At 37.4% G+C, this 136,109-nt stretch overlaps 5 protein-coding genes and 4 long non-coding RNA genes across 22 annotated transcripts; 6 read left to right on the plus strand and 3 right to left on the minus strand.

The window, feature by feature from the left end:
• Positions 1 to 51,964: 51,964 nt before the first annotated feature.
• Positions 51,965 to 53,678, plus strand: LOC139197852 (uncharacterized). Its single transcript, XR_011583226.1, has 3 exons — positions 51,965 to 52,568; positions 52,686 to 52,758; positions 53,365 to 53,678. It is a non-coding gene; the product is annotated as an uncharacterized lncRNA (long non-coding RNA).
• Positions 53,679 to 62,013: 8,335 nt separating this feature from the next.
• LOC103413683 (protein SOSEKI 1-like) lies at positions 62,014 to 73,055 on the minus strand. Of its 6 annotated transcripts, none has more exons than XM_070824277.1 (9): positions 72,977 to 73,055; positions 72,702 to 72,830; positions 68,556 to 68,758; positions 68,380 to 68,449; positions 68,117 to 68,229; positions 67,135 to 67,849; positions 66,890 to 67,000; positions 66,633 to 66,734; positions 62,014 to 62,344 (listed from the first exon to the last, which is right to left on the minus strand). In XM_070824277.1, exons 6-9 carry the CDS (start codon positions 67,695 to 67,697, stop codon positions 62,203 to 62,205), a joined length of 918 nt encoding a protein of 305 aa, XP_070680378.1. In that variant the 5' UTR covers positions 67,698 to 67,849; positions 68,117 to 68,229; positions 68,380 to 68,449; positions 68,556 to 68,758; positions 72,702 to 72,830; positions 72,977 to 73,055; the 3' UTR covers positions 62,014 to 62,202. The 6 variants fall into 6 exon arrangements, with proteins under 6 accessions (XP_070680378.1, XP_070680379.1, XP_070680382.1 ...); XM_070824278.1 differs by having other exon boundaries at positions 68,556 to 68,923; XM_070824281.1 differs by lacking the exon at positions 66,633 to 66,734.
• Positions 73,056 to 78,419: 5,364 nt separating this feature from the next.
• Positions 78,420 to 79,312, plus strand: LOC103438355 (uncharacterized). The gene is made up of 2 exons (XR_011582523.1): positions 78,420 to 78,663; positions 78,918 to 79,312. It is a non-coding gene; the product is annotated as an uncharacterized lncRNA (long non-coding RNA).
• A 379-nt stretch (positions 79,313 to 79,691) lies between these two features.
• Positions 79,692 to 82,376, minus strand: LOC103438356 (uncharacterized). The gene is made up of 3 exons (XM_008376903.4): positions 82,012 to 82,376; positions 80,231 to 80,338; positions 79,692 to 80,084 (listed from the first exon to the last, which is right to left on the minus strand). Exons 1-3 carry the CDS (start codon positions 82,072 to 82,074, stop codon positions 79,863 to 79,865), a joined length of 393 nt encoding a protein of 130 aa, XP_008375125.2. The 5' UTR covers positions 82,075 to 82,376; the 3' UTR covers positions 79,692 to 79,862.
• Positions 82,377 to 90,041: 7,665 nt separating this feature from the next.
• LOC139197853 (uncharacterized) lies at positions 90,042 to 91,420 on the minus strand. Its single transcript, XM_070825846.1, has 2 exons — positions 91,343 to 91,420; positions 90,042 to 91,259 (listed from the first exon to the last, which is right to left on the minus strand). Exons 1-2 carry the CDS (start codon positions 91,350 to 91,352, stop codon positions 90,100 to 90,102), a joined length of 1,170 nt encoding a protein of 389 aa, XP_070681947.1. The 5' UTR covers positions 91,353 to 91,420; the 3' UTR covers positions 90,042 to 90,099.
• A 5,608-nt stretch (positions 91,421 to 97,028) lies between these two features.
• On the plus strand, positions 97,029 to 116,304 carry LOC103438357 (callose synthase 2). Its single transcript, XM_029104989.2, has 43 exons — positions 97,029 to 97,461; positions 97,935 to 98,176; positions 99,020 to 99,120; positions 99,489 to 99,610; positions 99,705 to 99,798; positions 99,901 to 100,011; positions 100,097 to 100,213; positions 100,306 to 100,398; positions 100,498 to 100,589; positions 100,800 to 100,926; positions 101,489 to 101,626; positions 101,707 to 101,783; positions 101,864 to 101,957; positions 102,278 to 102,400; positions 102,520 to 102,637; positions 102,929 to 103,263; positions 103,443 to 103,495; positions 103,583 to 103,643; positions 105,913 to 105,994; positions 106,069 to 106,118; positions 106,200 to 106,286; positions 107,102 to 107,242; positions 107,369 to 107,463; positions 107,550 to 107,637; positions 107,712 to 107,872; positions 107,968 to 108,091; positions 108,180 to 108,277; positions 108,363 to 108,495; positions 108,716 to 108,867; positions 109,477 to 109,586; positions 109,666 to 109,791; positions 109,897 to 109,965; positions 110,076 to 110,265; positions 110,794 to 110,953; positions 111,177 to 111,296; positions 112,016 to 112,134; positions 112,257 to 112,340; positions 113,439 to 113,551; positions 113,631 to 113,860; positions 113,946 to 114,740; positions 114,833 to 114,883; positions 115,559 to 115,744; positions 115,846 to 116,304. Exons 2-43 carry the CDS (start codon positions 97,990 to 97,992, stop codon positions 116,095 to 116,097), a joined length of 5,859 nt encoding a protein of 1,952 aa, XP_028960822.1. The 5' UTR covers positions 97,029 to 97,461; positions 97,935 to 97,989; the 3' UTR covers positions 116,098 to 116,304.
• Positions 116,305 to 118,877: 2,573 nt separating this feature from the next.
• LOC103409909 (uncharacterized) lies at positions 118,878 to 121,430 on the plus strand. Of its 8 annotated transcripts, none has more exons than XR_003774610.2 (9): positions 118,878 to 119,109; positions 119,201 to 119,279; positions 119,674 to 119,721; positions 119,944 to 120,071; positions 120,205 to 120,265; positions 120,408 to 120,467; positions 120,598 to 120,676; positions 120,752 to 120,795; positions 121,231 to 121,430. It is a non-coding gene; the product is annotated as an uncharacterized lncRNA (long non-coding RNA). The 8 variants fall into 8 exon arrangements; XR_003774606.2 differs by having other exon boundaries at positions 120,408 to 120,453; XR_011582524.1 differs by having other exon boundaries at positions 120,408 to 120,453; positions 121,234 to 121,304.
• Positions 121,431 to 123,202: 1,772 nt separating this feature from the next.
• LOC103420437 (uncharacterized) lies at positions 123,203 to 125,645 on the plus strand. Of its 2 annotated transcripts, none has more exons than XM_008358501.4 (2): positions 123,203 to 123,343; positions 123,726 to 125,645. In XM_008358501.4, the coding sequence occupies exon 2, from the start codon at positions 123,830 to 123,832 to the stop codon at positions 125,138 to 125,140; it is 1,311 nt and encodes a 436-aa protein (XP_008356723.1). In that variant the 5' UTR covers positions 123,203 to 123,343; positions 123,726 to 123,829; the 3' UTR covers positions 125,141 to 125,645. The 2 variants fall into 2 exon arrangements, with proteins under 2 accessions (XP_008356723.1, XP_070680385.1); XM_070824284.1 differs by having other exon boundaries at positions 123,244 to 123,442.
• A 1,513-nt stretch (positions 125,646 to 127,158) lies between these two features.
• LOC139197289 (uncharacterized) lies at positions 127,159 to 127,906 on the plus strand. The gene is made up of 2 exons (XR_011582528.1): positions 127,159 to 127,264; positions 127,533 to 127,906. It is a non-coding gene; the product is annotated as an uncharacterized lncRNA (long non-coding RNA).
• The last annotated feature ends 8,203 nt before the right edge of the window (positions 127,907 to 136,109 follow it).

Genomic DNA, 136,109 nt, shown 5'->3' on the forward strand with positions numbered 1-136,109 from the left:
TAAAATCAGCAACATCAAAGCCACGTTTGAAATCATCTTCCAACCAGGAATTTCCTTCCTTTATTGGAAGAAGTTGAAAAACTATAGGCTCAAGACTTTCTTGTGTGGTTGATGATGTAACTTCTTGAATGAACTTAATTGGAAATACCCCTTTGGTAGGAATCATCAAATATCCATATTAAGAATAATCATCATATATTAGAGGAAAACTCCAATCAACTCGTTGGAAAGAAAACAAATCTTGTTCTCAAAGTAGCTGCTTAGAATTAACTTTGTTGATACACAAAATCAATGGGGACTTTGGTACAACAGAAAATGTTAAGTTTGTGACCTTCGCTAGATTGCTCCGGTCATTAGTGTGGATAAGTATGTAAATGGATAGAGACAGGGAAGCAAACACAAGATGTACGTGGTTCACCCAGATTGGCTACGTCCACAGAGTAGAGGAGTTCTCATTAATTGTAAAGGGTTTACACGAGTACATAGGTTCAAGTTCTCCTTTAGTGAGTACATAGGTTCAAGCTCTCCTTTAGTGAGTACAAGTGAATGATTTAGTACAAATGACATTAGGAAATATTGTGAGAGAATGATCTCTATTTATAGAAGAGAGTTTCTAGTTTCATTCTGACATTGACACGTGTCGTGTTATGATTGGCTTCTGATGTTGACACGTGTCGCGCTGTGATTGGCTTCTAATGACGTGTCGCACTGTGATTGGCCTCCTGGTTGGAGGGAAACTCTTCTGGGTCCTTGACGGTATAACGTCAACCAGTGCTCAGTAGTTTCGGGATTGGTCAAGTATGGTACAAACAGTGCCCCCCTAAGTTCCCGAGTGAGGGAAGCTCCTCGGTTGGGGACTTGCAAGATCCAAGCCGCTGAGTAATCACGAAACTTCTAAGTACCGAAGTGTGGTATCGTCTTCACTTGCCTTATCTATCTCATAGGTAGATGTGACATCTTCTCTGGAAGTACTTTTCCTTCATCCAAGGGTGGTATCTTTAACCGGTGGAGATGCACAAGGTAATGTATCAATTTAACTTGAAGCTTACTTGTAGTTTCAGGCTTGGTTAAACGTAATAAAAACCATGTAGTAGGAGTCCCCCAAGTCACCGAGCTAGGAGATTTGCCGAAAGAGGTGACAGACAAGGTAAGCAATCAGAGTTCCAAGCAATCAGTCCCAGATCAGAAGTTTGATTTCGAGTTCCGGCTGATTGTTCTCATTCTCCCTATCTTGCAGGCAGCAAGAAGGATAAAGAGAAGAAAAAAGAGAAGAGATGATATGAGATACTTTTGTTTTTGAAGAAGTAACTTTTCACAGGCTTATTCTTGAACTGGGCTAGAGGGTTTTCTGGTTTCCTTCACAGTATGAGGCCGACTTAAGAATTTGACGGTTAAAACAAGTCCATCAAATCTAAAGTACGTTCGACCTGATGATATGGGATACTTTTGCTGTTGACAAAGTAGTGGATGTATCAGCACGTGTTCTGTTACGCTTGTCTCCACATGCTTCCTTGTATCCTTCTCACTTGCCCTATCTGTTCCTCAGGCAGATGTGGTATCTTCTTTGGAAGCATAAGATGTTGAAGATGAGTACTCGAGAGCAATGTTAGGTAAGTAATCAGGCAAGGGGTTCCAGGCAGTCAGTTCCTAACTGGAAGCTTGATTCCAAGTGCTGACTGATTGCTCTCTTTCTCCTTGTCTTGCAGGTAAGAACAAGGCCAAAGGAAAAGATAGGGAAAAAGCATGATATGGGATACTCTTGCTTTTAACCCTGATGATATGAGATACTCTTGCTCTGGTGTGGCTTGTTTGCAAAGGTATTATTGGGGGGAAAAGAAGCTGAGTATTTTGAGAGACTCTGCTGAGAGTGTCCTCTCAGATGTGAAGAAAAGTTGAGCATTTTTTTTATTTGCAGGTCTGCCTGGCTGTAGAAGATAGAGGTCGACATATATATGAGTCTTCCTAACAACAAGTAGTAGTGCTATTTCTTTACCTTGCTTGGTCATAGCAATGTAGTGGGAGCTGCAAATTCATGTGTTTTAACTTTGTCAGAGCACTTTGAAAAAGTGGTCTGTGGTATCTGGAAAGCTGATGTTGCGTGTAAAGATTGCAGACAAGCTTTATCCAAGGAAATCTAGCTTTCGAAGTTCGGAGAGCGGTGCCTTTTCTGTTTTCGAACAAGCAATCCTGTCAGGGATCTGGCTCTCGAGATTCAGAGAACGGTGCCTCTTTGATTTTTGAGAAAGCAATCCTATTGGGAGTCTGACTCTTGAGATTCGGATAGCATTGTCTCTTCAATTTTTGAGAAAGTAATCCTGTTGGGAGTCTAGTTCTCGAGATTCAGAGGGCAGTGCCTTTTCGATTTTTGAGCAAGCAATCTTGTTGGGAGTGTTTTCTAGAATGTGAGTAAAGGTTGGGCATTTTTGCCAGTCTGCCTTACCATGGAGCCCGGAGGTTGACACATATAGGGACTTTCTAGTTATCAAGCAGTGGTGTTGTTCCTTTATCCTTGTGGGTAATAGTAGGGTAGCTGGACCTTCAAAATTTATGTGTCTAAACTTTATTAGAGATCTTTGGCAAAGTTATTTGTGGAAAGTGGTGTCTCTTCGGAATCCGGAGAGTGGTGCCTCTTCAATTTTTAAACCAACGGCCCTGTTGCCTTTTCTTTTATAAAGGCACCAATTGTGTGTAAGAAGTACATTCAGAGAGTTATTGCTTGTAGGAATTTTTCCCTTGCTTCAGAGATTTATTGCACCTCATTTCTCCTTCATCATTTCTAAGAATGTCTGACCCATCCGACCGTCGTTTTGACTTGAACTTTGGTGAAGAGGCAGTCATGCCTTCTTAAGACAACATATGGCGCCCATCCTTCTTATCCCTTACTGGTCCTCTTACCGTTGGGGACTCTGTGATGAAGAATGATATAACCACTGCGGTGGTGGCCAGGAACCTTCTCACTCCCAAAGATAACAGACTACTTTCCAAATGAGTTGCGGTGAAGGCTCCCTCTTGTTTGTTTATTTTGATTCATGTATATGTACATATTTGTAACTTATCGGAGATATCAATAAACAAGCTTTGCTTCATTTCAACGTATTGTGTTAAATACACCAAGGCTTTCTTCACTAAGTTTTTTGAATTTTTCCTTTTGTTGAAGCTTGTATGTTGAAGCTTTGTGAGTGAAGCATGTAGGTTGAGGTAGTGCTCCCTTAATTTCCCGAGTGAGGAAAACTTCTCGTTTGGAGACTTGAAAAATCCAAGTCACTGAGTGGTCGTGAGATTTCCGAGTATCAAGATGCAGTAGCATATGGTAAGAGTCCCCCAAGTCTCCGGTTGAGGGAGTTGACGAAAGTTGTTAGGCCCAAAGAAGATGAGGCCTAGGCAATTTTTTTTTCGAATATTTTTTTTTCTTTCGAATTTTTGAATTTTTGAATTTTCAAATTTCTTAAAAAAAATATATATATATATATATATATATTAAAGCTTCGTAGGTGAAGGTTGAAGCTTTGTTGGGTACCATTAATTGATTTTGCTTCACACTATCTTGATCAATATAGTGTGAAGCTTTTGTAGGTGAAACTTTTGTTTTGAAGCTTTGTAGGTGAAGCTTTTGTAGGTGAAGCTTTTGTGGTGGGGGAAGATTTTGTGGTGGAGGAAGCTTTTGTGGTGGAGGAAGCTTTTGTGGGTGAAGCTTTTGTAGGTGAAGCTTTTGTGGTGGGTGAAGCTTTTGTGGGTGAAGCTTTTGTGATGGGTGAAGCTTTTGTTGATGAAGCTTTTATGGGTGAAGCTATTGTGGGTGAAGCTTTTGTAGGTGAAGCTTTTGTGGTGGGTGAAGCTTTTATAGGTGAAGCTTTTGTAGGTGAAGCTTTGGAGTTGAAGCTTTGTAGGTGAAGCTTTGAAGTTGAAGCTTTTGTTGGGTACCATGAATTGATTTTGCTTCACACTATCTTGATCAAGATAGTGTGAAGTTTTTGAGAATTTGTAGTTGTCCTCCATTGATGAAGCTTTTGTTGGGTACCACTAATTGATTTTGCTTCACACTATCTTGATCAAGATAGTGTGAAGCTTTTGAGAATTTGTAGTTGTCCTCCATTGATGAAGCTTTGTTGAATTTCCTTTTTTTTTCGGGGAAACTAGAAATTTGAAAATGTGGGAGAGACAACATATACAAATTTTGCTTCCACACTATTGAGTAAGAGATTATGATGCAAGCCACACCTTGTAGTAGTCGAAGGTTTGGATGAACCATATAAATTGAATTTGCTTCGAACAGTCTTGAATTTGCCTCGAAGGTTTGAGAATTGTAGTTGCCTTTCATTGATGAAGCTTTTATTGGCACCATAAATTGGTTTTGTTTCACACTGTCTTGATCAAAAGTGTGTGAAGCTTTTGAGAATTGTGGTTGCCCTCCATTGATGAAGCTCTTGTTGGCACCATAAATTGGTTTTGCTTCACACTGTCTTGATCAAGAGTGTGTGAAGCTTTTGAGAATTATGGTTGCCCTCCATTGATGAAGCTCTTGTTGGCACTATAAATTGGTTTTGCTTCACACTGTCTTGATCAAAAGTGTGTGAAGCTTTTGAGAATTATGGTTGAACTCCTTTGATGAAGCTCTTGTTGGCACCATAAATTGGTTTTGCTTCACACTGTATTGATCAAGAGTGTGAAGCTTTCTATGAGTTATAGTGTTTGCATTATTACAAAGGGGAAATGTCTGAAGCAGATGCAAAATGGCTGAATAGCTTGATCTTCGTATGCCATGCATTGAAGTTGTTGTTGGTTTGCAATAAGACTTTGTTGGCGACTATAACTCTTGTTGGGCATAAGTGATCCCCTAGTTGAGTTGTCAAGCTTAAGGGTTTTTTATTATTTTTAAATGCTAGGAGTTCACATGTACAAGTTGTATCACTCGTTTTCTGGTAGGTGGAATGAATGGTGAGTTTCTTTCATCATTTAGTTGGTGGTACGAAAGTGAGTTCCTTCATCACCTGTCATCACATTTCATCACCTGGTTGGTGGCACGAGGATGAGTTCCTTCTTCACCTGGTTGGTGGCATGAATGGCAAGTTGCCAAATGATATTAGAGTACGGGTTATACATTTCATCACTTGGTTGGTGGCATTAAGGAGAGTATGGGTTGTACATTTCATCACCTGGTTGGTGGCATGAAGATAAGTTCCTTCTTCACCTGGTTAGTGGCATGAATGGCAAGTTGCCAAATGATATTAGAATACTGGTTGTACATTTCATCACCTGGTTGGTGGCATGAAAAAAAGTACGGGTTGTACATTTCATCACCTGGTTTGTGGCATGAATGGCAAGTTGCCAAATGATATTAGAGTACGGGTTGTACATTTCATCACCTGGTTAGTGGCATGAAAGAGAGTACGGGTTGTACATTTCATCACCTGGTTGGTGGCACGAAGATGAGTTCCTTCTTCACCTGGTTGGTGGCATGAGTGTAAAAATCCCTCTTATTGTAATGGGTTTGCTGAGAGTAAAAATCCTTGTCTTACCAAGAGACAGATACGTTTGGTGACTTAGCGAGTAGCTAAATGAGGCAGGAGATGATGCAATGGGTGTCTGAATGGCCAATATCTCCTCACTTGGTAGAACTTGACTTCCACTTCCCATTTGTTGATAGGGGTTAACCATATGGGGGTTCCCTTGGTATGTCCTTGCTTCGGCAAAGGCATCGTTGTAAGCCTGTGCCATCACCTCAGAGTAAGTCTTCCAAGTGTTCATTGATCATGTACTTGAAGAAACAATCACGTAGGCCTGCCATGAAGGCCTTGATGGTGGTCTTGTCATCTGCCTCAACGCAGCGAGAATACTCATGGCTGAAGCGACCGACATACTCTCGTAGTGACTCGTCCGGCTTCTGGCGAATAGTGTACAAGTCATCTGCAGAATGCAAGTGATCGGTCTGGAAGATGTGTTGAGAGACAAACAGTTTCCTCAATTCCTCAAATGAGTCTACTGTCTTAGGTGGAAGACGGCAATACCAGTTTAGAGCTCCGCCAGAGAAGGTAGAGGGGAAGAGAAGACATCGCTCTTTGTCGGTGTGCATTCGATATGCCATGGTGGACTCAAAGAGGTTGAGTTGTTTAATTGGGTCTTCCATTTGAGTATATAGTTGTAAACCAAGCTTTTGTTTTGTCTTCGTTTGAAGGGGGTGTCGATGATCCTTCTTGTAAAAGGGCCAGACCTGGGTTGGTTCCAGTCAGGTATCTCGGCCTGACGTTCGGCCTTCAACTTGTTTACTTCTTCAAGGAGCTGTAAGATAAAGGGGTCCTTAGTGGAGTCATGTGCCACTGGAAGTAGGAAAGTTTGAGCAAGGGCATGTGGTTTTTTCTTGGACTTGCCGTACTGACTTCTAGGGCGAGTCTGTCGGAATACCTCAGAGTCCCCCGTACCTTCATGTTCCTCTGGGACCTGTCATTCCTTCCCTAGATTGGCAGCTGGCCTGGGTCATAAGAGGGGACCGAGTCTTTCAGAAACCCTTGGGTCATTGATCTTCGAGCATATATGGAGAGGATTATCTCGTCGTTACTTTAGGAAGTCTCGGCAGTCACAATAAACAGCTTTTGATCCTTCCAACCCTTCTGCAAGGAGGTGTCTTTCTCCACTTCTTCTACTTCGGGTCGAAGCATCTGGGTTGAGAGAAGTCTCATGTTGATCAATGTTTTGATGATTAGCTCGCTCCTCATTAGGGATACCCATGTCGAAGGGAATTGACCCTCCGTGTTGGAGGGCACCCAGATAATGGTTGATGTGCACAGGGGAAACGAGCTCGCGTGTTTGAGTACATCTAGTTTCGTGGAGCGTCTTAAAGAGCTTCTCATACTGCTCCTGGATGACCTCATTCTTCATTACTATCTTGTTGTTCTGAGCTTCTAGCTCATCGACTTTAGCGTGAAGAGCAACCGTCTTTCTTTTCTTCTTTCGTTGCTTCGCACTAGGTGCAAGAGGGGTGTCATTCTGTGTGTTGTGGCTACCTTCGCTCCCCATGTTGAAGAGGGATGCCTGGTTAAAAGAGAGTGTATGAACTGTGGAAACCAGCTTGGCAAAGCTGAAGAAAGTGGGAATAAGTGTCGTTCTCACAGACGCCGCCAAATGTTGATGCACAAAATCAGTGGGGACTTTGGTACAACAGAAAATGTTAAGTTTGTGACCTTCGCTAGAGTGCTCCGGTTATTAGTGTGGATAAGTATGTAAATGGATAGAGATAGGGAAGCAAACACAAGATATACGTGGTTCACCCAAATTGGCTACATCCCCAAAGTAGAGGGGTTCTTATTAATTGTGAAGGGTTTACACAAGTACATAGGTTCAAGCTCTCCTTTAGTGAGTACAAGTGAATGATTTAGTACAAATGACATTATGAAATATTGTGAGAGAATGATCTCTATTTATAGAAGAGAGTTTCTAGTTTCATTTTGACATTGACACGTGTCATGTTGTGATTGGCTTCTGATGTTGACACGTGTCGCGCTATGATTGGCTTCTAATGACGTGTCGCACTGTGATTGGCCTCCTAGTTGAAGGGAAACTCTTCTGGGTCCTTGACGATATAACGTTGACCGATGCTTAGTAGTTTCGGGATTGGTCAAGTATGGTACAAACAAACTTCAAAAACCTGATTATCATTCTCGGTAACAAAACATTCATGTATTCTTTCCATTTGAAATATAGTTTTGTTTTTTTTCTTTGTGCAAAACGCAAACCTTCAATATATTGCTGATATATTTCTACAAAACATGGAGTGAGCGCTGTGTTTTTTCTATTAGACAATAGGCTCGACCTTCACAATGATATGTAGCTTGTTGGGTCAAGCAGAAGTTAGGAAATTCAATGTAGAGAAAGAACAGAGGCTGTTCTTTGTGGATGCACAGCGGAGAACCTGCTCTCATACCACGTGACACAGGTCAAACCACTTGTAAATAGAAAGAACAAGGATAGATACCTAGGAATCACTCAACCAAGGGCAACGGATTCACTCACGTCGCTAATTATGGATTCACTCGACACGACCAAGTCTCACATTTGATTTTAAGGAGGAAAAAACTCTCTCTTCTTAGATTAACTTTAATTCACTAATTGTCTACTTCAAAGATACATTTGGAGCCCTTTAAATATGGAGATACAAACTCATTGATACAAGAGATGATTAAAACTAAAAAAAAACATCTTGTAGTTACAATACAACCTAATTAAGAGAGCCTTAATCATATTCCTTGAGGAATGAGAAGCCACACCAGCTATCATAACTTTATGTGGCTGTATTAATTTATCATTCATGTACTGTATCATTATGTCTAATGTGGGTCCATGATTTTTTAGGGCCAGAGTAAGATTGATCTGAATACATACCTTAAAATGATGGTCATGCACTCACCAACTCCCTGCAAAGCTGTATCAGAAAGAACAATGGTGCCACTATCACCCTGTTCTGGGGCAATAGGCGGAGTCTTTACGACTCTGCTCGATGACCATGCTTGTTTCCCAAGACAAGCGATCAGATCCGGATATGGATATAATCAAATTCTTTAAGTCTTAGAGTTCTTGCAATCTAGGGATTGGTATGCGTCGCAAGTAATGATAACTCTTAAGAGGGTGCAATATCTACTTCTAGATATCCTTTAGGCTTCTGATCTGATGTTGCGGAGCTGACAGCCAATCTCACTAACAGCGCAAGGGGAAAGAGCCTAACCAATTTTTCAAGATCTTTGCTTAGGCATATTTCATCCCAAACCTCATAGAGGTATATAAAGAGTCTTATGGACTCCCCACACACATTGACATCATGTATGATATGATAAATTGTTTTTCTTTTCAATTTGCATATGTATGTGTTTGGGTTAATATTTGAACTTTGGACTTAAATGAAAGAAAGCCCAAATGAACTAACATGAGGAGACTTACCCAAGGCTCAGCACCAAGCCCAGCCATCCATCTCAAGACAATATGACGGCTCATCATTAATGCAAAGGCTATGTGTTTACAAGAGAAGTGACAACCAATGGAAATCAACCTACTCTCAGCACAAAAACACTTTCTAATAGCAAGACATGTAAAAAAGATGATGACTCACTGAAGTGTTTTCGGGCAAGGCCTGTAACAACCAAGATAAAATGCCTATAAAAGGGAAGACAGGGCCTAGAGACAAAGACACTCAACCAATCAAACAAACAAGCATACAAACCCTGCTCTCAAGCCATTTCGTATTTTCCAACCCTTGTTTAGCAATAGTTCCCTTAGGATGACATCTTTTGTCCAGTGTAAAAGCTCTGCTACCTTCTCTAGATGTCATAGTATTGATCCCTTCGTGTAAACTTGTTTACCATTCGTCCCCTGTTAGCACACGACCCTTTGTAACCACAAAGAAAAGAGGCTGCAAGACGTTCAACCTTGCCCGACAAGGTGAAATCTTGCCCGACTCTCTTTATCTTGTCTTTCAATTAATAGATCTGTTATTATGATGTGTTCTCCAGTATGTATTCAAGTCATTTCCAGTCATTTGATGATCAAAAGTTCCATTAGTTCTCAGATCTCGTTCACTTAGTGGGTTTACTGTCATAAAAGACTGAATAAGAACCTAACCGATGGCTTAGTCAGATCTAGACTTCTACCCTTTAAAAGTATACAAGATAACAAATTAAAAGTCATTGATCTCAAGGCACATAAAAGAACTTGATGTAGACTTAACCCATCTACAACAATTCTTTGATAACAAGAAGTCAGAATAACTTAGGGCACAAGTAATCGACTTAAACACACTTGTTCTACATCTGCCATACTGAGATGGCAGAGGCACGCCTAAGCATTTAGTTAGTTTTGATTGCGAGCCTCAAGGCCTACACCTAAGGACCCACAAAGGCACCTTTCAGAACTAACTATGTCCTCCTCTTGCAGTCTCTTAACAAGCAGGAGCCTGACAACCAACCAAAGTGCCAACTCCTCGCGGAGCTGTGTGCTCGAGCTAGGGATCTTCTCCAGCAAAATTCCTACCCGAACAGTATGTGTTTGTATTTGAGTATGTGGTGAACTAGAGGTATAACCAAAGCTAGAACAAGAAGTTCTAGAGCATGTTATAGAGATTCATCTCCCAAATATAAGCTACTCATGTTAGAGGTCTTAGGATCTCCATGATTAATTTTTTGGATGTATTTGATTTGAATTACCCTAAGTGGGTGCAAGAAGTGAAGCTTCACCTAACTGCCAAGAATCTGATAGATATAACTGCAGCTGAGAGTGCAGCCAATGTAACTGACACAGCACTCGCATAATCATTATTAGGAAGCATATGCATAATGCCCGACAAATGGAATACCTCGTGGAAAAAGACTTCATGTTGTCTGGTAAGCCTTGATCAATTATTTTACCCACCAAGACTGAAGGAAATTTTGTGCAAAACATGTTCATTTGAGCAACATCTATATAGCATGCAATTAACAATTAAAGGCGGAATCATGCTTGCATGCACTCAAAACAAAACATTACCCATTAAATTCAAAGCCTAGTTTTTAGGTGAACCAAGACTCAACTCAAAACAAAGTGAGTTAAGAAATTTATACCTTTGTAGATTCCTCTTTGCAAAAGCAAAGGATAATCACCCAAGAGATAGGGCCTTCATTCCTTGCTTCTTAGATCCATGGATTTGGATGGAAGAATAGGTTTCTCCAAGTTCTCAAAATTGAGAACCTCTAAGTCTCCACACCAAGGTAAGATTTAAGAAGAAATGAGTGACCTAGAGGAAGTAAGATTGCTAGCTATTTTCCTCTAGGGTGGCCGGCCTCTTTAGAGAGAAAAGAGAGTTTGTGTTCTCATCATTTCCCCAAAAGAAAACCCTAAATGAATTTTGGCTATAAAGTCATATTTATACCTTCCTTCATTGGAGTGGCAAACTTGTAATTAAAGCAAGTTCACTACCCTCCTCTAAATGGCCGGCCTTAAGGGTTTATTAGGCTTTCAAGCCCTTTGTTTATTCAAGTTGTCATACAACTTGAGTTAATGGGCTTGACATTCAAATCCCATTGGGCCTTGCGGCCCAAAACTAACCCTAGGTCTATAACGAACTTATTCGTTTGATTAATTAACATATTAATTAATTCTAGCCATAAATAAATAATTAAACCATTTAATTATCCTTACTCATCTCTGTTGTTTCTTCAATCTCTACCTTATACGGTGTACGATCCATTAGGTTCCTTTTAGCGAGGCAGTGGGCGATTAGAACTCTTTCAAATCGATTGTGAATTGAAACTTACTTTCAATTCTCCCTTTAGTGATTATACACGCTTAGGGCTTCCACAAACCATGAGTGACACCTAGCAGTATGTCATGGTTACCCAAGCTAATCAGAAGAGGTGGAGAACCTATTCAGTTTAGGATTACAATGCAATACGGTCTTTCTCTAATACAATACTCTTGACCACATTGTTTGGATTGATAGTTTATTCATGTCTACTATCCAATGTGATTCATTTACTTATATGATTACCTTGAATGTGATTTGGAATGACTTCCTAAATCTCATTCATACTCTGGCCAGAGATTCTTAATCATATCATAGAGTATTCTCCCTCAAACGGTTTGAAGGTTAGAGATCCCTTGTTGCGCATTCACTTGCCTCCATGGCTAAATGGCTTAACCCCAACTATGCTGTGGACACCCGCGAATGGAGTGACTTTGACATAATCAAAGATCAAGGACCTAACCACAAGACAACTATGATGCCTCAGGTCAAATGACCACTTTGCATTATCCCAACCATGAGTTATCATGTGACATGAGTATGAGAACTCATCGTTGATCGTGTTTAGTGGACTCATTCGCTATTGAGCACCTACATGCTTGTCTTGGTGTCAATCACACGAATGACTCGAGACCAGTTACTCTCCATGAGAGAAGACACATCACGTACTGATCTTAACGGACTGTCAATGCCCAATTGGCAATCCTATGATCATGAACGTTTAGGATATGTATACGAAAGAGAATGGTCTCATAAATCTAACTTGTTTAAATTACATTCTCCTAATTACATATTTCTTGGACTTATCGTTTAAGCATATAACATTTATATGAGACGGCTTAAAACAATAATCTTTGCCCTTGATATTAAACTAGATTAGTTTAACAAGTGAAATGTCTGTAAAGTATCATCACATGATTGGTTTTAGGGCACATTTCAAACAATCTCCCACTTGCACTAGAGCCAATCAGCTTGGTCATCAGTGATGATACCTTTTCTTTAGTCATTTCAAAAATGGCTAAGTAGTAGGCCTAGACAATGGATATCTATATGTTATCCATAGAAGCAACCTTGAGAATAACGACGTCACCATTATACATGATTCTCAATCATGTGGTTCAGTCTCTCATTTGAGTTCGGATCTTGATGAGACCTTGATTCCCTGGCTTGAGCTATCTCCTCATTAGTGTCGTAGTATCAGTACACTAGAGACACTTTCTGGTTGGAACCGAATAGAGAGTTCATAAATGAACTTTCCCATCCAAACAACATTGTTGTAAGCTTCTTTAAGGCAATATATTTTTGCATTCATAATGGAACACACTAAAGTCATTACTTTTAATGTTTCCATCCAAATATCTCTTTAGTCATAATAAAGAGATATCTGATTATCTCTTCATTCATAATGAAGAAACATCCAATGATGGATTAGATTCATAATCTAATACATTTACGCTTCCATTACGTTACTCTAATTCTTCCTCATTCTTTGAGGAATCTATCCTTTAGTATTTCTTAAATACTCAAGGACTCACTTGACAGTTGTCATGGTTCTGATCCTGGGCTTGCACTAATATCGTCTTGTACCTTTCTAGGTACATCTCATATCAATGTTTTCATACAATATGAAATACATAAATCACTTTTCTGCGTATGCATAAAGGATTCTATTTACGCATTATTTCTTTGGGAGTCAAAGGGTACGTTCCCTTTGGGAATGGCAACTTGCTAGTCTTACTAGAGTCGTCCTTCTAATTGAAGTTTATCATCATATGAGAAACTTCCTAGCATCTTTTGTCTATTATTAGGGATTGATATAATCAAATTATATCTTGAAATCTATCATTATAGATTTACATCCCATGTTTATAGACTATGTCTCCCATATACATTCTATCGTTATAGAATGTTTAAAGTCATAACTTTAACGAAGAAGTATTCTTTTCATTTCCAAAATTAATATATCATATATATGTATATATATATATTCAAATTTAGGAACATGATTAACTCCCACTAATCTTTTGTAAACCTAGTAAACAAAAGATTCATTTACATCTTTATGAGAAATCAAACAATTTGATATTTCTCTCATAAGACGCTTATAGCTCCCACTAGCTTGCTAAGATCCATGATGGATGGATCTCTACAACTTACATGTCTTGTGATTCATAGTTTTAGACATCTATTATCAAGACTATCTTAATAATGGTTTCAGAAACCCATAGTATGTCCAAACATTGAATCACCATTTAGTTGTAGCTAGCAATCTTTGAATTAATTGAAACCAAGACTACGTCAAAGATGGTTTCTTCCAAGTCAACCAATCCCTTTGATTGTAGTCACCTTAAGCTACCAATTAGCTATGAAGGTTTCATTATTTCTGGTCAAATGGTACTTTACCATTTCCTTGAGTATATATCGTATATACACTCAATGCAGTCATAAGGATTTTTCATTCTTATTTCTTTCGAATTAAGAGGTGCAACTCTATGACATAGTCATAAAGTTCAAACCATTCAACTGAGACGGTTTATAAATCCTTCTCGACTACCTTGGAGCTTGTGGTATAGGAACTAGGTTGTTATATTTGTTGATCACTATCTTGTTTCTCAAAGAACCCATTCTTTGAGTTCTATCCCTCGTTCATTTGCTCTTAGGCAAACCATATTGTAGGATTACAATGAACTACCCAACAAACAACATTTGTTAGTTGGTTTATAGAAGTGATATCCAAATGTTAATATAAGGATACCCACAAGATAATTCTTTAAAAAAATATTGCTTATTTAGCACACAACCCCAAATCTTAACACGATTAAGACTTGTTTTTCTTTCCAACTACATCATATGGAGTCATGAAAATTTTGGAAGATCTTCTAATTGACAATTATATTGTCTTAGAAGTATATATCCTATGTATGGGCAATTGATAACATCCAACGAACTAAATCTCATTCAAGTTCATTCTTCTCTTAATGGAGAAATCCATTATCATATGATGCTTCTTTCCTTGATATCTTTCAAGGAAACTGTTCTAAAGTGTTACCTTCCCTTGGATCAAATCTAAAGAGGTAAATACTTTAGACATCTTACTCATCAACTTACATTTCTTGAATTCTTTGAAACCTTTTGCAAAGTATTCGGACTTGTGTTTATTCAAAATAAATGATAGTCCAACCGAGAGCGATCTACGGTGAATGTCATACAACATGAGTAGTGTTATGTTGTGGACAAGTGCCATTAACATCTAAGTGAATTAACCTCAACAACTTTGTGATTCTTTCTTCCTTTCCAAAAGAATAAAGATTCAAACATTTTGCCTCTATACAATTTTAACAAGAAGGCATTGGATCCGGATCTAACTATCCAAAGCATCCATCTATGACCAACTCATAATTTATGTTTTAGAGGTATCACAACTCAGTTGGGATTAGTCACCACCTTGCAACCTTTTGGGTTTTAAGCATCGTTATATTCTAAATAGTTAACACTACCATATCATCTCTACTATAGAGACAATCAATTAGATTACAATAATCTAATCATTCATTAATAAAGAACAATGTTTTGTCAAACAAAACATTCATCCATCCCTTATAGTGATGGAATTAAATTCCTTAAAATTGGAATGTAAAGACAATCTTTGGTTTTTCCAATTTCATTGGTAGTTCATATGAGGAAGTAAGTACCATTTGCTTTCGCAGAGATCTACATTTGATTCACGTTCCGAATGTGAAGTACTTTCTCTTCTCTCATTAATCTTCTACTTTTTATTAGCCACACTTTTACAACGATTGTAAAACATAGTTACTAATACGGAATCAAGCATTCAAGTAGAAGAACCAACTGTTTTGAACTTTTCAACAACAATTTACAACACCTTCGAAAGGTGTGTTCTTGACACTTGCAAGACATTTCTTGCAAATACCCCTTCCATTGTCCATCCTTTCATAAAGAAAGTTTGTTCCCTTGGAGTTTATTTCGCTTTCTTCATTTAACTTCTCCTTTGACTACAATAGTCATGGTCCCTAAACTCCCACTATCTCTCTTGAAACTTATTTCAATTGTGTTATACACATCAAACGATTTGGAGAGTGTGTGGTTATTGTTCACTATATAGTTTACAATAAACTTAGTGAACCATTTGGATAGGGACACAAAGGTGAAGTCCTTGCCTAGTTTCCGTTTCTAGAAGTGGTTTAACACTTCAACACTCAATGATTCAAAATCATCATAAATCCATGTTGATGGACTATTTTTGTCAACCAACCATTATGTTCTAAACATAATTACAAACTTTCAAGAGTTGTTCAAGGCAACTCTTATTTCTTCATACAACTATTTGTAATTGAAGAATTATGACATTAAAAGTGTTGTCCTCTTTATGATAGACTTATCTAACATGTTCTTCCAATGATACATTATCATTAAGAAGATTGTGAGGATGAGACTACTTAGATACATTTACAATCCATTTAAGACAATCTTTGGGATTGTGGTACCAAGTCCGGAAATTAAAGCATTCGGTTTTTCTTTGTCAAGTTTTGGATAGCGTTTGCAAATATATTGGTAAATAAATACATAACGAATATAAATTGATTGATTTTAAGCCATTTGATTCGGGTCTTTAAATCAAATAGCACCACCCACTATTTTTGGCAAATTCCATATCCCTCATTGGAATTCGAGAGTTTTGGAGGAAACTCTTAGTAGGGTATGGGAGGCTCACTATTACCAAGCTCACCTCACAATGATATGATGTTGGCTAGCATTAATAATAATGAGAGAGTACAATTACTCATTTGCATCTCTTGCAAGTACCCATCTTATTTGGCCTCTAGAGAATGAAGCCTCACAATGATATGATGTTGGCTCCATTGCACTTAGTTAAGTCATTCCCACCATGCAAGTTCTAGTAAGGGTTCAAGAACAACCTCACAATGATATGATGTTGGCTATTCTTGTTGCCTACCTTCACAACATCATGTATGCATATAGAACTCCTCCTGAGTGTAAGCACGCACTTTGAACTCCCCCATGATAGGGTGAAGCCGGTGTACGAGTCACAAACGATCGGAGCCTACCACGGTGGAAGGCCACGAAAGAGTGTTCAAAGCACTCTCACGCTTATCAACTTAATAATGGTTTGGTTGAGGGTTTTAGGTCTCATCACATATAAACATACATTTTAATCTTATTAAAACAATTTGGTCCTATTACAACTATTGATCCATGTGATTGATTTAGTTGTACTTGATACTCCTACTATGCTTGTAAAACGGTTTTTAAAGCAAGAATATATGGTACTACTAACATAAGGTTTGCATTCATTGATGGACTATATAGTTGCCTTAGGGCCTTAGGATGACTATGAACCTTTGATTAGATCCAACACAAGCCTAGTGTTGAATCTCGGTCTAGGGATGGTGATTGATTTTAGTTACGCGTTTAATCATATTAAGGCGTGTTTCTCCTATTGGGCGTTGGACCCAACTACTCCAATTTCATGCATATCAAATAAAACAAGAAAGGAGTACTTCAAAGTAAGGAAGAGCTTATACTCTTTTACAACATTTGATCAAAACAAATTACTTTAAAGTAAAAAAGAGCTTATGCTCTTTTACAACATTTGATCATATCAAATTACAACAAAAATCTAATCTACACATTCCCATGGTTCAAACAAATTTGAGACGGCCTTTCACATAGCTCAATTATCGTAGGCTTAGGTTCATAATCACCCTTTAATTAATTAACGCTTTAACTAATTAAACTTTGAATGCAACATTGTCATTTGGTTTTTGTATCCATAGAATTGATTTAAATGGAGCTAAATGAAATGAAAATCCAATTCTCATTTAAAGAGACAAAACCATTTTGTTCTCAACCTAATTTGGGCCAAATTGCAATAACCTCAACTTTTTGGGCTATGTTGCAAAACTTAAACTTTTGAGCTTATTTTGCAAAAACACAAAAGTCCATTACTTCATGTAATTACAATTAGAACCTAAAAATTTCAACAAATTCAAAAACTTTATTAAAGGAACAAAACAATTTGTCCTTTAATGATTTTGGGCCTTTACGTAAAAATGTAAACTTTTGGATCAAACTGCAAATACACAAAAGTATCAAAACTTTATGTAATTGCATAAAAGCCCCAAAAGAACCCTATTTTAATAGGGTGGCCGGTTATAGAGAGTGAAGGGAGTGATGTGTGTGTTGATTTGTAGGTTTGACATAAAGTCATGCAAGTGTTGCAAGTGGTGTATGACATAAATTCATGCAAGTGGTACATGACATAAATTCATGCAAGTGGTGTGTGTGTAAGAGAAGTACTTCTTTCACACCCATCACCATTTCTATCACCTTTCAAAATTTCAATCACATTTAAACATTTGAAAAAGCACAAAACAAAGACTTTATGAAATAAATCAAAACACCAAACTTTTTGTTCTTGGCTAAAACATCAAGAACAATGAAGAACATTCATGAAAAACCCATAAAAGCTCCATGAACATTTTTCACCCAAAGACATCCCATAAACACTCAAACTTAAGGGAAATAACATATAACCATACTAGGGTACATAGGGGTTCCAAAAGTCACTTGAAAACACTTTTAACAAGACAAACAAGAACCCAAAAATCCACCTTTTGGATTTGGCCGAAAATCCCCAAAAACATGGCACCAAATTTTAGCTCCAAAATTCATGCTCATATGAACTACATCTACAACATTTGAGATGGCAAATTTTCTAACAAAATTTATATTCAAAGAAGCAAGAATAAAGCTTGTAACAATTACAACATTCAAATCAAAGACTATGAACTACAAAACCCAAAAGGATTCACCAACTACTAGACCTAGGCTCTGATACCACTTGAAGGAAATTTTGTGCAAAACATGTTCATTTGAGCAACATCTATATAGCATGCAATTAACAATTAAAGGCGGAATCATGCTTGCATGCACTCAAAACAAAAGATTACCCATTAAATTCAAAGCCTAGTAGTTAGGTGAACCAAGACTCAACTCAAAACAAAGTGAGTTGAGAAATTTATACCTTTGTAGATTCCTCTTTGCAAAAGCAAAGGATAATCACCCAAGAGATAGGGCCTTCATTCCTTGCTTCTTAGATCCATGGATTTGGATGGAAGAATAGGTTTCTCCAAGTTCTCAAAATTGAGAACCTCTAAGTCTCCACACCAAGGAAAGATTTTAAGAAGAAATGAGTGACCTAGAGGAAGTAAGATTGCTAGCTATTTTCCTCTAGGGTGGCCGGCCTCTTTAGAGAGAAAAGAGAGCTTGTGTTCTCATCCTTTCTCCAAAAGAAAACCCTAAATGAATTTTGACTATAAAGTCATATTTATACCTTCCTTCATTGGAGTGGAAAACTTGTAATTAAAGCAAGTTCACTACCCTCCTCTAAATGGCCGGCCTTAAGGGTTTATTGGGCTTTCAAGCCCTTTGTTTATTCAAGTTGTCATACAACTTGAGTTAATGGGCTTGACATTCAAATCCCATTGGGCCTTGCGGCCCAAAACTAACCCTCGGTCTATAACGAACTTATTCGTTTGATTAATTAACATATTAATTAATTCTAGCCATAAATAAATAATTAAACCATTTAATTATCCTTACTCATCTCCGTTGTTTCTTCAATCTCTACCTTACACGGTGTACAATCCATTAGGTTCCTTTTAGCGAGGCAGTGGGCGATTAGAACTCTTTCAAATCAATTGTGAATTGAAACTTACTTTCAATTCTCCCTTTAGTGATTATACATGTTTAGGGCTTCCACAAACCATGAGTGACACCTAGCAGTATGTCATGGTTACCCAAGCTAATCAGAAGAGGTGGAGAACCTATTCAGTTTAGGATTACAATGCAATACGGTCTTTCTCTAATACAATACTCTTGACCACATTGTTTGGATTGATAGTTTATTCATGTCTACCATCCAATGTGATTCATTTACTTATATGATTACCTTGAATGTGATTTGGAATGACTTCCTAAATCTCATTCATACTCTGGCCAGAGATTCTTAATCATATCATAGAGTATTCTCCCTCAAACGGTTTGAAGGTTAGAGATCCCTTGTTGCGCATTCACTTGCCTCCATGGCTAAGTGGCTTAACCCCAACTATGCCGTGAACACCCGCGAATGGAGTGACTTTGACATAATCAAAGATCAAGGACCTAACCACAAGACAACTATGATGCCTCAGGTCAAATGACTACTTTGTATTATCCCAACCTTGAGTTCTCATGTGACATGAGTATGAGAACTCATCGTTGATCGTGTTCAGTGGACTCATTCGCTATTAAGCACCTACATGCTTGTCTTGGTGTCAATCACACCAATGACTCGAGACCAGTCACTCTCCATGAGAGAAGACACAGCACGTACTGATCTTAACGGACTGTCAATGCCCAATTGGCAATCCTATGATCAGGAACGTTTAGGATATGTATACGAAAAAGAATGGTCTCATAAATCTAACTTGTTTAAATTACATTCTCCTAATTACATATTCCTTAGACTTATCGTTTAAGCATATAACATTTATATGAGACGGCTTAAAACAATAATTTTTTCCCTTGATATTAAATTAGATTAGTTTAACATGTGAAATGTCCATAAAGTATCATCACATGATTGGTTTTAGGGCACATTTCCAACAAAGACAAGACATGATTTGCTTAATCTTCAGTTTCAGGGCTTTAAGACTATAGACGAATACAATTTTGAAGTTTGACGAATTCAATCCATACTTAATTTTTTTAATGAGGTGTTGACTGGTAAGTATCTCCTAGAAAAACTGTTTCTACCTCCCATGCAGAGAATATTATCTTGCAACAAGAATATCGAGCACATGACTTTCAAAAGTTCTCGAATTTGATATCTGGCTTACTAGAAAAACTGTTTCTACCTCCTGATGGAAAAGTCTGGCATAACTGCTTCAAACGTTGTTCCTTTGCGAGAAGCAAATGCAAGCATGCAACAAGGCCCAAAATGTCAAATGTGGCACATGGGGCGTAGCATGGGTGCTTCAGACAGGGGGAGACAAACTTATAGTGAAGCAAAGAGTCTGAACGCAACTTTAAGTGCGACTCTTTAGCTTCTAAGGCTTAAGATTTCAAGACTAAGGGCAAAAACAAGAGTATTTCACTAGCCTTGATATGTGCTACCACGGTGGCTTCTTTAACATTAGTTCAAAGTTTGTAGCCTCGTCACACGTCACGAAGGAGTACCACTCCAAGAGGCCGGCTATGAAGGCTAATTTTGGCCAAGTTGAGAATTCTGAAGATACAATGTTAGAGATTTCTAATTTTCAAGAAGCTAATGCACCAGTGACATATTAGATTTTAAAACATGAGGCCCATGTCAGTCAAAGTTTGCTAGTGGTCTAAGTTTGTATACAATTTTTGTTCTCGAACTTGTAAGTTTGGTGCTTGTATTTCGGTTTATTATTTCAAATTGGATATTGTTATGGATTTTCTTGAATGATTAATTGAATGCAAATTTACTATATACATGTGGTGTAACAACCCGTCCCGATTTTATTGGAATGAAGAGGGTATTTTCGTGAAATTGCATCTTGGGCTAGATCTTTTTCTTTTAAAATTGTTTTTGGGTTTTAATTGGTGTGCCAAAGGGCCCACCCATGATTTGGTTCCCCCGGCTCTTCCTTTTTTTCTAATTTTTAACATATACACACCCACACACAGTTCTCTCTCTCTCTTCCCATCACTTTCTCTCCCTTTATTTCTTCCCGTTCCACACCCCTGAGGGCTCTCTCTCCTTTGCAACTTATCCTCCTCATCCCCGAGCTTAACAACATTAGCAACCCTCCAAAGTGACACATAGACCTCGTGAACCCGTGGCTAGAAGAAGTGTACCCCAACAGTGACGTCACTGTTCATCATCTTCCCCGACGTATTTCTTGATTTCCTGACGAAGGTAAGCCTCGAAATTGGTCCCTATCATTGTAGATCATGTTTAGGTTAAAGGTTAGTAAGTTTTTGGGTGGTTTTGGTGGTGTAAGAACTCGAAAAAACTCAAGGAAAGTCAGTGTGCAATTCTAGAAATTTCCAGGCCATGGTCGTTTAGCCATCTTTCCTACCATTTTCCGGTCAAATCTGGCCACCACTCAGTCCCTACTTGGTAACTACATTTTGGCTTTTGAATCACTCAATTTTGGTTAAGAAACGAAGAAGTTACAAAGCTTTGAAATTGCCCAAACCTTCGGCAAAAAACTAGTTCTTCCCCGAGCACCGCCCATTTCGAGGTGTTTTCTGGCCAAACCATGGTGATTTGGCCGGCTTGCAGGGTATGAATCTCTTCATCTCGTCGAGTACTACAACTTTCATGTTTGGATCACTTGATTTGGTTGAGTAACCAATAATTTATGAGATTTTGAAAGTGTGCCAAAAACTGACCAAATCATTGGCCTGAAATCAGGTCACCTCAACCCAAAACCCTTTAATCCCTTTTTAAAAACCAAGCCCAAACAATTGGGCTATGTAGTCGGCCAAACCCAAAACCTAATCCCCTAACCTAGCCCCCCATTTCTATTAACCCAAGCCTTGCGGCCCAAATGACCCAAAACCCAAACCCACCTAGGGCATTCAGCCTACTAAACCCTTAAACCTAAACCTAACCCTAAGCCCAACTCGGTGGAATATTCCATGGAAAAATACCCGGGACACTTCTCAGGATAATTCGACGTCCTAAATCCGTTTCAAACGTCCGTTTTCCCAAATTCAATTGTTATAATAGAGTTTTATTAATTGGACCCTTTATGTGCTTAAGGGCAATTATTGTGGCGTTTCCGTCTTCGCTAGTTTGCGTGGCTCTTTGGCAGCTAAGTATCTGTGAGTAGACCTCTTCTAAAATGCATGTTTTGATAGTAGAAATGCATACATGAAAAGCATGATTTAACAATTATGTTTTATGAGACGCTTTGAGATAACATGCTTACTGAGGCTATTTTGAATTATTACTATTTTTCTTATAACCCGTGTTCTTATAGAATATCTGATGGATGACAATATGATATTTAGAACATGTTTAGAACATGTTTAGAACACCTCTTTATAGTATAGATGATGGATGACTTTATACTATGAAGTTGTTTTTCTATATATATATATATATGTTCAATGGTTTTGTACTTACCTAGTGGTCCTTTCCGCTACGGGACGTAGGGATAGATTTTGGTCCATCCCGGGCGACGGTTTGGTGTTGGCATAGGGCCTGGAGTGTGTTTCCTCTAGCTATTTAGCACAAGGATAGGGAGCCAACCTGGGGCATGGAGTGTATTTTCTTCTGACTGTCTGCTCAAAGACGGGGAGCCAACATGGGGCCTAGGGGTTATTGGACAATTCACTAGTGATTATTATATATGAGTTATGATTTGAAACATTGCACGACATGCTAGGTTTCGAAAAACATATTTTGATCATGATATATGAGTTTTCATAAAACCTAGGGGTTAGTATGTTGATAACTATTTTATTATATATATATATCAACTTGGTCCACTCATGTTTGTTTTGCGCCCCCTTCAGGACTTAGAATCAAGGCATACAATCCCGGCATCCAAGCACTTTCACATCGGCATCTTCTAGTCCTCTCGGTGTAAGATCCATCCTTTGTTTTATTCAATTTTATATTATTTATTTTAGTGTTTTAGCTAGTTGTATGCTCTGAACATGTTCCTTAAATGCTTATTATTTGTTCTTTTATATTTATAAGTCTTATATATCCCTTGTTTTCAGCATTTGCACTCAATAAATAGCTTTCGTCACCCTCGGGTGTCAGCCAGCACGTGCCTATCTTGGTATTCGGGGAATATCGGGATCGGGGCATGTCAATAAAGTTTATTTAGATATGACTCGTGGGGAAGTTAGTTAATAGTGCTATGATGCATATCATCTTGCGTAACCGTAAGTACTTCACTCACTTCATACCTAAAACCTCGTATCTGATAACTCTCTCAAACCCATCCAACCTGATTGATGGCCATGACAAACCCCGTTCCATGTTCAATGGTACGATATTTACCATTCAAAAGGCCTTGTATTCTCTACATTTTGGTAGAACGTTGATGAGCTTTAAAGATATTCAAAAAAATAGATTTCATATTAAAAACGCTAAAGAAAGATGTGTGGATTATCTTTACACTACTTCCTATGAATTTGATACTAAACGTTTATAGAGAAGATGGAGCGACTCTCGAATGAGTTATACCTAACAACCATTCACCGAGGCTTATAATATGGTTGGCTATAGGGTGAAATTCTTGGAGTGTCGTATCAATACTCCACTCACAGGCATCCTTTTACTCATTATAAGATTGTACAATCAAACGTGCCATGCTAAACTTTCACCTTAGGAAAGTTAATCATCTAACCATTTCCCACAAAGATAGTTAAAGGCCCTCTTACTTTCCTTCAAAGAATCCACAAGAATATTTGTGGACCTATTCAACCACCACGCGAACCATTTAAATGTTTTATAGTGTTGGTTGATGGATCGACACATAGGTTACATTTTTGCTTATTGTCCACAAACAATATTGCTTTGTAAAACTCTTGGTGTAAATTATTAAGTTGAGGGTTCACCACCCTAATTATTAGATTAAGTTAATTCGACTAGATAATGCCGAAAAGTTTACATCGAAGACGTTTGGCAACTATTACATCTCTCAGGGTATTGAATTTGAACATCCTGTTTTTCATGTTCACACCGAGAATAGTCTTGTAGAAGCATTAATAAAGCACCTTCAATTGATCGCTAGGAACTTGGTCATATGCACCAAGCCTCTAATTTTATGTGTGGCTGTGTAATTTTACATTAAGTACTGCTTGTCCGCCTGTGAACCATTGCCAGCTAACCATACACTGCATTTTAGTTGGTCACTAAACAAAGGCCAACTATCTCACACTTGTGTCTTTGGGTGAGCCGCTTATGTGCCTAATCACCACCATAATGAACTAAAATGGATCTGCAAGGAAGGTTAGGAATTTATATCGATTATGATTCACCTTCGATTATTTGCTACTTCGAATCCTTGACATGCGATCTCTTTACCGCTAGATTTGAAGATTCTCACTTTGATGAGATGGTAATTCTGCCATTAAAGGAATGAAAAACTTCATTTCGGAGTTCTCCGACAAGATTCTCGACATCTCCGACCGAGGTAAATCCACACTTAATCTTTTCCTTTTGTTGTTCTAAGTTCATTTCTGACTTTGCATGTGAAGATTAGCTTCATATTTATGTTACCCAAATAAAGCAGTCACGGTTTCATGTTTTTTTATGAGTTACAGGTTTTCCCAATTTTTGATCAAACTTTATCCATTTGGACGAGGTTAGTGCCACTAACCGTTTCAAAGTCTCTAGTCTAAGATTTGAGCCTTGCATGCTTAAATCTTTCATGGACTCAAATGATCCAAAAAGGGCCAAGACTTTTGAGCTGTTTTTCGATCACTTATGGCCAATTGTGGGCCTCGAAAGGTATATTCAAACTCTTCCATTTCTAGCTTCAATTTGACATATTATACGTGAATTTTGGTTATGAAACGGCTATGTCTTAACTCTGGGTTGAATTTCGGCAATTTTCCCAATTTAAGGTGAAACTCTGGTCGGTAAATTACAGCACACAATTACGTCGGTGACCAGGCTCACTGAAGAAAAAGATCGAATATTCTGTCAACTTGGACGGAATATTCCAATAGCGTTAGGTACCTCCGTCACCTTTCTGTTAAATTTAATAGAATATTCCACCAGCACGTGACTGGAGCATGCATGCGTGTGGCGAATTCGACTGACACGTGTAGATGCGTGATTACTCCGGCTGGCGCTATAACAACCCGTTCCAGAATTTACGGAACGAAAGGGTATTTTGTAATTTCATTAAGTTTGGGGTATTTATTTTGAAAATTATTTTTGGGTCTTAATGTGTGTGCCCTTGGGGACCACTTGTTATGGTTTTCTCCCTCGTGCCCAAGCCTCTCCTCTCTTTCTCTCCCCCATCCCGTGTGAACTCTCTCTCTCACTCTTCCTTACCTCTCTCTCTCTCTCTCTCGATGCTCTCATTTCTGTCGAGGTCACACACACACACACCCATACTTACATACACACAGCAACCCCAATGACCTCACCAGCATCCCTATCATCTAGACCTTCTCCTTTTTGTCTCGCATTTCCCTTCAATGTATCTCGACACTGTGCAGTTACAGTGTTTGTGACTCCAACGAGATCTCGAATTTTCTGACTAAGGTAAGCACCCTAGACCTCTATAGGTTATGTTTTGGAGTAGATTATGGTGTTTTTGAGACATTTTGGGGTGGTTTGAATGCAAAGAAAGCTCAGAGATTATACTTCCAATTTTCCAACGAGAAAACCGTGGATTGCAGGCCATTTTCCAACCGATCTTGACGTCGACTCAACCCCACCTTGGTATATTCTTGTTCCTTATCTTCAAATTTTCATTTTGGCTTTTAAATGGTAGATTTTGGTGAAGGTTTCACCCCAAATGGAGCCGGGGAGAATTCCCAGCCAAAAACCCAGCCTTCCCTTTCGTTGGACTCCAACAACCTGCGAAGGAAACTGGGCCCAAAGCCACAACCCTAAACCTAGCCCAAAGCCAGCCCAAACTCTCAGGCCGCATAACTCGGCCCAAAGCCGGGCTCAGGTGCAAATCCAATTAGCCCAAACCCCTTAGCCCAAGTCCAAACTTTTTAGCCTAACAGCCCATTAGCTTAGGCCCAACCCACCTAAACCTAACCCAACCCAAATCAATATTAAGTCGACCCATTTGACCCAAATAGACCCGACCTACTAACCTTTGACCCGACCCTACCTGGCATTAACCCAACAACCGTTGACCGTTGACTTCGAGTTGACTTTTTGGGTTTTGGACAAGACCCCTCCTAGACTAATTTTAACATCCTGATTCCAAATCTGCACTCCGTTTTCTCAAATTCCAACATTTTGATAGGGTTTTATTCAAAATACTCTCTATTTGTGTATAGGTGCATCGGGTGAAGGTGACCCAATCTATCCTAGTTCGAACGGCTATCTGATAAATGAGTACTCATGAGTGGACCCCTTCTAAAATGTATATTTTACTATTAAAAATGTATACATGAAAAGCATGATTTAATGGTTACGTTTTATGAAACGTTTTATGAGTAAATTAGATTTAACTTTTTATAAGATATCATGCTTTGCTGAGAATCTTTTGGAACACCACACTATATCGATTTACGTTCTTCGTAGTATATATGATTGATGACTCTATACTGCAAATAGGTTTTACGATATGACATTTTAGTTACTGAACTCCAATTAAGATATATATACACTTATGTACTTACTTAATGGTTATTCGAACGGTTTTCTTATGGGCGTATGATATTGCCTACGGGCCAATGATACTTCTATATATGCCTTCAGGTAGGTGATGTAGGAGCTTACGGGCGATTGATACTTATATGTCTTCGGGTGGGTGCTGTAGGAGCCTACGATTGGGAGCTATTTATATTGGCTACGGCCGGGCATTGGTAGGAGCCTACGGGCGGGAGATATTTATATTGGCTACGGTCGGGCGCTAGTTGGTGCTTACGGGCGGAAGATATTTATATTGGCTACGGCCAAGCGTGATAAGCTCATATTTATATATATTTTACATCAAATTCACTTATCTTTTCTTAGTTAGTTCCTTATATTTTTGAGCTATTTACTTTGTTTTTGTTTTTTGTGGGACTTGTCAAGCAAAGAAAAGAAAAATAGAACAAGTGGGATTTTAATTCACAAATTCGTCAAAACTGCCTGTGCAGATCATCTGACTTTAGAAGCAAGTTGCGAATAGCTCAGAATGAATTAGAGAATGAGCCTTATATTCTTGGAAAGCTACGGATGTCTATTTTCTGGAGCATTTCGCAGATTGTTAATATCATTTGGCTAGAAGAAGTTATGGCCGTTTTAATACTGAAAGGTTACCAAGAGGTTGAGCAGTTTGTAACTGCAATGGAAGCAATAAACCCAATAAATCTAGCAGCCAAGAACAAGTCAGCTAACACTTATTCAAATATAAAAGGGAATGGAATTAAAGATAAGGATTAAAAGGGACTAATTGGCATAAGGGCTACCCAAAGAGTTACAATTGTTTTACCATTTCCTCTCACTTATTGTCATCACTAAATGGCTATTAGTGGGTGAGTTAAGGAGAAGAAAAGGATGCAGCAAGAATTGGTTTAAAAGCAGCGTTAGGGAAGGAAGGAAAGTGAGGAGGAGGAGGATGCCTCGGTCGATTTCTTTCGGTTCTATCTTCTCAAACTCATGTCTATCTTTTGTTTTTATTTAAGGATTGTGTGTAACTAAATTTTTTAGTAGTTAGGGGCTGTTTTGAAGCCCCGAATATGATTGCAAGTTTGTTATGACATTTTGTTTGAATTACTTTTATAAATGGATGAAAATTGGTTCACTACTTGTCTCATTGATGAATTCTTTATTTGTTTTCTATGGATGCATACGTAGTAAGCATATCTAGGATTCTAACGCTATGAATATGTGTGTGTCTGCCCTTGTCGAATGAGAACCTACATATATTATAGAGTAGTACTTGTTAATTGCGATTAACATGTGAACCAATTTCTAGGATAAGTAAGACAACGCCAGTACTTACGATGCCTTGTGATGACTCAAACTCTTTTCGTTCTTAATGATTTCTACTTGTTAAATCTATGAACACGCCATTCTAGATTGCATGCTAGGGACTAAGTTAAGTTGAAAACGTCATTCTCTTAACATACTACGTAAGAAAGAGTAATAGGTTGAGTTCTAACATTGAGCCAACTTGAGCATCTTCATCCGGAAATAAAAGGAATTTGAATGAAACATAACATGTTTGCATGGTTATTTGGTGGTGGATAGCAATTCCCCTAACTCGTTTTTCTTAATTTGTGAACTACCTAAAATCTATTTCTGTCATGTTTTTGTTCGATTTAATTTAAATAGAAAATCAACTCCAAAATTCCCAAAAATTTGTGTAAGTGTTTTTCTGTGTGTCTAGTATCTTCATATAAAATTTCGTAGATTTTAGATATGTGTAAGTCGGTCTAATAATTATTTTTCGGTGGCTGATCAGTTGGGACAGCAATCAGTTTTTGTGATATTTTAAGTAGTTAGATAAAACATGTGGAGTTATTGGAGCGATAATTGGTATCTTTATTACATTAGCTAAAACTTATTTGTTCCCTGTAGACTAGAATAGTAAACCTCACCCTAATTTAACATCTGCTTGAACTCCTGATCGCTTCTCGAGCTGGGACGAGGTAGTAGTAGATCCAGCCATTACTATCAAAGCTATTGGACATCAATGGTATCGGACTTACGAAATCCTCTGTGGGAAAGACCCTTATTTTCATATGCTACAATTGACAAATCTTAGTGTTAATAAGGAAAATCAATAAGACATTTGTGTGCTACTTTGTGGTGTGCTTTCAATCTTATCAATTTTTTTACGCCGTTGCCGGGGATTGTTATTTCTAATTACTTATTTCTCTATTGTTTTCTTTTCTTGTCTAATTAGTGTTTTTTTTTTTTTTATGTCAGGTACTCTTCGTAGTATATGCATACTCGAAGTTCCAAGAACCAGCCCCCCTTGGATGATTACTCTCGGAAAGTTTGATCATGTCCACCCTTGAAGTTGATTGTAAAATTGGAGTTTGGGGGTCATCGCTTGATTTTAATGGAAATTGGGGAAGTTTTAAGTCCAAATGCTTTATTTTGTTTCTTATTATTTTATTTTATTTTTATTTCATGCATTATTGTGTTTTCTGACATTGGGGACAATGTCTAGTTTAGGTTTGGGGGTAAGGATTGAAAAACTGACGAAATTGAAAATTTTCATACCTTCGACTAAGAACTGGTTTGATTTGTTTTCGTGTTGTTTCTTTTTGTTTTCTTAATTAGTTCTGTTTACTCTAAAAAATAAAAAAATAATAAAAATTCAGAAGATTTGAAAATTCAAAAAATATTGTCTTGTTTTATTTATTGTTTTGAAATAGATTTTTATTACTTTCCCGACCCAATGATATAATTGGATTAAATTTGAACCACGGTGATCAAGAACTTAGTAAGCATGTGTTGTGAAATTCCTTATTCTCTTGTTAGCCTTGTACATGTTTAATCATCTTTGAAAAACCAAATCAACATAGCCTTGTTGATGTGAAACTAAAGCATGACTTAAAGCTTCATATGTGAACATAGTGACCATATACAGCCTATGTGAGTTTTTGAGCCAATTGAAAGTGTGTGCATTTTTCGTACACATATTCTTTCATGTGTGATGAACTTATGTGACTTACATATCTAGAACTTGCGTAACGATCTTTCGAAATGTTTGTCATTTGATTGCATGAACTTGAAAATGATAGAGGCATTAGGTTTATCACCATGGCCTAAATAAGCATGTTTCCTAAAAAGAAATGATATCATTAGAGTGCCAATTTGAGCCGTATATATTGAGTCTTTTATTTCTTATCACCAGATATGTCTACCCTTATACCTTAAACATTTTTCCTTACCCTTTCCAAGCTGGCTAGTGAGTAATGTGAGATTGTCTTATGAGAAATGTTCGTGAAGTGCTTTGAAGGAGTTTGGAAAAAGAATAAATGTGGGGGTATTTCATGTTTGTATTTAGTTATGTGCAAATTCGTTCAAAAAAACAAAAAAAAACAAAAAAAGGAAAAAAAAAACAAAAAAACAAAAAACAAAATTGTATACAAAGCAAATAAAAAGTTTTTTTTTCTAAGTTTCAGTATAGGGGTGTGGTTGGAGGTATTAGCAGAGTGGTTAGAGAGCTTGAGTTCTTATAAATCTCAACAAGAGAATTGCTTGCAATGTAGCTTGGAACTTGTGTTTACCTATCATTTCATTTCTATAACCCTCTCCCTAAGCCTCATTACAACCAATAAAAGTCCTCTTGATTTAAGTTTTGCAATTATGATTGTGGAGATGAGATCTTTATGCAAGCTTATGGTAGATTTTTCACATTTGATTCTTTGAGCGAAATACGTTAAACTAAATATATGTGTGAATGAGTGTATGTCTCGTGGGAAGGTAACTAGTGAGCATGTGGTGTTTAAAAAAAATTTAAAAAAAAAAACTTGAAATTGCATTAGCATGGCTATTACACACACTACACTTCATGGATGATTAAAAGGTTACTGCTAACATTTGAATAAGGAAGATGAATTTGGATTAGCTTGTTTGGTGCTAGCTAAGGTTCTTGATGATTTGTTTTCTTGAATGAAATTCTATGAAGGTCACAAAGGGGGAAGCTAATGTTTTTCATGTTGATATGTTTTTCATGTTTTCTTTGTTTTGCTCGAGGACTAGCAAAAGCTAAGTGTGGGGGTATTTGATAAGCTCATATTTATATATTTTTTACATCAAATTCACTTGTCTTTTCTTAGTTAGTTCCTTATATTTTTGAGCTATTTACTTTGTTTTGTGTTTTGTGGGACTTGTCAAGCAAAAAAAGAAAAATAGCACGAGTGGAATTTTAAGTCACAAATTCGTCAAAACTGCCTGTGCAGATCAGCTGACTTTGGAAGCAAGTTGCTAACAGCTCAGAATGAATTAGAGAACGAGCCTTATATTCTGGGAAAGCTACGGATGTCTATTTTCTGGAGCATTTCGCGGATTATTAATATCATTTGTCTAGAAGAAGTTATGGCCGTTTTAATACTGAAAGGTTACCAAGAGGCTGAGCAGTTTGTAACTGCAATGGAAGCAATAAACCCAATAAATCTAGCAGCCAAAACTGATGCAGCCAAGAACAAGTCAGCTGACACTTATTCAAATATAAAAGGGAATGGAATTAAAGATGAGGATTAAGGGGGAGTAATTGGCATAAGGGCTACCCAAAGAGTTACAATTGTTTTACCATTTCCTCTCACTTATTGTCATCATTAAATGGCTATTAATGGGTGAGTTAAGGAGAATAAAAGGATGCAGCAAGAATTGGTTTAAAAGCAGCGTTAGGGAAGGAAGGAAAGTGAGGAGGAGGAGGATGCCTCGATCGATTTCTTTCGGTTCTATCTTCTCAAACTCATGTCTATCTTTTGTTTTTATTTAAGGATTGTGTGTAACTAAATTTTTAGTAGTTAGGGGCTGTTTTGAAGCCTCGAATATGATTGCAAGTTTGTTATGACATTTTGTTTGAATTACTTTTATGAATGGATGAAAATTGGTTCACTACTTGTCTTATTGATTAATTCTTTATTTGTTTTCTATGGATGCATACGTAGTAAGCATATCTAGGATTCTAACGCTATGAATATGTGTGTGCCTACCCTTGTCGAATGAGGACCTACATATATTATAGAGTAGTACTTGTTAATTGCGATTAACATGTGAACCAATTTCTAGGATAAGTAAGACAACGCCAGTACTTATGATGCATTGTGATGACTCAAACTCTTTTCGTTCTTAATGATTTCTACTTGTTAAATCTATGAACACGCCATTCTAGATTGCATGCTAGGGACTAAGTTAAGTTGAAAACGCCATTCTCTTAACATACTATGTAAGAAAGAGTAATAGGTTGAGTTCTAACATTGAGCCAACCTGAGCCTCTTCATCCGGAAATAAAAGGAATTTGAATGAAACATAACATGTTTGCATGATTATTTGGTGGTAGATAGCAATTCCCCTAACTCGTTTTTCTTAATTTGTGAACTACCTAAAATCTATTTCTGTCCTGTTTTTGTTCGATTTAATTTAAATAGAAAATCAACTCCAAAAATCTCAGAACTTTTTGTAAGTGTAGTTCTGTGTGTCTAGTATCTTCATATAAAATTTCGTAGATTTTAGATAAGTGTAAGTCGGTCTAATAATTATTTTTCGGTGGCTGGTCAGTTGGGACAGCAACCAGTTTTTGTGACATTTTAAGTAGTTAGATAAAACAATCTTCTACGGGAAAGACCCTTATTTTCATATGCTACAATTGACAAATCTTTGTGTTAATAAGGAAAATCAATAGGACATTTGTGTGCTACTTTGTGGTGTCCTTTCAATCTTATCAAAGCGTTGGTTGGTGCCTATTGGTGGGAGATATTTAAATTGGGTATGGTTGGACGTTGGTTGGTGCCTACGGGCAGAAGATATTTATATTGGTTACGACCAGGCATTTGGTTGGTGCCTACGGGCGATTGATATGTATATTGGCTTCAGTCGGTAAGGGCCTACGGGTTGAAAGATACTTATCTTGGCTTCGGTTGGGAGATGTAGTGCCTACGGGCGAATGATACTGCCTACAAGCGAATGATCTGCCTACGGACGCATGATGTAGAACCTTCAGATGAATGAAAAAAGTGTTCTATATGCCTTCGGGCGAATGAAATATTATATATATATATATATATATATGCCTTATATATATACCACTACTAAACACACTATATATGATATATGTTTTATGAAAGGTTTTATGACATGCTAGGGTTTTCGGAAAACCTACTACTTATTATGCTATACGAGTTTTCATAAACTTTAGGGGTCAGTACGTTAAAGATTAACTGTTTTATTACTACTTATATATCAACTTGGTCCACTCATGTTTTGTTTTGTTCCCCCTCAAGACTTAAAATCGAGGCGTACAATCCCGACGTCAAGGCTCTTCCACATCGGCATCTTCGAGTCCTCTCGATGTAGGACTCATCTCTTTGTTCATTCAATTTTATATTATTCCTGTTTTAGTGTCTCAAATTAGTTGTATGCTCTGAACACGTTCCTTAATTGCATAAGCATTGTATTTAAATTTATAAGTTTTATTTATGTACGTTACTTCACATGCATGTCAGTATGGCTTCGTCACCTTCGGGTGTCGGCCAGCATGTGCCTACCTCGGGTATTTGGAGGATATCGAGGTCGGGCGTGTCAGGCACATGGTGGCGCGAGTCAATTTTCAATCACCTTTAACTCTCAATTTGGGCAAACAAAGAAAAATTAGGTTCTTTATATTAGTATTTATTATTCTAGTGATTAGTATAGTGGTTTCTCATAGAGCAGAAAGCAGGCACGTAACGGCTTCAGCAGGCGTGTGTTGGTGCAAGTCAATTTTCAATTACTTTTTATCTCCCGATTTGAGCAAACAAAGAAAAAATTAGGTTTTTTACATTAGTATTTATTAGTTTATTGATTAGGATAGTGGTTTCTCATATAGGGAAAATTATCCGGATGATCTTCTTGGGAAAATAAGGCAAGGCAACTACGACCCCGGAATGTACCATTGAGTGAGTTTTTGCTTTCAAATATGATTATATTAGTTTCCATAAATGTGTTATGATTTATGACATGTCATGTTTTGACTTAGAAAAAAATAAATGCTTACAGTTTATTATTTTACTATTATTTGTGATTACAACTGTGGCATGAGCATACTTATATTATATCTTCTCATCATAAATGTTTGCACGATGTTTCCTTTATTTGTACTGTCCGGACCATAACGAGTTGTACGTGTAGTACTAGAACATAATTTATACACCCAGCCTGTTCATGTAACTATTGTCTACATGACTTGTGTGTTTACATACTTTTGATGTAAATATCATTATTGTTGTTATATCCCCATCCTTGAGATTATTACTGTTATAATGGGTACTTTGCTTTCTTACATTCGAGTAGTATGAGTTTTGGAAACTATACATGTTTTACAGTGAAAGGTTACTATTTTACATGAAAACAACGGTTTTACAAAACATTATGTTTTGCCCCACTCACTTTTTTGGTTTGCGTCCCTCTAGGACCTAAAGGTTGAGCGCTTGTGGATACGAAGAATAACTGGCAATTAATGTTGACTAACACTTTGGATAATGTAGGAAGTTATTTCATCCTTACACTTTTTATTTGAATTTTATTGCTAATGTGGACAACTATGAATCTTCTCCATGATCTTGCTTTTTAAGCAACATAGTGGGATTGTGATGCCATTTCATTAGCCTTCCTTGTGACTTGATTCACATGACTGTCTCGGTTTACCTATTTCAATTCAAGATCCAAGTTCAAATAAGAACCTAATTACTCATCTCAACAAATTCGTGACTAGAAACTGGCCAATCATAAACGTCAGGGAGGTAATCGGCTAAAATTAAAGTTCAAGGAGAAAATTGGCCAATTATAAAAGTTCAGAAGAATAATCGGCTAAAATTAAAGTTCAAGCGGAAAATTAGCAGTTCCTTACATGTGTAACGACGCAAAATTCTTATTTGGAATCTAAATCTGGTGATAGGCCAAAATAAAGTCATGGTTAATCTCTATGCCATTAACCATAATTAATTTCTTTCCTTAACAAAATCAAACACAATTTTAAATTTGGGTAATTTTATGGCTGCATCTAACATTCTCGTTAAACTGCCTATGTACCCTACGAAGGGATCAAGCCAATGTTAGTCCATTTTCTAAATCATTCAAGTGACTACCAATCACGAAACTAGATACAAACAAATGAATCACACCAAATGCATATCATACATGGATTTAGAATATCAAAATTAGCTTAAAAAAACAGCATCGCCCCTCTGGGCACGTGTTGCCGCACGTGGTGGTTTCCGGCAACTGGAAACCCACTTTTCCGACAAACTCCAAAAATTACCATATTTTACGGGAAGATAGAGCTCAACAAGAGGAACAAGTTTTATACCTACCACAAAGTCCAAAAGTGGAAGGAAGATGGTCAATTTTCCGATTAAGCCGGCGGATGCCCAAAGTTTCCCAACGTCAATCTGTCACCTATGGTGGTCCAACGGGGTCAAAGCTAGTCAGGATTTACTCTTGGAATGATGGGCTACAAAACCCAAGTGGTGGCGTCGGCCATTGCTTTGCCGATTTACCGAAAAAATGAAAAGGGTGGCTGGAGCACCATTGGTTTTCATTGGGTTTTGTGGCCTTGCACCACCACGTACAGTGGTTAATCAAGGTGGTTCTTGGTTGGGTTTTGTAGAGGGGAGTGAGAGCTTCAATATGGTGGGGGTGACGTCGAAAAAGTCCACCGGAGTTGTCCAGAATCGGCGTCAGAAAATGGGATGTCGCGAGGGTTAACTGGGTCGCGAATTGGGTTGGGGTTTATGGGCTTTTGAGACAGTTTCCTCTAATGGAAACTTCCTAATTTTGGCTAACTAATTATAGGGACTTACTGCTAATAGTAAGTGCACGTGTCTAAAAAGTCTCACTACTTCCGAGGCTCATAACTTCTCCGTTCTAACTCGAAATTAAGATCCATTTGCACCTACACGCTTGTATCAACACGTATTATCCAGATATGCAAAGAAATCTGAAAATCATGAAAATATCAAGTACGTCCACAAAGAATCTTGTTTAGCCACTAGGGACTTTTTCATCATTTTTCATTTAACGAAAAAATATATGATATAAAAATAATAATAATATCCGAAAGCGGGATTTTACATTTTCCCCATTCGAATTTCATAACCATAATCGATCTATTTTTTATTTTCCTCCACATAAACAATAAAATAAATATCCACATCATTTCTAAGATATTCATGGTATTACATTCGACCCCCATTAAAATAAATCTTGTCCTCGAGATTTCTACCCTCGAATAATGAAAAAGGAATTAACGCTAATTCCACCATTCCATTTATAGTGAATAAAATCATAACCTCAATCTACGATTTTATTCAAGTTCCAAAATTAAGTAAATCAACGAATAAATAATCATGATTTTCACCCACATTCTCAGATTCCCAACCACATTTATTGACATAATAAATATCAAAAATTCTAGCCATACACATTGGCAAAATAAATATCAATATCAAGCCACAATCCTCATGGCCTAAATAAATACTAGATTATCAAACCATATCTACCATTGGTTAAATAATTACTAGCATAATAATCACAATCATCGGTAAACCACTTACCATCATTGGCTATACACAACCATTACCACTATTCTTCTTCAAAATTTCTAGCCACAATCACTGGCAATACCAAACATCAGAAAATTTGCCACATTCCTCATTGGCAAAACAAATATCATAAATTTCAGCCGTAACCATCATCGGCCATTTAAATATCCAAGTTTCAAACCATAATCATCAGTGGCTAAGCAAATATCACAATTTCAAGCCAAACCATTTAAATTGGCAATTAAAATATAAGAAATTCTAGCCAAATCATTGGAATTTCAAATCACAATCACTGATAAAATCACTTACCATTATCGGCTATACACAACCGTCGCTACGATTCACTCCCAGAACTCGTGTGCCAACATAATCCAATCTAATGACCAGTCTCGTGGCCGATTACCCTCACTTCACTTTGACCACAACAGCACGAAGTAGGGTAACGAGAGTTTCCATTTAATCCTACACCCCAATACCAAGTACCCTCCCCACGGGATATGGTACAAGTCCAACCGTGTAGGCCTCCAGAGTTTTAGGGGATCGAAACCCAAGGCAGCGTGCGGTGCCCCTTACTCTTAATGCCTCTTAATCCAGAAGTGTCCATTTTCCAACAGTTATACCACATAGACTATCCTGCAAGAGTAGCTCGTCCGTATAACACCCTCTGAAGGTTTAGGGGATCGAAACCTAGGGAAACCTCATAGTCCCTTTCACTCTCATGTCATCCAAATCATCCATGGAACTTGCATTTCCAATCCACGAAACCTGTAGTCACATCCCCACACGTGTGTGATTCACAATACATATATGTATCTCACACATTCATAGAAATTATGAAATATTGTAGTTACAATGCAAATCATAATTCCTAGTAACAAAACTCCATGATCGTCACAGAAATTGCACCATGCCACATAAATGAGTGATCCACCATGTATATATATATATCACATGAATGCGACTTTATTCACAAAAATTTGAAATAATGCATTCACAATGCATATGCAATTCACATAAATGCCTCATGATGCATAAAACTGATGAAATATTGCAATATCACTGCAATCATATTTCACATCATCAAAACACGAGAATATATATATTCACTCTACTACCAGTGCAAGATTCATAATACGTGTGTATTTCACATTAATACCACATTAATCATAGAAATTATGAATAATGCAATATCAATGCAAATCATAATTCACATAGTACTTTGTTCACAAACATTATGAAATAATGCATTCACATTGCATATCATATTTCACAACATTGTAACATTCCACATCGACCAACGAAGAGGGGGTGATGTGCCTTATATGTACATGCCCACCTTCCTATAATACGAGACCTTTTGGGAACTCACTGGCTTCGGATTTCATCGGAACTCCAAAGTTAAGCGAGTTCGAGTGAGAGCAATTCCTTGATGGGTGACCCACTGGGAAGTTCTCATCTAAGTTCCTAGAAACAAAATTGTGAGGGCGTGGCTGGGGCCCAAAGCGGACAATATCATGCTACGGTGAAGTCGAGACTGGGATGTGACAGAATGGTATCAGAACCACTCTGCCGTGTGGTACGAGTGTGCCGACGAGGACGTCAGGCCCCTAAGAGCGATGGATTGTAACATCCCACATCGACCAACGGAGATGGAGTGATGTGCCTTATATGTACATGCCCACCTTCCTATAGCACGAGGCCTTTTAGGAACTTACTGGCTTCGAATTCCATCAGAACTCCGAAGTTAAGCAAGTTCGGACGAGAGCAATCCCATAATGGGTGACCCAATGGGAAGTTCTCGTGTAAGTTCCCAGAAATAAAACTGTGAGGGCGTGGCTGAGGCCTAAAGCGGACAATATCATGCTACGACGGAGCCAAGACTGGGATGTGACAACATGTTTTGAGTGGAATCGGCAAATACCTCTTTATCAAATTTTAATAGTTATGAAGAGTTCTTTTAGTCCTTCTTATCTAAACTTTATGATATATTCATACTAACTTAACCTAAATTCCTTCACATTTAAAAAAAGATAATGCTAGATAAACCAAAATTTTAAACTAAATTTGTAAACCAATTGATGTGTTACCAATAAAAAATAAGCATGTTAATCGACACTTAATTTATAAGCCAATCATTTACAACTACATCATTTGGTTTGCAAATTTGATTTAACAAATTTGGTCTCCCTAACATTACCCCTTAAAAAACTATGACCCAGCCACTTAGTACTACGATTTTTAGTGGTATTCCTTTTCACTTATACATTAAAGGTTTTGGCTCTTGGTTCGATTCTCGCCAAATGAGAATTTGAACACATTATTATGGAAACATTGCTTGGCAACTCAATGATGAGAATGAAGTTCTATTCAAAACTCTTCTAGTTTGAATCACTGAGCTACGTGCTTATTGTCACACCCCGATCCCGACATACATTCAGGATCGACACATGACGTCACCAAATACCTATATCTCTAACATACCCCGCCTACAGGAAATGGCAAAACACAACTTAAGATCCAACTGCGTAATAATTCTTCGTATACTTTATGGTTGCATCTAACATCCTCGTTAGACTGCCTACGTACCCTAAATAGGGATCTAGCCATTTGTATTTCATTATTTCACTACACTCGAATATTCATCACATAAATCGCTATGTCCCAACAATATACCACAATGCATATCATGCAATATTTCAAAGAACAAACGACGAAGCACAATCATATTCTCTAGCCATATTTATCAACAAGTCTAATCATAACAATAACAATGATATCCAACATAACAATCCCACATGACGATTAACATTTCCACTTCATCCATCACATAACTCATCATGTTTCCCACATAAAATCACAATTCATAGCGTGTAACATATTAAAGAATTAACAATGCACAATATTATTCTCTAGAAACATTGATCAACTAAAATAATCATAATAACAACACTCATATTCAGCATCATTCCACAATCCTGTCAATTAATCAATTCATGAATCAAAGATGCACGATCTTAGCATTTAATTACGTTAATCAAACAATGTGATAACATATCAATTCACGAATTTAACCAAGGAACTCTATATAATTCCTTACTTGGATTATGAACAATAACATGGTAATTCTAATTTGTATTCACAAGGTCTATTGTGGGTAATTCTCATTCACTCGAATCTAGGGTTCTAGACTAACCTTATGGAAATGAACAAGAGTAAGAATTCCAGACCAGTCAATGGAATCCAAAATATCTAGCGTTTCTCGTAAGAATTCCAGACCAGTCAATGGAATCCAAAATATCTAGCGTTTCTCGTAGTCTACCCAAATCTATCACATGTATAATTAGTGCCTACATCAGGGGAACGGTGCATTGGCCAACCAGAACTCAGATAAACTGCAAAGCTCGGGTGAGTAACAATAATACAAGTATGTGATATTCAATCAAAGAAAGACCATCGATCACCGTTTATAAACCTCGAATATAAAATCATATTTTTACGAAATCATAGTTAAGTCGCTGAAAACTCTGAAGGAGTCACCCAGACATCCAACGGTTTTTCTAATTCAAATCACAAGATTCTCAAAAACCATCGTTCATATATACATTAAAAACTAGGGCTAGATGGACACAATTCAGCCAAAGCCTACATAAGTAACCAAACAAGAAGTGGCCCCCCAAAGCGGATTAACCAAGCAAAGCCACCCCTAAGAAAGTAACCAAGTAGGAAGTGACCCCCCCCCCAATGCGGATTAACCCAGCAGAGTCACTCCTACATCTGTTAGGAAGTGATCACCCAATGCGGATTAACCAAGCATGATCACTCCTAAGCATACATGGCCATAAAGATCGCCCAACGCGGATTAACCAAGCACGATCAATATATAGTATAGTCCCCCAATGTAGATTAACCAAGTAGGACCACTAGTGACCCCCTTATACGGATTAACCAAGCAGGGTCAAGATAATCAAGTAGGTAGTGACCCCCCAACGTAGATTAACCAAGCAGAGTCACACCTAGAAAACTGTTAGGCAGTGATCACCCAACGAGGATTAACCAAGCTTGATCACCCCTAAGTATAAATGACCATAAGGATCGCCCAACGCGGATTAACCAAGTGCAATCCATATATAGTTTAGTCCCCCAATGCGGATTAACCAAGCAGGACCACTAATGACCCCCCAATGCGGATTAACCAACCCCTATTAGCCCTCAATTTACAAAACATTTCAATATGCAATTCAAATCACTTTTTCACAAATATTACCAATCCATGAATCAAATCACATTGAATAAAAAATAGATCGATGGCCAATTATAAAAGAATCACATTTTAACATAAAACACATTTATAAAACCATGTCATATCCACAAAGGATATTAATATAAAGAATCGGTTAATTACCATATCACATATATTAAAGTTACTCACCGAGACAAGTCCACAAAGCTTCACTGAGTCTCTAGTAATACTAATTTTAGTAATTCAAATGGTTCAATACCTATTGACCAAAAATCAACGATGGGGTCCACACCCTAGCAATTTAATCTGGAAGATCCGTACATCATAATCTAGATCCGTAACTTCCTAAAGTCCACAATATGCTCAAATAACAACATACTAAAATCACATCACGATCCGACGGTCGGATCTCCGCCAATTGCCAGAATTAGGTGACGGTTAACAATTAGTTTCACTAACTTAGAATTCTAATTCAGAAAGATACATACGTCAAATTCTTGATCCATCAATTCCAGCTATCCTCAAATATTACGTTCTATAACGCCTTAAAGTTTGATGATGATCCAACGGTCGGATCGTCGATTCAAATTTTGATCAATTGATGTATCATAATGAAACTAAGTTCAAACAATCAAACCACTTCATACGGATATCAATTATGAATTCAGGGCATCTAATTGGACTTAGAAAGACATCTTTGGCCCACTGGCCACATGTCGCCACAGGTGGCAGTCGGCCGCCCCAACTTGTCGAAAAATTCAACTATTTCCAAAAATTACCAAATTTTATAGGCAAATATATCTCAATGAGTGGAGAAATTTTCATACCTATGGCCAAGTTCAATTTGACCGGGAAAAGCTCTAATTGCCCTCGAACCCACCGGAAAACCTAGAAATGGGTGTTCCTCGATTCATTGCCAAAACGAACTCCGACGCCTCATCCAATGCTTGGGCCTTGCTCCATGGGTTGAGGGAAGTCTATTGGTGGTGGTGATCAACGGTAATCATTGTCGAAATCACCGTAACATGAGAAAACTCGTCGGAAAACCCTCGGCACTTTATGGCTTTGACTTAGAAAAATGAAAGAGAAAAATGGAAATCTAACACTACAGGGATGTAGGACTCGTCAAGAGCTTTCCATGGACACCAAGATCACCAAAAAAGGAAGTCAGATGAAGGAGATATGGCCGGGTCAAAAATGATCATTCGCATGTCAAAAATGATACAACTCAAATCTCTCTCCATTCCCCTCCTTGCTCTCCCTTCTGATTGGGCTGCTCCTCTCCTTTTCTCTCCGGCACTCTCCCTCTCCCTTGCTGCCACTTGGCAGCTTCTAAACATTTATTTATTTCCCAACAACTAAAACGTCTCTAATTTCTTCGTTATAACTCCATTTCACGAATGATTTTCGCCTACGCGTTCGTGAGATCGAGCTCTATTCGAAAATATAAATTATGACCTCAAAAGGTCTACAGAATTTAAATAATTAATTTCGAAACTTCAACCCTCATAACTAGTTTAATTAAAACCTAAATTCAAATAAATTAATATAAATTCCCAAAAAATACTATAAAATCTCAATAATACAAATACGTAGATTATAACAGTGAAATCCAGGAATGAGATTTCACACTTATGGTCATAACCACTCATATTATAAATCTCATTGTAAAGATCATCTTTAAAAAATAAATTAAAAGAAGATCGTTTAGTCAATCTATTGTAGCAAATATATAAACAGTTTGTAATGCTTTTACCAATTTCGTTCATTTGTTTTTATACAATTAGATGACAAAAGGATCTTAGTTTTAATTGATTTTTGCAAAGGTGAGCTTTATAGAGTGATTTGTAATATGATAAATTATGATCATAAACACGAAATTCTATGAATCAATAATGAACAATTTTGAGTAAGAACTCTTACTCATCCTTTAAGTAGGTAAATATTGTTTTTATTATAACTAGCTCATTATGAGGCTTAATTCACTCTTTCACCTCTTAGTATAAATATTATCGGTTATTTACAAAGAATAAAAAGCAAACTATGACCCAGACATAACTAGATAAAAGTTCGTCTATATAGTGTAACAAATATCATTTGCCTACACTTTCGATGATCCTAGAAAAATACTAACAGTATAAAAAATTGTGATAAAAACACCATATTTTTTTGTTCAAATATATATGTTACCTCACTCGTACTTACAAGCGTGGTACAGTGGTGGTGGTGCAGGATAAACCTAGAAAGCTGCGTGAGAGAGTGCAAATCTCCAGCAAAATAGATGTGCGTTTAATACGTCTCAGTCATGTTGTAGAAAACGAAGAAAAATGTGCTTAGAACAGAGCAGCCTCCCCAATGGCTGCATTGAGATCAGACGTCGCTTCCGAATGAGGCATCATGTCTTTGAACATTTACTTCGTGATGTCTAGCAGGTCAATCCATACTTTCAACATAAGCGGGACAGAGCAAGCCACCCTAGTTTCTCACCTCATCAGAAGGTTACTGTTGCACTCCGAATGATGGCATATGGCTCCCCAACTGATTCAATGGATGAAACCCATGGTACATCTGAGTCTACATGCCTTGATACTCTTGAACAATTCTGTGACACAATTGTTGAGGTTTACAAAGACGAGTACCTCCGCGAGCCAAATCAAGAAGATCTAAATCGAAGAACTGTCCCATCGGATGGCAATGAGGCTTTAGCGGAAGGTCGAGAAAGCCAACTGTTGTGTTAGAGGCGGTTGCCTCATATGACACATGAATCTGGCATGCTTTCTTTGGAGTCCCTAGATCCCAAAATGACATTACCGTTCATGGGCGTTCACCCCTCTTCAATCGCCTGATGAAAGGTAAAGCACCTTAACTTGACTACTACATTAACGGCCGTCACTACAATATAGGGTAGTACTTGGCAGATAGCATCTACCCAAAATGGGCGACACTTGTCCGAGCAATTCCAAACCCTAGGAATGACGCGGAAAAGTTGTGTACCTTACACCAAGAGGCATACTGGAAAAATGTTAAGAGAGCTTTCAATATTCTATAAGCACGGTGGAACATCAGCGAACCAGCAAGAGGGTGGAGTCGAGAAAATTTAGACTCCATCATGATGTCTTGCATCATATTACACAATATGATAGTGGAGGATGAACGAGATGTGTATATTGATGGAGAGTCTGATGACGACCAAGAAGATCCAAATAGGTCAAGAAGGGCTCGTGCAAAAATATATGATGGGCCTAATTTGCCTTTCAATCCAAGAACTAGTAGTATCTCTATAAATGAGTACATGAGGCGCTATAGAATGATATGTTCTCGTGCCACAAACAAGTACCTACAACAAGATCTTGTTGCACATCTTTGGGCAAAAAAAGCATGGAGCAGGCGTTAAAGTTTTATGTTGTTAAATGTTTTTAAAAATGTTGTTTAAGTTTCATGTTGTTAAATATTTTTTTTATGTTGTATAATGTTTATGTTGGTTAAGGTTATTTAATGTTGTTTCATATTGTTTAATGTTGTTTCATGTTACTTAATTTAATTTAATGTTGTATAATGGCTTAGGAAGTTATAGGAAAAAAATATAATTTAAAAAAAAATATGAAACAAATTTTGTAAAATAGAAGTTATAGGAAAAAAAATATGAAACAAATTTTGTGAAATAGAAGTTATCAAAAAAAAATGGAATTTTAAAAAAAATATATCAAACAAATTTTGTAAAATAGAAGTTATAGGAAAAAAGTAGAATTTAAAAAAAATTATATATGAAACAAATTTTATGAAATAGAAGTTATAGGAAAAAATGGAATTTAAAAAAAAATATATGAAACAAATTTTGTAAAATAGAAGTTATAGGAAAAATTTTGTAAATAAAAATAAATAAATAAAACTGTAAAAAAAATTCAAAAATAACGGCTAACTAGCCGTTATATTCAAAAAATTTCCTACTATTCATGTCAGTTAAAACCGACACTATTGCTCTTAATCCTGTCGGTTATATATGACAGTTTTAAGTAAAAATAGAAGCCAGCCCAGGCTAGCTGGTTGACTGCATGCTGCAGCCTTTTCAAATTTCATGGGGCCCACGAGCCTTTGGCCTAATTTTCGGTTTGAGATGGTTTTCGGACTATTTTTTATCCTCTGGACCCTTCGGTTAGAGATGGCCATAGCATCCCCTAGTATCAATCACCCTACAGGCTTATGCATAGGACGAACCATATCTCTCTCTGTTCTTCTCTCTCCCATCTCCGTCAAGGAGGCGTCACGAGTGTACCGTTACAGTCTTGACTCTGGAAAGACTGTTTGAACGAGAAGGAGGAGGAGAACTACTGTGGGAGTGCACAGACGACCAATGGAATCCCTAACGCCTGGCGTGCTACCGAAGCTCCTAGAGAATGCGAGGAACAAGAACGTGAAGGTGACCGGAGAGCACAAGTCGGCGGTGTTGCAGGTGATCGAGATCGTGCCGTGTCCGGGAGGAGGAGACGACGATGAAAATGATCCATGGAACTAGAATAGTAGATTGAGAGGGTTCTTGTTGAAGCTATCGAACTCTGTGCATTCGGCGTACGTGTCCATCGCAGAGGAGGACGACCTGAATTTTGTAAAGATATAGATAAGGAAGATCAATTCAATGGCCAAGAAGATGCCATCTGTCAAGAGATTAAGTGATATGGTTGTTAGGTTGTTAAGGATTTGTTACTTGCTGTACAAGTAGTGAAAACTGTATAAATAGGAACCTTTTATATTCATTATGTAAGGAAGTAAAAAGCAATATAACAAACAGTGCAATTCTCTCTAATTCTCTTTGATCTCTCTCTTTCTACATTTTATGTCTACAATCTATCTCTCTCTAAACAACATTGATAACCTTTAAGCTCAAGATAGTTAATTCAACATGGTATCATCACCGGTGGTGGTGTCTCTCCGATCCTGATCTTCTTTTTGCTTCCGTATTCATCTTTACGATTTCCGAATTTTCATTCATCTGTGTGAACTTCTGGTATGCAATTCTTCTTCTAGAATGATATAGTATATGTGCCTTCTCCTCTTGATTTTGAAGCTTGATTATTGCACATCAGGTGTTTGATGAAATGTGTCAGTGAAATTTTCTCTGTGATACTCTCCTTTGTATAATTGAAGTTGATTTTCGTCTCAAGATTGTTCAAGAACGGTCTTCAAACTATCAATTCTTGCAAGAAATTCTGTTTGCTTATACGATCTGCGAAAATATGGTGACTGCTGCACAGCTACAAATTGTGCAATCTCCAATTACGAATTTAATTCCTACTGTGTCCACCTCTGTGATTGTGAAGTTGGATGATACAAATTACCTAGTCTGGCATTATCAGATGCAATTGCTGCTTGAAAGTCATGGGATTCTTGGCTTTGTGGATGGTTCTCGTCAGTGTCCTACTCGGTTCGTTGATAATCCTAATCTTGAAGGTGTTGAAACTGAAGCATATCAGATATGAAATATGCATGATCGTGCGTTAATGCAGCTGATCATTGCAACTTTATCTGTTACTGGCATGTCTTGTATAATTGGTTGTACCGATGCACGAGAAATATGGATGAGTCTTCGTGATAGGTTTTCCACGGTCACCAAAGCTAGTATATTTCAATTGAAAACTAAGCTTCAAAATATTAAGAAGGGAACTGAGTTAGTTTCTCAGTATCTACAAAGGGTAAAGGATGCCCGTGATCATTTGGCTGCTGCTGGAGTATCATTTGATGATGATGATATTGTCATCATTGCTCTCAAAGGGTTACCTTCCGAGTACAATACCTTTAGAACTGTGATTCGAGGGAGAGACAATGTTATTTTACTAAAAGACTTTTGAGCTCAGTTACTTGCTGAGGAAGCTGTTCTTGAAAACTCTTCACTGTCTAGCTCTTTTGTTCTTGCTATGCTAGCTCAAGGCCATGACTCTAAAGGGAAAGGATTACTACTTGTAGGTCATTCTTCTCCTTCAAATGGCAATCAGTCATCACAATATCAAACTGGAAGTTCTTCTTATTCAAATAATGGTGGTCCCAACTATAATTATGGAGGTTATGCTAATGGTGGCAATAACTACAATTCTGGAGGATTTCGAGGCTCTAACTTCAGAGGCCGATCTAAGGGTCGAAATCATTTTGGGAATCCATGATTTTCTGGTAGCAATTACAATACTGGTCCTGGAATTCTTGGTCATGTACGACCTCATGTTTCTACTTGTCCTAAGCATGGCAATGATGTGCCTACTTGTCAGATTTGTACCAAAAAAATGTCACATTGCCTCTGATTGTTTTCAAAGGCACTTTTCTACACCAGTTTTGTCTTCTCCTATCCAGTGCCAAATTTGCTGGAAATTTAGACACTCTGCACTCCAATGCTACCACAGGGCTAACTTTTCTTATCAGGGGAGGTTACCATCACCAAATCTCACTGCCATGAATGCGACTTATCAACCTTCTGCCCCACAAGAACAGTTTTGGGTGGCTGACACTGGAGCTACATCTCATATGACCTCTCAATTGGCAAACCTTAATCTTGCCACTCCTTTCACATGCACTAATACTATCACCATAGCTAGTGGCTCAGGTTTGGAAATATCTCATACTGGTTCTTCAACTTTAAGAGCTCCTAAATATGCTTTTCAGTTGAAAGAAATTTTACATGTTCCAAAACTGTCACAACATCTATTGTCCGTATATCAGCTCTGTAAAGATAATCATTGCCGGTTTATATGTGATGAGTTTTGTTTCTGGATACAGGACAATATTACAGGGAGAATCCTTCTTCAGGAGCTGTGTAGAGCTGGATTGTACCCGATTCCTTTTCATATACCTCCATTCATACTCAAGCAAGCATATCAAGCATCTCACTTCCCTAAACAACAACATTGTCTCATTGGTCATCAAGTCAACACATCTCTTTGGCACAACAGATTAGGTCACCCTTCTAATCTTGTTGCTGCAAAAATGTTGGACCAATCTCAGGTTCCTTTTGCATTAGACCAATCTAGGCATGTGTGTATCTCTTGTTTAGAGGGCAAAATAACTAAATTGCCTTTCCTTTTTCCTGCAAATAAAACTGTACAACCTTTAGAAGTCATCCATAGTGATGTTTGGGGGCCATCTCCTACATTGTCAATAGAAGGCTTCCGATTTTTGTTACTTTTGTTGATGAATGTGCCAGGTTTACCTGGATATTTCCATTAATGAATAAAAGTGAGGTGTTTCAAACGTTTGTGCAGTTTCATGCTTTTCTGTCTACTCAGTTTTCCAGTGCACTCAAAATCTTTCAAACTGATGGTGGTGGTGAATTTTCCAGTAACAAGTTTAAACAGTTTTTACTTGACAAAGGCATAATACATCAAAACTCCTGCCCATATACACCTAAACAAATTGGCCTTGCTGAGAGAAAGCATAGGCACATTGTTGAAACTGCCCTTACTCTTATGCATACCTTTAAATTACCTTCCCAGTTTTGGTTCCATGCATGTACTACTGCAGTTTATTTGATAAACAGAATGCCATGTCATACTTTGTCTATGAAATCTCCCTATTTTTGTCTGTTTGGTACTTCTCCAATCTTAGCCCATTTGAAAACTTTTGGATGTAGTTGTTTTCCTTTACTGCGACCTTACAATACTACTAAACTTCAACCCAAAACTGCCCAATGTGTGTTTCTGGGTTATGCAAGGCAATACAAGGGCTACATTTGTTTTCAACCAAGTACAGGAAAATTGTATGTGTCTAGGCATGTCCTGTTTGATGAATATACTTTTCCTTACACAACTTTGGCATCTAAAACTCATCCTTTGGAGTGTGTTTCAAACTGTACTTCTTCCTCACTTATTCCACTTCTCACAGAAAACAACATAGTGATTTCTAGTCCACCATCACTATCACACACCAGTCATTCATCATCATCACCTGCATCATCTACATCCTTACCACCTCGAGCTTCAGAGTCATTCATTGAACCATCTAGTGCTTCAGAGTCTTTGAATGTATCCTCTTCAGCTTCAGAGTTGTTCACTACTATATTTGCACCCAATACCTTATCCCAAGCTTCCACCTTATTCTCTCCAGCATTTATCACAACTACACAGTCCCCAATCCCTAATGATCCTGATTTTCAATCTGAAAATCTTACTGTTGTGCTTCCAGTTCCTTCAGTCAATCTTCATCCCATGCAAACTCGGTCTAAAAGTGGGATTGTTAAAAGGAAAGCATACTCCGCAACTGTTCCTTCATCCGAGATTTCTATTGTTGAGCCTACCACTTATAAAGCTACTACTAAAATTCCAGAATGGCAAGCAGCTATGCAAGATGAGATCACTGCTCTACATTTGTAACAAACCTGGGATCTTGTTCCCCTTCCAAGTGGCAAAAATCTTGTTGGCTGCAAGTGGGTTTATCGCCTTAAAAAGCATCCTGATGGGTATATTTCCAGGTACAAGGCACGATTAGTTGCCAAGGGTTATAGTCAAGAAGAGGGGATTGACTATAGTGAGACATTCAGTCCCGTGGTCAAACCAACTACAGTTCGATTAATTATGGCTCTTGCTGCTCAGTTTCATTGGGATTTGCGCCAATTAGATGTCAAAAATGCATGTTTGCATGGTGACTTACATAAATAGGTATATATGGCTCAACCTCCTGCGTTTTTCAGTACTGCTCATCCATCTCACTATGTTTGCAAGCTCAAGAAAACATTATATGGCTTAAAACATGCTCCTCGCACTTGGAATGAGAAGTTTACAAGCTTTCTTCCAGGTTTGGGTTTTCAACCTTCTCTTGCAGATCCTTCTCTCTTTGTGAAATGTACTGAGCTTGGCATTGTTGTGTTATTACTATATGTTGATGATATCATTATCACTGGTAGTAGTTCAAGTGATATTTCCACAATGATCTTGGCTCTTACTCAACAATTTGATATGAAGAACTTAGGACAGCTTAGTTATTTTCTTGGCTTACAAATACAATATCAGTCTGATGGTTTATTTGGCTCCTAATCTAAATATATCAAGGATCTCTTGCACAAGGTTGATATGCAAAATGCCAAAGCCTGTGATACTCCATGTCTTCCTTCTCACAAGCTTCTCAAGGAAGAAGGGCAGCCTTATCATAATCCTGAACAGTATCGTAGTATCGTTGGTGCATTGCAATATCTGACATTCACCAGGCCTAACATTGCATTTGCTGTAAATCAATGTTGTCAGTTTATGCATCGTCCTATGGATTCTCATGTAGTTGCAGTCAAACGGATTCTTAGATATCTCAGTGGTACAATAACCTATGGCATACATTTTAAACCTGGAACATTGTTCTTACAAGCATATAGTGATGCTGATTGGGCTGGGGATCCAAATGACCGTCGTTCGACTTCTGGTTATAGTGTCTACCTTGGTACAAGTCCGATTTCTTGGGCATCCAGGAAACAACACACTGTTTCTCAATCGTCTACTGAGGCAGAATATCAAGCTTTAGCCATAATTGCTGCTGAAATGGCTTGGATCCAACAGCTTCTGTGTGATTTACAGGTTCCTTTATATGCTCCTCCAACGTTGTATTGTGATAATATTTCTGCAATAGCACTGTCTTCTAATCCAGTTTTTCACTTTCGGGTGAAATATATTGAGATTGATTATCATTTTGTTCACGAAAGAGTAGTTCGAGGAGACTTGGTTGTTCATCATGTGTCTTCCAAGGAACAATTTGCCGATATCCTTACCAAGGGTCTCTCTATATCTTTGTTTCGTCATCACTGTGCCAATCTCATGCTTGGTTCCTCCACCCATGTGATTGCGGGGGATGTAAAAATATAGATAAGGAAGATCAATTCAATGGCCAAGAAGATGCCATCTATCAAGTATTTAAGTGATATGGTTGTTAGGTTGTTAAGGATTTGTTACTTGCTGTACAAGTAGTGAAAACTGTATAAATAGGAACCTTTTGTATTCATTCTGTAAGGAATTAAAAAGCAATATAACGAACAGTGCAATTTTCTCTAATTCTCTTTGATCTCTCTCTTTCTACATTTTGTGTCTACAATCTTTCTCTCTCTAAACAACATTGATAACCTTTAAGCTCAAGATAGTTAATTCAACAAATTTAATATACAGCGACAAGGTTCAGCTGGGGAAGTTGGTGTACGTGAGTCGGCTGGAATCGGCGTCCCCTGTTCCGGTGCTTCGGGGGTTGAAGGTGGTAGCGGTGCCCAAGTGCAAGAGCAAGAGCGCCCCCTCCTCAGCTCCCCTCGTCTGCGTTGGCAATCCCGATCCCATCCTCCATTTGCCCAAGCCCAAGGCTAAGACCAGGTCGTCCAAGTTGTTCACACTCAGCCACAGACTCAGAATAAGACTAAGGTAGCGGTGGTGGTTGATTCATCAACAACTACAAGGAGACTGAGTTTGGATTCCGCGAGGCGGGCTTGGGATGCGGGGACCAAGACTACTTCTGCCTCGCATTCGCATCATTTCAAATCTAGAACTAAGCAGTTCTCTTCACCGCCTTGTCCCGAACTTCCATCCGTGTCTATATATGTGAATTCTTCCTTCGTTTCTGACTCCGTATTTTCTCCTCCGAGTAATATGCATGCTCTTTTTAGTTTGTCTTTTCAGTTTTCATCATATGCACATTTTCGTTATGCGCCAATTCGCAGATGTTTATGTTGATGCACAAAATCGGGTGGACTTTGAAACAACAAAAAGTGTTAAGTTTGTGATGCATGGTTGCTCCGGTCATTAAGTGTAGGTAGATATGTATAGAGATAGATATAGAGAAGCAAACACAAGATATACGTAGTTGACCTTAAGTTGGGCTACATCCACAATGGTAGATGAGTTCTCATTATTAATATAGAGTTTACATAATGCAATGGTTTAAGCATAATCATCATTAGTGAGTTCTAATAATGATTTAAGTACAGTAATGGCATTAGGGGTTAATTGTAGGAGAATGATCTCCTTTATAGTTGAGGAGAGTCTCTGGCTTTCGTTCACGCTCGATGTGGGACTCTAGGAGCTTTATTATGATGTTTTCACGTGTTGCGTTGTAATTGGCCTCATGGATAGAGATAAACTCTTGTGCTCTGGCAATGGTGTCTCAACACGAATCCTTTAGTAGGTCCCTGTAGGTATAAAGTTGATTGGTATTCAGTAGTTTCAGGATTGGTGAAATGTGGTACAAATAGTTTATTTTCAACATTAAAAAAAGGTACAAACAGTTTATATTCTTCTGCATTTTAGTGACTCTTCTCACTAGGCTTTATCTTGGAATTTGATAATTGAATGGAGGCTTTCTCCATGTTTGTGTACAAAGATTCATTCTAATCGGTAAAAACATTGAAGTCTTCTGAATCAAGTAAAGCAGGAGTATGAAAAGAGTTCGAGGTCGAAATCCTTTATCACACATCTGGAAGATCTATGCTGTATTTTGATTGTTGATTTAAGAAGGTTACTTGGGTTTGAATTTTTAGTGTAAGTTGTCTGATGAGATTTTACAATAACAAATTTTGTGTTTTGATGAAATCCAGATGTGACTTTAATTATTGAAATAGAATGTCTAAATTCTTAAGAAAATTGTGTTATTTCAAATCAATCAAATAAAGGGTTTTCGTTTCAAGTCACTTTTTGAGCATGCAATCAGATAAAACGGAATAGTTAAAAGGCAGCCTTAAACAATTTGGTTAACATGAGAGGGAAAATGAAACCTTTCTCTGTCCTGATATCAGTTTTTAAAAACTTAATTACTAGAATTTGATTGTTTCATTGACATACATAGCTTCTGGGTTTTTTTATTTCAGTTTCTTGTTTTTATGAAGCTGATGATCAGGTGCTGTGTTGCAGGTTTCTGATAAGAAGCTTTTTACTAAGATTAAAGCACCTCATAAGCATCCAACTTTGAGCCTTTCACCACCACTCACTGAAAACCAAAACCGAGACCCTTTCACCAAATTCAAAGAACAAGTCTTCCAAGAAAGAATTTAAGTTTTTATCCGAGGAGACTCTTCCAAACCACTTTGTCAGGTTTCCCCGAACTTGCAAAACTTGGTCGGATCAAAAAATTTCATGGAGAGTGCTCCCATCTATCATTAGTGATCTTGGAAAGGTTCGCAATCAAGTTGAAGTTTATATCCTTTATTGGCTTCCACCATCTGATTCTGTTCTTTCATTATTTTCTATATTATTGTTCTTCTTCACCATTACAGGGAGCTATTTTTCGTAGGGATGCTGCATTTCTTGGTGCTGTATGTGCGCTAGAAGACATCAGCTTCTGAGGGTGTCATTCATTGCATGTGGTATGTACTTTGTGTTTTACGGACCTATGCTTTCTGTGTAATTTTTTTTTTTGGTGTAAGTATTTATGTTAAGTATATTAGCAAACGTAGTGCTTTTGCTCTTGCAACGGAATTGTCTTTTTCCCCGGTACTTTTACAAGGATTAGAATGGGGGTAAGCGTATTGCAAATTATTCTGTTCAATAGAAATATAGACATGCAGGATGGCACCGATCACATATTTGGACCTTATTCTTGGAAGATGATTGCATTATTAAATAAACTACATATAATTTGGGTTGGGTTAGATCTATTTTGTTGGTTTAGAATGTAGACAGTTTTGAGTGAGACATTTAAAATGCTGCTGCAGTGGTTTACAAGTACAACAAAAAACTCCACCTTTACATGCAGTTATTGAGATTTCTGCCGCTGTACAATTGTCTTCAGAAAAAATGTTGAGCTTAATGTTATTTTTCCCCCTCTGTATGTCTTAAGTTAGCAACTGTATAATGGAACAGAGAAGTTCATTTAGATTATAGTTGGCTTCCTTAGCATATTCTAAATTCTTTTTTATTTTATTTCTTTATCTATCATGCGAAGAAATGATGACTAAGTTTCTGTTTTCCAGCATGTTTGCAGAACTCAGAGAGTCCTCTCACAAAGTTTCTGCAGGACACTGATGTAGAAATTTTTGAACCTCCACCAGAACATGGAGGGAGCAGCCATGGCTGTTGATTCCTTGTTCAACACAAGCCACCCTGATGTTAAATCACGCAGTTTAAAGGGCCGACAGGCTTGGGTGTCACATGTGTATAAAACTTCCACTAGTACGAATGCCACTTCATGGGTGGAAGCCGCCTTAGGAGCTAATATTTCGAAATTCAGTTTGTTCAGAGCACAAGGAAATGGTGGAATTCCAAATGGTGAGATGTATCATTATGTTGTAGTAGAGAATGCTCCAGCGGAATCTAATCTAGCTAATAGTACACCCCAAACCAAACAAAATCGTCCACGAATTGTTCCAGCTTTGAAGAAAATGAGCACTGAAAGGGACCAGTACCCCAAAGAAAACAGATTAAAAGAGACAGCAAGGTTGGCAGAAAAGCTACTTTTTGTGTGTTGTGAGTGGTTTCTAAAGTACTTGGAGGATTCACTAAATGTGGGGTTCAGATTGAACAAAGAGGAAGGAATCCCTGAGATTGCACGTTTGCTAGGGCAACTTAAAAGGGTGAATTTATGGTTGGATGACTTAATCAAGGGAAGGATTTACGTAGATAAGAGAATAAAGAGCCTGTAGAAGAAGCTTTATGAGTTTGTACTTGAACATATTGACTCCGTTGTATCAAGTAACTAGATATATGCCACTAGCAGGAACAGAACTGTCACCTTCATCTCCAAGTACCCTCTCTTTTACCATTACGCATTGTGTTTCTCTGTTTTCTTTTTGACAATCTCATCTTTACCTCTTAGTCTCATACTAATTCAAGGAAGCTGACACTCACAAAGTATCAGACTGCAATTGGGCATTTGTTCTTGTGGAGCCAAAAATATTCACTAGGCGACACGTGGACTTTTGGACAAAAGAGGACAAAAATACCCTCGAGGCATACCGGGTTTCCTACACGCGAGCAGTAGAGAATCATTTTTTCAACCAAGTCAAAAGTGCCCAAAATAGGTATCAACTTAAAACCTAATTTATTCATATATTTCCCATTTCATTATTTAGCTAATCAATTAGCTAAATAATATACTTATTCCTTTCATATTTCATAAAATCATAATAATTGACTAATTAAGGGATTAATTACCTAATCAATCCCTTAATTGTCAATTTGAAACATCCACTCAAACCTAAAAACACAAGAGGGCCGGCTATCCCATTGAAAAACCTAATCCATTACCTTTTTTCTACCTTTTCCCACCATTTCTTCCTTTTTATTAGCCAATTATACAAAAAACCATCAAAACATTCATTTTATGTTTAATAGCCAAATAAATTGGCTAATTAAACCTAAAAACCCTAGCCACCTCCTATCCCTATAAATATACTCTCATTCTCACCAAAAAGCTAATTCCAACACTTTGGCAAAAATCCCAAAATTCTCTAAACACTCTTTCTCTCTAAATTCTAACTTTGGCATCGGAGGTTCTTCGGCCAAAGCCCCCCCCATTCATCGTGGGCGCGTGAGGCTCTTGGCCTTAACCTAAGGTGTTAATTGTTTTGTAGGTGCAAAATCGTCCAAGATCGAGGAGGAAGAAATTTGCATCCACAAATTGGGGCTTTCATTGAGAGTTGAAATCCATACTCGTAGAAGACTCTCGCACAAAAAAGGTTTTTTCTTTATTTTCTAGTCCATTTGAATATTTTTCATACGTTCTTATTATTAGAATTTTTTACTTGCAAAGGTTCTTTGATAAAACGTACAAGCAAAATATAATGGCTAGAAATTTAGAAAATTCCACAAGTGAAAATTCTAATGTTCAAGAAATGGGATTGCGGAGATCCGTGAGGCTAAATGCGACAATAAGGGGAGCGGCATCATCATCACGAGCTTCAACCATGGGAACCAACGTGGTGGCTACTTCGGTAGCTACCCGCGGCGAGGTCCATGGTGCCTTCACCACGGCCACCATGGGAACCACCGCGGTGGCTACTTCGGTAGCCACTCGTGGCGAGGTCCATGGAGCCTTCACCACGACCCGGAGATCCGTAAGGCAAAATGCGACAATAAGGGGAGCGGCATCATCACCACGAGCTTCCACCATGGGAACCACCGTGGTGGCTACCTCGGTAGCCACCCACGGCGAGGTCCATGATGCCTTCACCACGGCCACCATGGGAACCACCACGATGGCTACTTCGGTAGCCACTCGTGGCGAGGTCCATGGAGCCTTCACCACGGCCCGAGCCGTGCCATCCAAGGCTCACGGTACCAAGACCACGATCCAAGCCGTGCCATCCAAGTGCACGTGGACCCAAGCCCAAGCCTCGCATTCACATGCACCGCGCATTGAGCAGCCTGCTCCCGTGATCCAGCCTGCTCCCGTCGAGCAACCTACTTCCGTGGCCCAGCCTGCTCCCGCCAAGCAACCTGCTCCTGCCAAGCAGCCTGCTTCCGTGGCCCAGCCTGCTCCTGCCAAGCAACCTGCTCCTGCCAAGCAGCCTGCTCTCGTGACCCAGCCTGCTCCCAACGAGCAGCCCACTCTCAAGGCCCACACTGCTCCCGTGGCTTTCCAAGCAGCCCAAGTCGGCCCAAAACTATCTCAACCATCTGGACCTACCATCGAGCCGGGGGCATTCTCACCACATTTTTTCGCGGATTTGACATTTCCCAACTCAAATCTCGCGCCCGGAGTCTACCACCCTTCCACTGCTCAAGGAGGCGCATTCATTCCAAGCTATTCCAATCCAAATGGCGAACAACACTTGTCTCGACAAGTCATAGAGTTGACGAGCGCCCTTGCACAACAGACAACTTTGGTGAATCAACTTTTGCAACGCATCGGGATCCAACGTGCCCCGGACGAGGTATCCCGAAGTAGGACAAGGGCAGACGAACCTTTCCAGCAGCATCCCAGCAAACAGTCATTCGACCAGCCACGAGCTGAACGTTCAGGCAGTGTACATTCCCGATTGGGCCCCCGAGATAGCGTATACTCCCGTTTTAGCGCGCGGAGGAGCGTGTACTCTCGACTAGGCCAACGGATGAGCATACATTCACGGTTGGGGTCACACTCCGATAGTCAACATGAGCAACCTTCCAGACAAAGTGTTCATTCGCGGCTAAGCCCACAAGGAGCATCATCCACCTCACATCAGAGTAGGCAGCACGACGGACGGAGAGAAGCAGTCACTCAATCCAGCTCAAGTTCAACCAGCAGCCTGCGAAGAACTCGCTCGCCTGCTAGGAATGCACCATATGCACTGCATCTGCGGCATAGATGAGCCAAACACATGGAATAGCAGCCTAGACCAGCAAGTCATGGCTGAAGGCAGCCGAGAGCTGCACTACCCCAACAAAGGCAAATTCAGGAAGAAGTAGAGAGACTCTTGACCAAGCGATTGCATGATTTCCAACGCAATGAGGTCACCGACGAGGCACTACGACGGAACATGACCAACATAAGCAGGTCACCCTTCACGGACGAGATTGAGCAGGCAGAGCCTCCACGAGAGTTCAGCATGCCACATTTCACATCTTTCAAAGGGGATGAAGACCCGGAGAGACACTTAAAGCGCTACCGAAGCGCAATGATCCTTTATCGAAACAACGATGAGCTCATGTGCAAGATATTCGCCACCACTCTACAAGGCGAGGCGCAATATTGGTTCTACACCTTGCCGCCACAATCCATCCGGGATTTCTACGAACTTTCTTTGGTTTTCACCAAAGAATATTCATCCTATCGCTCGATCAAAAAGAAGTCTGATCATTTGTTCAATGTCAAGAAGAACCCAAAGGAGTCGCTTCGCGACTATGTGAGGAGGTTCAAAGTAGAGAAGGTAAAAATAGTCGGATGCAACGACTCGATAGCTAGAGCAGCCTTCCAAAAAGGACTTCCAGCAGACCACCCGCTATTCTGAAAATTGATCATGAAAGAAGATTTAACTCTGGCAGACTCTTTTGCTTTGGCAGAGAAGTATGCACTTTGGGATGAGGCTCGCCAATGCACATTCAAGGACTTGAAGAAATACCCGACATCACCTCCCTAGAAGCAGCGGAGGACTTATTCACATGTTTGACGTTATCTAAAGTAGCAATAAGCTCTACCATCATGCGAGAAGAGATGGGGGCCCGACTACCTGTATTCTACAGTTCAAAAGCTCTCCTCGATGTTATTAAAAATTCAAAAGTTAACTTTGGCGATAGTTGTTGCAACCTAGAAGCACAAATTTTACTTTCAAACGCATGCAATCATCCTAATGACGTACTATTCTGCCCAATCCAGACGCGCGACGATAAAGGCGTAGACCCTGGCGGATGTAAAGTTTTCTGACGAACGCAACACTGGAAAGACACACTTGAAAGCAAGTTTTGTCCTCGTCACCCTGAAAGATTCTACATAGGAGCAACATGTACCGGCAGTTGAGTACCATTTCTTGCTGCGCATCATACGGCCCTAGCCGACCCTTGCTCAATGATTCAACTCTAGAGTGGCCTAATACCGGCAGTTGAGCATCTCCTGTTGCGTATGACATGGCCCCATCTCCACAGCTCCCTACTGCGCCTTCACGCCGAGCCTAGGTGACGCAACAGAGTGGCCCAACGATGCCTCAGAAGTAGCCGAGCACACTCTAGCTGCGCCTACTCCACCCGATGGAGACTTCTGGCATTTGCATGTCGACGGCGCAGAAAAGCCTTCATCACTGCCGGTAAAGAAGGCTCTAAAAAGATGGATCCCATCTGGGAAGGTCCGTACAAGATCAGCAGAGTAGGGGGCAAGAGTAATTACACCCTCACCACCATGAAGCGGCAAAAAGATTGAAAAAAAAATGGATGGCCTACAATCTGAAGAAGTACCATGTGTGACCTCCCGCTGCATCAAAACCCGAAGACTCAATAAGCTCGACGGGCACCACCTCACAAGCTGAGGACTATCCAGTTGTTATGCAGTTCCTACCTTACAGCTAAAGTTCTCGTTCGTTTCACTCGTTTTTCAATGAGGAATTTATAAGTAATCACAACTTGGCTTGGCTGCATGCTTACAACAACTAATCACTCTTGCACTTCAAAAGAAGACTGCACCCTTCTTAGGGACTCATCGCAGGAATTGCGCCCCCCGAGGGACCAACCATGCTCTCCAGTGCGAGAGGGTAAACCAATTCTCCGACACCCATATGGGTCAGCTCTCCAAGACGGGAGGATAAACTTTACACTCCGAATATCCAGACGTGGATGAGCCTGGCTGCCCTAGTATAACTAGATGCACGATGGCTTGCGCCGGGATTCCTAGAAGTAGCCGCAATGGTCTTTTTCAAGGTTTAGCTAACTGAAGGATTTTGGGTCTCTTGGCCTAATCCGTGGGGAACCGGGCCCTAGAGACGGAGAGGGCACATTACGCAGTATATCCGATGGACGGCTGCCCTGGAATCCTAAAGCTGCTACCGAGTGCACTAAGGTAGCCTACGGATTCCGGAAGACTGCCTACGGCTTGCCCTTCGAGCAGTGAAGCCGCACTAGACTTATACAACCGCACATTCTTGTGAAAGGTTAGACAAGCTAGCGCGCATATACCAAGTTTTATCCACTGCCGACATGCTACGTAGTCGATAAGCTTCACCTCTGCCAAGCGCGGAACAACCTACACCAAGTCCTAAAGTGTTGTGATACTTGCTACGCAACCTACGGAATTGAAGAAAGTCAAAGTTAACAGCCTAGTGGTTACGCGGACTTGTCTGCTTCTGTAAGTAAGGCATCCGGCTGCCAACCCTATGGCTAACAACTTTGCAAAGTTCTACACCAACACCTACGGCTGCATAGGCTACGCGAGTTTATCTGCTTATAAAAAAGTAGCATGCCTGCCACTGGTCTATCAAGTCTAAAGGTTAGGGCATGAACAAAAGAAGTGAAGATGAAGAAAAACGAAGGAAAACATGTTTATAAACAACTAGCAAAGGTTGAAGGAGTTCAAGCAAAACAAAAGCTACAAGGAAAAACAAAGAAAATCCTAAAGGCTACCTAAAATACTACACTACAGCAGCTTGGACATTCCACGACTACTCGGTCGCCACACCTTCAACAGCCGTAACGCTCTTAGCAGCGGCATCATCCGGCGCTTCACCCCCAGCTGCCCCAGTCTGGGCACTAACTTCTCCAACTACTTCACCAATGGAAGCCTTAAAAGTAAAAGCAAGCAAGTCTTCCGGAGAAATAGAGAAGCTCATCCACTCTCTTCTTAGCATAAGTAGCGAAACGAAGCTCAGAAATTGCAAGCTTAAGATCTTGAATCTGAGGCGAATCAATCTCAGCAGCAAAGGGAGCAGGCTTTGGCGCCACTTTAGCAGCAGAGTCCACCTTACCACTATTCATAATAGCAAGTCTCTACAAAGGTGAACCGGACTTGGCTCCCAAAGAACGTCCTACAGACTTCGGCACTGGGGGCATGATAAAACCTTTACGCTGAGTAATCTTATCCACAATTGTACTAGCCATTCTCAACATGGAAGACGCCACATGCTCAAATCTAGCAGCCTTACATTTCTTCCCATTGGAAAATCATGTCAATCACATACCTCTCGGTAGCAAGCGGACCCTCATGAGCAGCAGAATAAGTCTTCAGTTTTTTCTTAACTGGCATCTCATGAGCAGGCGGGGAAGATCTCTTCTTTCCATCTTCATTCATAGTAAGCTCCACGACAGCGATCAGACGAGCCAATGCATCCGCCTTGATCCTCTTTACCTCCTCTTTCTGGAGCAGCCCACCTTTCTTTCGGCAAAGAGGACTAAGCAGCCAACGACATTCATGGTACTCAGCAGGGGAGCTCAACCCAGCATTCCAACAGGCAGGAGGCCTGCATGCCCAACATTCCAGCAGCCCATGAGACCCGCAATCTCCTTATTTCTCTCAATCACCAGCCTGGCCCGAGTCAGGTCTAAGAGCCCAAAGGACATGAGCCATGCGGCTCGCCTAGCACTGCGCCCCAGCACCACAATCCGCGACCCTAGTTGCACAAACTGCCTTTTGGCTCAAGCCAAGCCAAGCTGCCCAAGCAGTGGTCCCTGCCACAACATCTCCTCGGCCCATGCCGAGCCAACTCCTGGCCCCTGCCAGCCGATGTGCCGCACCACCCTGACGGCTGCCCCGCAATAGCACTATCCAAGAATAAGGCAAGAAAAATTAAATTTTTCTTACATCGGTGCGGCACGAAGAAGACGAAGAAAGCAACGAAAGACGGTCCTTTGCACGGGCAAGATGTAGAAGATTGCTAGAGGAGGGGGAACAAATATCCTCTAAGCTATCTCTCTCTTGTAGGGTAGAATAAATCGCTCTCCAAAGTTGATTTAATAACCCACTTAAGGTGGACTTAAATAGGCTTTGAGAGAAATTTATTTCCCTTTCCTAGAAGGATATAATTTCCTATTAAAGAGAGAATCAACATCAAAATAGGAAGCAGTCTTAAGTTTCCTAAAGCAAGAAGATCTCTACACCTGCTGCCCTTTTTTGCGAGCAGCCCAACAGGTGTGGGGGCATTTGTGGAGCCAAAAATATTCACTAGGCGACACGTGGACTTTTGGACAAAAGAGGACAAAAATACCCTCGAGGCATACCGGGTTTCCTACACGCGAGCAGTAGAGAATCATTTTTTCAACCAAGTCAAAAGTGCCCAAAATAGGTATCAACTTAAAACCTAATTTATTCATATATTTCCCATTTCATTATTTAGCTAATCAATTAGCTAAATAATATACTTATTCCTTTCATATTTCATAAAATCATAATAATTGACTAATTAAGGGATTAATTACCTAATCAATCCCTTAATTGTCAATTTGAAACATCCACTCAAACCTAAAAACACAATAGGGCCGGCTATCCCATTGAAAAACCTAATCCATTACCTTTTTTCTACATTTTCCCACCATTTCTTCCTTTTTATTAGCCAATTATACAAAAAACCACCAAAACATTCATTTTATGTTTAATAGCCAAATAAATTGGCTAATTAAACCTAAAAACCCTAGCCACCTCCTATCCCTATAAATATACTCTCATTCTCACCAAAAAGCTAATTCCAACACTTTGGCAAAAATCCCAAAATTCTCTAAACACTCTTTCTCTCTAAATTCTAACTTTGGCATCGGAGGTTCTTCGGCCAAAGCCCCCCCCATTCATCGTGGGCGCGTGAGGCTCTTGGCCTTAACCTAAGGTGTTAATTGTTTTGTAGGTGCAAAATCGTCCAAGATCGAGGAGGAAGAAATTTGCATCCACAGTTCTGTTGTTCAAGTGTGTAATTGAAATCTATATATTACACTGGGAATATGGTATCAGATTAGACTACAGTTTTGTTCAATTAATTTCATGCTTTCTCGATGTGGCTTGCTGTGGAGTCGTTGCACTGTATAAAGGGATGAAACATAATCCTTTTAAATTTCTTAGTCCATTAGGGAGTAAGTTCACCATAGCCGTAGTAGTTACTAAAACATACACACGCATGCATGTTCTGGGTCTGTCTGTCCCTGTGTCCTGTGACGGTGTACGTAAAATACAGTAGAATTCTCATTTGTTTTCTAAAGGTGGACGAATTGTCAACAACTTTGGAAATAGAACAATGTAATGCAACTAGAATAGTTCTTTTTTTTTAAGTCAGTCAATGCAATGCGCTATGCCTTATATTTACGTAAGAGTAAAGAAAGAAAGAAAAGGAAGAAAAGAAACGAAAATTGGCTCCAGCCTTTCATCCTGGCTACAGAGTGCAGGCAAGAGTATATTTGACGATCAGTCATTACTGGGCATATTCAGCTGGTCAGGTCAAGAAAGCTGAAGCTGATTCCTCTGAGTTTGAAGTTCTTGATCCCATTTCAAGTATCTTCGTTTCAGCTTTCACTCCTCTGCACGATTTCATGTGTGAGTGCAATCTTTCTGGCTTAAACAGCTTCCTGCACTGCCTGCATTAACATCAAGTCTTTCGAATTAATCGCTTGTTTAGATTTTCCACATAAATGTTCTCTTGGTCACCAAGTTTTATGAATGCCAACGTTGACCACATTCACTGTTTTGGGAGAGTTTGAAAACTTTTGGCCACATGGAGAGTTTGAAAACTTTTGGCCACATGCTTCTTATACTAATATGATTTGGTATATTGAGGGTAACTTGAGGGCATAATTCTTAATTATCAACAAACACTTAATTAGGGAATTTTTTGAGGTAGATTTGATTAGGGATTTTATATTATTATAATAACATTAGTTTTTTTGTCTTTGTGCAAACCCCTTACCTTCAACTTGTTATTAGAACAGAGTTTCATCCTTTGTTGAATTCACTGTTAACGCTTTCAAGTGGGTGAACAAAGCTAATTTTTTTCGTTCACCTATTGGCCATGAACCTGAGGGTAATGATTGCCTACTATTGTTGACACAGCACGAAGCTAGTAAGGATTACAATCGTAAATACTTGAAGCGCCAAAGTTATTGGAATCCACCAGTTTGATAGAAATTCCAAAGATAATTTTGATCAATTGATTTTTTTTTTTTTTGTCAAACGATAGATTTTGTTAGATTAAATGTTAGATTAGTCACTGACAGAGTTCAACTCACGTCGTCATGCAAAGGCTCAACTTTTTGTCATCAATATGATAAAAGGTCACTTGTGATTAATTGATAATTGATTGAAAGAAAGACTTAAATAAGCCCTTCACAACACCTTAGGACAACTAAAAGGTTTAGAGAAATTAAAACAAAATTAAAATGACATTAATCCTACAGAACTTGAAAGGTCCACAATTTAATACAGACTCTAAAACACTCCTTTCTCTTTACTTTTCCTTGTAGAAATCCGCCCCAATTTTGTCCCAAGTCAATTGTCGCTGCCTTGGAGAAAAGAGAGAAGGAAAAATAGAGTTTTTGGGTCATGGTAGGATCCGTTTCCTATCACGAAGGTTTTATTGTTTTATGTTTATTTTAGTATATTATAATTTTTCTAAATTTAATTCGAAGATGGTGTTTGGTTTGGACAAATATTGGCCGTTTATAGTTGATTTAGGATGGGTGTCTACCGTTACCTAGAAAGATAAAAGAAGGAAAAATGCAAAAACAAAATAAAATAAAATAAAATATATATATTGAAGGGATAAAGAGATTTGGTGATTGGGGCTTCCAAAAAGTGGAGCTAGTTCTAGGTAGGCTTTCAAAAATATATCTTTAGTTCCAGCTAGGCATGTAAAAAGAGACGTTAATTTTGATGGATTATGATTTGTTAGCTTTCAAAAGGATTACAGTTAGTTTTAGCCAGTGAAGAAAATATCGATAATATCGGCGATATATCGCCGATATTATCGTTTTTTTGGGACCCCGATATTTTATTAATTTTCCAACTTGTTTTCGGCAGAATATCGCGATATTATCGATAATATCGATAATATCGCGATATTTTCGAAACTATCGCGATATTTGGTATGGAATCATCGGAGAACACAGCCGGAGCAAATAATCCGAAACCCTAAATCCCCAAATTCTAATTCAAAGCAAATGAACTGAATCTACAATACAGGATTCCCTAAAATCGATTTCAGTACAAAAATCAACATGTTTACAAGCCGAGAAGAACGATTTCAGTACAAAAATCAACATGTTTACAAGCCGAGAAGAACGATTTCAGTACAAAAATCAAAGCAAATGAACCGAATCCTTAAATCCCCAAATTCGGATTCAAAGTAAATGAACTGACTGAATCCCTAATTCCTAAATCCCTAAAATCGATTTCAGTACAAAAATCAAGCAACATGCAGATAAATCGCAATCTGTACAAAAATAGAAACCCTAATTCCTAAATCCCTAAAATCAATTTCAGTACAACAAAGGTGCAACATGCAGAAAGATTGAAATCTGTACAAAAATTTAAAGTAAAAGCCGAGAAGAAGAGAAGTAGGAGCCTGGGAACATCGTCTTCCTCACGAATCCAAGACGGCTGGGACAACGTCGTGCTCCTCAGTGGTGTCGACGGCGTGGACTACGATGATTTCCGGTCGATCTCCATGGATCAAGGTGGTTTAGAAGGAAGGCGGTTATGGAGTGGTGTCGACGGCTGGGTTTAGGGCGGGTGAGATGGGAGGAGTAGAGGGAGACAGGGAGACACGGAGACATGGACGAGGAGGATCGAGATTCGAGAGATGATGTCTCTGTGTGTGTGTGGAAGAACTGGAGAAGGGGGAAGGGAGGGAGAAGACTGAGAAGTTCTCGGTGAGAACGAAGGCTCAGACCGACCTTAGAGAGAGAGAAGAGAGAAGAGAGAGATTGAGAGGATTCGAGAATATGGTAGTGGAGTGGGAAATGAAAGATCGAGAGAGAGACTGAGCTCCGTGTATGGTGTACGTGTGTGGTGTGCGTGTGTGGTGTGGTGTGGGGGGTCTCGAAGTGTGTGTGTGGTGGAGTGTGAGTTTTTCAGTCTTTTTGACTGTCTGAGTGGTGGCGTGTAAGAAAAAAAAAGCATCCAATGCTCCAAATTATTCAAAACCAAATCATTCCAAACCTATGTCTACCTCTCTGATCCAATGAGCCAAAGAACTTTTTGCAATTTCAGAACATGGACAACAAATAATACTGCTTTCATAATGAAATCGTGTGACATCTTTCACATGCAAAACAGGATGATGACCATGGCAGTAGGCGGGCAGGACCAGGAATTGGTGCCATAGGGAAGGACTATACTCGCAGAGAAAGAGGCAAAGGGATTTTGTCAAGTCAAGAAGATGACTCGTTATCTAGAACTTCAGACTCTGTTGGATTGGGAAGTAGTAACTATGGTTATACTCATAACCAACCATTTCCCTACCCTTCATATCCCATTCCTGTTGGGATGGAATCGAGCGACTCATGGAATCAATCCCAGCCTCAATCTTCAAATGATTTTTCTTATGGACAACCTCAACCAATCTCGGATCCATATGGGTGGCATATTAACAATTACATGCAAAACTATTTTGGGGATTTATCATTTGATAACTACTCTTCACAATACACTCATTCTACACATAGAGATGATGAAGATAATGACAAATTTGAACCTCATAGGAACTCTATGTGGTACTAAAGTGTAAACTATTGTACTAATTCATTATATATAAATGATTATGGTGTGTTTAGACTTATTTCATTAATTACTACATATTTTCTACACTTATAATGTTTGTCAGATCGTTATATAATCAACTTGATAATGTTAAATCCATCATGCAATGCATTTCCTTCCAATTTTTTGTGATAAACTAATAGATAATTGACTAAATAAACATCCTACAAAGTTTCAATAAAAATTTCCAAGTTTTTCTTACAATTTCCGTGGTTTCCATGTAATTTTTATCGATATCGATATTTTACCGATATTTTCATCGATATTTCCGTGTTCTCAAACTACCGATATTTCCGATATCATCGATATTTTCTTCCTTGGTTTTAGCATATCACAAAACTGCAAGTGTGGCTCACTTAATGTGTGGTCCCACTTGTGGAAACTTAAATGGTAAGTATTTTAGAAATTTGTTTTTATTAGGGAATTTATTTTGAGGTAGATTTTATTATAGATTTTATAATATTATATTAAGATAGGTTTTCCTGTGTTTTTTTTTTTTTTGAATTAAATAGGTTTTCCTTTGTGATTGTGGGTTAATGATTGTTTTGATTTATTTCCTTGTTTTATTCTTATAAATACCTAAAAATAAAACATTGACGTTGTATTTGAGAGTATGAAATTGTAGATAATTCTGAAATGACCTTTTAGACAAAATCGTTCCTGAGATTTGTCTAACTCCTCATTTTGGTCCCTGAGATTTAAAATCGATGGAATTGATACCTAGGTTTGTCTACTATCGATCATTTTAGTCATTCAGTAAAAAATCTCCATTAAATAAGAATAAAATGACAAAAATACCCTCAAATTTTTTTTTTTTCAAATCCTTTTAGCCTATTGTTTATTAAATTGAGAGTAGTTTAGTCATTTTAATCCTTATTTAACATAACTATTCACGGAATGACCAAAATGATTGATGGTGGACAATTTCAGGGACCAGTTGTCTTGATTTCAAATCTTAAGGACCAAAGTGAGAAGTTATGCAAATCTTAAAGACTATTTTGACTAAAAAAACCTTTTGAAATTTACTGCAAACCCTTTATTTTCAAGTGCAGTAGTGTTGGTTTGATATAAGCCAATGAGACTGAATCTTAATTTGACCTGAGAGATTACCAGTTAGTTGGTACTTGATTGGAAGAAAAACACTGCAGGCCTTGTACTGATGTGGTTTGATTGTTATTTAGTCTAATACGAGCCGGTAAGCCATTACCTAACCTAATTCAAAACTGGACTTCAGTTGGATTTGGCAGAGTAGAGGAAGTAAGAGTTGTCATTAATCAAATAATACATAAGCCTTGCCCATCAAATTATCAATGTATGCAATGCAACCAGGGGAGGGAGGGAGGGAGGGAGTAGGGATAGTCACTTACGAGCAATGCGGGCGACCGACGGGCCTGTAAGCAGCAGAAGCCGCTTTTTGGCCACTGAACTCGCCCTCTTTTTGCTGCTTGGTCGCATCTTTCTGTCCATCATAGCTTTTCCTGCAGCATCAAATTCAAACACAAGCAAAGCCAAAGCCAAATACATATATGTATTAGTAGTCTTTCTTTTGTCAGTTTTAATAAAGACTTTTTCTCATGAATTGAATTTAATAATTACATTGATTCATACTTACCTAGTAGCAGTGCGGGGTTGCTGCGGCAGCTCCTGTGGGTTCCGGCAAGTCCCAAAAACTCCGGTTGACCTACCTTCCGACTTGTGATCTCCTTTTGAAATACGATGATCAGCCTTGATACTGTCTTGTCTGCTGTTAGACTTGTTGGAAGTTTTATTGGCTCGATTCAACATGACCACAACAGCGTCATTTGTGTCGACAGCACCACAAGTAATCAAATTGCGGAACATGTTGGAAGATGCACTTGAATGTCTCTTAGTACTACCATTTGCCAATGGCGTCTGCTGAGACGGTGAATATGAAGACGAAGAAGAAGAAGAAGCAGAGGAAGAAAAAGAAGACGGAGTTGTAGAAGAAGCCAATTCTTTGGCGTCTTCGTCCTTGTTAATAATCTTCTTCTTCCTCTTCAATAAAAAGTTGGAATAAAAAAAAGAGCTTTCTAACTTGTCCCTGCCAGCTGCTGAGTGGTTGTGTTCTTGTCGTTCTCCTTTGGGTTTCAGTTTGATGGCATTCGCATCATCGAATCCATCGGTCAAAGTAGACCTCTGTGATTCTTGGCTCATTTCAGAGGATACTTTTGTTTGGATATCTATATTATTCTTTGGATAAATTTGTTGGTGCAATTGAAAGGAGGCCTCTTGTTTTGAATTGGGTGGCTCAACCTCATCTTTAAACAGGCAACTTCTCTTTTCGGCAAATGATTTCGGAGGAGAATCTGTTGCATACAAAATACAATGGTCAACAAAATTAAGGTGGCCAGAAAGGATTCCAAATATGAATATGCGAAATTAATTGAAATTAACCTAAGGGACTTAACATATACTTAAGTTGGCCAGAAGCGACTCCGAGCATAAATATATATGAATTGACATTAACCATCTATTTATATAGATAAGCACATTCAATCAATCAATCAAATTGGTTATATATATATAAGAAATAAAGATTTGACGTTGTGTGTAAAATAAATGATGATATATACCAAAAGGGGAAGAGGTGATCTCGGATCCTTTGAGGACCTATTCATTGTCGGATATCGGTGTGATGAGGTCTTCGTCCAGCAAGTCTTGCCAAACATAACCCGTCTTGTACCTCCTGCATGCGCGCGCATGTCGTTCCATCCACATGAAAATGAAAATGAAATCGAAATCGTACATGCCAACTTGCTAGCTATTGGCCTAATTCATTAGAATGATATTGGAAAACGTCTCCAGTACTCTATTAAGATCAATCGATCAATCATACCTCTTGTAAGACCAAGCGAAGCCCTCCGGCATTTCCTTTCCTCGTAAATCCGCGAGCCACCTCTTAACATCTTTTAAATCAAATAATAGTAACCATCATTATTAGTTGATTAATCAACAGGTGTATGATTCTCGTTAAATACGATACAGAGATCTCAAGGAAGGAAGGCTACCTACCTCGCAGATAGACGCCGTTGCGAGTAAAATGGTTGACCCGAATGAGATGGGGATGATCAACGCGACCCATTCGACGACTGAGGAAGTAGATAATGTGAAGTCGCCTTACTTCACCTCCGGATGATGCAGCTTTGGCTTCCATTGGTATTTACTACCACTCTTTTCTTGTTTTTTTCCTTCTAATACTACTCCTTAGTTGTGCGCTGCCAATACCAACAAATTAGTACAGTAATACCAAAGTACATTAAATACACGAACAAAACTAGAAACAGAACAAGACACTTCTCTTATTTTCAAAATTAAAATAACATATCATAATAGCTAGTTGTCTCAGGAAACCCAATAGAGATCTTTGTCCTTCTGCCGGCCTGCGCCACAAAAAACCCGAAAAAGACAAGTTTGCTGTCATCTTCATATATTTGTTCGATCCCTATATTAATATATTTGGCAATTTATAATAGATTAAAGATATATTGTAATGCAGGCGTAGCATGCATGTTGCTATATATCTATTAAAAATATAATAAAAAATTTATTTATTTGAAAAAAGAAAAAAAAAAACTGAACTTTCTCGCGGAAAGGAAAAGGAATCATCGGTTGTCGAGATTACCCAGTTTTTTATATTAATTTGTGTATCTTTTTCCTCTCTGGTAGACTGGTACGTATAGGGAGAGAGAGAGAGAGAGAGAGAGAGTTGATATATAGTATTTTGCTCAGTATAATATTATTATACAGTGCAGGATATAAGGAAGATGAGCATAAGATTGGTCGCAGGTAGGTATGTGCGCCCGAGCTTTATCAGATATCCCCGAGATTTACCAAAAACTGTTGTTACCCAGCTTTTGACCAACATAATTCATCAATATCCATTCCGGAATGAAAGACCCTCACTTACTTGTTCATTTAATTAGATTCACCACTTCTTTCTTTTGTTTCTCTATATATGGCATCACCTCGGATCCAATCAGTGTGATTTATATACCTTATATAATTTATAAGAAATGCGTAGTGTCTGAAATATTCTCATCTCTTATACAAATATAGTATTATTAATACCTATATTGTCAGGTTTAATGATGTACAAGTGAGGAATGAGGATTCTCTTATGTGTCTTACAAAGATTTCGTCACATGTTAAAGACTATTAAACCGTTTGGTTCGGGTGAACCATGACATTTTTGTAAATCACCTCTTGAATAAACTCAAAATTTTTGTGAGCCCTTAGATAGTTGAAAATTTAGGCAGATTAATTAAGAAATGAATATTTGGAGAGAAACCGGACCCAAATAAAACCGTAAGTTTTTATTTGTTTGCCAATGTAGCCTAGTAAATATTATCTTTATAAAGTGACATGAGTCACCAACATTGATTAAAGGGAAAATTCTTGAAATGTCATGAACTTATACACATTTTTTTAAATTTTCATATGAACTAAAATTTTAAGCGTTTTGTCATATCAACTTTCCTAAATCATTAATTTTTCATCTCATTCTAACACCATTAAGTTTTGGCCTAATTGTCAAAATAGTCTATGTGTTATAGTTATATGGTTAATTTAGTCCCCGTGCTTTTGATTTGGCTAATTTAGTCCTCGTGTTTGTCTAGATTAGGCAATTAAGGACATTTCATTCAATCTCTTTTAAAAATTTCATAAGAAAAATCTTATGAGAAATAATTACCCTTTCTCTTTACAGAAAAATGCAAATCAATGAGAAATAATACATATAAGAAATAAAACTTCCAATCTGAAAAATGATTAAGGTTGTGACATAGAAAAGAGAGGGGTAATGGTCGGAGAGTTGAGAAGAGAATAATTTTTCTTTTTATTTTTATTTTTATTTCATTTTAAATATTTTAAATCAAATAAATTATAATTTTACAAATAAGTTTATAATAATTTGTAAAAAAATATTTACAAAAATTAGATGGAAATGTCCTTAATGGCTAACGGAGATAAACACAAGGATCAAATTGGCCAAATTGAACACACAAGGACTAAATTGACTCAACGACTAAAACAAATGAACCATTTTAACATTTAAGCCTTAAGTTTTCCATCCAAAATACTTGCACATGACTTGTGTTTAGGGTTATTTTGGACATTTGACCTCATTTCAGTTCATTGTTTGCGATGAGCAATAACTTAGTCAAAATAATGTAAGTTTGATATGTACCATTGTTATAGAGGACAACTATATTTCAAGAACATGTGATGTGTGTTTTGAGAACCATACTATTGGAGAGAAACTCGATCAAAATTATATCATGTCATTATATTAAGTTTAATTTTTATTTAGAATAAAAAATATTATTCTATTATAAAATCATATTCATTTTTTAGTTTCTAGAAACCTTATATTTTTGTTTCGTCGAACACAACTTTTTAGGATAGTTAAAATGTCCTAAATGTACCTAAACATAAGTCTTGTGCAAGGCATACGACTTATTTTAGATAGAAAACCCAACGGAGTTAAAGGTATATTACAAATTAATAATTTCAAAAAGTTAATATGACAAATTGGTTAAAATTTTAATTCATATGACAAATTGATAATAGTGTTAAGTTCATATGACATTTAAAAAAAATATGAAATTAAATTAATTCCTACTTATATTTAGATATGCAATTATATGTCTCATAATCAATTTGGCGGGAAAACATTACCCATTAACCATTAATATGAAAAATTGCTTACCTCAAGTTCCATTCTATATATTATTTTGTTTTTTCTTACATATGATAGATTGCTCTGGTAGACATAGAGCCTTCATTTTCATAAATCATGTTGATTAAATGAGGACATGGGCTCCAACCTAACGCATCTACCCTCTAACACGACAACTATAAATAAAGGTCAAGATGTGCGGGTTAGACCATCCCATTCTAGCCGAAATGCCTAGGAGATTTTCTTCCTCATAGCATTCTCACGAATCTCTCCCTCTATGTCTGGTTCATCATTACAGGCAGATACCTAGCTATGGGAAAACTCTTGGAGGAAACTCTACATATAACCAACTCTCCCTACCCTACGTCCTAGGTGTATACACCTAGGGCACTAATTTCGTGCGTTCTTATTGTTGATGGTTCTTAATCCCGACGTGCGACGATTAAACTTGAGATATATTCCGGTAGGTATGTCCTAATTTCATCAAGTTAGCATATGGTTTTTCACAATGATGTGATTCTTTTCCTAATAAAGGGAAACTCCTGCATATTAATTAACTCCATTGCATAAAGAGTACTGAGCTATTTTCGCATGAGGAGTGAACCTTTTGGCAACTCATTCCAAAAGGTTTTGAAAATAATTTCTTTTAATCAAGCGATATTACTACATTAAATTACAAACTATACTAAGGAGGGAGAATTTAAACTTCAGACATAGTGATTTGAAAATGAAGGCCATTCATTAGCACTAAATTACAAACTTATAAAAGAAAACATATAATATATAGAATGAAACTTGAGGCATGCAATTTTTCATAGAGTCCCACATCAAAGAAATACAAAAAAATATACAATTTATATGCAGGTGTTACACTTCTAATATAACCGAGCTCTTTTGTAATGAAATTTAACACCTAGTTAAATTGAAACAATAACAGTAACATTGATGGTAAGCTAAAAAATTTATCAAGCCCCAACTAATAGGGCAATCTACCCACCTGTGGGAATGAAAACTTAGTTCATCAATATTTATTGTTTGAAAGCTAAAATGGTCATCAATTTGATATTATGCTTTTTGAGGAAAAAAGATGACTTATATTAAGCTTCTTTCTCTATATACATACATACATAGGGAAGTGTTATTGACACTTCAAAAATCTCATTCTACACTCCTCACAAATGTATTTTTCTTTCCTAATATAGAAAGTTTGGAGTGTAGAATGAGATTTTTAAAGTGCTAATAACAATTCCCCATATATATTAATATAAAACCAAGAGCTAGTTGGCTACGTGGTGCATGCTGTATCAGTATATGATCATATATGCGACAAATGAAGATGACTAAAGTAGAATGATGTCTTAAAACTAATTTCTCACAATGAATAGAAACTTTTAGTCCCAATTAAAAGTAAGAAATCAAACACAGCGGATTCATCACTTGTGTGATATATCTATATAGAAGAAAAGATTAAAGTTTCTTACCTCAGAGCTGGTAGCTTGAAAAGATACAATTTAACCAATACTGCCCCGCGCGAGTGGGATCAAAAGTGATCATTGTTCTGAAAAGGAGCCGATTTTGGAGAGAGCTAGCTGATGATATATGAGATATATCTGAGGGGTATATATATAGGTAAGTATAAAGTGATCAAGCGTAGAGAATGTGTGAAGTTAGGTCACTGTTTATTGGTACCAAACAAAACAAAAAAGACGAAATAAGGGCAATTTGTAAGATTATGAGTACTTAGGAGGAAAGATACCTTTTTGGCGGGGGAATGACGGAGTGCGAGTGTCCGATTGAAAATGCAATTTCATCCAAAGTTAAGCGTGCCGTTTCAGTCGAAACTCATTAACTGAAAAGCATTATCAATATATGTTACGTGCGTAAGTTAATCAACTGGAAAAGTAAACGTACGGAACGGGACCAAACAAATTAATTAACAGAAAAAGGAGTGTGCGGGTGTGATATCCACACACCCCTTTTTACTTCTCTCACACCTTTTTAGTTTTCAGCCGTCGGATCGGATGAATTAAAGAAGATCAACGGACATAAATTAACAAGGGGTGTGTGAGAAGTAAAAAGAGGTGTGCTATACAGGTCTTCCATCGAGATGAATTTGATGAACAATTCCTTGTCGTCTAGTTACCAAGTATATGTTAAATAAACTTGTCCTCACATATTTAAGTTTCTAACTAATACAGGTACTTCTTTTCCTCATTCATAATGATCCACAACCACAACAATACAGATATTAGTATAAGCTGCCTAAGAGCATTGACTTATACTAAAGTGGTAGTTACATATATGAAGTTCTAGCATATGTGATATGATTCTTCATAGAGCTAGTAGTTGAACTTGAACTACCTAATTTAGGTGTACGTAATGAGTACTTCTATCCTTTGTGGAAAAAAGAGAGGATAATTAAGAAATAGATTTAAAATTCTATACCCGATGAAATTATTGCGTCTACTCAGGTCGTCGGCGAAAATTTGAGCAACTGGGAGAAAGAGTTTTATAAATGCATGCAGCTGCTGGAAAATCTGTAATTATGGTAGTTGGTGGCTAGAAGATAGGAATTAGGAGAAAGGTTTGGGTTTTTGCTGCTATGGTGCTAGCTTGTAGCAGACAAAATGGGTCTTCGGGCTTTACCCAAAAAAAAAAGGGTCTTCGGGCAGCTAGAAAGCCTCCCTTTTACTTTGGTCATGGCCTCTGTTTTATGAAAGGTCTAGATGTCAGAGAATAGAGTCTCACACCGGAATCTTCACATAATAAATTATAATTTATATTGAACGGTTTTAGTACTCTTAGTTGTACTAAGATCTTTTGTGATAAAATCAAACACCTGATGTGAATGCAGATAGTAAAATTGTAACAGTATTGGTGTGATTAGTAGTGCAAATAAAAGGAAGGAATTGAAAAGAGTTAGAAAGTATCTCATTTGCTTGCCCAAGACATTGCTCCAAGTAATGGTCTAAGACTTGGATACTCTCTATTAGCTCAAAAGTTTCCTCTGTCAAAGAGTCCTCCATGGACCTTGTGGATCGCCGTCAGAGCACATTGCCATGTTTAATGAAGACCTTATGGCCTAGGTCAATTGGTAATCTAGCTCTAAAATTAGAAAAACAGTTTCTAGCACAACCAAATTAGCCTAGGCAAACTGAAGCCCGAGCACCTTGTGAGGCCAAAACATCCCAGCGCTTCTCGCTTATGTAGCCTAAACACAAATGCCACAATTTGCGTGTACTGATTTTTTCGCGAGGTCGTTTGCTCTCACTGACATTATTGTCACTTGTAGTGTGTATCCCACCTTCTAGTTGAAGAATATAACATGTCACTAGGTAATATTACCTATTATTTAATTCTTAAATGTGATGTCACACCTCGAATCATCATGATTTATGAAGTGTCCATTTAAATCTACAAATGGGATCGACACAATATTATAAAAGGAAAATTAATGAAAAGGACTTGAAAAATTTTAGTTTTAATAAAAAACCATGTTATAAGTTTTGTTTAATAAAAAACCATGTTATAAGTTTTAGTTTTAATAAAAAATCATGTTATAAGTTTTGTTTAATAAAAAACCATGTTATAAATTTTAGTCTTTCTCCTTTCTTTTCTTGGGTTTTGCAATTTTTTCAAATGATGTAGTTGCAAACCTTCTTCTTTTTCTTTGAAACAAAAATATAGATCCTCATGCTATTTAATTTATATTTTGTATTATTTCGTTGAAATGTGATCGTCGTTATTATTCATAATGTATTCGAAGTACTGTTTTTCAATTTTTCTTCGTCAGTGAAGTTCATCATTTGTTTCTCCAGAAAAAATATTTGAGATCTGCATGCTATTCAAAAAGAACGACGGGCACTGTTTCTGGAATGTAAAAATAAACTGTTTCTGGATTTTAAGTAACACTGTTTATGAAATCTAAGTCACTGTTTCTGAAATTTAAGTCACTGTTTCTGGATTTTGGTTCTTTTCTTTCCAGATACAGTGTTTGTTTGTGCACAGCCCAAAGGGCTTGGTGTGGTTGTTGCTCGCCGGAGCTAAACGGAAGGGAAGGCAGAATTTCGGCTCAAAAGTTGGACAAACTTTAAACTCTCATAACTTTGTCAATACTCAACAAAATCGAGTGATTCAAAAACGAAAATCATAGTTCTCGAAGAGACGAAGAGAATGGTACCTCGCACAATGGCTAACTTATTGTGATTTGGCCGAAAAATGCCTCGAAAGCCTCGGAGGTCGCCAGAAACTAGGTAAGATTCAAATGGATATAACTTTTTCAATACTCAATGAAATAGGGTGATTCAAAAAGGAAAGTTGTAGTACTCAGCGAGACAAAGAGGAGGAGGAGGAGGAGGAGGAGGATGAGGGCCAAAGGAGAGCCCATGAGTGACTGGCTGGTGGTCGAGCTGTCTGTTGGTTTGGTGGGTTTTACTTTGTTCTGGGATGGTTTTTGGTTAAAAAAAGTTATAGGATGGTTTTTGGTTAAAATAAACTTAGTTCAAGCCCTTTTTATTAAAGCTCCCTATTATAAATACACGTCGGAATGAAATAGCACTCTTTTAGTTGAAGAGTTTTGCCATTGGAAAGCCCTAAACATGCATGCTTGTAGCACACACAAAAGCACGAAACCATTCTTCTTTCTTAGGCACAGTTATCCTGGTTTTAGGTTTCTATCCACCTCATGTCGTGTAACGTATTGCACACATGATAGCTAACCCCTGAATCAAGTATACATGGTTGGATAGAATTCACCGCAATCGTATAATCTAAATAGCAAGGACGTGTGGATCGAAATTTGCCCCAAGTTCTAAAACAATTTCTTCCTTAGAAGAAGTCCTTTGCCTCTTAGTTCAATCATTTGGTTATCGGGTTTTAATGGTGAATTAAAGCTATTACAAAGATTCTTGTCTATAGAAAACAAAACAAAATTTTAATTAGCGAAAGTTATATTCGGATTAAAATGGATCTTTATTTTAATTGTTGTCCCATCTAATTTTATCGATTTCGAATTAAGCCTTTACGAAATCGGGAGTTGCTCCCACTAGGCATGGACCATTTGCATACATGGGATTGGCAACGGCAGACTAAAAACCGCATGAACAACTAATCATTCTATCACGCCCATTCAGGAGAGTGTATGTTACTCCCATGCATGTTATGCATGCTCCAATTATGTTTGGCCTCTAATCTCTAATTTAAATTGCTTTTACAACTAATCCTAATTTAATTGTTACCCAACAAATAGTGCCTTGTTGGAATTTGAACCTTAAATAAATCTCAAGCAACCACAGTAGTCATATTTAAAATATTCCTCAACACTAACGTCAATACGTATGCATTAGCCAGTCCTTTGGATTGGAGTCCCTAAATCTCCCACCATGGCAAGCATTTAGGGCAGTCCTCTATAGTGACTACGCACTTCGGGGAAGGCCACGAATAGAACAATTTTCAAATTCAATAATAATTGGTGAGGGTTTTTGTTACAGGTTTTATACATATTTGTCTTAAACGAAATTTCAAACAAAGGATCTGATGACATCGCATCGTGTGGATTAAGGGTGCGTTTGGTACGCAGACGGAACGGAACGGAACGGGACGGAATGAAGGTGTAATTTTTGAAAAAGACATAGGGTATATTTGTCTTAAAATGGTAAAACATTGCGTTCCACAGACGTGGAACAAACCTGTTCCAGGGGGGAGAGGTGGGACGCAAAAACACCCAAAATCTGTCCCGTGGAACAGCCCGTTCCACCCATTTTTGGCACACCAAACGCGGGACGGAACGCCTCGTCCCGTTCCGTCCCGTCCCGTCCCACGTACCAAACGCACCCAAGGAGCTGGTTATGGTCTAGGCGGGGTGATTTGTTGTTAATTCTAACATCACTTCCTCAAATAAAATTAAACAAGCAAGCAAAAAAAATATAATCACTATTCATTCAAAGCTAGCCTTGGGGCCGTGCCTTTTTCTCTTAATTCTTCTCAGGATCATCTTCAAATCTTCCTTCCAAGCTAACTATCTAACTCCATACATCATATGTTTAAGTAAAAACTTAATCCCGAAGGATTAGGGGAGTTTGATAAGGAGGAAGATTGAAGATTACAACACCAAAAAATAGAGGTTGAAATGCCTCTATGAGTCTTCCTGCCCCTAGAATGGATGGATAACCGTGACTTATCATCAGTTGTCCCCCTTTTTAAAGAAAAAGAAATAGAGGGAGGAGGGATGCAAGCCCCATTTAATTAAATTTGAAGGAAAATTCAAAATTAAGAACAAAACATACAAGGCCAAACCATACTCGCATATTATAGCGGCCAATCACATAGCTTCATTATATAGTATAATCCATAATCATCCTTATATTTATATTCAGCAATTAAATTTAAATAAAAAAACAAATTCTCATTCTAATTATGCATTCAATTAATTAGGTTTTGTGGACGCGTCACTGGGCCAAAATTGTACCACATATTTCGGCCCTGGTATCGGTAGGGTATGCCGAAATTTGTAAGGCTAGGATCCAAGTCCAACTTGGTCTCCATCTTAGCTCCCACTACTCAAAAGAGAATTTACAACAATTAAATTTTTTAATTCGACTAGGAAATAATATTTTAAATAGGATTTATAACTTTTAGAATCTAATTTGGATATGGAAACAATTTTCCATCACAGTTCTAGTCATAATAGGATATTGATTTCCTATTACTTCTATTCAACAATTCAATAAAATTACGAAACCTAATTCAATACGGAATTCTATTCCAAATAGAATCCCCTTTCCTATTAGATTCATAATCTAATTGAAATCATGAGAGCTGCTCCCAAAGGTCCTCATTGTGAGTACTTGTGAAGTTCTTTTTCTTATATGAACTCTCATATTAATCTTACCGTAGATTAAACTCTCAACTTAAATAATTTTAGTTACATGAAACAAAATATTAATTGATAAAACAAAAAAAAAATAAGTAGATTAAACTCTCAACTTAAATATTTGGTTCCACCTTCAATATAATGTTCATTATTTTAAAAGTAATTATTAAGACTTCTTATCAAAATAAGGACAAAACTTAAAATTTTACCTTCTTTGAATTTAAAAAAGAGGAGTGTTGTTTGTTAAGTAAAATATAGATTAATAATTTAGTTTTATGTAATTGGAGAAACTTGGCTTTATCCCCAAGTAAACTCCGCACACTGATTTTCTGTTAATTTTTTCTATTTATTGTTTCTCCCCACTTGTATATTTTATTTCAACCAAAAGCCACCTTCCGTTTGTTTGAGAGAGTTTCACAGTTTGATTGAAACATGACGAACATGACATCCGTCGTGGCAGCAGGAGCGGGAGCAAGACCATCCCAATTGCATCTTCCTACTGCAAAACCTCAAATTCCGATCACTCACGCCTTCAAACTCAGTGCCGTTAAATCAGCGCCTGTCAATTTCAGGTACATGAATTTCTGGATTTGTTTTGTTTTCACCTCCTGAGTCTTCTGACTTGAGATTTCTTGTTTGCTTGATTAGTTGGCTGAAGAACAAGTCGAAAATATGATTGTTGTTTTCGTAGACTGTATTTGCATGCATGTTAATCTTTTTTGTAAATTCTGAATGGTTCAAGTTAACGTCAAGATCAATAATAGATGATGTTAAGTATCCTTAAACTTTAAGAGTTTTTTTTTTTTTCTTTCTTTCTTCTAATCAGGTTCAAGACGAGTGTTTTGAGATTGCAAATAAGGGAAAGATGGCATGCTGTGTCTGCATCAAAAAACGCAAACCCTCCTTTGTATGACTATGGAGATTCGATCAAAGATAAATCGGGCACGGTTGAAAAGGATGATGCTGCCCAAGGCGCTTCTCTGCTAACCATTTTGGATGGACTTCTAAGGCTTATCGTGTTTTTTGTCGTGTTTGTTTTTGCATCAGTTCTATCTTGGTGCATTGGTTTTTTTGTCACTATGCATTTTATAGCTTTGGCATTGTCCTCGGGTCCTCCTAAATAAATATTCTATTTCATAAGTTTAATAGAGAAGGCTGCAGAGACATTATGATCTTTCATATGATTGGAATTTGGAATTGTATTGATTTGAGTATTGCTGAGGATTGGGTTTATCATTGCCAGTTTATCTGTAGAGGCCGTCTTGACTTGTATGAATTTCTTGCATCAAGGGGATACAATGAGCCGAACCAATGACGGCTCATAAGAAGCCTCAATGAAGAAATTCTTACATACAACCGGAATACATTTCACTTTATCTACATCTCTCAAATCATATTACAAACAACTCGGGAAGGATAACCTATTTATTTTCATTTCTCATTCAGCTTTGGCTCGAAAATGATCATCTGAATTTGCTGTCGTCTTTAAGCACCCAACAAAAAAGAGTAATGCTACAAGCACCAAAATAAATCCACGATTTTATGGGTTTTGTTGAATATAATAAGGAATATGTAGAACTGGCATCTCATCGGCATGGTATTTACTTAAACGCTTATTAGGATGGGCTCAATACACAACAAAATCCTGACACTGTTAGCTGAAGAATCTGAAATTTAACAGGAACGAGTAGACGAGAAAACAAACATGCACACCAGCTAGCTATTGATCTCTAGTGGTACTTTTCTTCCCAATGTTGGAAGGTGTCAACAGCTAACTGGAACTTCTCTCTTTTGCTTCTGGGCTATCATCTGCCACTGAAGTTGTAAAATTCCGTCGTTCATCAGCAGTGGCAGTAATAACTGGCATCCATACATCAGCAGTACCACTCAACAGTGACTTCACCTGGGGATCTGCAGCCATCGCTGAAGAAATCATCTCATCTACATCATCCAACTTTGCCGATAATTTATCCAACTCCTTGGCTATTTCCAGCTGATCAGATGATATATACACCAATAGAGAAAAGACCTTAAATATTTATTTCATATATAGAATTCATGATTGTTTTGTTTCTGAAAATGTAAAACATTGAGGAGAAATGAGGAAAACATGGAAAAGAGAATCTATTTTCAAACTACCTCGTCCAGATGCTGCGTTGACTGCGACGGAAGTTTTGTAACCTCCAATCCAAGGGCTTCGATTTTTGAACGCAATTCAACTTCTTCTTCATTGGTCAATGCTTCCACCTTCACAGTATAAGTTATAGAAAAGTTCCTTCTCAGGGGAAAATGAATGGAAAACATTCATACAAGCATACAAAAGTAGTTCCAAAACCAGGACTACATACATCAGACCCTGATTTGGCAAAGTGTAATTAGAACTAGACAAAAGCATAGTTGTGATCCCATCTATGCAAATGCTTTTAGTATTCAAGAACAAAGATAAAAAGGTATATACGTATCGCACGGCACATCAATACAAGGCTTTCATGCTACGACATTCACATATACAAACTCAATCTCCTAACAGAGCTTTGAAAACATTCTCTGACTAAATTTTCCAGCTATTGCCCCAAAATTTGGCTACACAAGTGGTTCTTTTCTAATATTTTATATTAACTGTAAAACTTTAATATAGTCTCCATGACCCTCAGAGGAAGTTTGTAAGTGTCATAAAAAACCACACAAATATATTTGCCAGTCATTCTTACTCCATCATCCTAAAGTTGGGCAGTCTTACTCTGACATATGCACCCTCTAGCAAACAAAACGGGTGTAACTGTCATAAAATAACTCAAAAGAATATGCTTACTAGTTTCAAAGGTTAAGCAAGGGGATGAATCAATAATTTTCCCAAAAAGAAAAGACAGAAATTCATTGAAGCATTCAGTGATATTGCTACTAGTGTTGGCCATTCTTAGCAAGTACATGATGATTGGCATCCCCCCCTGGTATTTTACCCCATTAGATCATATTCACGTTTTGAAGATAAAGCTAGGACAGTCTCTCCTACTAGGTTTTCAAATTCAAAAGAAAAGAAGGAGGATTTTGCATCATTACCAGAAAGAAAGAGGAACTGTACCTCAGTTTCAATCTCAAATGCATAATTATTTATTTATGTTTTTCAATTTTCTCTTCAGGATTTCAGTCACCTCTTTTGCAATCAGTTAAGTAGCAATACCTTATGTGTGAAAAACATGAAGCGCTTGACATCATACAGAATCTCTTTCACCACTCACCTCTTTAATTCGACATCATGTTGAAATGAATCCTACATATGTTCATGACAAGAGTCCCTTTTTCTAAAACAAAAGAGATGTCTACCACATCATTCAGAAGAGACATTGTAATTTTCTTCCGGTCAAAGGGGAATTCGAACTCTGGCCTTAAGTGTGGGGGTAAATGTTCACTGCTACTGGAACTATAAGCCCTCGCATGGCGTTACGCCATCACAATGCATAACAGTGTGGATTGGCATGACTGTCTTCAATTTTACTTTCAGTATGACACAATATGGTATCTCGCAGGGATTGGAATCCAATTACTCAAGCATTCAAGAATCAATTTATACACAACAAATGGCATGGCTAACAATGATATCTATCAATTCATCAGAGGTTCGTCAAGAGAATCCAAATCAAGCGAAAACTAAAAGCCCCAAGTCACCTAGTAAAACACATTCTAAAAAAGAAATTTGAAGTAAGAACACCTTAGAACACCATAAACTCAAACACCCAGATTATAAATTTATCAAGACAAAAATCGGTTTTCTACCACACACAGATGATTAGAACCATGTTTCTATTCATAATCTTGACAAATTAAAACCGTAAAAGAGAAGTTAGAAACGCGAAGCAAATCAAATCAGGCGAAATTGGAAGAAATAAATGGTGGATTTGGAAAGGAGAAGATAATAAAACCTGTTGGAGGAGACCAGAAAGGAGCTGAAACAGTTGGGCATCTGGCTTTCCTTCCTCTGCCATGGGAGAGATTCGTCACCCGTCACGTGTGTTCCTTCGGACAGTTTCGCTTTTGCTTCTGTTTTCAGCTTGTACATATGGAGATTAATATGACACCCGTATATTTAATGAACACTATTCATCTCAGTTAAATGTCATTGACCTGGCAAACGGCTGTGTTTGTCATGGTCATGTCAAACTAATTATATTAACATATCGTGTTTTGTTAAATTTGTTATGTTAATGATTTTTAATAGTTTGACCAAATAACGATTCAACCTGTTATGCCTTGACCTGGGACTTATTGGCGAAGCTATAGAGGTGCAAGGGGGTGTGGCTGGGCTTCCGATCAGAAATCGACACCAAGTGTAAAAATCCGCCCCTCTGATTGATTCTCTGAACGTGCACTAAATGTTGATGCTGAGTTGTGCGCTGCACTCATGCCAAAACAAGAGTAAACTGCCGATTTGCTCGCTAAACTATCACCCAACTTTCGATTTCCCCCTGAACTTTTCAATTGGAAAATTAAGGACTTAAACTAATTTTTTTGGCCAATTTCCCCCCTACAGTTAGTTTTTCATAGATTTCATCCAAACTAACATTAACTTTTATCATGTGCAAACCACATAACTCTCATTTGTGGACAAAATCGTCACTTTGCTAGACCTTCAGACACAAAGATATAGAATCACACATATTCGCATAGGTTTATATTTTAGAAATCTAAGGTTTTTAATTATTTTAAATAATGAAGCGACCGAACTACCTACACATGTTGTACACATAATTTGGATGGAATGAATGAAAAATTAACATCAGGGAGCAAATCAGCCAAAAAATGAGTTTAAGTCCTTAATTTTCCAATTAAAAAGTTCAGGGGGGAAATCAAAAGTTGGGTGATAGTTCAAGGGGCAAATCGACGGTTTACTTGCCAAGACAACGACCTTTTTTTATCTAAAAAAAAAGAGAGGAAGTTGAAGCAACATCGTTTTGGTTTTCTAATATAGTGTGTGTGTGTGTGTAATATATAAAACATAGTAAGGGACTATTCGTCCCCTATTACACACACATGACTGGAGTCTCGTGGTCCAAAGACATGTTGATTATTGGCTCAAACAATCAACAACACTTTCGGCTACTTTTTGTGGTAGTGGTTGTTTGGTTGGCATGCTGCATGTGGAAGACAAACAATGGTTGTTTGGTTGGCATGCTGCATGTGGGAGTCAAACAATAATGGATGCTCTTATGCCTTCTTCTTTACACTGATGGGAGGCCTTTTGATCATTGGTTTCTTTGAGAAGCCACTTTCTTTGGCTTTAAAAGGGAGAAGCTGGAGCAACCCACAGATAGAAGAGAAAGTGTGATGTTTAGAGAGAGCTACAACTCATAGATAAAAGTGAGAGAAGAAAAAAAATAAGAGTTGGGCTTGTTATTTTTTTTTTTCCTCTAAATTGTACTCAATGTGTATTCCCTTTATATTCTTGAGTGTGTGAGCTTGGGTATATTTGGGGCTTGGGTTTTTTTAGTGTTAAACACTATTGTATTCTCTCATTTGATTATAGTGGAATATTTTGTCGTCTCTAAACTGGATGTAGGCATTGCCGAACCAGTATAAATCTTGGTGTTCTTGTTGGTGTTGGTTTTATTTTGTTCTGTTTTATTTCTTCACTTACAGTCGGATGCCGCTTCTGCACAACAAGTGGTACCAGAGCCCAGTTCCGTGAATAGTGTTGGCGCTACAATTTCGTGAACAGTGAACTGCTACAGTATCTGTGAACGGAATTGTGCCTGTGAACAGTGCCGTATTTGTGAATAGTGCCGAGTAGGTGGCTGGAGATAAAGATGAATCTGTAAATAAGGGGTCAGCATCGTCTTCGTCTACATCCAATAAACATCCAACTACTACTACAAGGTTAAAGGTTGATAAATTCAATGGCTCTAATAATTTTGGTATGTGGCAATGTGAAGTTATGGATGTGTTGTATCAACAAGAGTTGGATATGGTTCTGGAAGATAAACCAGAAGATATTGATGACAAGCAGTGGACGCGAATTAATCTTCATGGTTGTGCTGCTATTCGATCGTTCCTTGATAAGGAGTTGAAATATCCGTATATGAAGGAAACTTATGTTAAGGAGTTATGGACGAAATTGGAGGAGAAGTATATGACCAAAAGCGCAGAAAATCGTCTCTTCTTGAAGAAGCGACTCTTCCGATTCCAGTATCGTCCAGGTATCTCTATGCACGAACACATCAATGATTATAATAAAATACTTGCTGATTTAGCAAACCTTGATGTGAAAATTCCTGACGAGGATAAGGCACTATGTTTATTAAATTCATTGCCTGATGATTATTATCATTTGAAAACTACTCTGTTGTATGGAAAATCCGAGGTGAAACTTGATAAGGTGTCTGCGGCATTGGTGAATCATGAGTGTAGTAAGAAGGAATTGAAGACTCACAATTCACAAACCAAGGCACTTGTTGCAAGGGGTCGAACAGAGGAAAGAAAATCTGGGAAGCGGGGAAAATCTCGTTCAAAGTCACGAGGGAAGTTTCCTGCTAAAAACGAATGTGCTTTTTGTCGCCAAAATGGTCATTAGAAGAAAGACTGCCCCACATTGAAGAACAAAGAGAAGGAGAAAGCGGGTTCTGAAGCGAATATTGCAAAATCTGGAGATGATGATGATTTCGAGTTTGCTTTGGCTAGTTCATATGCTGATAGTCACTCCAAGGAGTGGATTTTGGATTCAGGTTACACCTATCATATGTGTCCCATTCGGAAATGGTTTTCTAATTTCGAGGAGCTGGATGGTGGAGTTGTTTTGATGGGTAATAATAATGCCTGCAAAACACAAGGGATAGGCAAAATCTGTTTGAAGATGCATGATGGAACAATCAGATAATTAAATGATGTTCGGTATGTACCGGATATGAAGAAAAATCTTATCTCACTGGGTGCATTGGAATCCAAGGGTTTCAAGATCACCATGGAAGGTGGAGTTCTTAAAGCTGTGTATAGGGCACTGGTGGTGATGAAAGGTACAAGACGAAATAACTTGTATTTCTTGCAGGGGAGTACAGTTATTGGTGGAGCAGCTATCACCGAAGCAGCTGACGCATATAGCACAGACACCACGAGGTTATGGCATATGCGTCTTGGGCATGCTGGTGAAAAAACGTTGCAATGATTGGTGAAGCAAGGCTTATTGAAAAGTGCAAAGGCATGCAAATTGGAATTCTGTGAGCATTGTGTGTTGGGTAAGCAAACTAGAGTAAAATTTGGCACTGCTATTCACCACACTAAAGGCATTCTTGATTATGTTCACACTGATGTTTAGGGACCTTCCAAGAATGCATCATCGGGAGGTAGCCATTATTTTGTCTCTCTTTAGCAGAATATGGGTGTACACCATGAAGCGTAAAGATGAAGTCTTGAAGATATTCCTGAAGTGGAAAAAGATGATTGAAACGCAAAGCGGTCGAAAGATCAAGACTCTCAGATCAGACAATGGGGGTGAATATAAGTCTGATTTTTTCTTGAAAGTTTGTCAAAATGAGGGTATTGTGAGACATTTCACGGTTAAGGAGACATCGCAATAAAATGGAGTGGCGGAGCGCATGAACCGTACTTTGCTTGAGAAAGTCCGATGTATGTTGTTTAATGCTGGTTTAGGCAAGGCATTTTGGGTTGAGGCAATTACTTATGCAAGCCATCTCATTAATCGATTGCCAGCTGCTACGAACGAGGGCAAAACGCCCATGGAGGTATGGTCTGGTAAACCTTGTACTGATTACAAGTTTTTACACATATTTGGTTGTCCTGCTTATTATTATGTCAGAGAAAGCAAGTTGGATCCAAGAGCAAAGAAAGCTTTATTTATGGGCTTTAGCACTGGCGTGAAGGGATACCGACTCTGGTGTCCAGATGAGAAGAAATTTTTTGTAAGCAGAGATGTAACTTTTGATGAGGCTACTATGGTTAATCAGAACAAGCATGAAGGTGAAACTGAAGCGACCGAGACCATGAGTAGCTCAAAGCAGGTGGAGTTACTGAAGAATCCAGTTGTTCCAATAAGGTCTGATGTTACAACCACTAATCCTACAGTTAATTCTGATGATGAAGACGAGGATGATGAAGAGGAAGCACTTACCCAAGAGCCTTCACAACAACAAGACTACATTGCAACCAGAAGATCGAGAAGGGAAATTCGAAAGCCTGCTCGATTTACTGATATTGTGGCATATGCACTTCCTGTTATTGAAGATGATATTCCATCCGCCTACAAAGAAGTTGTCATAAGTTCAGAGTGCGAGTTGTGGAAGAAATCTATGGATGAGGAAATGAAATCTCTTCATAAAAATAAGACTTGGAATCTGGTTCAGTTACCAAAGGGGAAGAAAGCAATTGGTTATAAATGGGTGTATGTCAAAAAGATGGAATCTTTGGGAAAAGACAATGTAAGATTCAAAGCCAGATTGGTAGCTAAAGGCTATGCTCAGAAGGAAGGCATTGACTATAATGAGGTATTTTCTCCTGTAGTAAAACATTCTTCTATTCGTATTCTGTTGGCTTTGGTTGTGCAGTTTGACCTTGAGTTGGCCCAACTTGATGTCAAGACTGCGTTCTTACATGATGATTTGGAGGAAGAGATTTATATGTCTCAGCCAGAAGGTTTTAAGGTTGCTAGAAAGCAAAATTTGGGTTTGCAAATTGGAAAAATCATTGTATGGCTTGAAGCAGTATCCAAGACAATGGTACAAGCGATTTGATCGATTTATGATCAGGCAAAAGTACACAAGAAGTCACTATGACCATTGTGTATACTTTCGCAAACTACAAGATGGAACCTTCATTTATCTGCTTTTATATGTTGATGATATGCTTATAGCATGTAAGAGCAAAGTGGAGATTGAAAGGTTGAAGACTCAACTAAGTAATGAATTTGAGATGAAGGACTTGGGAGAAGCTCGGAAGATACTAGGTATGGAAATTGAAAGAGATAGAACGAAAGGCAAGATTAGTCTGTGTCAGAAGCAGTATTTGAAGAAGGTACTACAACGTTTCAAGATGAATGAAAATTCAAAACCGGTTAGTACACCTCTTGCCTCTCATTTCAAACTTAGCGCTTCTATGTCTCCTAAAACTGTTGAATAGAGTCAGTACATGGCTCAAACTCCTTATGCAAATGTTATTGGTAGTTTGATGTATGCTATGGTGTGTACTAGGCTTGATATTTCACAAGCTGTTAGTATTGTCAGTAGATATATGCATAATCCAGGAAAAGGGCATTGGCAAGCTGTGAAATGGATTCTACGGTATATTCTGGGTACTGTGGATGTTGGTTTATTGTTCCAGCAGGATAAAGTTACTGGTCAATGTGTTGTTGGATATATGGATTCTGATTACGCAGGTGATTTGGACAAGTGTAGGTCCACTACTAGTTTTGTATTCACTATTGCTGGAGGTCCAGTAAGTTGGAGGTCGACTCTGCAATCTACAATTGCTTTGTCGACTACTAAGGCTGAATACATGGCTGTAACAGAAGCTATAAAGGAAGCCATCTGGCTTCAAGGGTTACTTGATGACTTAGGGGTTCAATAAGACCATGCGGTGTTCATTGTGACAGTCAGAGTGCTATTCATTTAGCAAAGAATCAAGTTCATCATGCACCTACGAAACATATTGACGTGAGGTTCCATTTTGTTCGTGAGATTATTGACGAGGGAGATATTCTTCTTCAAAAGATTGGGACTGCTGACAATCCTGCGGATATGTTAACAAAGCCAGTTTCGTTGCTCAAGTTTAAGCACTGCTTAGACTTGATTGGCATTTGTAAAATTTGTTGATTGCCCAATGGGGGATTGGGAGACGACAATGAGGAGTTCTACTTAGAGGGTTTGAGCCAAGGTGGAAATTGTTGATTATTGGCTCAAACAATCAACAATACTTTCGGCTACTTTTTGTGGTAGTGGTTGTTTGGTTGGCATGCTGCATGTGGGAGACAAACAATGGTTGTTTGGTTGACGTGCTACATGTGGGAGTCAAACAATAGTGGATGCTCTTATGTCTTCTTCTTTACACTGATGGGAGACCTTTTGATCATTGGTTTCTTTAAGAAGCCACTTTCTTTGGCTTTAAAAGGGAGAAGCTGGAGCAACCCGCAGATAGAAGAGAAAGTGTGATGTTTAGAGAGAGCTACAACTCAGAGATAAAAGTGAGAGAAGAAAAAAAATAAGAGTTGGGCTTGTTATTTTTTTTTTTCCTCTAAATTGTACTCAATGTGTATTCCTTTTATATTCTTGAGTGTGTGAGCTTGGGTATATTTGGGGCTTGGGTTTTCTGAGTGTTAAACACTATTGTATTCTCTCATTTGATTATAGTGGAATATTCTGTCATCTCTAAACTGGATGTAGGCATTGCCGAACTAGTATAAATCTTGGTGTTCTTGTTGGTGTTAGTTTTATTTTGTTCTGTTTTATTTCTTCACTTACAGTCGGATGCCGCTTCCGCACAACAAGACAAACCTCAAACAAAAAGAAGGCAGAAGCTTCTGCCACTGGAAGCAGCAGCCAGCAGGCCAACGCTACCCAGCCACGCGTCGTCACCCTCCACGGCTCCACGACAGCCACTAAACCCACCATCGCACCGTCAATTTTGAAGTAAATCTCTAATTTTCAAATTTAAATCCCTAATTAATAATTTAACATGAAATTTTGTTTAATTGATATAGTTTAATATGGTTATTGAGTAATTGAATTGGTTTTTTTTTTTCTTGTTAAACAAATGGGCTAATAGTCCTACAAAAGCAAAATCACAAAATAATGTTACAGGGTTGAGAGATCCAAGACAATAATAATTGTTTACATAAGATGAAGTTTGCTTAAAACAAACCGGACCCAAAAGATGAGAGAAGATTAGGTTGACCAACTGACCAATAACAAAATTCATCTCATGATAGACATGAAAGTAACATCCTACGAGGGAGTTCTTCGAATAATGATTATTCAAACTAGTTGACGAATTGGCTTGCCAACAACACTGAATATGGAACGAGACAAATTAACATATGAGCAAGACAAAGTTAGAGATGAAGTAAAGGCGAAAGACGGGGAGTTAAATAGGCAAGAAAGACAAGAGGAGAAGGACCAGGAGATCATGTCCCGACACCTTGACGATGAGCTCCTAATCCAAAATGTTTTTTGGAGAAGTGAAAAAAAAATCACATTATGAGAATAAGGTTTCCTGCGGAAGATGAGGAAGTTCCATACACTTCAAGGAAAGATAAACGAAGCCATGTTGATTATATCCCTTTGATTGAATGCTATTAATATTTGTTTCAATTTTGTAATTGATTGTATTATTAAAGGAGTTTTTCGCTTTTGTTTTTAAATTAATTATGTTTATTGTAATGCGATGTTTTTACCTTATATTTGAAATAATTTATTAAAATTAAACAATCATTTTATTTTCAAAGCATAAAACAAAGAAAATAAATATTGTAAATAGTACTTGCCTTTTGACCTTGCGCTTTTTAAACATGTGGAGTTATACAAAACAAGTACTTTGAAAAGTAAATAGTAAGTTGCTCTTGTTATTCCATTAGAGATACCCTTAATAAACACAAAAATAATCTGTAATCGCTTCAAGTGTGAAATCGCGCCCGTGGTGTTTGGTGGGTGCTTTCAAGGTATTAAATATCGGTAATATCGGAAATATCGGTAATCCGAAAACACGGAAATATCGATGGAAATATCGGGAAAATATCGATATCGATAAAAATTACATGGAAACCACGGAAATTGTAAGAAAAACTTGGAAATTTTTATTGAAACTTTGCAGGATGTTTATTTAGTCAATTATCTATTAGTTTATCACAAAAAATTGGAAGGAAATGCATTGCATGATGGATTTAACATTATCAAGTTGATTATATAGCGATCTGACAAACATTGTGAGTATAGAAAATATGTAGTAATTAATGAAAGAAGTCTAAACACACCATAATCATTTATATATAATGAATTAGTACAATATTTTACACTTTAGTACCACATAGAGTTCCTATGAGGTTCAAATTTTTCACTATCTTCATCATCTCTATGTGTAGAATGAGTGTATTGTGAAGAGTAGTTATCAAATGATAAATCCCCAAAATAGTTTTGCATGTAATTGTTAACATGCCACCCATATGGATCCGAGATTGGTTGAGGTTGTCCATAAGAAAAATCATTTGAAGATTGAGTCTGGGATTGTTTCCATGAGTCGCTCGATTCCATCCCAACAAGAATGGGATATGAAGGGTAGGGATATGAAGGGTAAGGAAATGGTTGGTTATGAGTATAACCATAGTTACTACTTCCCAATCCAACAGAGTCTGAAGTTCTAGATAACGAGTCATCTTCTTGACTTGACAAAATCCCCTTGCCTCTTTCTCTGCGAGTATAGTCCTTCCCTATGGCACCAATTCCTGGTCCTGCCCGCCTACTGCCATGGTCATCATCCTGTGTTGCATGCGTGAAGTTTGCCTCACCAGTGAAGGGGCTCATATATCCGGGAGGTGGTGGTCCATAATAGTTTCCATATCCACCACCACTACCTCCAGCTCCACTATGTCCTTCATCATTCCCACCTCCGGTGGTAGGTGAGTCTCCTGATCTTGAACTAGAGCTATCATTAGTATCAGCACGATGTTGTGGTTGTGTAGGATTGGAAGAAGGTGGAATTCCAGTGTTTCTTGGTCTTGGGCGCAAAAGTTCTTCCAAAGAGTCAGCGCTGCTAGATCCCACCTCCTTCTCTAATACTCTTTCTACATTTATCCCTTCATTACGTGCTTCTTCAGCAACTCTGGGAGCTAGGTTGCCTTCATCATCATCTAAATGAAGAGGTCTAATCCATTGAAAAAGTTGGTTACCCTCCGTATCATCATCTTCACCAACAATATCAAACACATCTAGTGGGTCACCACGGTCGACATGATCTATTTCTGCTTCCTTATCTCGAATTTGAAGCTTCATGTTGTAGTAGCAATAAACTAATTTTTCCAACCTACTATGCGCCAACCTATTTCTTTGCTTTGTGTGTATCAGTGCAAATGTGCTCCAATTTCTTTCACAAGCAGATGAGGAAGCTGTTTGTGATAATACTTTGATTGCTAACTTTCTCACAGTTGGTGCATCGGTCCCATACATGATCCACCATTCAGCTACAATGAAAAACAATGTTGATAAGCCTAATAACTCGAACAAATTCTATTATAAACTTATAGTGAAATATGTTTACACTCACTAGGAGACATTGTTGTTCGAGCAGCAATTGATGTTGGTTCTCCAAAAGTTCTTCTTGCATCTTTAAACCATGTTAGCTGAATTCAATAAATCGTGTTAGTTTAATCCAACAAAGTAATTATTAATATTATAATTTAAGTAATTATTATAATTTAAGTAATTGTGTACCTCATTTCTAAATTGGCCAACTGCTGGTGATGCAGGGTCTAATTTAGAGTATACATTATGTACAGCACGTATAAGGGTACCATCATCTCCAACATCGGGTCTGTATTGGTATCGAGGATTCAAATAATATGTTGTTCAAAGAAACACATACTCTAATAAGAGAAATAAAACTTATGCAAATAAAAAAATGAATTGCAAATTATGACATAATTTATACCTGCTGCATGCAAATCGTGGTATAATGTTTTATACCATCGATCTTCAATTATCTTTATGACCCACCTTGCACCATGTTTTCTTTCCAATTCATCCTTCACTACACGCATCAACTCATATACTGCCCCCATAGTACGATACACTTCTGTGTCAACGATCCGTAAAACTTTGTAAAAAGGTTCAAACAGTTGGCACACATGTTCTGATTGAGTCCAGAAAGCATGATCAAGCACTATACTTTCCACCATACGACATGTATTTGAGCGGCTGAAATTGTGGTTGGCCCAATCGTCACTAGTGAATAGTTGCTTCAACCCTGCTTTCTTCTTCAGTAGGCTGTCTAATGCAATATAGTTGGTGGCGAATCGAGTGGTAGCTGGACGAATGATTTCTCCTTTGCAAAATTCACGCATCTTTGCCAACAACCAACCGTGATTGTAAATATAATTTGTGATCGTTCTAGCTCTTTTGACCACAGTAGCAACATTCTCTCTCTTCCCCATTGCCTCAAACATGAGATCAATACAATGTGCTGCACATGATTTCCAAAACACATTATGATGCTTCATTAACTTTTTTCCAGCTTTGACAAATGCAGAACCGTTGTCGGTCACGACTTGGACAACATTATGCTCTCCCACCTCCATGATTACATCCCTCAATAATTTGTAAATATACTTGTAGTTCTTTATATGGTCTGAAGCATCAACAGACTTCAAAAAAATTGTCTTTCCCTTGGAGTATACCATGAAGTTTATGATAGACAATCTGGTCGGCCCAGTCCATCCGTCACACATGATTGTGCAACCATTAGTTTCCCACTTTGACCTCAACTTGTTAACATACTCGCCAATGTCTTTATACTCCATATCCAAATATTTGTTTCTTATCTCATAGGGAGTGGGAGGTTGTACTCCAACACCGGCCTGTTGACATCCCACTACCATATTTTTTAAATGATGTGATGATGCTTTCTCAGCAGGGACATTTTCATAGATAAAGAACTTGCTAATTAGACGCCCAATTCCCTCCTTCACATTACCTCCAGTGAAATAACTCCAAACACTCTTTTTACGTGCTTTGGATGACTTATATAAACTTGGGGCTATTGGTGGTGTTAGTTGTGATTCTCTAAGACTGTCTTCCCGTCTCAGTTGTGCACCACCACTTGTCCCGGAACCTTGTGCTCTATTAGGAATTTTATGAAGGTGTTCTCTTTCTCATGCTGACTGTTTAGAGGCACGTAATGCTTGTTTCAAACTGCGTCGTTCTTCAGGTCCCATGTCATCATCACATTCGTCCTCATCGTCATCATCATCACTGTCAACCGCTTAGCCAATGACTTCTCCTCGTAGCCCAACTCGAATATTTTCCATTCCATGTGTTATCTTTTCCTTCTGCTGTTTTTTATTTTTTAATAATGTGCTGATGAATGCCTTCACTTCTGGGGGGACATTATCGCATCGTTGGACATTTTTTGCTGAATCTAATCCACTAAGATGGTACTTAAGTCGTGTCACTCCGCCACTCTTCATTACCCGACCGCAATATTTGCAAATTGTGCCATGTTTGTTTCCGTCTATTGGGTCTCCATGTTCCCAAGCTGGATCACGTTTAGTAACTCCACTTGACATCTTAAATGTACCTATATTTATTTTTCATGAAAATTAGACAATTATTTTTTGATAAAATAAGAGAACCTAAATAATAAAGTTATTCTATAGAAGAATTAAATACGAAGTAATGAAAATGAATAATCCAATTTAATGAATAATCCAATTTGATAATAATCCAATTTAATGAAGAATAATCCAATTTGATAATAAAACCCAATATTAATGAATAATAATCCAATTTGATAATTAAAAAACCTAATATTAATGAATAATAATCCAATTTGATAAAAAAAATAATCCTAATATAAAACATGGTGATGAATAATAATCCAATTTGATAATAATCCAATTTAATGAATAATCCAATTTAATGAAGAATAATCAAATTTGATAATAAAACCTAATATTAATGAATAATAATCCAATTTGATAATTAAAAAAAACCTAATATTAATGAATAATAATCCAATTTGATAAAAAAAATAATCCTATTATAAAACATGGTGATGAATAATAATCCAATTTGATAATAATCCAATTTAATGAATAATCCAATTTAACGAAGAATAATCAAATTTGATAATAAAACCTAATATTAATGAATAATAATCCAATTTGATAATTTAAAAAAAACCTAATATTAATGAATAATAATCCAATTTGATAAAAAAATAATCCTAATATAAAACATGGTGATGAATAATAATCCAATTTGATAATAATCCAATTTAATGAAGAATAATCCAATTTGATAATAAAACCTAATATTAATGAATAATAATCCAATTTGATAATTAAAAAAAACCTAATATTAATGAATAATAATCCAATTTGATAAAAAAATAATCCTAATATAAAACATGGTGATGAATAATAATCCAATTTGATAATAATCCAATTTAATGAAGAATAATCCAATTTGATAATAAAACCCAATATTAATGAATAATAATCCAATTTGATAATTAAAAAAAACCTAATATTAATGAATAATAATCCAATTTGATAAAAAAAAAATCCTAATATAAAACATGGTGATGAATAATAATCCAATTTGATAATAATCCAATTTAATGAATAATCCAATTTAATGAAGAATAATCAAATTTGATAATAAAACCTAATATTAATGAATAATAATCCAATTTGATAATTAAAAAAAAACCTAATATTAATGAATAATAATCCAATTTGATAAAAAAATAATCCTAATATAAAACATGGTGATGAATAATAATCCAATTTGATAATAATCCAATTTAATGAATAATCCAATTTAATGAAGAATAATCAAATTTGATAATAAAACCTAATATTAATGAATAATAATCCAATTTGATAATTTAAAAAAACCTAATATTAATGAATAATAATCCAATTTGATAAAAAAATAATCCTAATATAAAACATGGTGATGAATAATAATCCAATTTGATAATAATCCAATTTAATGAAGAATAATCCAATTTGATAATAAAACCTAATATTAATGAATAATAATCCAATTTGATAATTAAAAAAAACCTAATATTAATGAATAATAATCCAATTTGATAAAAAAATAATCCTAATATAAAACATGGTGATGAATAATAATCCAATTTGATAATAATCCAATTTAATGAAGAATAATCAAATTTGATAATAAAACCTAATATTAATGAATAATAATTCAATTTGATAATAAAAAACCTATTATTAATGAATAATAATCCAATTTGATAATAAAACCTAATATTAATAAAATAATAAATAACATTAAACATATTAAAATTATCCTAGGGAATAATTATACAACATTACTTAATTACTTAAAAAAATTAACATGTAATTGTTAACATTACTTAATTACTTACAAAAATTAACATGCAAGTATTAATTACTTAAAAAAATTAACATACGAGTCCATACAAATTTATTTGTTGTTGTATAAATTACAATAATATAAATTTAAGTTTGTAAACTTACCTTAAATATGGAACCGTTTGTGTTCAAGCTTTGGAATGGATCTGGAATAGCTTTGAAAATGGTAAGGGAAGAAGAAGAAACGAAAATGCTGAATGCCTCTGATAGTGATACTCCACCTCTGATAAGGCGTGCCGCGTGAAAGAATATAATAGACAATGACACACTGTTCTGCATGTGAAAGAATATAACGGACTCACGCACTCACGAACACGGACACGGTTTCATTATAAAAGCAGTATTATTTGATGTCCATGGTCTGAAACTGCAAAAAGTTATGGACATATTGTGAAATCAGTCAGGCATCTCAGATGAGATGACCCAACCACATCAAAGGGCCACATAAATTTTTTGCAAGTATTGCTAGAATCTAAAACCAAAAAGTAAGAATATTATTGGTGTTACAGCTTTACAGGTTACGAATGTATTATATAATATTTATATGTCTATATACACAGGTCCACAGTCACCTCACACGACACCACACACACACCGACATGACACCACACACGCACACAACCCACGCACACTCACCTCTCACACGCATACGGTCTCTCAGACTCTCTCGAACCTTCTCTCTTCTCTTCTCTGAGTCCCTTCTCCCCCTTCTCCGTTCTCCTACGGGCCACACAACCAACAACAAACACAGATCTCCCAATCCCACCCACGTACGTCTCTCGATCCTTCTCCCCCCACACACACTCACGCACGGAGACCCAATGTCTCTCGATCCTTCTCCCACTCCCACACACACGCACAGAGACCCACATCGGCAGATCGGCTTCTGCTTCTCCCTCGTCGCCGCCGCCGTCGTCTCTCTCCTTTCTCTCTGCGCCGATGGTCCAAGACCCACATACACACATGCACACCCATCATCATCAGCATCCTTCTCCCACTCCCACACACACGCACAGAGACCCACATCGGCAGATCGGCTTCTGCTTCTCCCTCGTCGCCGCCGCCGTCGTCTCTCTCCTTTCTCTCTGCGCCGATGGTCCAAGACCCACATACACACATGCACACCCATCATCATCAGCATTGTCTTTCTCCCTCTCCTTCTCATCTCTGCAACTCAGCGAACTCCGGCGAGGCCGTGCGTGTCGACTCAATTTCTGAACACCTGCGATGATTTCACGGCAAATTTCATATATAAAAATGTTCATCTCGTCTTCTTTTTCATTTTCATACCTAGATCGGAGTCTAGGGTCCTGTTTTACAGTCGGCCGGAGCTTCTACAGCTCCGACGTTCTTCTCCGTTCGGTCAGGGTCCGATATTATCGATAAATTCGATAATATCGCGATATTATCCCGAAAACTAGTTGGATATTGAAAAAAAAAATCGGTACTCCTCAAAACCGATAATATCGGCATTTTGGACCATGGGTGCTTTCGGGGCATGTATGCAATTGCACCGCAAGTCAGTCACACGTATCGCAAGTGCATGCAAAGTTGCAATGCATAGTTCATACGTAGTGCATACACGTGACCCACCTACCCTAGGAAAACTTAATTGGACTTTCCATGTCAGATTGTTCAGTTCCCCAGATTTTCCACCCAACCCGCCAATAGTATCCGGCACATCAGATCGCAGAGAGAGGAGAGAGAAGACAGAGAGAAACTAAAGTAATGACGTGGCACCCTTGACTAGTGATACGTGGGACCCATCCTTGACTTGGAGAGGAGAGAGATATTTTGGGTACGCGATTCTGCCAGCCTTGACTTGGAGTGGAGAGATATTTTGGACATGCATTTCTGCCTTATCTTTGCCGCCCCTGTATGATTGATTATTGGTAGCTAGCGCTTACATAGGCCACTAATCAGAGAAGAGTCTCTGTCTCTCCGTCTCTCAGTCTCTCTGTCAAGGGTGCCATGTGTTTCCCTTAATTTTATTGTTTTTTGGAGACTTGAACGGATCTCCAGGAACTGGTAAAGTGTATACTTGCTTTAAAAAAAAAAGCGCTTTTCTTTCTTCTTTCTTCTTTCTTCGTCCTTCTTGTTCGCTATGGTCCTCTTCCTCCTGAAACTTCCCAGAAGTTACCCACTTCCTCCTCCCTCAGGACCCTCTCATCATATCATATGATCTTTTGCTTCTGTGGCTCCCCAGACAATCTCAGTTGCATCCAAGTAGAAGTAGAAATTGGAACAAAGAACAAAGGTAAATCAAATCAAATCAAATCTTTGATTTCGCAACATACACGCACATACATATCGTTTTCTTGTTTTGGTCTAGTAAGCTTTCTTTTTTCCCTGCAAAGGCAAGGGCAAGGTGGTTCGTTTCCTTTTGTTATCTTTTGTATTTCGATTTCCTTTTGTTTTGCTGCTGCTAAAGAGTAAAAACACGACTTGGATTACATGTTTCATTTTTTGTTCAGGGTTTGGAGTTTTTTATGGAAAGTTGGAAACTTTACAGAAAACAGAGAGTTAAACTGTTCAATTACATTTAGACTCAACTTCATGGTTTCCATGGATTGCAATTTTTGAAATTGTTCTCTGCTTGCCTGAACCCATATTTACTTGGCATCCCAGTTGGGATTTCAGTTCAGTCATACCGATCGTTATGCGATTAGGAAATTATGGGCCTTTCCTCTGCTCCTGATATATGCTTGTGTCATTGATATCAACATGTAGTCAGGGTCAGGTACACAAGTTAGTTTGATTGGTCTTCAGGGCTTAAAGTCTAGAGATGGCATATCGAAGAGGAGGGTTTGAAGGGCAGCCGCAGAGGCGGATTCTGCGCACCCAGACTGCTGGGAGTTTTGGAGAGCCCATGCTGGATAGTGAGGTGGTGCCTTCTTCCCTCGTTGACATTGCTCCTATTCTCCGTGTTGCAAACGAAGTTGAGTCCAGGAATCCAAGAGTTGCCTATCTATGTGAGTTGCACCTTTTTTTTTTCTCAAGTTGGACGCTTGTATTCTATTATCCGTCTTAACAATCGTGCTTGTTTTGGCTTAGGTATCATTAATTCTGATCAATCAGAGCTCATGAAACCAGTTGGATATGTTGTAGTGTGGACTATATTCCCATAGTAACTGTCGATAATTACACACGATTCAAATGTTAGGTTTTGTCCACCGTGAAAGGAATACATGATGAATTTGGTTAATACATGTACCACCTTGTTTTTGATTGATGAGGAATCCCTAACCCAGGCAAACCCCAGGTATGCCACCCATTTTGGGGGGTGGGGGGCATACCTCAGTTACATGGACTGTTGACTTGTTCACTAAACGCCTCTTTTTTCTTTAACTTATTGCTTACAGTGCTCGAGGTTATACTATATACATATCTTATTATTTATTGATGAAAAACTTTCAAAACAGGATCCAGCACTGTGTGATACTCAAGTGGTTTAAATGTTGTTTCACACGCCGCAATGCTGTATCCTGCTAGAGAAATTGATTCTGTGTGTGTGTGTGTGTGTGTGTTTAGGGTAATGTTCTCTTGCTGGATATCTGTCATATTATGTTTTGTGTTGCCAAAGTGTCAATTTTAACTACACATTTAAATCACGTTCCACCTAATTAATAGTCTAAATTGACACAAATATATACACATCTCTTGTTTTTCTAACAGGTGAACTCTCACTCTGTTTTTGCTATTTCCCCCATAAATTTTCTTGATATGACGATGTTTTGATAAACCCAATGGATTTTTTATGTACTTTATTATATGTTTAGGAAACCAATCCATACTAACGTCTATGTTGGAATTAGGTCGGTTCTATGCCTTTGAGAAAGCTCACAGACTAGATCCCACATCTAGTGGACGTGGTGTTCGCCAGTTTAAAACTGCACTTCTTCAGCGTCTAGAAAGGGTAAGCTTTAATTTCCCTTGGTATTTCCAACAAGTTCTTGTTTTCATACATGTGATGTGGTCTTCCAAGGGCATAAAAAACAAGTAGGGTTAAAAACAGAAGAAGAAATGATGAATAAATCATAAATGACAGATTATTGTAAAAAACAGAATTTAAAACATAAGTTGAGGACTGGAAAAAAAAAAGAATTTAAAACATAAGATGAGGGCTGGAAGTTCAAAGTCCACATTGGACATGTTAAGGAATAAGTAGTTTTCTTCTGAAAGAAGTTATTAGTTTCTCGGAAAATATCTGTTTTCTAGTTTTTGCCAAGGATAGTTATTTGGAATTGAGCAGAGATATTACTCTTGTCATTTCCTTATTTTCAGGAAAATGAAACAACACTGGCAGGAAGGGCAAAGAGTGATGCTCGGGAAATGCAGAGTTTTTATAGAGATTACTACAAAAAATACATTCAAGCTTTGCAGAATGCTGCTGATAAAGCAGATCGGTCTGTCTCTAGGAGTAAAGAATTGTTTTTTGTTTGATTGAAGAGTTGTTACTTGTTTTACTTTAGGTTCTTAATCTTCTTTTTGCTTATATAGGGCACAACTTACAAAAGCATACCAAACTGCTGCTGTTTTATTTGAGGTTTTGAAGGCTGTCAATCAGACGGAGGCTGTTGAAGTAGCTGAGGAGGTGATACATAATTTTTCGACCTGTAACTTTTGCATAATACTAATGTTCACTTACACTTGTTTCTTTTGTTGTAAGAATATATCTGTAATTTTTGTAATGTAGATTTTGGAAGCTCATACCAAGGTTGAAGAAAAACAGCAGATATATGTACCTTACAATATTCTTCCTCTTGATCCTGATAGTCAAAATCAGGCGATCATGAGATATCCCGAGGTTTCAACCTGTTCATTTAGTGGAATTTTTTTATTTTATTCATTGGACTACAGGTGATACATTGCCTCTTGTTTTTTGTTGACAGATTCATGCTACTGTTTCTGCACTCCGTAACACCAGGGGTCTACCATGGCCGAAGGCCCACAAAAAGAAAGTAGATGAAGACATTCTAGACTGGCTTCAGGCCATGTTTGGCTTTCAGGTGAGTGACTATTGACTAATCAAACTGAGTGTCATAGATTACTGAGTTTTTCATATTTCATCAGCATCTATGCTCTGCTCATTAATTTGCAGAAAGATAATGTGGCAAATCAAAGGGAACACTTGATTCTGCTGGTTGCTAATGTGCACATACGGCAATTACCGAATCCTGATCAACAACCCAAGGTCTTTATCCTTCTCAGTTCTACCTTATATTTTCACTTTCTGAACTAGTTTTCATCCCCTTCTTACCTTACTCTATATGCCAAATCTTTTTCTGTATAGTTGGATGATCGCGCTTTAACGGATGTGATGAAGAAGCTTTTCAAAAATTACAAAAAGTGGTGTAAATACCTGGATCGGAAAAGTAGCCTTTGGTGAGGAATCCTATTTGAAAAAAGAGTGATTTAGTATAACACTGATGTGTTGTTGTAAATGTTAAGTGGAATTGTGATAGTCTTCTTACAAGCAGCATTAGAATTGCTTTCTTTACTCGGTGCTTATAGTAATCCAATGCAATACTGGGATGTGCTTCTTTCATTTTGTTTCCATTCTATTAACATACAAACATTGTTTTTAACTGGCAGGCTGCCAACTATTCAGCAGGAAGTACAGCAACGAAAATTGCTATACATGGGTTTATATCTTCTTATATGGGGAGAAGCTGCAAATTTGAGATTCATGCCAGAATGCCTTTGCTATATCTATCATCATGTACGCTTTAAGATGTCTTTGTTACCTTGCTTTATAACATACATATTCGTGCAACGCAATTTAAAAATCTTATACTTTACAACGTCTTGTAGGCTTGTAGCATTGTATTCTTACAAAGTATAACATCCTTTTCAATTGGAACAGTGATAAACCTCTAGAAGCTATGTAATCTGTATGTAGGTCATTGAATTATGCTATTTTCATGATATATGTAATTAGAGAGGAAAACTAGTAAGTTACTATGAGTTCTTACATTTTATGTTATCTGCTTGGTTTTTCTGTTAAACAGTTTCATAAGATTCACTGGTTTGGTATTATAGATATGTCAAACCAAATGGCACCATATGTTCTATAGACTAATGAGTTTCAAACAATATATTTTCAGGTTCAAAGTTAATTTATGGGAGAAGTTTGATAATATCATGTTCTGTATTGAATTTATTGATATATATTGCATAAGTTAAATTATTCTTACCATGTAATCATTATTATTCCTGAGCCAAGCCCTAATAATTGGGATAAAGCCTATGTTATGTTTAGCAGTTTTATTTACCCCTTGCAGATGGCATTTGAATTGTATGGAATGCTAGCTGGGAGTGTTAGTCCATTGACAGGTGAGCACATAAAGCCAGCCTATGGTGGTGAAGATGAGGCCTTTTTGTCGAAAGTAGTCACTCCAATATATGATACAATAGCAAAGGTGTTGCTTCTGCTACCTTTACTTGGTTCACTAGAATATCTGCGTCATATCTTGCTAAATTTGTTGTTTGGTCTTTACAGGAGGCTAAAAGGAGCAAAGGAGGAAAATCAAAGCATTCTCAATGGAGAAATTATGACGACTTGAATGAATATTTTTGGTACATTCTTTTCTTTGTTTATGTTGCTTTGACCAATGAAAGACTGTACATTACTAAAACATTTTGGTTTGAAATTGTAGGTCAGTTGATTGTTTTAAGCTAGGCTGGCCTATGCGTGCGGATGCTGATTTCTTTTGCCAGCCTATCGACGATATTCAAGGTGATAGAGATGAGGTAAGCTGTAATTGTGGATACAAAATATTCGTTTTCATTCTCTCCTCGTCGATCATCCCTGGTTTCTGTATATCACTAATGTAACCAGGAAAAACTCAGTTGTGAACTGTAGCAATTTAATCCTAAGTGCCTTGTTATTAGAATACTTTGAAATTAGTCTCTATAGGAAAACTCAAAAGCTTCCACTTTTAATAAATGTTTAAGTAGGAATCAGATTAACCAGGTCAAAACACTTCTTTTAAAATTACTAAAGCTATTTTCTTTCTCATCGTACTCTTCGGTTTTAATGTTTTTCTTTTTTTTGTAATTTATGATTTCAGAGAAAGAAACCATATACTGGGGACCGATGGATTGGCAAAGTAAACTTTGTCGAAATACGCTCATTTTTGCACATTTTCAGAAGTTTTGATAGGATGTGGAGCTTTTATATATTGAGTTTACAGGTAATTTTTATTCTACTATCACCTTCTTTCTCCCCTATGTTTATGTCTATTTTTGTTACCAAACTATGTTTATGTCTGTTTAATCTTAGGACTTATGTGAACGATGTAATTTTCTTTAGGCAATGATCATTGTTGCTTGGAATGGGTCGGGTGACTTAGGTTCCATGTTTGAGGGTGATGTCTTTAAGAAAGTGCTGAGTATCTTCATAACTGCTGCGATATTGAAGCTTGCACAAGGTATAAAAAATCATGTGACTTTGCCATTGCTATTGTTGGTTTATTATTTTTGTTTAGTTTATCAAACAATATACATCCAAATAATTTGAAGCAATAACATAAAATAACTTTTACCTGCAAAATCCAAGATGGAAAAACTATGTGACTAAGTAGAGCAGGAAAAACCACAAAAACGAAGAAAAGAAACAAATAAAACACCATACAAGACTTGATTTTAGAGTTTCATAAGACTCATTCAAGGACCTTCATTTTTTTATTAACGGTTTTTTCATCATTTCATTTTCTTTACAGCTGTTCTTGATTTAATTTTGAGCTGGAAAGCTAGGCAAAGCATGTCAGTCTTTGTCAAGTTAAGATATGTCTTGAAGGCTGTTTCAGCTGCAGCGTGGGTCATTGTTTTACCAGTGACTTACGCATTTAGTTGGAAAGATCCTACTGGATTTGCACGGACCATCAAAACTTGGTTTGGCAATGGTCCAAGTTCAAATTCTTTGTTCATTTTGGCTGTTGTCATCTACTTATCTCCAAACATGCTCTCTGGATTGTTGTTTATGTTCCCATTCATTCGCCGGTTTCTTGAAAGGTCAAACTTAAAGCTTGTGATGCTCATGATGTGGTGGTCTCAGGTATGTGGATGGACCTTATAAGAAAAATTCTATATATCACTTTGTGGGGACTGAGGCAGTAACCACTTGCTTCTGGATATGATACCTCAAATAATTTATTTCCCTGCCATTTAGTTTTTGTTCTCTTATTTTTCCTCTGCATATTGCCTCCTTATAAAACATCATTTGATATCTTGCAGACCCGGCTTTATGTTGGAAGGGGAATGCATGAAAGCTCAATTTCTCTTTTCAAGTAAGCATACGGATTTTGATTTGTCTGTTCTTTCTATGGGAACGGCTTATCTTTCATTGTTACTGACTGTTTTTTTTTTTTTAATAGGTATACCCTTTTTTGGGTTCTCCTGCTTGTATCGAAATTAGCCTTCAGTTACTACGTAGAGGTATATTTCTTTAGTCCATCTTCATCTTTTACAAGCATCCCCACTGCCCTCTAAAAGAAGTATATGATATATGTTACCTTATGTCTGTGTATGTTTAATATTTACTCTGGTGAAATAACATTGACTCTTTCCAATAATTAATGACTTATTTGTTTATATAGGTAATCGGGGGCACAAAAGTAACTTTTTCTTCATCCCTTGACCATAAATCAATGCCTCAACTTCCCACCATAAATTTTGCCTTTCCATCATGTTTTTTATCCCACAATTTCTCGAGGAAGGATTTAAAGTCTATTTGGATATCAGAATACCAATGAACTTGAAAGACGCATAAGAAATGAACTTAGCATATCGTCGCTGATTTTATTATATGTGATCATTTGGCCAATTTGAGTTTTGTCTATGACGTTTGAATAATAGGAGTCTGTTTGAAAATGCTTCAATATTCTTTTCTTAAGTCTTGGGTAAAAGATGAAGACCAGTGTCATATTGGTGGTGGGCAAGACGAAAGTGTTGGATTCTGGGAGGATTGTTGTTGGGAGAACAGCCTTTGAAGTCACTTTTGTTGAGAGTTGTCCCACTTTGGTGGGACAAAGTTTGCTATGTGCTTATATGGTCTTGGGCTACTCCCCATATTGCCAATTGTTTTTATGGTGGAACCTCAATTTCATCATGGTATCAGAGCGGGTTGTCCTTGTGTGAAGCCAAACAGTCACACGCGCTCCATGTCACCTAGTTGTTGTCCACGTGTAGGCTTGAAAATCCGCCACACGTGCGGGGGCGTGTTGAGAGTTGTCCCACATTGTTGAGGGACAAGGTTTGCTGTGTGCTTATATGGTCTTGGCTACTTCCCATATTGCCAATTGGTTTTCCGGTGGAACCTCAATTTCATCAACTTTTCCTCTGGCTTTTAAGGTTATCCAGGTTTCATAGTATAGTCAGTGCCAGGCTTGTATTTATTTCTTTTGCTTCGGGAAGTTAGGATTTTGGATTCAGAAAAAATTTGAATGAAGTTGAGGTAGACCAATTATCAGCCTTGGCTGCCATTTTAAAATGTCCGTTTGTATGCAGGCACAGAGGATTTGAGGTGCTGGTGGTTGGAATCCTCAGGTGACTCCTCCTGCATGTCTTTGTTCAGATTTTAAGTTGATACTTTCCGTCTACCAGCCTTTAGTCCAGCTAGGGAGATTTAGGAAGCAAAAGGTTCCTACAACAACAGCAACAAAGTCTTTTCCCACTAAGTGGGGTTGGCTATATGAATCCTAGAATGCCATTGCGCTTGGTCCTATGTCATGTCTTCCGTTAGATCCAAGTACTCTTAAGTCTTTTCTTAGATTCTCTTCCAAAGTCTTCCTAGGTCTTCCTCTACCCCTGCGGCCCTAGACCTCTGTCATGTAGTCGCATCTTCTAACCGGAGCGTCAGTAGGCCTTCGTTGCACATGTCCAAACCATCGTAACCGATTTTCTCTACTGAGGTGAAAATCTTGGGGTGGCTAGTAGCTCACAAGTAGTGATTGTGCGATTTGGGTTGGGGTGCCCATTTGGTCTACATGGGCCATGAGTTGTTAGTTATGTTTTAATGTCTTAATGATGATGAGTGGTGATGAGTAGTGTTAATTGGGGTGGTGATGGTGATGATGGAGTATATCCATGGGTACCGTGCCCATCCCTACTCACACTAGGGTTAATACATGTGAGTTGCTTCTAAAAAGGAGACCTAATTGTTGTCTCTCTCGTAGTTTGTGTAGCATATGAGAACATCTTTTTGTTCATTGTCCAGTAGCTCTTTGTTTGTGGTATTTATTCAGGGATGCTGAAGTGTGTTGGGTAATAATATCAAATGGGTGCCATTTTGGGTAGAGAGGAAAGAAGACTAGAGTTTATGGGGTTTATGTAGGATGACTATTTGTGGACGATTTGGATGGACAGGAACATGAGGAATTTTAACAATTATAAGGGGGGGGGGGGGGTGGTAGGGGTGGAAGAGCTTTGGGAGAGGGTGAGGTTTCTATCTTCAATTTGGGAAACCGTTTGTTCACAATTCAGGGATCATTTTCTTCCACTATTTTGCTAGATTGGAAGGCAGCTATAGGATAATTTCTTTGTTGAAACTTTTGTAGATGTCTTTTCGTGCGATCATTTTTTTTGGGTTCATGGTCAACTCCTTTTGAGTTTTTCTATTTTATTTTCTGTTAATAAATTTGTTTCCCCTGATGAAAAATTGGTGCAAAATTGGTTGAATAATACCATTTCTTTTTCTTCGTTACAGATTAGGCCTCTTGTAAAACCAACTAAAGATATAATGAGGGCTCGCGTAAAGACCTACCAATGGCATGAGTTCTTCCCTCAAGGTAAATGCACGAGTGATAAAAACTTCCTTGTATTATACAGATGGTTTATGACGACATTACTTAAACCTTTTCAGCCAAGAATAACATTGGTGTGGTGATTTCGCTATGGACTCCCATTGTTCTTGTATGTTACTCTTTATCACATTTTCACATCAGTGTCTATCATTCCCTTGGTTGTGTTCATTTATTTTAATTTTCTCTGTAGGTCTACTTTATGGATACTCAAATTTGGTATGCCATATTTTCCACAATATTCGGAGGTATATACGGTGCATTTCGCCGTCTTGGAGAGGTTGGTGGAGTATTATATTTATATAAATCCTATTCTTTATATTAGATTACATATTGATGAAGCTCAATAAGTCCAGTGTTCTATAGCCCAACCATCTTTATCAATCACTTTGGGGGATTTCATTTGAAATGGAAAAAGAACCTGGATAGTTAGAATGACTTGCTTTCGAGTCATGGTGAATCTACAATGGACTCTCAATGCCTCCATTGGGGGTTTGCTTAAAAGTACTCCAGGTTTATGTACACTTTTTAACTTTTCCCAGTATGATTTCTTAGGATTTAAATTGGAGATATATTAATTGTGTGAGGTTCTTGCCATTTGACAGGAAGAAAACTTCTCTTTCTGCAAAATAGGGAGTATGATCCGCAGTTAGTTTCAGTACCAGCATTTTCAATAGAATATCTTGTACATTGTAGTTCTATTTTCTCTTGTTCTTTTTTATATCGTGGCGATAAATTAAATCTTCAGATTTTAGTTTTGTCTTTTTCAATTGAAGACTGTCTCTTTAATTGTTGTAGTCCCACGTAAACCTATGCATCTGTGTTTATAGGTCTAAAGTAGATGATTCGGATTATGGAACTATTTTTTCCAAAAGAAAACTTGCGTTCCGTCCTTCTCTGGAACATGGTTAAAAGCATGAAATACTTTCTTTTTCTTTAATAATTTATTTGCTAAATTGAATTTAGCATGAATTTGTCTATAAACTCTAGACTAAGAAGTACAATATGGTCATCTGCTTCATGCTTTTTTTGGGGGCGCTAATTGTAGGTTTTTGGGACTTAAAAAACCTTACCAGATGTTTCTCTTTCTTTCAGATTCGAACGCTGGGAATGTTGCGGTCTCGATTTGAATCACTGCCAGGTGCTTTTAATAGTTTTTTGATTCCAGTGGAAAGGAATGAGCAGACTAAAAAGAAGGGAATACTAAAAGCCACTTTCTCTCGCAAGTTTGATAAGGTTTGATCACTGTTCTGCATTAGAAGCCACCAATATTGATATGATCTTCAATACAGAAATTGGTGTCTTTCTCTGTTAATCTCTGAAAGAACATTCGAGTCATTGTATCTTTTCTGGCTGTTTCAGACCCCATCTAGTAAAGAAAAGGAAGCAGCAAAGTTTGCACAGATGTGGAACGAAATAATTAGCAGTTTCAGAGAAGAGGATCTGATTAGTGATAGGTAAATAATGTGCCACGTAAGGAACTGCATTCTTTAACTCTTTGGATAAAACAGTTGGAGTTAGAATACTTGTATTTGTTTTGCAGGGAAATGAACTTGTTGCTCGTTCCATATGGGGCTGACCCAGATTTAGTAGACCTAATCCAGTGGCCTCCTTTTCTGCTTGCTAGCAAGGTCTATATTATGAAATTTTTTCCACTAGTCTTGCCAAGACCAATAAATGTACTGACTTTGCAGTAATTCTATAGATCCCGATAGCACTGGACATGGCAAAAGACAGCAAAGATAAAGACCGTGAGCTGAAAAAGAGAATGAGTACTGACAATTATATGCGCTGTGCTATTCACGAATGCTATCTCTCGTTTAGAAGTATTATTAACTTTTTGGTCCTTGGAGATCGTGAAAAGAAGTGAGTAAAATATTAGTTGAATTAGAACTGAAATAATAGAAAACTTAGCTTCATCTGCCAGATTGTGTTATCTTCCTGATGTTTCCTTTGTCCAGGGATATAAATGAAATCTTCGCCATAGTTGACGATCATATTGAAAAGGGAAACCTGACAACAGAGTTCAATATGAGTGCTCTTCCAAGTCTCCATGAACAATTTGTCAAGTTAATTGAATATCTGGTATTCTTCTTTGACAATAAACTCTCATATATCTGTTGATTAACCTAGGTAGTAGCTAGTCCCAACCATATCTTTCTGATGAATACAGATGGAAAACAAAAAGGAGGACAAGGACCAGGTTGTAATTGTCTTGCTCAACATGTTAGAGGTTGTGACAAGAGACATAATGGAGGATGAAAGTCCCAAGTAAATGAGTTCTATCCCAATATCTCGAATATGTAAATATTTTGATATTCCCCTCAATCCTCCCTTATATTTCTTTTTCATGCAGCTTGCTAGAGTCGAGTGATGGATTACATGGAAAAGATGAGGGAATGACACCCCTTGATCAACGGGATACATATTTTGGTGCACTGAGGTTCCCAGTCCCAGTGACTGCAAAAACAGGAGCTTGGAAAGAAAAGGTAATGTTTCCTTGAGAAAATTATGATTTCAGTGCTAGTTGTAGGATTAGCTGCAAACGCCTTGTCGTGGCCCAGAATATTCATGCTTTTTATGTTTATAGGACGAGCCCTTCTAGTGCAGGCCTTTCCTATCTGGTTTCTCAGTCTGAAGTTTTTTTGTTCATATCTTCTTATTTTCGTATCTTTTCTCTCTCCTAATTGAGTCCATCATCTTCTGCAGATCAGAAGGCTACATCTATTACTTACAGAGAAAGAGTCTGCTATGGATGTCCCATCCAACTTGGAAGCAAGAAGGCGCATTTCTTTCTTCTCCAACTCGTTGTTTATGGACATGCCTCCTGCACCCAAAGTTCGAAATATGCTTTCCTTCTCGTATGTTCTCTTCAATTTAGACTTTCTTTCATTATTATTTCATTTTTACTTTCACAGGTGACCGGTAGTGTCAATTATTGTCATGGACATAGGATAATTTTTCTTTATTATTTTCTCAAGCTGAGGCTGTAATTATCAGCCAGGTGTTGACACAGGATATGAGAAGTGGATAACTTTTTGCATTAAACCAGTCCGAACAACTAAACCGTTTGCGGAAGCGTAGACAACTCATAGATTTAGCATCTTCGCTACACCATTGTGTGACTGTTCAGACAAGAATAGAAATTACCAAATTGAACTGCAATTGACTTAGTAACACTAAAGTTCTCCAATGACCATGTATGCTCTAAGATATGCGTCATATAATGTGTATAAAATACTGTTAGCTAATCAGAATAAACACCGCTCAATCGATTTTCATCTTACACAATTGCATATAATCTTTCAAGTGCAATAATCTAATAAGTTTGGGAGATATCTTTTCTTTCAACCACTTCTTGGTATTTATAAGTTGTAAAAAAATAGTATGGCAGATCACTTTATCCTTTTTGGGGAGTAAATTATTTTGGTAGCTACATATTGCCTGACATGGTTTTGATTACTTCGTAGGGTTTTGACACCATACTATTCAGAAGACGTTCTTTTCTCCAAAAAACATCTGGAATGGCAGAACGAAGATGGTGTCTCTATCCTTTTCTACTTGCAGAAGATCTTTCCAGGTTAGTTGTTTTCTGTTTATTGTTTTGCCTTTTGTCTCAATTTCTTCTTTTATATTTATCAATCCATGATTGGTTACAGATGAATGGACTAACTTTCTTGAGCGGGTCAAGTGTGAAAATGAAGAAGAACTCACAGAAAACGATGAATTGGAAGAGAAACTCCGTCTATGGGCATCCTATCGAGGCCAAACATTGACCAAAACTGGTATAAGAAAAACGCAGATCTCTCTCCCTCTCTTTGAAACTTGATTGATGTGTTATTTTACATTTATACGATTTGAGTTGTCTTCTCCTATTCTTTCAATTATAGTACGGGGTATGATGTATTACCGCAAAGCTTTGGAACTTCAGGCCTTCCTTGATATGGCAAAAGATGAAGGTAATCAAGTTTAGTTTGTATTGTAAATTTGTAATTACCAATTACCAATTACCATATCTCTTGTACGGTTAAGTTTTGAAATGCTGATTTCAAAATTTCCTCATTATTAGAGCTAATGGAAGGCTATAAGGCTGCTGAATCAACTATTGAGGAACACTCAAAAGCAGAAAGGTCACTTTTGGCACAATGTCAGGCAGTGGTTGATATGAAATTCTCATATGTTGTGTCATGCCAACAATATGGAATTCACAAGCGATCTGGAGATGCTCGTTCCAAGGACATTTTGAAACTTATGGCAACGTATGTTCTTTAGTATCTAGTTAATTAGTTTTTTATGTCTGTGAAATGTATACTGAATTGCTAATAGTGTAGTCTAATAGATTAAGCAAACATCAAGTTTTTGTGCGAAGTAGTTATATTATGCCAGGCCTTTTTACCCAAGGTCAAAGCTTTAAGTGGTTTACAAATTTAAAAAGAAGGTCCTAACTATTTTACAAGAAAAATATTATTTGAGGGTAAAATTGTTAGCGGACGCATAATTAATAGAACAAAAGAAAAAAGGAATGTATTTGTATCCTGTTATTTGATAAAATTTGTTGGTTACTGTGGTCCCTAATTTCAGCAGTTACTGTATGGTTAACGCCCTCAGGTCCTACTTTTGCTCCTCCTAATTGCTAGGAAAGAGAATGTTGTGTTTTAATTTTCAATGTGATGACATTCTAAGTTAAAAGACACTTTTCTGTCACGAAAGCACAAGGTGGTCTTTGTAGAGTTTTGTTACTTATAGAAGCAGTCATGATTTATATCGCTTAATTTTCCCTCTTGCAGTTATCCATCTCTTCGAGTAGCTTACATTGATGAGGTAGAGAAAACTAGTGAAGATAAATCCAAAAAGAATGTTTGGAAGGTCTACTATTCGGCTCTTGTAAAGGCGGCTCCTCCAACTAAGTCAGTTGATTCTTCTGATCCAGTTCAAAGGTTGGACCAGGTAATAATTTGAGTAATATTTAATATTGGATAGTGGCAGTACTTTTCTATAGAAATTTGAGACCTTTGTGGCAGAGCCTCGTAGACCTGTAAGAGATTCATGGCGGTCTCCTCCTAGTAATTTTTGTTCTAAGCAAATCCAGCATAGGGAACTCTAACATGGCAAATACATGTTCTGTACATGAACAATGCTTTATAATGTATTACCTAATCTTCTTTTACAGGATATTTATCGGATAAAGCTTCCTGGACCTGCAATATTGGGAGGGGGAAAGCCAGAAAATCAAAACCACGCCATCATTTTCACACGTGGGGAAGGCTTGCAAACCATAGATATGAACCAGGTACACACACGCACACACAAAAGATCATATGTACATGCTTTGTGTTGAAAATAGAGAATGAGAAGGGTTTGGTTAAACTATACTTCTCCAATATTGAGGGTAGCTGTAAAAGGGATTAGAAAATGCAAAGTACAAATTACATCAAATCAGACTTTTCTAGAATATTATATCAATCCTAGTAACCTTCCTATAATTGAGTTAATCTTGTTTAACCAAGCTAAAACTTCTTCCCCTTTTTGTGTGCGTGATAGAACGAATATACTATTTGTTAACATAAAGTAGAGTAAAAATGATGGCCTACTGGTGTCATCTAGAGGAAGGGGAAATGAAAAATGTGGATGAAATAGAGCCACAAGGGTTAACCCAGAGGTGAGGGTTGGGAGGGTGACGGTAGGACTAGGATAGGTCCAGGGTTCAAAACCCTCCAACGTAAATAAAAAAAAAAAGGGGGAGGTGGATGAATTTTTCTATTGCAGGGATTGGACATTGTAAGTGGTTTCAAGATTCTTTTACCTGTTTCAATCCTCACGTTTATAGTAGCTAGAACGTTGTGTGAAGTCACTAGGTTTTTTTCGGGAAAGAAAGTTTGATACGAGATAGACAGTCACACTGAAATAAGGCATTGACCTCGTTTGCTGTATAGGTATGAACTCTGTCTGCTTGGACTTCTTGGAAACTCTGTCTCCTAACCTAACGACATTGTTGTATTTATCCAACAGGATAATTACTTAGAAGAAGCATTCAAAATGAGGAACCTACTGCAAGAATTTCTTGTGAAGCATGATGGTGTTAGATTTCCGACAATACTTGGACTTAGGGAGCATATTTTCACTGGCAGGTATATGCTGTGTTGTGGCTCTGGAGCAGGATTTCCAATGCAACAATAATTAAAAATCCATAGATTCTTTGATCTTTGGTGCGCATGCGTGTGGCTTAGCATCTCTTCTGTTAATTTTGCAGTGTTTCATCTCTTGCATGGTTTATGTCAAATCAAGAGACTTGTTTTGTAACTATTGGGCAGAGATTGCTTGCTAACCCTCTGAGGTAAGAGTATTGAATTTGGATTAGTTTCTGTTTTCAAAATTTCTGGTATACTATTTGAAAATGTAAACTTTATTCCGCATCCAAATGAGATTTAGATGTCATAATGTGCTACCTGTTTGTTCGATATAAGTCTCATACCAACTGTGATTTTATGCAGACTGCATGTTTTTCATATCCAACATGCATTCAAATTCTTATTAGTTAATTTGTATGAGGTCGCGGACGATATTTGTTTACTTTTTTGGTTTAATAAGAACGGTTATATTTATTTTCAGTCAAAAGTACAACATGGATTTTTTTTTCTTGATTATTCCTGCTTTATTGTTTTTGTTGAATTTAGTCCACTCTCAGCAGGTTAAAATATGTGAGGATGTGAAGAACGTCCCACATCGGAAAGTTAAGAAACCTTGCATGGGCTTACAAGGAATTGGGATACTCCACCCATTGCCAATTGTTTTCGGGTGGAACCTCAACTTCCTTTTTGGTATCAAAGCCAAGTTTTTTTCCGCTTGTGATGCTCAACTGCCGCATGTGCTTCATCTCACCTAATTAAATTTGATGTGTTAGGCTAGAAATTTCTCCACACATGAGGGGGCGTGTGAGGATGTGAAGGCACATCGGAAAGCTAAGAAGCCTTGGGCAGCTTAGGAGTTGGCCTGCTAACCCCTCCCCACCACACACACACACACACAAAACTGGGCCACATTACTGAATGTGTAAACCAAAGTTCACTTGTAACATTACTAGTTACCTTGCTTGAACAACCAAGTTATTAAAACATAAAGGAAACATGGAGAAACTTATGTTTAGTAATGATCAATTACTAATTCATGTTTTCTATTAAACTCATAACCCAATATTAGTTGGATTTTTTAAATTTTTTTGAGGTAAAATATTAGTTGGAATTAAGTGTACGCAAAAAATTGATATAGAGATTGATTTTGTGAACTACGCAAGTGTATGATGTTAGATATTGTTTATTTTTGTTGTGCTTTTCTTGAAGTTTTTCCAGAAACACAATTCACACCTTTTCAGCTACCATATGTTTTCTTGTCTAGTTGAAGTCTGCTGACTCCATAATTGTTGTTGCTCGTTCAGAGTTCGATTCCACTATGGTCACCCAGATGTATTTGATCGACTGTTTCATCTGACTAGAGGAGGTGTCAGCAAAGCTTCCCAAGTCATCAACTTAAGCGAGGACATATTTGCAGGCATTCTTATTGCTTTGTTCAAGACTCCCCCGCCCCCAAGAATGACAGTAAACCAATTTAACATATTTGCTATCTGCAGGTTTCAATTCTACATTACGCGAAGGTAGTGTCACTCATCATGAATATATACAAGTAGGTAAGGGACGAGATGTTGGCCTCAACCAGATCTCAATTTTTGAGGCAAAAATAGCTAATGGGAATGGCGAACAGACACTGAGTCGTGACATCTATAGGCTTGGACATCGATTTGATTTCTTTAGAATGTTATCCTGCTATGTCACCACAATTGGTTTCTATTTCAGCACTTTAGTACGTACATGTCTACCTCTTTCTTCAATTAATAATGTAATCTCCCTTTCCCGTTATCTCAAATGTTTTATTTCTGGTTTGACAGTTGACTGTGCTTACGGTCTATGTGTTTCTCTACGGTCGCCTTTATCTTGTTGTCAGCGGACTTGAAAAAGGGCTGAGCACTCAGCGAGGCATTCGAAACAATAAGCCTCTTCAAGTAGCTCTTGCTTCTCAGTCTGTTGTGCAAATTGGATTTTTGATGGCCTTGCCTATGGTTATGGAAATTGGTTTGGAAAAGGGGTTCCGCACTGCACTTAGCGATTTTGTATTGATGCAATTACAATTGGCCCCGGTGTTTTTCACATTTTCTCTTGGTACAAAGACCCACTATTATGGAAAGACTTTGCTTCATGGAGGTGCAGAATACAGAGGAACGGGTCGTAGCTTTGTAGTGTTCCATGCCAAATTTGCTGATAACTATAGACTCTACTCTAGAAGTCACTTTGTCAAGGGCATTGAGTTACTGATTCTGCTTGTTGTGTACCACCTATTTGGTCGTTCATATAAAAGTGGAGTTGTATATATCCTCATTACAATACAGATATGGTTCATGGTTGGAACATGGCTTTTTGCTCCTTTCCTCTTCAATCCATCTGGGTTTGAGTGGCAAAAGATCGTCGATGACTGGACAGATTGGAAAAAGTGGATAAACAATCATGGAGGGATCGGTGTATCACCTGAAAAAAGTTGGGAATCCTGGTGGGAAAAAGAACATGAGCATCTTCTTTACTCTGGGGTGCGTGGTATCGTTGCTGAGATATTATTAGCATTGCGCTTTTTCATTTACCAGTATGGGCTTGTTTATCACCTTAACATCACAAACAACAAAAGTTTCCTGGTATATCATTTCTTGACCTTTATATATGCATTCCCAATAACTGTTTTATTCATAATACGGGTGTATTAATTTACTTTTCACTGCACGTGCAGGTATATGGTGTTTCGTGGCTTGTTATCATTTTGATTTTGTGTCTGATGAAGGTGTGTAGTAAAATTTCTGGACTCCTAACATATATCTCGAAGCGAAGCTGTATTTCCTTGTTTATAGATTTATATTTATTGCAGCATTATATGATGTCAGTCATGAGTTGTTTTAGGGGTAGAACTTACCATATAGAGAAGCTTTCTTCTTTATTGCACTGAGAAGAAACTGAGGCTTTTTGCATTTGCTTTGGGTTTGAAAATTCAAAATCTGTCTTTTGAGAAGTTAAGGAAATATTTCTGTCAATACCAACAGCAAAATGGTTCACATGTTTGCTTCCGTGTACTTTCAGAGAAAAAGTTCAGCTGACTTTTTTTGTACTTTCAAATACAGCATTAAACAACAGAACTTTTTTTAACAGAGTTCGTGGATTGGAGCATGAAGTTTTGCTGGAAAATTATTTCTTCTGCCTACCAGTGCACGTACTTTAGAGATTTTTATGCATGAAAAATTTAGACAACCGCTTATTTAAATAAAGATTCTTGGTGTTAACGTACTGTTCGTAGAAGCCAAATGCTTATACAGGGATTATGAGTCAATATAGTGGTGTACGTTATGTTAAAATGTGCATATTTGCATGCAAGGAAAAATATGCTTGGGTTTTACCAACTGTTTTGTTTGGGCAGACTGATAACGAAAAGTAAATATGTTTGCCTCTTGGATTTTATTTTCAGGCTGTGTCTGCTGGAAGGCGACGATTAAGTGCAGATTATCAGCTTTTGTTTCGACTGGTTAAGGGATTTATATTTATTACATTTTTAGCTATATTCGTTACCTTGATAGTGCTCCCTCATATGACGCTTCGGGATGTCGTAGTGTGCATTCTTGCCTTCATGCCAACTGGTTGGGGATTGCTTTTGGTCAGTAAATTGTTTTTATCAGTTTCTGTCTACTCTTTTGCAAATTTATTCTTTCCTGTTTTCTTTAAATAATTCCATATTTTGTGGTTTTGTTTTTACAGATTGCGCAAGCTTGTAAGCCGGTAATTAAACGAGCAGGGTTTTGGGGATCAGTTGAAACACTTGCTCGTGGTTATGAAATAATCATGGGGTTGCTTCTTTTTACCCCGGTTGCATTCTTGGCTTGGTTTCCGTTTGTTTCCGAATTCCAGACGCGAATGCTTTTCAACCAAGCATTCAGTAGAGGTTTACAGATCTCGCGTATTCTTGGAGGACAAAGGAAGGGCCCTCACTCCTCCAACAATAATGAATAGTCGATCCTGATTCCCAAGGGATGGCCTTATTTATCTCTCAATGTAAATAGCACCATTGCTTGCTCAAATGGATGGCTCTCTTTATAATTTTGTTTTCTTGGAAACATTAGAATATATGTAATTGAAAAACACAGGTAAATGTATATTATTAAGGTTTGAAGCTTGACAATGTTTATTTGTAATAGAAAAAGAAATCATTTGATAAAATATTTAGAGCTTTAGGTTAAGGGTTTTAGAAGGTAATGGCGATGGAGTTGAATCTTTAGTCAGAGAGTAATCTGAAAGCTTTCAGCTATTTCGACAAAAAATGGACGTTGAGGATGAATTTGTTGTGCGGAGCAAAAGAATAGGGACGACGTTGATTGAATTCGCAAAAAAGAAACCTAATACTCGAGAGGAAATTGATGCAGGTCACAGGGCTGGCATCAATTTTTCAAAGGCGACTTCACACAGTAACAACAGTTACCATTTTTCGCATTTCAAAATACGTAATCAGATGCAACAATGCAAGAGCCAAAACAATTCAGAGATTATTATGATAATTAAGGGAAGAAAATCACACGCCAAAGTAATAATACTGTAAGTGATCGATGACGTCAATTGCATGCGGAAAATAAAACTGAATATTCAAGATGACATAGAACGATCGTCATCATTGGAACACTCCAGATGACTAGTATAGTCGCAATCTTTGCAGCAGTAGACCCAGCAGCCCTCTGGGACTCGCAAATGTTTTGTTTGTCTTGATCATTTTCGTGATTCGGGGGCAGTGAAGAATTTAGGAGTGAGGGTGTGCTCATGGTGATGATGATGCTGAAGGCTCAGAATTTCAGGCAACGCAGCGGACTGAAGATGGAGATCGTATTTGCAGTGGGAGGCGAAACAATTAGAGCCGAATCCAGCGCAGGCATCGCATTTGAACACGCCATATTCTTAGGGAGGGGTGGAGATGAGGAATGAGAGGGTGTTGGGGGTGAGACTTGTGCTTTATTTGTCGGGGAAGCTCGAAGCACAAGTCGTGGAGGTAAAACTCGCACTTGGACTTGCTGCATTTGTAAGCTGAAGCACCCGAGTTCATCATCAACTCCAGGTCACATCCTGAGCAAATGATAATTTCATCATCTTCTTCTTGCACTTGAAATGGGCATAACTCATGGCAGAGGTTGAAATGCTTCACCATCACCATCTCGATCGATCTTTCTTTCGACTCTAAATTGATTTCTCCTTGGATTGGATGATCGACGTTCTAATTAAATTCTAACGGATTAATCAATAACTATAGATGATGAAGAAGTTGGAGTAGTACGTACGTAGCTGGCTAGGTAGTTAGTTATGCTCACATCGTGCGGTCAACTAATCTAAAATGTGATCATATAAAGTGGTCGGATAATAATAATAGAATAATACTTGATACTGACTAGTCAATACTCATTTTATTCACCAACTGATGTGGACCAACTATTTTAAAACACTCTTAAACAAATTTTTTTCCAATACTTTTGCAATCTTTGTAACCAAACAGAATTTGTCCGTTTAAATCTAGCCAAACATGGATCTTCTTCGCCACTGCATCTTCCGCCCTCCACAACCTCAAGTCCTCGACCACGCTACCCCGTCAACTCCGCCATCGTCTGCATGATCCAAGTAATGGCTTTAGCAATCGCGGGATGAGACTCTCCAGAACGACGTCCATCGCTGAATTTCGTTAATCCGTCTATCAATTATGCAGTAGTCAACTCACTGAATTTCTCTGTCTTCTTCATTCATTTATACATATCACATTTTAACAATATTGATTTCGGTTAGAGTAATGTATAAATAAATATGTGAGATCTTGGATCTTGCAATAATGCTTGAAAAATTCAGTGTATATATATATATACACACACACACCCACACTAATTAAATGCAAGATTTCATTTGACTTTTGCATCCTTTCCCACTCTTTCTTAATACCTTGTATATATCCTTTGTGTAGCATGAAGTGGTTGAGAATGTATAGGAAGACAATGTCAACTTAACCGATTGGTTTTCCCAAGTACTTCAAGCTGCTAATTTTATTTAATGTTTTGCAACTTAGATACCACCGTGAAATTATGTGTTTATATAGGGTTACATTATATAACCATATATCTCTGTAATATCTTCATATTCTCTAGAATCCTCATCTCTGGCCAATGAAATTATAGTTAACTAGGGTGAAATTAACCGTTGGACTCTCTAAAACTGTAGACATTAGGCATATTCTATATATACTAAAACCCAAACATGTGGTTACTGTTCTAGGGCAGTGTGCGGACGAAAATGCCCCTCAAGTTAGTCTTCAGCCATTACTTTTTGTTCTTTTTGTATAGTAAAATCCCGAATTTGCCCTCATTTGATTCTATCTGCCGGTTATGCATGGCTTGGACTTTGTTTCACTTTTTTTATTGGTTGTATTTGTTACTACCTTGCCCTGCTGTCCACGCGTCCGTGTGCTATACGAACTCTCGAGGTTTCGATTTGGGCCACGCGTCGATCATCGTTGGATGCCCTGTTTTGACTGTGTTTGCTTTACCTTTCGTTTTCCTTCTTTCTTTTGCAAATTTGCTCAGTTGCTTACCCCTCTGTGTTTCTCTCACTCTCAAACGTTTTCCACCTGCATCTTCCTTCGGTTTAACTTTCGATTTCGTTTTGCTTTGTGCTTTCTCGCTGTCAAATGATGTTCTATTTTTGTGAGAGTCGTCATCCCAAAACGTTGTTGTCTTTCTGTGAGAGAGTTGTATAAAAAATTTCCAAATATTTGTCTCTCTCTGAGTCTGGGATTTGGGTCTATTTGGAAGGCCTCTTCGCATCTGTGAAGCTGAGGAGCAGCAGTTTGAGATTGTTGAGTTGAGTCGTCTCCAAAAATCCAACCCCCACACTGTATCAGGATCCATCACCATCTCGCGGTGCCTTGCTCAAATCGGCTCTGCACTCATCATCAAGACTCTGCCTTCACGGAGGACTCCACTTATCCCGTCACTGATAAAGGTAAAGCACGGCCACCTCTCCCTTTCTTCGTTTTCATGACCTAATGTCAAATCAAGCGACTCTGACTCATGCATGTGTGTATTCTGTAAAGGGGTTTCTCAATCTGTTGTCTGGACTGAAGAAAAGGAGGATGGGGCTCTCAAAAATTTCATATCCGAGAAAAGACAAAGGTATAGATTTTGTTTAGTTTCTTTGTATCTTTGAATTCATTGGACTTGATCATCGAGTATAATATTTGCAGGTGCAAAATCATTTTGGGTTTGCATGCAACCAAGCTTCTCTGATGCAAACCAACAGATTGAGAGAATATTATGACCAATTTCAAAATTTCAGAGCTTTGTTTTGTTTTTTATCATATTGGACTTGAATTTGCTTTTTTGTTGTTTGATTATATTGAAATCAGATTTTGGGTTTACACTTTTATTTGGATTTGATTATAATTTTCTATACTAATTAGCTTATGGGTTGTGAAGTTTCTTATTCTTCATTTTTGGTGTTTATCTCCTCTGTCATCATCACTGTTGGTGCTTATGTTGGGCTTTCATTTTTAATTTTTTTTAACAGGACTTTAAGGACATCCTCAAGGTGCAGCGGTAGAATCAAACTCTCGAGGTTTGGATTTTTTTTCCCTTTTTTTTTTGAGTAATTTTTTGGGTTTCTTCTCGCTTTTATTATGACGATAAACTATTGTGGGCTAATGTGTCAATTTTTTGTGAATTATGAAATTGTTTGTCACACTCCGTTTTTATAAGGATTTTTGTATTGGTTGTGTGAACCTTTTTGTGCAACCCCTTTCATATTACAATTGCTAATTTAGCTTTTTCAATTTTGCAGTTGTGTTTGGTTACTCCATCAAAACTCCTACCCAAATTGATTTGTTCTCAAAACAATCTCATAAAATAACAATAGTGAACAACTAACAGAACTTCGACTGAAATTGTTCTTGGGTTGCTGATAAAAAGGTTTGAAAAGAAAATGAAATAACAGAACTTAAATCTTTGGTTTTAGTTGACTGGCTGATTTGGGTTATTCTATAATTCTTTAGTAATACGAACAACTAAAATCATGTTATTCAAATTTGTACTCTTTTTTCAGTCTCCTCAGCAACCAAATGGAGGGTTAGGTATCTTGGAAATATTTATGTGCATTGAATTAGGTTTTTTTTTTTTTGTTCAATTTGAAATCCAAAATAATATAGAAGATAATAACAATTTTTGTTTTAGGTTTCTTCAGAACTGCTGGAGTTTGGATTTGCATATGTTCAGGGGATTTATTTGTTTGATCTTATCGATATTTAGGTATGAATCGGTAGAAGATTGTGCAGACGATGATGAAGCAAAGCAGGTGATTTACAATAAGTGACATTTTCTTTGTTCTTTATTGTGCTATAGATTGGAATTTATCATTGTACATTTTTTTATTAAAATTTTTCTGTACATTTTTTTATTAAAATTTTTCTGTGCAATTTTATGGTCGGATTTTCTGCAGTGTGTATGAAAAACATTTGAATGCTGAGAACCTATTATATTCGCAACATGATACAACAGATCAACACCTTCATCAGCATGTAAGTTTCTCTAATAAATACTTTGGACAAATGCTTTATGAATTTGAGTTTTTATCTTCTGATTATTTTTTGCAGAGGTGGTATTAATTTTCCTTTGACTAGAAATTTAGAGGCTTAAGGTACAATGTTATCAAACTCAATTTTTCTAATTTTTGATTCTGGGGTACTGCATGGAGTGCTAATATACTGTTTTTCTGGGATTTTGGTCTTTGAAATGGGTATGTTCTATTTTTAACGTTTCGGTTCTGGCATGTTCCACTCTTTTATTCTGTTGTCTGCCTGCTTCCACGTTGCTTCTTAATTTTCATTTTTCAACATTGGGTGATGGAAATTTGTAAAAATAGTTGTAGTTTCTAAGTTGGGGGTTTTAGTTATATTTCCTGTGTAATCCCAATTGCAAGACTGAAAAAATAATTGAAATGATGATTTTTTTCTTTATTCAATTTCTCTTAAATGTTTTTTCTTGAATTTATTCAATCTCTCTAATTAGTTTTATATTCTCTCCAACCTTTGTGTCTAATTTTATTTTTCATTTTTTTGGTCGCTTTCTGCAGAAGTTAGCATGAGATTTTCGCATGACATGGATGATGAATATGAGAAACTCATCTGGGGAATGAACCCACCAAGGTATATGCAAAAATCATTCCTTTGGGTTCATATAGAAGTATGATTGAACATTAGAATCATAGAATGTAAATAAATAAATTTTAATATAGATGAGAATAAATTTAATATATTTCACATGTTTAACACAGTTTTAAAACCCGCGGCATCGCGCGGACTCAATTTCTAGTAATATTCTATGGTGTTATCAGGATATATGTCAGCTCCTTAAGAGGTAGGCTCATTGACTTAAGTTTCAAGATAAATGATCCAAGATAATTTCAGTGAGGATGCTTAATAATTTTGTAGTTGTAGCCTATTTCATTGTTTTCTTTGCCCCACTGGGGAGATATATTAGAAACAACTCTTGAGATCGATGATCGGACGATCCGGTACGATTACTTTTAACAAGGCTTGCTGTTGGAGAGGAGAAATTTTTAGTTTTGAGGGGAATACAAATGGTACACCATGTGTTTTAATAGAAGTGGTGAGAAATTTTATTTTTTAAGTTATTAACTTTTTAGCATACATATCCCACCATTTGTATAGTAATACATGGTATATCACCTCGTGTACCGGTCACATTGAAAAATCTCTCATTGGAGAGATACGCTCATCGATCGACTTCAATGTGTGTACAGTCACCCTAGAATTTCCTTCCAACCAGTTCGGAATTAACTAACTAGTTTCAAAGAATCGATTTCACCTGTCTGATTATATAGTTAAGTCCACTAGGCTTAATTCGATCGATATACATTGCACAGAAGGGCTGAAGAGGACGAAATTATCATAATTAAGAGCACCTACCGATTTAATTATCCAGTTGAGAGACAAGGAAGTTAGGTAGAGATCATCTGAAACACAAGTTCCTCCCTCTGTGCGTGTGTGAGAGAGTGAGGGAACGAGAGATATGATCATGCAGGTAGCTGGTCAACCTCAACCTCAGGCCTTGCTTCAACATTTTAGCCACTCACATCCCTTGATCCTTTCTAATCTTCATCACCCACAGCCCCAACAGAAAATCTTAAATGGGCAGCGACTAGCGGCCTCATGCGTAGCCTGCAAACTAGATGCCTCTGGCGGATGGATATACAGTTGCACGCCATGCACTTGCTTGCTTCCCGTGTCATGTTCACAAATGCCTCAGCAAATCACGCATCCGTTTGATGAGAAAGAACGTGTCCTACGTACTTTGCTCCCAACCCCAATATATTGTGATGGGGTCTTCAATTGCGGTGCATGCATGAAGCACGGAAATGGATTTTCCTACCACTGCCGAGATTGCAAGACTGATCTCCAAACAACTTGTTCTTCAAAGCCATTGGTTCATACTCATCACTCCCACCCTCACCAACTCGTTCTCTCCTTCTCACTTCCTCCGGGGCCTACCAGCAGCGAGACCTTCATATGTCGTTAATGCAACCAAGTTGGGTGTGTACAAAGAGTGGCTCTACTTATGCCATCCTCGCGGCTTTGCGGCTTATTTGTGCAAAAATTCTTAAACAACTTTCTTTATCATTGCACTTTTTTTTTTTATTATTAAGGACACTTTCTAAATTATTAAGGCCATTTTCTTTTCATTTAAAACCCTCTTGAAGTGTGGTTCTTTTTTTCGTTCTTTGTGCTTATAACATAAAGAACATCCTTAATAATAAGTAAAGTTGTTTTAAGTGTTATTCTATTAAAAAAAAAAAATTGTGAGGGACTTTTTATTAGTTCCCAAAAAAAAGTTTAAAATTAATGAATGAGAAAATATCAAGATTGAAGAATAGCAGCCTGCAGCCTATATTGGGCTCAAAGTCAAGGTTTGAGGCAGGGCAATTGACGGGCCTAAGTGAGTATGGGCCGTCTCCCAGCGGACCCGGAGGGAAACCTAACGGCACCAAGAAAGAACACGTTATGGTCATGAACCGGCTTGGCTCCAAGGCGGTATATTCCCAGTCGCTTATCCGCCATTGGCGCCTCTCTCTCTCTCATACACAAAACACAGAGGAAAGAAGAAATAAAAGAAGCAGCTGGCTCCTGCGTCCTTGGCCGATCCTATACCTATACATATACATATAGGTATAGCTTTATTCAATTATTTTCTTCTTTCTTTTTTAATTTTTCCCCTGTAGTTGTTCTCTCTGTTCAACGACGATATATCATATATAATGTTTAAAGGTACATAAATCTGATCATCTGCCAATTGGAAATCTTTCCTTGTTGATATTTCTTGATTCGTTGCTTGCCTGAACTTACGCAGGGCTTGCAATTTTCCTGAATCAAAGCATAATTAATTAGAAAATGGTGATGTATGTTTGAGTTTTCAGTTTTCAAGGATTTTTTTTTACCAGGGTTATGTAATGTATGAGATAAAAGGTTTTGTTTAATTTGTTTTGGTTGTATTGAAGTGATGAAGCATACCCCTTTAAATCCAATGACATTGTTTTTGCATGTTTGGCAGGAAAGTAACCTTGTTTGTTGCTTATTTTCTGCAAGTGGGTGACTGAAATTGTTCTGGATTCAACTGGGTTCTTGTTCCTAAAGGAATAAGATTCGTGGAATTATATGGAGATGGGGAGTAATATAAGGGAAGAAATCATGATTTTGGATTTAAACCAAGAGCCTTTAGACCAACTGCCTGATTCGGTGATCGGATTAGATAACATACTCGATGAGCTTGAAACTGCCCATGGACGCATTGAAGAACGTATCAGACAACTAGAAGCAGTCACTTCCAGGGCTAGGCAGCGTCAGAGGTGGCGACAAGCTCAAATTTCCCCTCAAATTGTGAATATCACTGCTGGTGTTGTTGCTTCTGATACACAAAACGAACACAGTCAGAATGAGGACGATGCTCCAGCTGCCCGAGAAACAGTGGAATCTGGCAAAACCAACAGAGGTGATAACATGCATTTGATAGCCAAGGCACTGGGGATGGATACAAATGTGAAAAAGGCAGAGCCTCATACTGGGAGCTTTTTTGATTGTCATATATGCTTGGATATGGCAAGAGATCCTATATTGACATGTTGCGGTCATTTGTTTTGTTGGCCTTGCTTCTATCAGTTGTCGTATGCGGATTCAAATGCAAAGGAATGCCCCGTGTGTAAGGGAGAAGTAACTGATACAAGTCTGATTCCAATTTACGGGAATGGGGATGGTAAATGTTTTCGCAAGTCAAACGAGTCTGTTTCAAAGGCCCCTCCTAGGCCCCCTGCACACAGGATTGAGGGTTTGAGGCAGCAGCGTATTAGGCGGGGCCCATCTTCTACATTGATTGAAGAAAGGATTCAGCAACTTAGCAACATAGTTGGTTCAATGGGGGAGAGAAGACGGTCACGGGATAGTTTCCATGCACAAGTCATGGCTGAAAGAACTAGTTTCGTGCCCAGCCAGGACCAGACATCACAGGCATCACCTGCCACTGAGACAAGAAACCAACACCAGCATGATTCCCTTCAAGTTTCAAGATTATTACTACAAGGAGCCGCTTCAGTATCTTCCCTTTCATCAGCATTGAATACTGCATTGGATTCAGCAGAAAGATTAGTCGAGGACCTCGAGGAATATAGTAATGGTCACCATGTTAGAAGAAACCGTCATCAATCTTTACATATTGATAATGGAGATACATCTGTGAGCATTGCTGCAGTTATACAACCAGAAACGCAGACTTCTGATACTGCTGCTGAAATCAACTCTGATGCGCTCCCCTCTGCTTCCTTTATAAGAACTGATACCATTATTGTGGATCAGCCAACAGGTTCAGAAACAAATTTTGCATTGCATCCCTCATCTTCTAGGAGAACTAATTCAAGAGGTTCTGATTCAAACAATGGATATACATCTGAACCTAGAAGGAGAAGGTTGAGATAAACAAAAAGCTGTTTCCTGGAGATATAGATCAATATAATACAAGGTTCCTCATCATCATCCTGCAAACTTTTTTGTTTGCAGAAGGTTTCCGAATTTAGTTCATATGGCTGTGTTTGGCAACCATGTATGAAGTTCTGACTGCTGTTAAAAGCATTTTTGAATTCATTCTGTAAAAAGGTACTGAAATTTGATGTATGGCATCTGGGCTATCTATAAGAGCACCTTTTTGTCCTCTTTCCAAGAATTGAACTTTCCATGGAAGAATCTTTCGGTGTTGTTCTCTTTCAAAGGATATATTGAGGATAGTTTCTGGTGTTATGCCATGGCACAGGGTCCTTTTTGTATGCCAAAGAGCAGTCTATATTTGTAAGTCTTATAGGTGCTAATTCTTGATTCTGTATGCTTGTACATGCTTTATATCTTGGTAAATATATATGTACTACTACTAGCTTTTGAAACTGTCAGCTGCTAGTTCTTTAAACTGATACTTTCTTGGATTTTATTATGACAAGTCCAAAACTAATGGCTGGTTGTGGCATTATTTTGCTGACCAACTCTACTTTCGTTGAGTTTACTTGATCCTTCGATTAATTCTGCATTAAGTTATCAGGCACCATTATTCATATTGTATATTTTGGTTGGATGATCAAGTGTTAAGATAAGGTCATTTGAGTTCATACCATTTGCCACCCAATCCTCTAGGTTTGGAAGTAGAAATAAAGATAATACGATGGCATTTTTCAATGCTAAACATTGACTTCTTGAAATACCTTGGACATGCAAGTGGTAAGAAGAAGATTAGGATTGCCAATTTTTTCAATTGATTTGTGAGGGATGTTGACATTTAGCTCTAAAGAGAAAGATTTCAGTTAGGGCTATACTTTGTAATAAGAACCTATTTCTAATGTCTTTTAAGATGGCAGAAATGTGACAAGGTAGCAAATCTTATCACTCAAAATGGAAAGAAAAAAAAAATTGGAAACAGCTGGTTGTCAGTCGCGTTCTTTTTGGTCTTCGTAGGTTTTTAAGTTGAAAGTCTGTACATCAGTAGGCGTCTAATTAATTTTCAAAATACATATGAAAACTACTCGGTCAATGTTTGGTGCATGAGTTTGGGCTGCCAAACTCTGAAAGTTCGATCACTTTCCTGTTAAGTATCCTTTGGAACAAAAGGTCGATTTCCCATATTTAGACTCAAATGCTAATAAATCCTGAGTGGTTTTCAATCTTTGATGGGCTGATATTCGGTTTGTAGATTTCTCACTCTGTTATTTTATGACCTTATCCTTGTCGATGCTGGAGTTAGTTACTTTTATTTGTTCCATATTAGGGCATATATCGTCTATTTTGTTGTCTGACTCGCCAGCTTCAGTTATGCATATTGGTGATTTATAAGATGCCATAAATTACATTTATAGAACATCAAGTTTCTGTCTTTTCTGTCTTCGTGCAAGTTTGATACAGTGCATGAGTTACAATGAGCAATTTGTTTTTTACTGTGATCAGGGTCAAGTATTTGTCCTTTTGTATGCTAGTGATCACCTAAACAAGTATCATACATTCACAGCTAAAAAACAGACTATTTTTCTTGTTACCAGGGGAAAGTCATTACCATATCCTGGAATGAGAAATAAATGTTTATGGATAGAAAATGATCTCGTTCCACTTCCCCTCTCTTAGTAGTAGTTCTTTCATAGATCATTGAAAGTAGTTATACAATGAAGAAGTTACTCATTGGAAACATCGATATGATTATGTAAGGTTGAAAATGAAGATGACTTAAAAGAGTGTGAGTCCATATCAAAATATTTAATGTGAGATTTTATGAAGATGCACCATCTTTTCAATGAATTTCTCTGGCTTGATGCTTATCTCTTGGTCGTTCAGTTCTTCTTGTGGCATACTTCAGATCTGTGTTGGTTTAGATGTTTGCCTCAATTGTGGCCATCGACTCGATCATGGTAAATCACCTCAGTTATATAGATGAGTTATTGCCGCAAGGTTGTTTTTTGGTTTCAGTTCAAAATTCAAATTGATTGACATTGCTTGAAGGGACGTGGAAATAGACGACAAAAGAAGTTTATTGGAGTGGATATGGTTGGTTTACAACCCGATTTTAAAGAGGTATTCTTTATATTTTACATGCAAAGTACGCCAGTGTTGAAACCATGGTTATTTCTTCTCTGGTAAATAGATTTTTTTCGTAAACTTTATCTCTCTCTGAAGTGTCAACCCTGTCCCTTGGATTCTTAAATCACATAGAGTTGAACCCCTAACGGTTAGTTTGATATAAGTATGCTCCATTAACCTCATCTGCTTACTTGTTTGCTATGTTGCTCAAAGAACTGATTATTGCATAATGCCGTAAAAGCTTTGAATGTTTCTGTTTCAGGAGTGTGATTGCTGCTGTTGAAATTGAAAGCGCAAGTTGCAGCTGACTGAGATTAAGGTGCGATTGCATTGCATGTAATTGTGGTGCTGTGTATTACATTTTGCAAGATTTATTAGATTTGAATCGAGTTTATTCCTCTCAAAAGAGAAGTATACAATGTTGGTAGACAAATGCATAAAAGGCATATATAAAGCCCCAAATCTATCTGAGCCTAAACATATGTAACAGATTTGTTTGGGTATTGGTTGAGGGAGGTGGCTCTCGAACACATGTTCAACGCCTTCTCCTCCAATTTTGGTACACGATTATTATCTGTTTAAGTTTCTTAAGCATTCGCTGCCATTAATTAATGTTATTTATCTTTGGAAAGCAAATTTAGGGGATTCTTTTTTACTTTTGATTGGGATTTTGTAGTTGAATAAGGGACATATTCTGCACTCTCTTCGTGTTATGTCTGGTTGATTGATGCTCAGCCTTAACTCCTGCCTAGTTTAACTCATTTAAAGGACTAACAAACTAATATAATATGTACGTGAATGCATGCATGCATGATGCACCACACTAAGAAGAAGGAATCATTTCTATTTTTCTTAATATTTATCCTCTCTCTTGCTTACGAACTAATCATCTTCGGTTACATTACTCGTGCTCAGTAAATAATGCTAAATTAATCAAGTTTGTTGACTGTAAAAGGGCATCAATGAGTACTTCAATGTTATTGGACAGCCATCCACGCGCGTCTTTGAGTGCACACTGTTAAATAGGAAATTTATGGAACCCACGTTTATTAACGGATCACAGTTACCCATCATCAAGCAGCATCAAAGGCATAAAACAATTGTCTTAGTGTGCTTAGCAACTTGGAAATTTTGGGGGCCTAGTGGGTAGTTGTAGGTCGTTCGGTCGGTCGGATTACGATGCATGCAATGATTCTGATGATTCCGATGGGGCTGACTGCCAGACAATTTAACAATGATTTTTTCACAAACCTTATCAATTGCCTCTGCTTTGCCCAAATATCCCCGTCCCCCGCCCCCACTCCCCTTGGGCTCCAATCCTTTTCCATTAATCATTCTTCCATCCTCTTCTTTTTCTTCTTCTTTACGTATAAATCATGCATAAAAGTCCATAAGTATGGAATCATTTTAGAGATATCTAAACCGACCAAATAAAACTATATTATTTATGTAATAGCAACATTCCAAATTCTATCAATTCAATCTTGACAAGTGCCCAAGTTCTGCAAAGGCATTCCGACCGATGGATGTTATCTGGCTCCTTGATTGCAAATAATTGTATTAACATCTCACAAAAGCAATAAGTGTGTGTTTGTTGCACTGAACTATTTCGTACTAGACTAACTTTAAGGATTAAGTTGGATTGACTTGGCAAGATAACAATAGAAAAACATTTGGTGCAGTATCAGACTAAACGACAGACTAAGCCATCTTCTTTCTCCGAATGATCTCATCAAATCAAAACCCAGAGATCTCAAGAAATTCTCAATAAAAAACCAAAATTCCCAACAAACCACAACCCAAGATCACAAGAAATTCTATAATTTTTTTGTCAACCAAAAAATAAGAGAGATACAAAAGAAGGTATGAGCACTGGATGGTCCTCTACTTTCTGGGAGCTAGTCTCGTTAAGACCGGATAGCTAAGACATTTAGTCAAGGCGAGTCCCTCGTAATTTCATTAAAATTAGTCGCTGCGACTAATAATACGAGACTATACTACCATTAGGCCAGTCCAGTGAATTCTAGTGGTGTGGGAGACAAACGACTCTGAAAAAAAGTCACCAATGTCAAAGTTTGGTAATTTGACACCCGCTGCTGGAGGTCTTGGGTTCAAAACCTGTTGTTGGTGTGGAAGTCAGACTTGTGGCCAGAGGGAAGCTGAAATGTATCTGTGAGTCTTCCGACTCTCGAAAGAGGTGGATAACCATGACTTGCCACCAATTGACTTTTTTATTTTATTTTTTTTAAGTGTGGTAATTTGTCAGGAAAACAAAATGTCGTCAAGCATATAAGACACCTTCAATATGAACCCGCTGGGAGATAATTGAGTTTTACTTTTTCTATTCTTTTGTTATTTTTCTTCCTTTTTCATCTATTGGGTACTTGTCATTGTTTCCAATAGAATAGCACGTTTCTTTGAGAACATCCGATAATACTGTAATGATGCCCTAGACTAGGCAGCAAATAAAAGTTTGAATTACAATAGTAAAGAAAAATGAAAGAGTCAAAATGTAAAAAGTGGTGTTGTTTACATACGTACCCTTATTTTGCCTCTTATGTACTTTTGGTTATTTTATATCATTTAATTTTTTTGAAATTCATTCGATTAGACAATACAAAATTAAAAAGAATGTGAAAAATAAGAATAGTACGCGGGTAGTTTCATCCCACACTAAACAATACAAAATTAAAAAGAATGTAAAAAATAAGAATAGTGCGAGGGTAGCTTCACCCCACACTAAAAAAACAGGAGAGTGAGGAATTGAATGAGCGGATGAGAACTTGATGAGATGTGCTGATGGAGTTGAGTGACTATCATGAGTCATGCATGCACGCCTTGTAAAAGTTGATTATGACCTTTGTTGGGTTTGACTGCCTTTCTCCATCTCAACTCTGAAAGTCGATCTTCAAGTCTCAACCCCACAACAACAGAGTCTCATTGATCATCATCATCATATTTAAATTCAATTGGGTTCGGATGGCCATCCTTTCATTATTTTCTCTCTCCTGATTAACTTAAAAACATTTCTGTTGTAATAATGTTGGTACCAAATTAAACAATGTTATTATTACAACAAAGTTATTACTTTACAAAGGTGTAAGTTATAATAATTATTTTTTAACTCAAGAGTTATTCTTAATAAAATTGTACAGATATAAAGGCATCAGGAAAATAGACATAGCCTTAAGTAGCTATTAGTGGTTAGGAAGATACATAAAGAGTTATGTTCTTATTGACAATTATTACCATGTGGAGGTAAATTTTTTAAGACGAAATCTAAAAAATTATAACTTATAACAATATAGAAGTTACTACTATTTATAATTGGCTCGAGTTCAGGCTAAAAACAATTTCTTGACAAGATAAAAGTTGATGTAGATCATATGCCTAATGGACTGAAGATCAAGTCCAAAGGCGCAAATCGGGTAGTAAGAACAAAGCTTTGCAAATTTGGGCTTTGGTGTACGACTTGGGTTCATAATCCGTTGTTTTGAAACTGCGACACACATCAAACTCACCACTTTGTTCTAATAGAGGACTTTTCAGCTAAATTTCATTGTTTACAAATTTTTATTAGGGTTTTAAGTTTCAAAGACGTTTTCTTTATTTTGTTAGTTTTCTTAGTTTTTTAATTATGCAAATTTCCATCTTCTTCTTCTTGGACGAAAATGTACCTGCAAAACAAGTAACACTTAAGATCAAGGCCAAGAGTCTCACGCGCCCATGATGATTTTGGAGGGGGGTGTTTTGGCCGAAGAATCTCCAATGCCAAAGTTAGAATTTGAGAGAAAGTGTTTAGAGAATTTTTGGGAGAGAATTAGACTTAGGTTTTTGGAGAAAATGAGAGGCTATATATAGGGTGTGGCCGGCCCTATTTGGAGAAAAAGGGACCGGCCACTTATGGTGGTATTTTGAATATAATTGCAAGATATTATGTCAAATAATATCTTGCAATTCAATTAATTTGGTAATTAATCCCAATTTGAAAAAAATAATTGGGAGTTACCTTGTGGGTGAGGATTTGATGATGAGTAATGAAAGAGTTTTGAATAAATACCATTTTGATCACATTTGACCTTGATTGAGCCGTTATTGTCTGTTACATGTGCATGGGAATCCCGGTGTGCCTTGTGGATAATTTTATCCTTTTCACCGAAAAGTACATGTGTCGCCTCCATAATTTTCTTGATTATTTTTTGCTCCACACATCCCTCCCCTCTCTTAATGTAGATTAGTGTAAAATATCGCTTGTAATTAAAAAAGATGGATGTTTAGACCTTAGGTTTGTTATCTTATCAATTATCAATCAATAAAGTTTGATGTTTTATCATACAATGATGGATTCCATACCAGAAGAGAAGGTGGCCTAGTTCACTGCGAAGTTCAAGATCTTCTGCACCAAGTTCGGCCACTTCGATTATAAATGTGAGAATATAGGTGCGCTGAATCGGTATCAGGCTGTAAAGGCACATGTGCTCCAAGGAGATGAGAGTTTTAATGGTGAACATGGTTCGGCTATTTGAATGTTGAACTGCAAAATGCACTTGAGAGTAACGAGTCATAGAACACTTCACTTCACTGGGAAGTTAATGAAGTGACGTCTTTGGGCAAATGAATTAAGAATTCTTTGCCTGCTGAAACTTGGATATGTAATCAACCAACTTAGAAGTAGTCCAACTGAAGGTGCTTCTATGTTGCTTGCTTCTACGGCACCAGAGCTGTTTACTTGTCTAAACTAAAGGTGTCGCCGATTGTCAACACATTGTTGTTCACTTATCCAAACTGAAAGTGTGTTGACGTGGGAGAGGTGGGTAAGGGTAGCTAGTATTTTTCTTAAAGGTGTGAGAAGTGTTTCATGTAAAGCGAGGTTTTCGCATAGAGCGTTTTGAGTTGTTTATTGAGTTGAAGGGGTTCTCTATGTTACAAAATCTCTTGTATTTATAGGGATAAATTTCGTGATGGCCAAGTCTACCGAATAGTATAATTCTAATATTCTTCAGCATATTCTTTAAATAGACTCGGAATTATTCTCAGTCGAAACTCGATTGTCGCAGGATCTCGCCGTCTTCGACTAGGACTCTAAACCTAGATGATTATGTGATTGATTCAACCTTTATCCCGAAATCAATTCCTGATTCTTAGTATTCCTCTCATCCAATAGCTTAAAGTACATGGACTGAGTGCGTGCAAAATCAGATCCAAACAATTGTACAACATTTTAAAGAAAAACATATTGTATAATTCAATGTGATAGTTACTAAAAGTAAAGTTATGAAGACAAAAGGAAAAAAGATTATATTACATGATATTTTAATGTTGCATTAGTATTTGATAATTTTGGGAAAATTTTCTAGCTTCTTAAACTGGTTGTTTTTTTTTTAATATTGTTACATGTTTGCTTAGAACTTTGTGTTTTACCCTAGCCAATTTGAATAAGCCCAAATCGAGTTGCGTCCTCAATGTAATTTTGTTACAAGAAAAATGGAAGAGTAATAATAAATAGAGACTAATACAAATAGGGTAGTGCTATACACACACATTTTTACGCTCCACACATCTTTTGTTAATTTTTATCATTTGATATTCTTCAATTTATTCGATCTGACAACCAGAAATTGAGAGAGTGTGTGAGAAGTAAAAATAGGTATCTAAATAGCACCACCCATACAAATAATATGATACTGAATCAACAATAAACTTATTTGATTTTGATGGGGCAGCAGTGCAATATTTAGCAGCCTAGCCCGCAGGATTCTTGGACAAGGAAAAAGGCATATATAAATGGTTGATTGGAAAATCTAATGGACTAGACTTGGCCAATTAATAGTCAAATCCTTTTATCTTTCTCGTGCTTAACCAAATCCAATCACCCCTTTTCCCGATCTTCTGCTGTTAAGTGATAAATGAAATGTTAATTTTCCAAATAACTAACCAAATGAAATGGTTCAAACTTTTAAGCTTGTCGCGTGTAGTACGTACCCTGCAGAGGAGGAAGGTGTGTTTGCTAATTACTTGCTTGGAATTGGTATTTGGTAATAAGTCCAAATCTTCATTCTCCCCTTCACATTATTCCTTCTCATCTCCACGAATTGCCGATCACACCTAAAAACCCTATCTTAAAATGAATCTTAATGTGTTTTTTTTTTTCCACTCAGGCTGGCAATTGAAATGTACGTGGATACATTTTTATTTTACAGTTTTCTTACATTACATTTTAAATAATTTCTGATTGTTATTGCCTATTGAGTTTATATTTCATCAATAGCAAAAATTCATTAAAAAAAGACACCAATCGCATGATGCATGCATGCATCTCACTATCATATGTAATTTATCATCGTCTCAAGTCCACAACTCGTATGGTAGGATGACACATGCATCTATGATTTTTATTTTATTTTATTTTATCAAAACATGAACGAAACAGACCGCAGATTATTATTTTACGAGATAAATGAAATTAACAAATATAATCGTAAGATGAAAAAGTAGTTAACATGCATGAAAAGAAAAGGTATCTAATTAAATAATTAATCTTAAATTGAATCAAACAAAAAACAAAAGGCGAGCTTTTAATTGAAGAAGAGTGAGAACATCGGATTACTAGCAGGTTATCGTGATCATGAATGTTTTCACCCTAATTACATCCGAAACCAAACATTTAGGACGAGTGCTCTGCAATATCATTATTTTGCTAATCTTTCCAATCACTTTGCTTAAATTACGTGATGTGCATGAGGGACATCTTATGATTGCACATTTAGAAGCTTTAAAATGCAACTTTGTCTTTTGGAATGCGTTTTGATTTTGATAATCAATTGCATTACATGATCATTTCAAAGATTTACCATCATGAGCTCTATATAATAACGAGCAATATTCACAAACAAAAAACTTCTAATAAAAATAGAATTATAAGACACCAAACAAACAATGCCATATATAAACCACAATTTAGTTTCCATTTGCTGATTTTTATACCCTCAAATCTTAGGTTGACCAAATTTAAGGTAATGGTGAAAGTGATAGCGGTAGGGGTGATGTGATAGTGATGGTAAGGTAATGGTGTAAGAGGTTTGCTCTTAATGTGAGTGAGCTAGTGTATACGTGTCTTCTTTTTTTTTTTTTTTTTGAGGCGAGTGTATATGTGTTTTGATATGTAAGTAATTGGACAGATATTAAATATATTTAATTCTAATTAAATATTACAGAGGAAAATTAAATGAACTTATTTTGTTAAAACCTCTTACGAAACTGGTTGTAACCAACTCGATGATAGGAGAGTGGTTACCAACACATATGCACGGCTTTGGCCTCTCTTTTCACGTTAACGTGTCCAATATATGCTCGCCTATTGAGAGCAAGAATTGTAAGGAATCGAGAGAAGAGAAGATCGAAGAACGAAGAACGAACCTATTCATGATGAGTTCTTTTGTAGATACGAACTGATATTAATTAGGGCTTACTTTTGATTAGAAGTTCTAACTATTAGAGCGTGGTTTAATGGCTTTATTGGTTTTGATAGTTGCTCACAGTGGTGGATTCAGGAAGAGTCCCAATAATAAAGGTGAAAAAATTAATAGACAAAAATAACATTGAAAAGTTTAATTATAACATTGAAGTTTTATTCTCGAGTCTCTTTCAAGATTATTCAAATCAATGTAACACTCATTTTTCCTTGAACTTAAATTATCCGAATAAATAGAGGGTGCTATTGGCTTTGGTGAAAAATCTTTCCATGTTTCTTATTTCTACATTACACAATTGATAAAAAACACAAAATATATACCAATTAACCAATAAACAAAAAATCCATCTAAATTCCAATAATCACATGAGTATACAAACATAAAACATATCAATAATCATATCAAATAATTGACTATAAACCTCCATCAATATCTAATATACTTTAATTGAGATTAGATTAGAATACCAAAAACTTGCATGAATTTTGAACCAATTGATGGTGGTGTAGAGATTTGAAACAAATTGAGGTATGATATTGGAGTAAAGTTTAAATATGGGATCGGGTAGGATTTAGAATTTTAGGGTTTTAAAAATTAAGGAATTGGGTGAATTTGTGAAAATCAGGACAATGGGATGGGGAAGAGTGGGACTTGGGGGACGTGCTAGCTGGGAATTTAAAACAAAAGATACACTAACGATTACGTTTTGTATATTGTTTTAATTAAAAAAAATTAAAAGAGTTGGCCAAAACGAGCATTTTGGGCCAAGCCTTAAAAAAGAAAGCTTCTTCACGCGGTCATCTTCTCCGAAGACGCCGCCGCTTAGCCGCTGTAGCTTGCATACACAGGCCTTCCTCCTCGAGTGTGAGGGGTCCTTGGAAAATTTCAAGCAACGATTCAGGGTTGTCGAGGGGTCATGGGACTTCCCAGGTCTCTCTATGGGTCCGCCACTGGTTGCTCAATGATGTCTAAATATATATATATAACGCTTTCAAATGGTGGTGACATAGTTATACATACAAGGCGGTGAAGTATATCGTCAAAAGTATGAAAAATGAAAGGAAAAATTAGTATCAGGTCCCTAGTTTCTAATGTTCATTGACTAAAACCTTATTATTTTGTAGATTTTGATCAAAGTCCCTAGTATTAATATAAGTTACATAATTTTTATAATAAAAATTAGTAATTGATTTAGAGTTTTAATACTCACACCCTTACTAAACTCCTAATTAATTTTAATTCAAACATTTCCAAAATATAAAAAATAAAATTAGAATAAGTTTGTACCCATTAAATTTTTATAAAAAAATGATATGTACCCATTCTTAAATATACCAATTTGGTATATGAAAAGTGTACCCTTTTTA

The sequence above is a fragment of the Malus domestica genome, chromosome 07 (genome assembly GCF_042453785.1).
Source record: "Malus domestica chromosome 07, GDT2T_hap1".
Taxonomy (NCBI): Eukaryota; Viridiplantae; Streptophyta; class Magnoliopsida; order Rosales; family Rosaceae; genus Malus; species Malus domestica.

Bases quoted from the DNA above. Each gene is read 5' to 3' on its own strand.
- LOC103413683 (XM_070824277.1), bottom strand. From the start codon at position 67,697: ATGAGCCAAGAATCACAGAGGTCTACTTTGACCGATGGATTCGATGAT. The intron at 66,735-66,889 runs GTAAGTGACTAT...GTTTTGAATTAG, and splicing joins GTCGGTCGCCCGCATTGCTC to GTTAGGTAATGGCTTACCGG. The intron at 62,345-66,632 runs GTAATCTCTCAG...ATGTTAATGCAG, and splicing joins AATCAAGTACCAACTAACTG to GCAGTGCAGGAAGCTGTTTA.
- LOC103438356 (XM_008376903.4), bottom strand. From the start codon at position 82,074: ATGGCAGAGGAAGGAAAGCCAGATGCCCAACTGTTTCAGCTCCTTTCT. The intron at 80,339-82,011 runs GTTTTATTATCT...TATACTGTGAAG, and splicing joins TTTCTGGTCTCCTCCAACAG to GTGGAAGCATTGACCAATGA. The intron at 80,085-80,230 runs GTAGTTTGAAAA...TCATCTGATCAG, and splicing joins CAACGCAGCATCTGGACGAG to CTGGAAATAGCCAAGGAGTT.
- LOC103438357 (XM_029104989.2), top strand. From the start codon at position 97,990: ATGGCATATCGAAGAGGAGGGTTTGAAGGGCAGCCGCAGAGGCGGATT. The intron at 100,927-101,488 runs GTACGCTTTAAG...TACCCCTTGCAG, and splicing joins TTTGCTATATCTATCATCAT to ATGGCATTTGAATTGTATGG. The intron at 112,341-113,438 runs GTAAGAGTATTG...TTGCTCGTTCAG, and splicing joins TTGCTTGCTAACCCTCTGAG to AGTTCGATTCCACTATGGTC.
- LOC103420437 (XM_008358501.4), top strand. From the start codon at position 123,830: ATGGAGATGGGGAGTAATATAAGGGAAGAAATCATGATTTTGGATTTA.